A 138664-nucleotide genomic window follows, 5' to 3' on the forward strand; every position below is an offset into this window, starting at 1 on the left:
CCCAGCCCCACGGCTGTTCTCAACCTGCTAAGCTGCTGCTCCAAAACTGCACAGCCCTGAGAGAAGTACATGTTATATACATGCTGGTTCCCTGCCCTGGCTTGCAGGGACAGCTACGCCGTCACAGGGACACGGTGATTTAACCCCACAAACCCTGAAACCTCTCCACTTCAGTTTTCCTTGCCATTATGCTCTCCGAGTTGGGCTTCATGGTTTGAGAAGAGCGCAGGAGGTGGCCTGTGCAGCAGCTCCCCACGGTGTCATCCTCAGCACAGCGTTCCCAAGGAAGCATTCTGGGAGCATCAACGCAGAGCCTTCAAAGCCGTTGCTGAAACCATCTGCAGACGTGCTTTGAACACAAACACAAGCTTCTCCTCCTGCCTGTGAGGATCAGGAGTGTGAAGATGCGTCGGAGGGAAATGCCAACCCAAGGGCTAGAAAGGCTCACCTCACTCAGCTCCTGCTCTTTAGGGTAGTCCTCAAGGTACCTTCATCTGGCTGCCTGCAAAAGCACCAGCAGGTCCATACAGGAGAAACCCCTTGCCCAGGCTTGGCCAGACACAGTATCTGTGTTGGCAGCAGCTGGTAAACAGTCTCCAGCAGCCTGCACACAACCCATCAAGTCAATGCTGCAAGACAGTGCTCTGCCCATGTAGAAAGGACTCACCCGCACAAGGTGTCCCACAGCCCGCGTCTAGCCTGCAGCATGGGCTGCCATATGCACTTTGTCCCTGTTCAGTGTCGCTGCGTGCCGGTCAGTGCGTTGCTGCTGAGGATTTGCTTGGGCTGGAGTTTCCCAAGTGGGTGCCAGAGCAGGAGGACACCAAGGCTTAAAGGTGACAATGCAGGAAGCACCCTGCTGTCTCCAGTGCTGCTGGGTGCCAAGGCTTCACGGTCTGCAGATATACTCATCGGACCAGCTGAGGCAGTGCTGGATGCCGTCCCGGCACAGCCTCCTGGGGACGCAGGAGCAGTACTCGTAGAGCACAGGGCTGCAGCTCCACCACTCCGACCCGCACGGGGGACAGGCAGCCACTGGGAGGGATGGAAAACAGGGAACAGAAATGCTTCTGCTGCACTGACCCCTTCCCTCCTTTCTTACGCGGGTAGCTACCCTTTCACCCCCTGGCAGCTACTGAAAAGCCACTGGTGACGACCCTGTGTCTGTGAACCCATCAAAGAGGACACTCACTTGGTGCTACTTGTGGGAGACAACCACGGAGCATAACATTGCGATGACTTTCATGGCAGATATGCTATCCTGGGAGGAACAACTAGCCGTAATTTATTTTTTTTTTAGCAAGCTACTCTAGAGAAAGCTGCTGATACAGGCAGGTCTCGCCTGAGGTTCAAAACCAGAGGGGTGACTTTGGAACAAACCTGCTGCTCATTTTAGCAAGAGAAGGACCTAGATGGCTTTGAAGCTGCTGAGGCACGCTCAGTCCCCCCGGCTCAGAGTTGTACCCATCTCCTGACCAACAACCAAAAGCCAGTTTGAATGATCGCCGCCGCCTACAGCTACGCATCACGATGAAACTGCTCTACACTCAGCAAACCACAGAGGAGGCGTGACTTTTGGGGCTGGGAGCAAAGCACAGAGCCTTTCCCCTTTCGGTTGCCACCAGGCTTTGACACAGAGCCCTTAGCAGCTGATGGGGTGGAGGCCGCATGGTTCATACTCATGTCCTATCCCAGCTATTTTGTGCTTTAGCAGTGGATGGCAGCCTCCAGGCATTTCCAGCAGCATCAGTGAGCACCACACCTTACGACCTATTTCAGTCCATCAGCAGAAAAGACCTTTTGCCCAACAGTAGCCAGAAGAGAGACTTACAGCTCCCCGTCTCATCAGAGCAGTCTCCGCAGTCGTTCATCCCGTTACACCTCTGATCGGCATAGACCCAGTACGTGGGGTTACTGCAGCGGAAAACCAGGTATCCCGGAAGGCTGCGGGGCAAGTCACCTGCAAGGGTGGACACGTGGGACACGTGCTCAACTCCACCGGGCACAGATGCACCGGCTAAAACGGGGATGGCAGCTACCAAAGGCTGCTGTCATGGGGGGGCGGTTGGTCCTTCCCCGTGAGGTCTCAGGGCATGAATGACGATGCAGATGGGGAAGCTGTGGTTGGAGAGGGAAAGGGATGCTTGTGGCTGAGCCAGAAGCAGAGTTTGGGTGCCCCAGGCTTCTGCTTTAATGAGGGTTTTTTTTTTCCAGGGTAACTGGACAATAAATTAACCATGCAGGCGTACAGCTTAACCAGTGAAGGAAAACTGCATTATGGTTTAAAAAAAAAACACCCTAGGAAGATCAGAGGAGCTTGGAGTCTTTGATTCCTGGCACTCCTGCTGGGTTTTAGGCAGTGCCATCTCTCAGCATCTGCCCTACAAAGGATCTACCAGGCTTACCTGCTCACATACGCAGCCAGAAGCATGGAGCAGGATTAGAGGGACACCAGCTGCTTTGTCTCACCACAGGAAGACCAGCACGGGGAGGACGGTCACAACAAAACCACTTACCACAGAGTTTCTCCCGCTCATCCTCTCCATTCCTGCAGTTGCTGACTCTGTCACAGACCTGGCTGGCCGGGATGCAGGTCGCTCTGTCGTCGCACAAGAAGCCTGTCCGGTTATTGGAGGCTGCACAGAAGCGGTTCACTGAAGCAAGAAATATTTTATTTTCCAACGTTTTCATGGTATGAGGAACAGATCAAAGGGAAGAAAGGGGCATTTCTGAAATTAATTTGTTATTCTGGAAATAACCAGGGGCCAGGATTAATCTCTGGTAGGTTCATGGCAGAGTCTGAAAACTATACCACTAGTCTGAAGCATGACCGTGCCACCCAGAGTTACCACAGCCCTATGGAGCAGGACACCGGAGCCGAGGAACGGCTGGCGGTGACTTGGGCTGTGCAAGGCTGGCACAGCCCCGCACCACCCTGCTGGTCCCTTTCCTTCCTCCCGGTCTGCACCGGGAAGCACCACTACACGCGCGGTGATGGACACGAAGGCTCTTCTCACGCAACATCATTTTCTGCCTCCCTTACCGAAAAAAAAAACCCGTCACGACTCTTGGGATACCAACCTGGCGCGCGCAGCAGGAGTCCCAGCGCCGCTGCCAAGCCCACGGCGGCAGCGAGGACGAGCAGCACCGCGGCAGAGACGCAGACGCGCCGCTGCGTGCAGCCCGCGCGGGCACTGCATGGCTGGCAGCAGGCTGTTGGGAGGCAAGAGCGAGAGGTGAGGGGCTGGGGAAGGGTCTGGCAGGGCTGAGCGGGGTTGGGGGTGTTTCGGAGGGGAACGGCACAGAGCCACGAGGGTGATGTTTCGGGGGCTCTGTATGCGGGACTGGCAGGGGGCTGCTGAGGTTTAGGGGTTGATAGTTGAGTTTTAATAGCCAAGCTCTGACGTTAAACACCTCCTCGCAGGGAATTTTGCTGCTTGCAGTGTGGAAGAGCCCGTGCCGCCATTACGGAGCACTGGGACCAAATGGCACAAATGCCACGTCTCTGTCGGAGCTCACCCAATGCATTTGGATGCCGAAGGGTAGAGAAGGCCAAGCCCCTGCCCGACCCCGTCGGACAGCAGTGCCCTTTTCACAGCAGGAGCAGCCGAAACACAGGGCAGGTTGGTGTAAGGCTGGGAAAGGTGCCCTTCCAGACCCCACAGCAAAACTCCTCAAGAGGTAAAATTTCATTTTATAGCGCTTTGGGCTTTCTGCCCCAACCAGGACTTTAATGCTCCCACAGAATGAGGTTGAATTATCAGCTCAAAATGGTGAGAACTGGCTGAAAAGCAGCCCTTTCCCTCCCCAAAGACATCTCCAGGGTACAATGGGCAGCGACCTTCCAGGGACTCCAACTTTCAGAGAGTCACGTACGTAAATCAAACAAAATCCGGAAGCTAAAGGCCAAACCCACAGTCATTGCAACATAACAGCAGCGCACATAAGAGCAACACCGATCAGCTGCCCTCATCTCAGCTCTCTGCAGCACCAGTGCTTTGTCTCTAAACCAACATTGTATTTTCTTGCATTCCATTGTATTTCCAGACCAACAGAAAAAAGATTAATGTGATCATCACAACAACCCTGCATGTATAACTGGATTTTGGTATTTCTGAACTTAAAGAGCTTTGATTGAAAAGTTAGAATCTGTCTTAGCTGTGCTTCTTATTTACTTAGTTGTTGTGTCATACAAACGCAAGTGAAGGCACGGCCTTTGCTCAACGACAAAGGGATCCCGGCTGCAGTAACCACCCTCTCTGTCACGCTTGAGCAGGAATCAAACACAGAACATTTCAGCTTAAAAGAAAAGTGATGAATTGCAGCATGTCTGTGTCTACAAGACAACACCTTTGACCAGAAAGCACAACAGTTGCAAATTGACACGAGTATAAAATAATGGCAGTGATGAAATGTTGTTGCAACCCGATCTACAAGTTTGCTATTGATTCTGTTTGATCTCACCTTCTCCTTCTTAATATGGACAAAATTTGCTGAAGTTGGGCTATTAAAACATATAGAAAGCCTATAGCAAGTTCATTATGAGCCTTTCTGTGACAGACAAGGATTACCTATCATGCTACTATACCATAAGACTGCCAACTCCAGGCCAACAAAGAACAGCTTAAGTTTATTAATTTTATAGTCTGGACATTTCACTACACAGAAGGGGGCAGGGGGGAATCAGTCTCAACAGACCATAAATACTGGTTGTATTTTACGTTACATAGATAGTTTCAATTGATTTATACTTTAATAATAAAAATGTTAAGCTCTGCATTTTATTCATTACCTCTTTCTTCAGAGAAGGACTTTGTTGAATCAGAAGTAGCTACATCACCATTTCTCTAGAAGGAAAGGCATAAAAGACTGTTTACAGAGGCAGCACGCGGTAACCACACAAGGTATGCCTTTCTAGTTCTCATACCATCTTACCCAGGAATATGTATGTAAAAATAAAGGAATACATTATAAGCAAAAATTGCCTCGGTGGAAACGTGGCCCAGATTTAATTCACAAAGCGATCAGTCAGATCACCTTTTCCATCTTAGTTACCCATTTGTAAAACAAACACTAATGCAAGTCCAGCGCTTTATATCAATACTTTCCTTTTGTATCAAATTAGGTTAAGTAGAAACGACTCAAAATCTCACAGAAACCAGTGATAAAGAGGTCAGACAAACAACACTATCAAGAACACATGTACTTTAGGAAACAGCTGCACAGAAGATTTTTCCAAAGAGAAGGACTGTACCTGGGGGTGAGTTTTGTTCATGCTTCCCAGAGCTACAGCCCTCACAGCAGCTCAAAGGACTGCAGGGAGTTTCCATTACCTTAATACGAGTGATGTTACCAGGATACAAAACCCAACAGAGGTAGGAAAGCAAGGAGCATGCTGCTGCCCGCGCATGCAGGCAGGGGAGGTCGGGGAAGGCAGCGCAGAGCCTGTGCTCCAGCTCCAGTTGGAAATAGGGTTTCTGGTTTGCTTCTCATTCCCCCTGGTTCCATCTTGGTTTCACAACAGGGCAGTAGGCAAATCATAAAGGAAATGGAGATTTTGGATGCCGAGAAGCCCGCTGCCACTCCTGACGCCAGTTCAGAAGATGAACGCTCACCCCTAACTAATGCCGACTGCATTTACCCTGGTGCCGGTCAGGGAGAACCCCCCTTCATGATGAAAGCTTGAGGGAAGAGAGTCTGATCATCTTCATGCAACTCTCCTTTCTCCCCACCTCCTTCCCAAGAGTGAGCTGATACGCTGACCTCGTAGCAGCATCAGCCCAGACTCCTGCAAGATGATGAGATCTCAGCAGAGCTGTGCAGGATACAACCATCTGGAATAGCTTCCCTGCTTGGGCAACGAGCACAGGCACAGCAAATCCTTCAGGGTCCTCTCTTTTACTTGCGTACTTGAATTTCCAGGCCTGCAGCTAAGTCTTAGCAGCTTAGCCTGTAGCTAACATGAACTTAAAAATAGATGGCAGCCTTCTAAACTGGCTGCAGGTCTCAGCACAGCACATGCGGAGTCGAGTTCTGCAGCTTCAAGGCTAAAATGTTATGACCTGGCAGCTTTGCCACGGGGGTAAGGGGAAGAAAAAGCACTGGCATAAAGTGTTTGAGGAGTCTTGCTTGCAGGAGGGTCCATAGGACTCAAAAGCCTCCAAATTGTTGCCACCTCACAGATCACGATTCCTCCCCAAGCACTAGCAAAACTAGCTTACCGGGGCTTTGGAGAAGCTGGCAGCTATATTGCCTATAAGATGGCCCTGAGGCAGTTGCCTCGAATTGATTCAAAGAACCAAATAATGCCCGACATGGAGGAACAATTACGGCTACTTCCCTCTCCATCCCCACACGTACAACTCATTCACGATTACATTACCATTGAGTTAATACACGCTTCTTGACAAGGGCATCTGCCAACCCTGTACTCACCCGTTCACAGACCAGCCAGAATTAAAGTCTTTTAGGAGCTCCTCCATCAGCATGGCAACACCAATTTGTCCAAAGCAGAAGCTTCTCACAGGAATACATCACTGTTAAACTTGGTGCTAGAAAGCTCCCCTGTTCCAAGGGGGATTTGGTGTGAAAACGCCAAGTAGCAAACAGTCTGCAAGTCTTGGCACCTGCTACAATATGGAAGAGTGACAGACTAAGGGTTAAAACCTACATATCTTAAATTCTGGATCTGCTTCTCCTTAAAGAGGAAGTTTTAATTTCTAATCAGACGATACAGAAGGACTATTTTAAGCCTTCAGAAAGCCTATTAGGTGATTGCGAGTTTGCTAAGAGTCCCATGTAAGAGTCAGGTCAAGCTGGCTAGCTATGAACAGCCCACGGAACAATCTATGATGGAAATGTTTAAAATGTGGAGTAAACCCACTCTTAGAGGCAAATGTCCATAAGACCTGACATCTATCACCACCTATTTCCTACAACAAGATTATCAAGCTCAGCTGTAGCCAACCAGGCAGTTGAATTTTAGAGCAGTTGCCCCCCATCAAAGACTGCTTATAGTGCAGAAAAACAAGTTCATGAGAATGAGGTAACAAACACCAGCCAGCCCTTCTGAAGTAAAAAAAAAAAAAATTAAAAAAAAAAATCTTTGCCAAAGATCAGAGAAACTGAAGAGGGAACACAGATCAAGATATCCAGTATGATAGGAGACTATTGTTAATTCTAGCACCTAAAAAAAACCCCAAGCCCCCCAAATGTACCATGGCTATTTCTGCCAGCAGTGAATTGCACACACTTGAGAGGACTGCCTCATTTATGTCAAGATGATTCCACTTAAAGTCTGATACAAGTTCAATTGAACACATGCCTAAAGAGAATATAAAATGCTTTCCTCCTGCAATTTCAATAATTTAAGGCCCTTCATTTAAACGGTGGTCTTGGGCAGAGATCAAACCCAAATTGCAGCCTCTGAAAACGAAGATGTCAGGAAGTCAAACATTTAACAAAAAAATGAGTAGGACAAGCCATTTTGCAAATTCAAATGCCAAGATAGCTTAAATAGTCCATTTAGATTAGAAATCTTGAGAAACAGTTCAATTGCTGCAGCCTAGCTAGTATCTGATTTTACTGAGGGAAGATACTTTGACAAGAGCTTACAAGTACAACACTTAACAAATTCTTCAGACTCTGGCTCACTCTGGAAACAGTAGTGCCAAGTGACAGATTGCCACAGGCACAGAGTTTCCTGTGACCTAACAGCACATTACTGAATCACTGGCTTCACTGCACAAATCACTTAGCTGAAACGTCATTAAACAACGAACAAAAGACAAAACATGTAAAACTTGTGTTGGGTTTTCTCCCTTTGTTGTAGGCAGATGCAACGCCAAATGAAAGCGGAAGTTGTTTAACTCAAACCTAGGGATGTAAGCAATAAAGTCAAACGTTTTGGAAGAGAAAGTTTTGTGAAATCAAGTCATCAACATAACAGAGGTTGTACTGTACACATTTGAAACAGGTGAATAGCCATGTTTTCATGAAGCAGTAACACTCCCTCTGCAACTACATATAATAGTGAAGGAAAACATTTTAACAGAATTGAAAACATTTCCATGTTAGTAATTCAGTTAGAAAAACTGGGATAGCTAAAGTCTCTTCTGGAAAGGCAATCCTGAACAACATAGGGCTAAGGCAACAGGCAATAATCACTGAAGTAAAGCCCATATTTCCAAATAAATTTAAACATCTGTTGCACAAATCGCATTTGATACCGCTCAAAGCGCAACACTGGCATCCTGCACCGAAACGGGGCTGTACACTGAGGTTTGCACTACGTGAGCAGAAACGCATGTCTCAACCGAATCACTACTGCAGACAGAGGGGTTTCCTGCCCCGTGATTGTGCAAGTGAACAGTGTTCCGAAAACACCACACCATCCATTTTCACAATAGTCACGCTTGAGGCCTTTGCAATAATGCCACCCACACACAAAAGTACCTGTCAATGGCTGCTGGCACCCAAACTTCTGGGCTACGATGATGTCCCACTGAAGAATTTAGCATGAAGAGGTACCACTAATTTAAGACTTCAAATTGCAATTTCCACACGTTGACAGAAGCCTGCTTAAAACAAACATCTCTTAATGCTCTTAAACCTCATTGACAGAAAACCTGCTTGAGTGCTTCTAGGCTAGGGTTTTCAGCAGCACTGTACAGACCACTTAATGCACATTCCTGCTTAATTGCCCCTGCAAAGCTCCATCATCTGTAGTTACACAACCATCAGCACTACAGCCGAATTAGGAATGACTATTGAACCAGTTTAACAGTGAGGGAATGCTATACTGTGTCCTCCAGAACCTCTACAGTTCTCACTAGAATTCAAAACCTGCAGAGGTGGTGTTTTTTGTGGGTTTGTTTGTTTTTTTTTTTTAAGCCTTCAAGGGAGTTCTGTATAATCAACAAAATATGATGAGTTGGAGATCATGCATCCTAGCCAGCTTTCAAACACTTACAGAGACCTTAAAATAAACCACACACATCCCCAACTTGTCAATGCTATGGGAACCAGCATACAGTAATCTCCTCAAAGAAGAGAGCTGCAAAAAATATATTAGAAATATGAGGGACATTGTTTGTTGTGGTTGCGTTAGTGAATCGCGTAGCAAAATCAGGTCACGTTGCCCATGAGAGGAATGCTACAGACAGGCTTTCATGCTGAATACGTTGTGGTCAACAATTAACCATAGCAAAAAGCTATATAGTCAACATTTTCTATACAGTCAATTTTATTTGTCTGTTCTCATTTCTCAGGAATCAACTTGTTTCTGTAAATGAAGTTACAAGACTAGAATAGTTAATCAAGAACAGAAAGTAGAATTTCTTCAGAAAACACAGGCGCTAACTTTACAAGCTATTTGAGACTTAAAGGCTAAAGTTTGACAAATAATTGACCATGTTATGTTCTGTGTGAAGGGATATGTCCATAAGCTTCAACAAAGTTTCCATCTTTCACAAACTGAGTTCTAGCCTACAGTACCTCACAAATGCTTTCCATCTTGGATACTGCCACACTATAGAAAAAATATATTTCTATTTTTGGAGACAGGGTTGTTTGTGCATGGACATTAACAAGTACAAAAATTCAGCAGATAATTTTATAATATTTTCTCTTAACTACAACAGAAAGTGCAACACTAAAAAGGCATCTCCTGCCTACTTAAAATTTCTTATACCTTTACAAAGCTAACTCTGAATGTACACATTACACCCTAGAACACACAAATAAGTTTGAAAGTGTCATGGCAGAAGTATAGAAAGCATGCTTACAGCTTTTGTAAGCAAAAAGACACACAGCAAACACCAGTGAGAAGTGATTACGTCTGGAAACAAACATAAATTCAAGATGTCGGAATCTTCACTACTAGTCGAAAACAAAATCCCATGACATTTGTTGATTCTGTAACTTTACTTGCATTTAAAGATGGCTGCTAAGCTTCTTATCTGAAGAAGCACCACAAACAATCAGGAGTTGCTAGCTCTGTTAAAATTAGTCTATTGGATCCAATGGAGACTTATTTAAATTGCTGATTGAGCCAGATTGACTTTTGTAGGAAGAGGCCCTGCTTCTTCATGTTCTTCAGTCTTGCATCTAACCACAACAAGTGCAGAGGATGGATATCTGTTCAGTTTTTGTTCATTCATGTATTCCAAATCTCCATAGATGCTCAGCTTCTGAAATATTTAAACAATTTACTTTAAGACAAAGACTTTTGATTCTGTGAATAAAATGCGTTTCATCATGCAACTACATTCTCAGTTCCGATGGCTGCAGCCCTTCAAGACAAGTTAACCCAGACTTTCTGTAACATCTGAAATTCATGGCTGGAACTAGATTTGAGTCCAAAAGAAGTGGATTCAATCTGCCAGAACAACAGTAGATACAGTGCTTGTGTACCCGCTCCTTTAGTTTGCAAATACTGAGAGCGTTGCTTATTTCACAAGCGCGGGACTCTCTGGGCACTAGGAGAGTGCCGGTTCCCCTCTGATCAGACTCTCTGCGCTCACCAATAACACGCTGTCACTTCTGTTCTCACTACTGATCCTCCTGGATTAAACCCATACTGGGTTCCACGTACACCATCCAACCCTCAGTATAGCTTTACTCCCAGAGAAATTAGGAGCAGCCTCCATTTGCTACGAGTAATCTGAAGGTTGTCGAGAGGAGAGCGCTACAAACCAAAAGACATCATATCTGGGCTGCCTGAGTAAGGCTCAGAGCACCTATCAGCCACAGGAATGAGCAAGAATTGCTCAGCTATAAAGTCATCATTTAAATAACAAAATTGGTTTGCTAACCACATCCACAAAATAAAAAAAACCTCTTTCTAGTTGAACCTCCCCCAAATGTTTCTTAGTCTCTAGACAGCTGTAACATAAAAGTAACATAATGAATAAATTCAAAATATTGTAAGTTACAAAATAGAGTTACCTCAGATGGAACATATTGCTCTACAGCTGTAGCTACAGTTGCGCAACAAATCCAGAGCAGCACCAACACTGACAGGACGAGCGTAGTGGTTAAAATCCAACTGGAATTTCTGAAATGAAAAGAATGTTACTAGATTTCATATACTGAATACAAGACAATGGACCTTCTAAAAAGTTTGGCTCAATTTTGACTGCATTTCCTGCTGATTCATTAGCCTCCAGCTCTTCCAGCGACACAGCCCACTTCAGACTCCTGGGTACTCTAATGCCTATTTAGTATCTGACTTGAAAGACACAAAAGACTTGCTGAATTCTGCTTATTGGGCCCTAAGCATCCTCATATTTACAGTTTTAAAAACAGATTTTTCTGTTACACATTTGGGGTGCAATTCACTGATCCTTCAAGTGTAAACTTTTACGGAGAACGTAATCAGAGTAAGGGAAAGAAGAATCAACATGCTGATCTTCAGCAAAGGTTTAATAAAGATATACTGGGTATTTTCAGCCTGGAAATGAGACATACCAGTGTTTTTCATATCAGACAATCCCAAAACAAAATACAAAACAAGCGTTTTGCCCTGAAACATATGCAGAGCTAAAGAAGAGGCAAAACACAGTATTGATTAAACAGTTCACAGAACACACTCAAAAAACAGTGTAGGAAATTATCAATATGATGTTCACTTGAAATGGAAAGGAGAATCAAAGTTGGTAGAATAGCCTGCAAATAACATGGGGCCAGCATGGAAAAGTAGCACTAACAAACAGTCAGATACACAATTGTAACTGCTATCCATCCTGAACCTAACAGACTTGTAGCCCTTGGAGATCTAGCACCAGTGCCCCCATACACACACAGGAAAGGCCATTATCCTCCTTCCTAGGTATAGACATTCTAGAATATACGTACATGGAAAGACACTTGAAAAAGCTGTCATTTTCTCGCTCTTCAAAAAGTCCTCGGTATGTCTGCGAACTTCCTGGACGTAGGTCTGCTGAAATACAACAGCAGAAACAGCAGTCAGGAAAGCAATCAAGAGAAGACCTAAACACCACACAGTTTGTCTATACAGAGAACATAAAAGGAAGATTTTAAAATAGCCCTAGCTTGCATGTTTCTATTTCCAGCAGAGCTTGGTTTCTACCACAGACTTTCCTAAGCGTACATAGTGCAGTCTACACGGCAAACAATTATATTTCAGCTTTCTAAAAATTTGCTTTCATGTGCCACCTGCAACTTCTTTTTTTTTTTTTTTTCCTTGCATGACAGGGAACATTTGCATTTGCTCTTTCAAAGCACAAAGAACAACTTACAGGCTGTTTTACTCAGCGACAAGGATCCTCTTGTATCTCCAGTTTCCTGATCAAGCTGTGGAACATACTGTACTTCTGGCTTTGACTGGAACAAAATAAGGAGTTAGGAGATCCTGATAGCAAGCTTCCACTGATCTTGATCATTTACATTTTCAGACCTAATACGGAAGTTAACCTTAAGACATGCACGTTTCACGTAAGTTTGATTTTAATTTTTTTTTCCTGCACTGGTCCTAAAGGTAGTGAAATACTACAAAGAAACCTACTTCTGATAGTGCTCCGTAGTCTTTTCTGTGACTGGAAGGAGCAGAGTTAAACATTTAGCAGCCAGAACACCTTAATCTCAATGAAAAAGGCAAGCACCTGGAATATGACAATTTTGCCATCATCTGCTTGAAGGTAGAAAGTCCATGAGGATGTTATGAAGCTCTGAGCTGAATCCATCATGTCACTCCAGAATGATCTCACCAGTGTCAGAGGAAAGAGGAGATGAATTCTTGGCATCAGGGACATTAACTGCAAGCACAACATTAACTGGTTTTCCATTTGTTTTTATATGAAAAGGACAGAAGTCACGTTCTTGCTCACCCCTCACCCTATGTCTAGATTTCAGTCCTTAGGAAGATCTATTTTCCATTTGAAGAAATTTAAAAAAGGGAAGACACACACTGAGCAGAAAATAAGTAGGTGGTATTTGAAAAACATGTCATCTACTTACTTGCTCTTGCCTTAACTCAGCAAATGGCAATTGGTTCTGGCATCCAAGATGGCAAGCATATTGTTCATCAGATTGGGAGTATGCTTCAGTACAGGCTGCAAGGAAGAAGTTCCCCAAATGAGAAGATAAATTCTGCATTATAGTTAAGAAAACATTTTCAGTAGAAGTTGGATCAGAAACAAAGCAGCAGTTACAAGACTGACAATCCCATTTGCAGGGAAAGATACGGCAATCACTCCAAGGGCAGCATTTGCTCTGAGCTCTAACGAAGGTTAAGGAATCAGAGCTTAGACAAATGAGGTAGTTGAAATCTGAATGCAATCAGAGCAACCGATCAGAAATGTTACCCTGGCCAAACTCAGGGGTGCAAGTTTTCATTGATCCTCCCACTACCACTATAGTTTTTCCTCTACATATCACGTGAAACATGAATTTTTACCTCAGAGAACAGAGATGGAATCCTAAAAAGAACAGAGGGACCATCAGTCCATTAAATCCCTTCGAGGTAACAACAGAAGTCATGGTATCGCAGGAAAATCAAAGGAGCATTTTCCTGCTAGTGTGAGGAGCAGAGAAACTGCATGGAAAGTATTATGGAATATTTTTTAATGAAAAATTAAGCCCACTCTCTGTTTTATAGATAGCTTCTATTAATTGTTCACTAGAGATCATAAAGACCAAGATTTCTGCCCATGGAGAAATCAGGCAGACAATACGTGGGCATAGCTCTTCCCCAAAACTCTAAAGCTTAGGTGGACAATGTTGCAGTACTACCTGAACTAAAGAATCAAACCAAGTAGCAACACAGAGGACAGTAGCTCTTCCAATTTTTCGCAGGAACAAACGGACCATCATAAAGGCTAAGAAGCTGGCAGGAAGCATGGCATCAGCAGCTAAACATTTGAGTATTCAGCTCCTAGCACCTGAACAGCTATTCCATGGTAAAACTGCCACCAAACTAGTGTTTGTAGGCATAAAGAAACATCAGAAGACAGAATTGAGCAGATCAGCCAAGATGTATCTTGCCAAGCACAGAATACTTAGTCAGGGCACCAACCAGTGTAACAGATTACAGAACATAAGCCAGCAAAAGACAACAGCCTCATGAAGGAGAGTTAAACCAGAAAGTAAGCAACTGTTCAATTACCTCTACATGTGGTCTATTGCTACATTACCCTTTTTTATGGCACTCTTTCATGTGTGGTTTGACAACTAGATTGACATGCTGTATCACAGCTATACACAGTGTATGACAGACTAGAGCATTAGCCCATTTCTAGAGTATTTAATGCAGTTTTGGATCACATTAGCATCTTTGCATGTCAGGCTTTCTACTTGCGTACCTTCCATCAGCTCTCTGAGGTAGCCACTAGTCCTCTTGTTTTTATGAGCTACTGAGAGGATAAACGCCTCCTTTGAGTGCTGGCTTGGTGCTTAACTGTATTGGAAATATAGACAGAGAGCTCCTACCTTTCCTGCTTTGGGTAGTTACGTCCCACTTAATCTCTGAATAAAACTGTGAATCAGCTGCCTCAATATTATTGGATGAAAGTTCTATACAATTCCAAAACCAGTATTAATTGGCCTATAGTACGCATATTTCATCTTCACTGTGAAATTTTTACTCTAACACAGATATTCTGAGAGAATTAGTCACCAGTATTTAATGGCATCGTTCAAACAAAACACATCCCTCATTCCCAAGAGTTTAGCGGTAGGTAAACCTCAGGGTGTAGCCTAGACCACAAGTTACAAGGCAGACAGCACACTAAGATCTGTGTTCTTTGTCTGAACAATTCGCTTGTATATAAAAGTTTGTGAGGAATTGTAAATGGGACTGATTGTCGCATGGAATTATTAAAAGAAAAGTGTTAACTTGACTGGATTTTTTTCCCAGCCATTTTGTGTTTTCTATGACAAACTGTTTATAGTAAAATGAAGTATTTCTAATTTATTTACAGAGACTGATGATACTTAAGAAATTCAGGAAAATAGCAACACTAAGGATCAGGTAAGGAGAAGCTTGCAGAGAACAGACAACCTTTCCCTAAGATTTTTTTTTTTATATCCTGTACATAAACTTTAAGAAGTTGTTAAACAAAACCAGAAAGCAACTGAAGTAATCCCACCAATTTAACACCCTTTCTGACGTTCCTGCTCTTCCCTCTGTTATGTCTCCACATTACGGGATGCTGAAGGAGTACTGAAGTCTTACCAGAGTCGCATTCCAGTTTGGTTCGATTCAAATCAATGCCATCGTCCACAAACTGACAAATGGAAAACAGTCTGCAGCCTCGCTGGCACGCGTACAGCTCCTCTTCCTAGGAAGGCACAAGAAAAGGCTTGCATCCCTCCACTCAAGAATAAATTGTCAGAAAACAAAATTTTTTTGGGGGGGGGAAGTGCTATAAAAAGCCACCCACCAGAGCAACATCCTCCTTCCCTCCGCTAGACCTAGAAGCCAGCTAAACATGACACTGGATGATCTGAAATAAAACCAAGCTACAGCACTTTAACACTAACATACCTATTGATTTATTTCAAACAGAGCTCTTCATTCTGTGGTGGGGCAAACCTGGAACAGCAAATTCTATTTTGTAATTCCAGTCCTACAACTCACAAGCAAAGTTACGCTGCATTTTTTTAAAAACTGTTGGCTTTAAAAATAAGAGATACTGCTGTAAAAGATTTACTGACGTTTAACCCTACAAAGAGTAGATAGTCTTCCACCTCAGAACTTAAACAGTAGAACGCAACAGGAGAGGACAAAAAAAAGACTAATTTTGACGGTATATACAATGTATCTACCAGACTAATCAGAACTATGACAGAATTGTCAAAATAAGAGATTATCTTCTGATGTACTATACCAGTACCCTGGCTAACTGCTGACTTGCCAAACCAGTTCCACAAACACACATTTTTATTTATTATATTGAACTGAAGGGGAAAAGTGCTTCCTCATTGCAACTATTAAAATTACGCAAATATAGAAAACCTACACCTAGTATTTCTTCTGTCCACAATACCAAAGGGATGGATGTGCACTTTCCACATATAGTGCTCTCCACGGTGCAGAACTAAAGGCAGCCTCTATTACGTGAGCGCTCCTTATGATCACACCCTATCATGAATCAGACCCATCAAAACCACTCAAATGACTGCAGCCACTTGCTGTACGGGTGGAAAACGGACTCTGAATTAATTTAACAAAAAACAAACATACCACACCTTACTGTATAACCTATTGTAAATTAACTGGCCATTGTTTGTCTCCGAGAGCACAAGTTCACATGCTTTAAAGGCACAAAAGTAGAAAACTGAAAGTAAATTAAAACTTAACTCTAACAACACTGACTAGGTGGCTAAGATAGTTATGCTGTTGCAGAAAACATGTTTTGTAATTTGATATCCAGACAGAATTAGCTTTAGCAGACAGATTTCTATGGCAGTCTTCCATGGAAGTCTCAGTGAAGCTTGTCTTACTTTCCAATGACAACTAAAACAATTTCCTTCAATTCAACTGGTAGTTTTGTGACAGACAGAACAAAGACGAAATGTAATGGAAGAGATGAGTGTGTTATTCGACAGCTCCAACAACACACAACAAAGAATTCAAAAGTACAGTAAAAAAACCACAGAAATATCAGCCTTCCTTGAACTTGAAAGAGTCCTATAACAGAAACAAGAGCACTGCGCCAAAACAGTATGGAAATATATTAGGATAATGTTTAGTCCTAATTTCTCAGTTTAGTTCTTTCTCCTCACTATCATCACATGTAGGCACCAAAACACGCCATAAAAACAGATGTAAGTTTACTTGTATTCCACACAACTCCCTGTTACTGCTCTCTGTGGGGATACCAATATCAGCTACAGAGCCACAAAATCCGATTTAAGTTCCACATGAAAGCAGACAAAGCCCTATTACCTAACATTGTCACCACTTCCATTTGCTTCCTGCCCTCGTGTGAAATCTCAAAGATGAGGTAAGAGCTCCCATCATTTAGAGTTCAACCTGCTACATAGCTGCAGCTGATAATGAAGTATATTGCCAAGAAAGAACCAGGAAAGATGAGGTTTTTGGTACTAGATTTTCCAAATTCAAGCCAGTAGTTCAAAGGTGTACAAAGCTTGAACCAACAGCACACTTTGGAGTATGAAATTAGATTCCCATTAGACACTATTCCAATATTTTATCATGAGATGAAAAAAACTCCATGCAAGTGAATCAAAACGCAGGTTGAAGGTTCTGACAAGCTACTCGTTTATCATCATTTACACTTCATCCTTCAACATCCAAGTGTCACACTAGCACCCTGACTCAGGATCTCTGGCCTGTCCGTACACAGCACTGTTTTAGTGCCAAAAAATATGGAACAGCCTAAGTCAAATTACAGCTGCCTCTTTAGGAACAGGAGGAAAAAAAAGCAGCAAATCTCCCCAAACCCACAAAAGTACCCAGCACTAACAAAGCTATACTTTGAAAGCAGCATTTCTTTGGCAAGCTGCAGCCTAACCACCTATTTTCAAAATGAAGTATCTATCTTTAGAGAAACCACTGCATTCCCTACTTTGAGGGGACTAAAATCGAAGCCAGATGAGACACACCACGGAAGAACGGCAGCAGGCTGCTGACTGCACCTGAGCACTGCGAGCATGAGCTTCCTTCATGTTTATGTTTACTTAAAAGACACATCCAACACTGCTTGAGATAACATGCACGGGGACATGCCTCGAAAAGGGCTCCTGCCCGAGAAAACCCCGGGTATGTCCTGTCACTCTGGAGCACAAGAAGGAAAAACACACGAGATGGGGCTGCAGGGGGTGAGGGGCAAGCGACAGGGCAGGGAACGGCCACGCTGGGAAGGCCGGGGCCGTGCTGCCCGGCAGCCCCACAGCACGGCTCCCGGGGGGTGGAAGAATAGGAGCGGGGCCGAGCCCAGGAAGGGGCTCGCCCCGCCGAGCGCCGCCGCCGCCGCCGCGGGGAGCCGTGAGGCAGGGCCCGCCCGTACCTTGGGGTAGGTGTGCAGGGAGTAGGTCAGCTGGCAGGCGCGGTGACACGACGCCGTGTTGCCCAGCACGGAGTCAAAGGCCTCGGACGAGGCGGCAGGCAACGGCCCGGCCGCCCGAGCGCTGCTGCTGCCGCCCGCCAGCAGCGCCAGGGCGAGAGGCAGGCAGAGGAGGCCGCCCCGCCGCGCCGCCATCTTCCTCCTCCCGCAGGCCCCCACTGACGGCGGCGGGCGCCGGGGCACTCTCACGAGATTACCCCCCCTCTCCTCCTCCTCCGCGCGGTGCCTGCTGGGAGATGTAGTCCGTGCCGCGGGGCAGCCCCAGCCATCCCATAGGTCCTCGCCTCCGGCGGGAACTACACGGAGGGAAGGGCGGGGCAGCGGCTTCCGGGAGGGCGGGCGAGAGGGCGCCGCCCCCGGGCGGCGGGGCGGGATGATGGACCGGTTCGTGGTGCGCAGGGCCCGCTGCCCGGAGAGCCCCCGCCGGGCCGCGCCGGCCCCCCGCGCCTACCGGCAGGCCACCCTCGAGTCCCTCAAGGCAGGTCACCGGCGGGTGCCGGCACTGGGGGGGCGGGAGTGGGAGGGGTAGCACGGCTTCGCCCCGGCCTCCCGGGCCTGAGGGGAGGTCTTCACACCGCGGCACCGGGTGCTACTGCGGGGCCCGCTGCCTTCGAGGGTACGAGGTGAGGCCTTCTCCCGGCCTTGCGCTGGGGCAGGACACGCTGTTCCCCAGAGGCTGTGTGCAAGGGTGGCGGGAGCGCCCCAGGAGGAGCCAGGCTGGCCCTGAGGCGCCTCGGAGGGAAGAAGGGGTGTCAGGCCTTCTCCAGGCTGCATGGAGCTGAGCAGCACGGGGTGACAGCGGGAGGAACGTTTTGTAAACCACCTGTGGTTCCAGTTCTTCACCAAAATCTTTGCAGTGTTGAGGTGGCATCCTCACAGAGAACAGGGAAGCAAAGTTAGAAAGGTGCAGAGGGCTCTGCCGCATTGAAAGGGGTTTCCTAAACCGAGATGGGTTATAATTTGGCTCCTTCTTGCCTGTTTAGTGTGGTGTAGGGTCCGGCTGGGCACACAATTCAAGTACAGTCAGGTGACACCACCAGCTTCAATATTGCCAGCTGGCTCACTTCTCTCCCCAGCAAGGAGAGCCCTTCAGTTGGTTGCACGGTGGTCCTGCGCAAGACCTGCGTAAGAGCTGAGTCCCTCTTTGCCACCTGTTTGTAGAAATACAACAGGAGAACATTTGCTGCACAAAGAGCTTATTAATGTAAGGCAGAAAGCAAAAGAATGGTGCATAAAGGACCCCAGCTGTCTGATCACTGCTGAATCTTTGTAAGATGCCTCACATCTGAAATACGAGACTTGCACTGTTTGCAGTCTGTTCTGTCAAGGTTTGTGGCAAAAACAGAGTGAAAAACCCTGCAAATGTCCCATGTACTTGAGTTTGCATTCATGTTCCCTAATGCTTTGTTTCTCTCCCTACTGGCATTATTTTAAATTTAAAGCCAATCTGAGCAGGATTCAGATTCTGCCAGGCTGCCTCCCTCTTAATCCCTTTTTCTATTAAGAGACATTTATAGAATGGACTCCTTAAATTCAAAACACTTCTCTTCTAGCAGACATTTGCTGTTACGTGCCCTAAGCTTGGCAGACCAAGGTGAAGCATCTTGCTTTGCTTTCTAGTTACTTCGGTCTTGATTCGCAGTAGGCTGCTAATCTCAAGCCAATACCCATCATTCCAGGCCGTCATGTATTCTGTGCTCTGGTTCATGCCATAATCAATAATTCATGTGTTGGTAACAGCCCCATTAGCTGAGATGAAGCCAGTGTCCTTATTTATAATAAAAATATTCCGCTTACCTAATGGCTTTTCTCTTTTCCAGAGAGTTGTAGTTGTGGAAGACATAAAACGATGGAAGTCTATGCTTGAGCTTCCTGGGCAACCAAAAGAGAATCTGATCGAAGCTTTGGAGGAGCTGCAGAAGAAAATACCTTCCAAGGAAGTGTTACTTTCAACAAAAATAGGTACATCTTGTCTGATCTAGACTGTGAATATTAGGCTGTCTTGTGTCTGCTTGGCTTGTCAGTACAAAAGAGACTAGCTTGCCAGCTTTTTAAGAAACGAGTGTAGCTGCCAATAAAAACTTGTTGATATCCAGCCTGCAGTTTTCAGAGCTTGTACTGAAAAAGTCAGCTATCTAATTCCTTCCAGGTTGTCTGCTTATTACCAAATACGGCATCGCCCCTTCTGTGGTCAAATTTTTGAAGAGCTCTTCTTGGGCACCTGTGTGTCTTACTCCTTCTCCTGCTATCTGTCAGGGGCATGGCAGAGTGCTCTCTTGCCATCCGAGATGTGGCTCATCTATTTGACCTGGCTCAATCCTCTGAACGTGCGAGAAATTCTCCTCAGATTGGCCCAGAACTGCTTACTGCATCCTCACACTGAGAAATCCCCGGCAGATGGGCAGCTCCATGCAAATGACACAGCCCGATGCCTGGCTCTTTTCCATAGGAGTTGGGGGAGGGATAATGTGAGACCACATGGTCCCTGCCTTTCCTGTCTGTGGAGAGCATCCTGGCGTGAGAGACAGTCATGCTGGCCTTTGTTTGCCATCAGAGCAGCTGGATCTCTATTCAGAGAGCCCCCCTTGCCTTAGAAAAGGAGATGCGATCTGCCCCTTTCCCCATACTTCTGAATTGTCATTTCCTTTGCCATGTTCAGCTTATTCAGGCTTTTCCCGAGATTTTTCCCAGTGCCTGCCTGAACGCGGCTGGGCTGGAAGAGCCACCGAAGCCTAACAGTGACATCTCCTGGCCAACCTCGCTAGTGGTCAGAGAGAAATACCCCGCTGGAAGAAGGTCCCTTTTGTCTCCTCTCAGAGGAAAGCCTCTTTTGCACTGGCAAGCCTTGTTGATTGGAAAGATTCTGCTTGGAGTCACCGTGATGTTTGTGTGTTAAAATGCTATAGCCATCACCAGCAACATCTGTTTCCTTAAAGGGGTTTTCAGTTTAAAACCAGCATTTTTTGTAGGCCAATCTTACAAGCTTTCACCAGATCTAGTATCTGTGTAGAAAATTAACGTAGCCCTGTATTGCATAAGTGTCGCTCCACACCTTGGTGACTTGGGAAGGGAATTTTCACATGTATAGGTCAATTCCTTGCTAATTGCTTGGGCAAAAATCACTGCAGAAGCCGAGGAATGAGAACTTCAGGCTTAATTCCTAATACTTTTATATTTATATTTGTGTCAGTGCTCTGGTGGTTTTGCTGACACTGCCTGAATTAAAAATCCATGTGGCTGCTTTAGCACTGATATGATTTGACTGATGTCCATTATATTTTGTTCACCTACCAAACCCAAAGGAGCTGTTACTGTTTTCCAGGTCACACAGTGAATAAGATGCGCAAACATTCAGATCACGATGTGGCCAGCCTGGCCAAAGATATTTACACGGAGTGGCGAACTTTCATCAAAGACCATTCAAACAAGCCCTCAATAGAGGTCAGGAGTGATCCCAAGACCGAGGCTTTCAGAAAGAACGCGCGGAAGCTGCTTTGTGAAGCCCTGGATCTAGAGGTAGCGTTCAGATCCATTTGTCTTTGGCTCAAAGAGTTACTTCTTTAGGAACAAGTTAAACAAACCTTTTTCAGCCATAGCTACTGTAAAGCTGGTCCTGTCCGCAGAGTGGGGACAAGAGCAGATGATCTCTTCCTATTTTCAGTGATTCACTGCATCTCCCTATTTATAAGTAGCTTTGTTTTCAAGGTAGATAATTTTTTTTTTGATTGTTAACCAAGAAATAATGCTGATTGTAAGTGAGATGTATTTGCTCTCATTTACATAACCAGTCAACAAAATAGTTGTGTATCTACTGCAGTTGGGCTGTACGAGAGAAGGAGGAATTTAACAGAACATGAAGTTTTTCCTACTACTTAATAGCTGTGAAAACAACACTGGGACCTTTTTGGTGTTTCATATTTTAAATTTACAAATGTTTAATTACTTAATCTATTGCAAAAACAGAGAGGCAAGGTTGACAGTATATAAAGTGGTGATAAATACCCGATCCCTCAGGTATCTTTAAGTAAATGAACAGGGCTTTGCTGTAAGCCTTAATGACTAGTTTGCTTGGTCTATGAAATGCCATAATAATTATCCTTTTTAATTTATTCATTAATTATCCTTTAAATGGCAAGTCAAGTGATAAGCACTCAAGAGTTTCAAAGCTATGTTTGCCAGCTACGAGAACAACCTCTCCAACTTCCAGTCCATCTGGACTGAGGCAGCACAAACGGATGGTTCGCTGTGGGAATGCCTCAGAAAGGTGGCCGCTCACCTTTGCCAGGCTGCTGGGTCAAGCTTAGTTCTTGGAAAGTACATCTCTGCGTGGTGATAAGACTGGTAGTAAAGTCTGAACCTATGGGACATCATAAAGGCTATGGTACCACCCTAAAATGAGTAGCGTTGGGTAAAGCAGAATTGCCTCTGAACAGGATTCACCTGAAAGCATGGCAAGGAAAAATACCCTTCTAGCTTGCAGCTACCACTGTATGTGCAAGTGGAGCTTACAGCAGCAGATGAGTAGCATATATAGGCAGGGGAGCCACAGAGGTCCAGCAAATGAGGAGCAGGGACACCTGAGAGGCTGACAAAAAGGAGAAGGGAAGGTGGGGCTGAATGGATCCAAGGGGCTTCTAGTGCTGCCCAGCAGAGGGGCAATTTAGTGATGGGTAGCAAAAACAGAGTGGCCTTGGAGGAATACTGCTTGGCACACTGGGATCTCCTGCATGCAAAGCGTGGGAGATTCCCCATCACAAAAGACAGAAGTGAAATTAAAACCATTTCTTGATGGGTGGGGGATTTTTTCCTAAGCTGTGCTAAATTACAGGTTTTGGCACATGTTGAAGCAATAACTACATAATTAACATTTAGCAAATCTCTTTCTGCATTCTTAATTACACCTCTTTCTACACACAGAGAGCCCACATTTCCCTTTATAGCACCAGGCAGAGTTGCCAAGTGTTTGCATGTCTTAGAGTTGCTGTTGGAATCAAGTTTAAAATAGTATCCAAGGTACCTTACATCAGCAAGATCAAAAGTGAGCTTTATGGAGACAGTACAACGTAGCTTATAATTGCAGTTGAGCTTGATACCCAAAGCTAGTTGCAGATTAGTTTCCTGTTGTGATGGCAAAGTACTGCCACTCAGCTGGAGATGTGGATATGTTCCCTGCTACTGACCACGTTGCCTTGTTCCTTAATTGCTTGGGTGGAATTAAATTGCTCTTCCTGTTACACTTGTGATGGGAAGTAGATTTCCTTGAATCTAAGCTGATTAATGAAGAAACACTGAAAAGCACCAAACTCCAATTTCAATCAGTTGGTCTCCTTATTAAATGTAAAGATCTAATTTTATACTTTGCTGTTTTCAGATTGATCACCCACTGGCTGAAAATATTGAGCGAGAAGCTTTTCATCTCTCTTCCCGTCTCATTAGTGCGCCATATCGCAGAATGGTGCGAGCTCTTGTCTTCTCATTAAAGCACAAACCTGAAATCCGAGCAGAAGTCAAGACTGGCAAGCTCACTGTCCCTGCGTTTGTACAGAGCCATAAAAAGTGAGGTGTCATGCTTGATCCTGAGGTGAGAACTTCATGTGCCTACATCTCTGTGGAACTGGGAGCCCTTTCTGTCGTGAGGGGAGTGCAGAAGTGCTGACAGTGTGACTCACTTGGCACCACTCTATGAACAGGGCTGCTGAAGACAAGAACTAATAATGATGAAAGTGGTGCTGTAAATCTGACTTGGTAGAAATCCGTGTGGGCTTGTTGCAAGAAAAGTTTCTTCTACTCTGCTGTATATTTTCCTGCTACAAAACCATCCTTGCTGACTCACCTGTTTCTCACTTCTGCCCGTTTGTCATACCTCAGCTTAGCTCCATCCCTGATGTGGATCTTCAGGTATAATCAGCTGAATAACATAAAGGAGCAGCTCTGTGCTGTGCTGGTAGGAAATACTGGGAATTCAGGGTAATTGGTCCATGGGAGGAAATTCCTAGTAGATAACTGCAAACTCTAGTTAACCCTAAATCAGCCACGTCTGCTGCAGCTGGGCCCTGCCTGTGGCAAGAGCTAGCTGTTTTGCCAAGCCAGGTGATTTCCCTTTGCTGCATTCCAGAGTTGGATGCAAAATGGGTTTCAATAACTTGCTATCCACCATTCCGTAGGCTCAGTCATCCTGCGATTGCAGGCATTTTCTAAAGCCCTGGGGTGAAAATCAAAATGCCCTGGAGTATAGGTGCTACCTAATGCCTCTGCTGTTTAGTGAGCAGCTCACTCAGACTTCCATGCCTCACTCATGATTTAAATGTGGTGCTTGTTCTTACTGTAACGTGAAAAAAACTTGAAATGAATTTTCTAAATAAAATTAGGTTATAAGCAAAATACTCCTTTTAAAGGCTTTTTTCCTCCAAAAGGAGCATGGTTCAAATGATGGTGTGAACAAATTTAAGCAACAAACTGTTGTTTTAATTCCTTCTAGCTATTAAAAACTGGAAATCTTGCCTCTCATATTTGCTCTGATTTCTTTAGTGCCACAAGTCATCTTGTTCTCCATAAGCTATTATAAAGCTGTGACAGGCACAGTGTTTCTCTACTGGTAGGTAATACGGTACTCTCTGTTCTCTGTGCGTGTGTACGTACGTACACAAGGGACTGGTCACGAACCTTTTTCTGAGTTATCAGGGTAGACAGAACCAAGTGAGTGAAACCTGCCTATTCACATTCGTGGGAATTGAAGTCTTAATGTACCATAAGGAAGTGTCTTTTGATCAGTTATCGTCAGCACTCTTATTTCAGAAGTGTCACTTAAGCACAAATAACGCAGTGCGAAAACTGTGAATTAGGCTTTATTCAGATCTTCACCCTAAAACGTGACTGACTGTCATTGTGTGGACCTGCTAAACACTTTTTTCTTCTGTGGACACTAGAAGCTAAAGAAACACCCAAAACTTACCTGAGGTGTTGAATTCCATAAATTTAAATAGATAATTGCAGGTTCTCTTAAAAACATTTAAACCCTGTCTTGTTTGCAGTGCAAGTCTTTTTTCCTGTACAAACAGTGCAAGACCATTTTCTCCTGTACACATTGTGAAAGTATCTTCAAACAGCTGGCTTTTCTGAAAAGAGCGATGCTCTGGCATACAGACATTTCATTTGTAGGAAGTGAAGGTTAGGTGTGTTGGAGACAGTATGAGACAGAAACTGGCAGATACATGGGTGGTGACTGTATGGATAATACGTCAATGAAGACTTAACACTTGTTGACCAGGCTGTAACAAGAGATGTGAAAACCCTCAATTTATTTCTTACGAGTAATCAGCTCCATTTCCCACTTAAATAACTTCAAACTGCACAGCTGTAACTGAATTCACGTAGCCTGGACTGTCGTGGAAGGGGTTCAGGATCAATGAATGACCTAGCTTTTGCTCCCAGAGCTGCAACGCCAAGACCTGCGGTGTTTATTTTCAGCTTTCTGTTCCTGGTGCTGGGCTGTGTTTTCTCTATTTAGGTAATGTGTGAGAAGCAAAAACCCTGAAAACGAGGAACTTCTGTTCTAATGAAAGCCAAGCCAGAGAAGTTTCCCACACAGGTCAGACACAGTCGGAGAACTTTGGCTTATCCGAACACACAGCCGCTTTACACTGTGCTGTGAGTTGGTTTGCAAGGCAGGTCTAGGAATCACCCAAATTGTTTGTGATGCACAGTGCGGGTAACAACTGAGGACAATTGCTATCTGAAAGTGAATTACTCTATAGCGATGGCAGTTCTACTCTGAAAACAGCAACTCAGCGAGATCCACTTTTGTTTTTACAGTTTAGGCCTGGGAACCAACTGAGAGAGGGGAAAGTGATGTGGATGATTCTTTCCCCTCTTGCTAGTAAACCGTCCTGTGGAAGGGATGCCATTCATGACACAGCACTGTAAAATTTAAAAGCAGGAGCAACATAGATACAAACAAGGACCTGCCATGGTCCAGAGTAGCCCTGGGTTGTTTGTAATGTGTGGAGGAATGGGAAGATGGGGGGAATGCCAACCTTGTCCTCAAGGTGTATTTAGAAAAAAAGCAAAACTACAAACTGACCGCATCTCCTCGTTTGTGCATCCCTTTTAAAGTGGTGCAAGCCAAAAGAGATACCAGCCGCTGTCAGCAGGCCTGCCTGGGATCCGTTCGCTGTAATCTTACAGGCTGTCGAAATGTCACCTGGGGCTAGTGTGGGACAGCCAGTGCCTTCCCGAGCTTGCGGACAGCGTGGAACAACTTAGAGGTGTGTGTGAGCGCTTCTGCTCCACACAAACTACAAGCTCAGTCTGTCCTATGCCATCAGACTTCATTTTGGGATATAAGCCAAGCTCTGCCGGGCCCATCTCTTCTAGGTGACTTTTTCCATGCCCTCTCCTGGTCCCTGACACCTTCCTTTTCTAAGCAGCCTTCAGGGAAGAGAGATTTTGTTTGATCTATTTTGGATACCTTCAGCTAGCTCTTGAGGGCACACATTGCAGAGAAGATTATTTATTTTTAACTTCATTCTCAATACGTGCCAAATATTTTTCTTTTGGGAATTAATTTCAGGGATGCAGAGTTACTGCGTACCCGGAGAAAACTCTCTTATGAATTTCATCTATTTTATGGCTAATATTTTTGCCCGACTTGTTTTCAAAGGGACCTAAGTGTACAGCTCTAGGTCCAGCTCTTGCAACTTGAGCTGGCAGTATCATTTGGGCTGAAGATTCACAGACTCAGCTTTGCATAAAACTGTCTGGAGGAACTGGAAAAGATTCCAGTTGGGAGGGTTGGACTTGAGACCTGCAGGACAGGATGAAATGCAGAGAACAAGGGAATGCTTTAAGGACAAAAACAGAAAGGAAGGTGGGAAGGAAGACAAAAAACAGAGATGAAAAAGCAATAGGCCAAAAAGGGCTTCATTTTCCCAGAGGGTGATGCTGAATGTGACAGCAGGATACTCGGTACCTGACAGTAATCAAGTTTTTAATTACTCTGGAAGGACCAGATTTCCCCCCCTTTGAGCAATCTCACCTACACAACTGCATTTATTTATGCCTTAGGTTACCTACTGAATCAGTTTGGTACTCCTCAGTTCTTCCTTCCTTCTCCTGGCCAGTGCAGCCAGTGGGGAGACTGGGGCCGTGCGGCTCGTGGATAAAGCAGGAGGCCAGGGACGGCCGGTTCCCAGCGCTGTGAGCCATTCTGCACTAGCTGTAGTCCGCGTGACCTCTGCAAATCCCTTGAAATAGAAGGTCTGGAAGGGCACAAGCACCTGAACCCTATGGAGTGCATCGCTCCCAAGGCTGGCCTGGCTCTGAAACGTCTGATCTGCTATAGTTTGCCTGTGGCAAACCCACTCACAGAGGGTCCTGCAGGACCCTCGCCAGCTTGGGTTCCCCTGCAACATGGGTTACGCATCAGGCTGGGGAAGAAGGGGCCCCTCACGCATCCTGAAGTTTGGCCTCACTGGCCCAGGCATGCATTTCTCCTAAATTCTGGTCTTTCTCCTCCAGTTTTACTTGGCAGCCACTGTGCGGTGCAGACCGGCCACAGGGTACCGGTAAGACACGTTACAAAGGCAGGGACTATCCACAAGCTCCTGTCTTCACACTGGGGAAACCCTTTTAGATTAAAAGGGAGGATGAAAGGGCTGAGCGGTGGCTCCCTTGTGCTAGGTTTCTCTGGCATGGTGCCTTTGAAATAGCTGGTTCCCTTTTTACAGGGGAAACATTAAATGAAGGAGGCACCCAATCTGGAGAAAAGGTTCTTCTTTTTTCACTTTTCTTACCAGATTAAGCCCAGCCCACAGATTTCTTTCAGCAAAAGAGTAGATAAAGCCAACAGACCTATAGAGACCTGCTGCACCCAGCAAAGAGAGGACGGAAGCATGCACCTTCTAGAGGTGAGTGTCATCTCCTGCTCCCCCTGCCCGTGCTGCTGGTGCTTGGGGAATACAGGGTGGGCTTGGGCCAGCACCGGGATGGATGGAGGGGGAATTCACCCCGCCAGAGCTGACTTCTGACGAGCGAGTTTGGGAAGGCACCAGGCGACAGCTTGCTCCGTTCCCCATCAGCAGGCACGGCTAAGGAGAGCTTTGTCCTGCTGCAAATTACTTGGGCGAAAGAAGACGGGAGTAGACAAGACCCTCTCTGTCCTTCGGAAAAGAGAGTGCGCAGCGGCTCACCATTTTTTGTCTTTTAAGAGGGTCTTCAAAGGCTTCTCCACAAAGAACCCAAACTTTTAGATCTCATTTGCTTCCCTGGCAGACCTTTAATATGAAGGGTTTGCTAGGCTGGCCCCAGATTAAGAGATGTTAAGGCAAGGAGCAGCCACAGATGTCTTTTGGAGCCCTGATCATTTGATGGAGGCTCCAGAAACTTTCCTCCCAGGGTATGTTAGCACACCACAGGGCAGGAGCATAAGATGGAGCAGAAATTGGGGGCTGGAGCAGAGGAGGGACAGAGGAAAGCAGAAAAGAAGAGGTAGAGGGCGGGAAACACGTTGGGGAGTTCCCCAGCGCGGCTGGCCGCAGCCAGCAAACCCTTGCTCCTCCATGCAGCGCACAGAACCAGAAGCACTGAATCTCTCTTGCTGCTTTAAATGGCTGCGGCACTTTTAAAATGTTTTTAATGCTAAGGAGTGAGCCCTCCCATAGCAGAGATCATGTTGTAGAAGATACCACAAGAGCTAGAGAGCCCTCCTGCATTTGTTTAAACACTCCTCCGCACAGGTGCTGATATTGCAGGATAAATCCCCCCCCAGTTCAGGTGAATTGGATGTACTGGCATCTTGCAAGAGGGGAAACTGAGGCACAAAGGGACTCTGACATGCTACAGGACGCAAAAAAAGGGAAGCCCGTGCCAGGGTTACACTGCAATTAATGAAGCTCTAATTCTTCTGCTGGCAGTCCACTGAACAACATCCACGGTCTCTGTCAATTAGACTAGATTATGGGATAATCCTTGCTAATTATATATTATTATATAGCAAGCAGTTATCTCCCTATAAAGGGTGCTCCTATAATGAACAAACGCTGTTCCTCTAGCACAGCCAGCCCCAATGGCAAAAAATAAAAAGCCCAAACCATTTCTGCTGTGGCCAATAATTTGCCTAAGCTGAAATTTTCACATTTCAAACACTGCACTCCTGTCCTGGATGGATGGAGGAGGAGGAGGGCTGGAATGGGCAGAGCCAGCCAGAGAGGGGAGGCAGGGTCAAATCCGCACCCCCTGAACCCACTGCAGAGGCATGGCCGTAAGCTCAAAATCCGGCTGTAAACCCTCCCGTACATCACAGAGCGAATGCCCTGTTCAGCTTCCACATGCCCAAACCCCTATGAACAGGGGAGGAAGACCGTGCTGTCCCCGGTGCCCTGATGGCTGGGAAACGGGGTTTAAAATAAGCTGGAAAAACAACTCCCGGTAAATGCTGTCATTGCATTTTTAATTGTCCATATGCTTGATCCATTATGTTTCCCCAGATGGCAGGGCTGCTTGACTACTGCCTCCTCATCTGTGCTGCCACAGCTGGAGTCTCCAGCAGGTACCTGGATGCCCAAGGTAAAGATGCCCCTGCAGCAGGCTGGCATTGCCCACCCGAGCAGGCAGGGTTAGCCGCTTCCCTGCGAGAGGGGCTTTGGTTTGCCGGGGAGGGGGGCTTTGCTTGTGGCCGAGGCCAAAGGGGTTGGAGGGTCCTGTTTCCCTTACCACTGGTCTGCATCACGGGACTTCAGTCCGTGCAGGGACGCTGTAGGGAGACTGGATGGCTGAAGGCTGGGCGTGAGTCACTGATGGGGAAGGAAGGAATCCCAGGAGTGAGGTCTGAAAGCCACACAGCTCAAGAAAATAACTTCTGGGCTTTCTACTGCTCCCCCATCCCGGCTCTCCAAAGCTCCTTTGCCACTTTACATACTCAGACGCAAGCGAAAGCGACCTGCCCGAACTGTGGGCTCAGCCAGAGCAGAAAAGTACCTGGAATCCTACCTGTGCATTGGCTTTTATACGCTCCCGTGTAGGAACAAATCGATGCTTCCTCCAGATCTAGAAACAAGTAACCCCCTTTCAGGGAGCCAAAACAAGTCCCGGCTTTGCAGCCCAGTGACCCCCTGCAAGCAGGGCTGGAGGCGCTTGCACCCACGCCGCAGGTTTCACTGGGACAGATGACATGTTTTCTGTCCCCATCTGCCCCTTTTGCAGATGTTACGGTCCCCATCACAGGGACAGGGGAAAGAGGGGGACAATTTCCCAGGCTGCTGGTGGCCAACGCTGCTACTCACACCAATACCCCAGCCAGCTCCAAATCAGTTACGCCTTCCTTCTCCCACTGGGTGCAGAGGATGGCCAGGCAGCCTGGGCAACTGGGACCAGTAAGTGCCTTGCTGCATCCCAGTCTGCAGGGGTTCCTTGCCCTGACCGGCGCAGGACAGTGAGAGCTGCGGGGAGATGAGGGAATGTGCTCCATCCCAGACCTGTCTCCGTTTAGGCAGACACCCGCCTTGTCCCCGGGGTGCAGGGCTGGGACCCGGCAAGGGCTGTCACCCACCCCGGGCTCAGGCACCATAGCGTGGTGCTATGGAGGGGGCTGACGGTTTCCCCTTCCCCGTTTCCTCCGTCCCCGCAGAGGTGCCCGGCCGCCCGGGTGTGAGCTGCATCCTGCTCTACCCCAAGCACATGTGGTGCCGCTGGCCCCCACGGGACGGAGCCCCGGCCAACACCTCCCTCCGCCTCTGGTACAGGATGAGGTAAGTCCTGGAAAGCCTGGAAACCTTATCCTGGCCGTGAAACACCAGCCACTGTGAGCGGGAGCAGCCGAAGGGAGGGATGGAGTGGGTTGTTTTCCCTGCTCCCCCCGGCATCAGCGGGTACCAAAATGCCATGGCTCACTCCCTCCCTATAACAGGGCTTGGAGAGGCATTTGTGGAGTTGTTTTTCCACCCACAAATAGAAGGAGAGGCTGCGGGGGTGGTTTCGTGCTGGGGAGCAGCGCTGGGGTGCAGAGCAGCACTGGGGTGCAGAGCAGCACCACCTCCACGGGGCTGCTTGCCTTGTACCCACTGTGTTTTTGGGAGGCTGGGGGCACCGGCTGGCCCCAGGGCATGCCGAGGGAGGGGGCTGCTGGCATCATCACCACCTCCTTGGGGTGCAGGGGAGCCCCAGAAGTAGAAGAGTGCAAAGACTATGTCTCCGCTGGCCCCAACTCCTGCTACTTCAGCCGGGAAAACTTCTGCCTCTACCTGACATACGAGATCTGGCTGGAAGCAGAGGGCTGGGCGTCCGAGAGGCTGGTGGTGAACACAGCGGACATAGGTGAGTCCATCACTGTGCTGGGAGGGAAGAAGGGGAGCAGGCGTGTGAAGCTGGTGGCACCTAACAGTGCGGGCTGGGTGGGGGGTCTCCCTCCCCGACACAACCCCCTGTCCTCGGTCCATCACCTGCAGCTCGGGGGAAGATGCCGAGCAGCCCCTTGCTGCCCACAGCTGACGCCAACCCTGTGGTTTTGTTCCCCCAAAATGGAGCAGCCAAGACGGACCCCCCCGGGGCATGACAGCCAGCGGCTGGGGCACCTACCTGTCGGTGGACTGGCAGTACCCGCCGGGCATCGCTCCCTCCTACTTCCCGCTCCTGTTCCAACTGCGGTACCGGGAGCTGGGCAGCAGTGCATGGGTGGTGAGTCCTCCGTCCTTCCCGGTGCAGACCCCCTCTCGGTGCAACACCCACCAACCCTGCCAAGGTCCTGGGGAGCTGTGACCGGCTCGGTGGCAAAAGTGGCTGGGGGCCTTCTGGCCATAAACATCAAACCCCTGAGAAAAGTACCCTGGTGCAAGCCCACAAACCGCCCTTGCCATCGCCCCAGGGCCAGTCGCTATTAAATTAACCGTAAAGGCCCATTTGAGGAGAGGATGCAGGTTTGAACCTGGAGAACGGATTAGGGGAGCAGAGCCGGCCTCATTCCTGGCATTCCTGGGGAAAGGGAAAAATAAGGTAAAGAGCCAAAGCAGGATCGCAGCAGGACTTCCTGGCTAGGTGGTCCCCAGCCGTGGCCTGGCGTGGGACTCGGGCTGGCCGGGCAGCGCTGCCACAAAGCATGCTCGCGCCGGCGCTGCCGGTGGTACCAACCCTGGTGTCTGGAGCTGCCCCACGTGCGTCCTGCGTAGGGAGCAAGGAGCTTGCAAGCAGCTCTCCGCTGGCTGGTGCTACGATCAGCCGCTCCCCAGGTCTTCACACTACCGCTTTTGGAGCTGGGGGATTTCGGGGAGGATGGAGGACACAGGGCATGCTCCCAGCCACGGGGTGCGTGTGGGAAGAAGGGAAAAACCTCAAACTATTCACTGAAGCAGCAGGATTTGTGCCCACGGAGGGAGTGCAATGCTGCACGCCACCAGCACCGCTCAGAGACATGGGGTTCAGCTCCAGCACTGGCTCCCTGGGTGTCACAAGCGTGCTAGTTCCCTGCACCCCAGTCCCAGACTGTGGGACTTGAGTATAAAAACTGAAAATAATACACAAATAACCCTCTGAGCAGAGGAAGAGGGGGAGAGGGAAGAAGTCTCTCGCTGGAGGAGAGCTGTGAGAGTCATTTAACTACATTTCCCCTCCTCTTCCTCAGCACGAGCCTGACATGGGGGAGCAGACCAGCTACCACATCTACGATGTGAGGCCGGACACCACCTACGTCCTGACGGTTCGCTGCAAGAGCGCAGAGGGGAATGGCTTCTGGAGTGAGTGGAGCACCCCGGCCAGCGTGAGCTCGGGGACCGCCAGTGCCCGCAGCAAGAGCACGCACCCCACAGCAGTGGGGCCGGCCCCGGTCCCAGCTCCCCTTCCCACCCCGGGCACTGCTGGTGTCACCACAGAAAACTTTACCGAGTATTACATAGAATAAACCACCAAAGGGTAGTTGCCTGGTAAGGGGTAAACACCTAGCTGGTGCTCAGGAAGCTTTTCTCTTTCTGCAGCCACCAAGGTAACACACTGGCCATTTTATTTTCATTTTAAGAGAAAGACATGAGTCAGCAGAACCTCACTGCGTCCCTTGGGCCACATAAATCTCAAGCGAGCAGAGCATGTGATGCTTCTGCTTAAGAAAGCATCGGGACATCCTTTGTTTTTTTCCAAGCATGGGATCTATAAGGGGTCTATAAAGCATTCCTGGAAGGAGAGGGACTTGAGCTATCTGTCACAGCCGAAGCACTGCTTTGGAAAGGAGAAGCCCCTCAAACAGCTAGCTCCTGCATGGTGACCCCCAGGGCTGAGTGTGCAGCCCCTGACCTGCAGCATCCATCTGCCTGCGGGATGCTGAGCTCGTGTGAAAAGTCAAGCACGCACTCCATAATTACAGTGCTGCAGCCAGAGGGGCCCCATCCCTGCTCCATGCCATGGCCACGCTCAGCGGCCGTGCATGAGCAACCAGAGAGCCGCAAGCTCTACCCGCACTGCAGGGACAGACCCAGTGTCCCTGGGGGCTCCAGCACGGCCACCGAGGGGTGACTGAGCCCTGAGCGATCCCCAGAGCTCACCCAGCTGCGGTGCTGCTCGGCCTCTCACCTTCCTCACACCGGGTGGCTCCAGGGGACCGGAGACCAATGATGCCAGCTCAAGCAAGCTGACACCCTGCCTGCACCACACTCCTTCCCAACCCCATGGTGCCCTGCCTGCCTGCCCACAGCTTTGGGGGCATCAGAGAGGCTCTGAGCAAGACTGGGTTCAGCTGCAGGGCTGGGTTCTGCTGTGTTGAGTTTGCATCCTCAGCAGAGCCCTCCCGCCCTGAGGCTCCTCCAGGCTGCTCGAGCCCTCACGGCATGACCGGCTGCACCTGAATGGGGTTGCTCCAGGTATGGTGGGATTTTCCGAGGCTGCCAGACCCACGTGTTGTGGATCATGACACCATGTGCTTGCTGGGAGACCCAGGGGGATGCCCGGTCCTGCCCAGCACCCCAGGGCTGGCCCCGTGCCTCCGGGCAGGAGGAGCAGGGTCCTGCGCAGGCAGCGGTGCCCATTTTGGGGCACTTCCACCACCATTGCACTTGCCCAATGCAGCAGCACAAAAGCACAGTGCCCATCAGCACATCCCCCATCAGCACGTCCCACCAGTGTGACACATTAGGAAAACCTTCCCGTTAAATAGAGAAAACATGGAGAGCATGGCTGGGATTTTTAGGATATTTTAGCCCAGCTTCTCTCCGGTAGGAGCGATTCCCCCAGGGAGGGAGAGGAATAAATCAACTGATCTCCTGGGGGCTCTTTCCATCCTGTTTCCTATGATCTACAATTTTCACCAACCGTTCTTCACCAGATTTGCATGCAGACGTTTGCAGAGAGATAACGGAGGCTCTGCCTCCCGCCCAACAGCAAAGCCTTTGTCTGCTCTGGAGAGACGCGACTCCACGTCCATAAGCAAAGCCAGGAAATGGGGTGGCTGCATTCAGCCTGGAGCAATCAAATCATCAGGCTCTAAATAAATAATCAGATGAGTAATGGGAGCGCTGCCTACGCCCGCCGCTCTCCCTGCCTGCTCGGGAAGCGCCGGGCAAACGCTAAGGAGGGAAACTGAGGCCTGATGCGTGAGGACCGCGGGCATAGTGGAAGGAAGGAGCGCTGGTGATGGATTCCTGACATCTGTTTGCAATTCATCTGAGCGGCTTTTACATGAGAAAAAGGGTTTGTTGCACAAAATGACCCGGGCAGTCCCTCTCTCCAGGCTGTGGGCTTGCACTGTTCCCCTCCCCTGCTGGGCTCCATCCCCAGCCGGGGCAGTGCCCAGCCAGGGGACTTTGCACCCGCTCCCCAGGATCTTCTCCCCTCCCGGCTGTCCCGACGCGACCTCCCGTGCTGCTGGGGTCTTAACCCGCAGGGACGAGGACGGACGTGCTTGCTGAAGGAGAACTGCTATGGGTGCCACTCCGGTCCGTGCCATGGCTACGCTCAGCAGCTGCACGAGTGGTGGCAGGGAAACCCTCTGGGCCACAGAGGTGTCCCTTGATCCATTTCTGGGAAGCTTTGGTTGCACGGAAGAGATCAGATGAACACAGATTTCTTATTAAAATTAATTTGCAAGGCCAGAATAGCTCCAGCCCCTGGTTACACCTCTCCTTTCTCCTTCTGGCCCCTTTCCGTTAGCTCTCCCTGCAGTTCCCGCTCATTTTGCATCACATTGCTTATCGCAGTGACAAATCAGCCGGCACCTCCCCGAGCGCCCCTCCATGCCGGCTGTCCCTGTCACACCTGGCTGCAGGCATGGGTCGGCCAGGCCATGGGAAAGGCAAGGGACAGCTTCGGGAAAGCCTGGTGAGCCCCAGCCCCAGAGGGGAGAGTACAACCACTCCCCATCATGCTCGGGAGCTGGGTGAGCACCAAGTGCCCTGTGCACAGAGCCCCATTGACAGGAAAAGGTCACCCGAGGCCAGGAGGGTGACAGCTACAAGGGGCTTTTGTCCCGGGTGTGACAGCAACAGCGATGGGGACGTGCCACCGGTGCTGCCAGGTCTTTCCGTGCACTGGTGTGGGATGCTGGGGCTGTCGTGCTCTGGGACCACGTCTCAGCCAGCAGCATCACACTCCTGGGCTGCCTGCAGCCCTTGGGAAAGGGGTGCTGGGGAGGGGGATACCCCGACATGGTGTGGGGAAGGAGCTGGAGAAGCTATTGAGTGATTCGGGGAGTGGGGAGTGCAGAGGCAAGTGGGATAAACCAGCTGGGAGCACGTTTGGGCTGGAAATCCAGAAGGGGTTATCACCGGCAGTGCAGGGGTCTGGCGGGGCTTTGCAAAGCTGCAGGCATGTCATGAGCCATTTGGCCATTGCCATTTTGGACGGAAACCAATCCTGCATTAACTGGGGAGAGGTGGTGCTCCCATGTCCCAGCCACCAAGCTGGGAGCACAGTCAGGGCCTCAAGCATTACCTCTGTCCCCATGATGTTCCCTTTGCCCCACGCTGCTGGCATGGCACTCATTGGGGTCCTCAGGCTCAGTGGTACTGAGTATGTGAAAGCACAGAGGACTCCCAGCCAGTGCTGGTGGTGACACCTCCAGGTTTTTTGCAGCAGCAGCTTCCCAGGGTGTCAAATTTGGAATGGAAAGGGAGCGTCCTGTATAGCAGGGAAGAGGTGGTTTAACAGGGGATGTCAGTGAGCAAAATCCTGCGGGGCAGGGAGAGACCAGATGCCAAAACCTAAAGGAGAAAACGAAAGGCTGTGACACGCCGGAGTGTGATTAGGGGCCAAGGAGGATCGGTGCTTGGCGAGCACGGGAGGGGGGTGACCCACGCCCGACCCACGGGTGTTAATGACCCCGCCATGAGCCCCTGGATAATGCCCTGCGGGGCCAGGGGTGCTGGGGAGCCCCTTGGCTCGGGGGAGCGGAGCTGCTCCCACAGTGCCAGTCCTGCATCCGTAGGGAGGCATGCAGGCGAGCGCTGCACGCAGGGATGCTCGGGCAGCTTCGAACCGGAGCCAGAGCTGGAAACCCTCTCTGGGGCGAGCACAACAGCGGTCCGTTTTGCTGTTGGACTCTGGGACCAGGTCCAGCTCCTTATTTGAGTGCTACACCACCAGCTACCCAGAAAAGCCTTTTTCCCTGCAAATCGCAGAGTGCCGGAGGCTCCAGCCAGGCGAGGAGGTGCCCGTCCTGCGGGTGAGGGGCTGGATGTTTCTGGGTGCTGCGGGCTCCCCGCCAGGCATGAGCGGCTGCAGCGTTCACCTGTTTCAGCAAAATCTGGGCTGCCAGGAAGGTTAATTATATCTTTAAGTTTCTTCAGTTGTCAAATCTTGTAACTATCATCTCAAGCTGACAGTTATATACCTAGCAATTAACTGGCAGCAAGCCTTTGCAGGCAGCAGGGGGGTCTGGCCTTGTTTCTCCTCTATGTACACAAAACGCTCTCAAAACATTGCCTTAATGGAGCTTAACAGTGCTGGCAAATATTTCACTCAGAAATCTTGCATTCGCCGACGTGTTGCACCAACAAACGCCAAATCAATCCGGGCTCTGATCACGAAGGCTCCTCGTCAGGAGGCACGCGCAGATTTGTGCCTTCTTTCCTCCCCAGACACCCTCTCAGGCATCCGTGGGCTGGTGCAAACCAGGAGGAAAAGCCGCTTGATCATCGTCCTTTTCCTTTCCTGCTGCTTCCTCTGATGCTCTGATGTACAGACCTGTCCCAGTGGGTGCGGGAAGCAGGACATCAGTCAGGAAAGCATTTCACCTACGGGACTGTCCTGTCGGCCCCTGCTAAAAATCCCGCCGGCGGATTCAGCAGCAAGAGGGGTTTGCTGCGCGGTGTGATGCTGTCACAGGAATAGCTGGTACCCTCCCTAGGACAGATTCACGTTTAGAGACAGCGCTATGAAAAAAATGGCTCCTGGATTACCCACTGCCCTCAAGTTCATTTTTTTGCCCTTGAATGACCATGTTTGGACATTTTAAGATCTCTCCCTGCACCACAGTGTGTTTTACCCCAGGCTGGGGTGGATGGCCCCTACGCCAGGCTCCCAGGGCTGTATTCACCCTGCTTCTGCAGTGAGATTTCACATTGGCTTTGCCATACGCTGGTTCTGACCCATGCCAGGACAAACACCGGCTGCTCTGTGATAGCCACCCCCTGTGTGATGCCGAAAGGGAATTTCCTTTGCGTTGGTACGGCACAAGAGGCAGGCAGGGGTTATTTGGCCATCCAGCAGTCAGTAGCATCAGGGCTTTTGGGGAGGAACCCAAGTTTTCTGGAGGTGCAGGTGACCACAGGACTCCTATTTTCACGCTCTCGGCTGCTGAGCTCACCCTTTGCAGGGACCAAGGGTGGAGGTCTGGTGTCACCGAGGCTGGCAGCAAAAAACATGTCAGTCCCAGGGAAGCCAGCCCCTCCTGCTGAGGCCATCTTTAAAAGGTTACCGAAACCTCCGTGCCCACGGTTTCAGACTCCAGGAGCAACGCCAGTACAGAGCTCACAGTGGCGGACACCTGGGCGTGCTGGAAAGGAGTAAAACACAGAGAAGAGAGATCGTTCTCCTTCCCTCCAGCTGCTGGTGGCTGAAGCACTCAGGTGAGTCCTGCGAGCAACGACATGCGAAGATCAAACGAGTTGCTCCAGGGCACCCGGTGAATGCAACTCATCATATCGCCTGCGGACATCCAGAAACACTGCCTGGAAGCAGCTACATGAGCTACATCTATACTTGCCAAGTGGAGATACCTATAATCCAGCTTTACAGTACCCCCCGAGCACGGGCGGGAGCGTGGAAAACATTTGTTGGGAATATGGCTATATTTGGGGATGGTTTGTACCTTCAAGAATTCAGCCAGAAATAATTGACAGGATGATTTGCAGCCATCGGCAAACAACGTTACTTTCCCGAAAGCAGCAGCACCAGAGGGAAAACAAATTGAAGCAGGTGCGGGAAGAGTTAGGAAGCGCAAGAATTGCATTCCCGAGCCAAATGGACAGATTGAGACAGAGGAAAACAAATCGGGAAGGGAAACGGCTGCCTATTGCCCAGATTTTTCAGGCGCTGGGAGGAGGTGGAGGTTGGGTTCAGGCTCTGTTTTGGGGCCTGGGAGCTGTGTCTCCATTTAAGCAGCTGTGTTAGTGCTCAACCTGGGGTGAGGGTGGGTTTTTGGGGTGTGTTTCCACCCCGAGCAGGGCTGGCATCGCAGGGTCGGGGAGCAGCATCCTACAGCAGCACGAGCCCCACCACTGCGATGACCATGAGGAGCCCGGCCAGGATGCAGATGCTGATGAAGACGATGTCACTGGTGTCCTGGCTCTTGTTTTCGCGGGTGTCCGTCGCTCCCCCCTCCCGCTGCTGGGCATCCACCAGGTTTTCTGCCTGGCTGAGCCTGGATGGGTTGGGGCCAGCGATGAGGGTCACCGAGGCTTCCTTCCTCTTTGGCTCACACTGCACCTCGTACTGGTGGATGTCCTCCTCGTCACCCACTGAAAAATCGATGTAGAGGGTGCTGACGATGACGGACGTGTTGTTGCGTTTCTGCAAGACAAGGGTCGCAGCTCGTCGGGGCTTTGCGCAGCTCGTTTTCACAGGGGTTTGGAGGGCAGCTGGCCACGAATCAGACCAGCATCTACTGGGAAGATGGGAGAGGGACTGGGAACTCCTCTCTGCAGCCAGTACGACCGGCACAGGGCTAACCATCTGCTCAGCTTGCTTTAAAGGAAGGTTTGCCGACTGCTTACCTGAGATTCGGTGCCGCAGGTGTCGAACCTGGTGTGTATTTTAAAGTTCCTGCCAACCACCTGGGCTGCACAGGAGGGGGTCCCCAAATAAATCCTATTCCTCTCCAGCTGGGCCAGGGACTGTACGGGGATCTGGATGTGGAAGTCCGTCCGGGTGCAGCTGATGTTCATGGGCACAACTGTCGGGACAGAAAACAAGGTACATGTGAAGGTCGTCGGGAGGGGATTTCCCCAGGCTGCAGCGACTGCAGCAGCTCAGTGCAGAGCCACAGCCATTTTGAAAGCTCGCTGTCCCCATCACACACGAAGCAGGTGACCGACGGCACCAGGAGTAGCAGGGACATCGGCCTCATGAGTTTGCCGTGCATCTCGCAGTAGCTGGTGTTGCTGCTGTAGGACTCACGTGATGAGCTTTCAGGGAAAAAGGAGCTATACCAAAATGCAGAAAGAAATATCAGTATTTTAGCCCTGTCCCGTGCCGAGGTCAGGCACGGTTGGCTCCCAGGCACTGCCCTGCTTTCTCCCCCAGGGAGAGACCCCACCACCAACCCTCTTGAGCCTCATCCTCCTTCCCAGCTCTCCGAGTGACACCCGAGTGCTGTTACAGGCAACACCATCATGCTGTCACTGCCATAAGCAAGAAATGATTTACCCTGTGAGAGCAGCCGCTCTCCATTATTGCAAAGCCAGCGAAACATTTGAGTTGCTGCCCAGGATTAGACCACGAGAGCTTTGCTGATGGCTTGCTGTGGGCACAGAGCTCCCCTGCACGCTACGACACCCCAGCAAGAGACACTCTTACAGCGACGAAATGGAGGAGATGCATCTCAGGGGGACCCCACGCCTGCCTGCCCTGGAGCAATGCAGCTGCGCGGCTGCCACGTGGCCCCCAGGGAAGGGTGAGCCGGGTCCCTGGCCCCAGGGCATCGTCCTGGGGCATGGCCCAGCCCAGGTCCTGTCCCAAGCATCACCAGCCCTCCACCTCCTCCAGAATGTTATTTTTGATGGGGAGCTGGTGAACAGTACACGGAGGGAGCTGCTGTTGAGCTGCCCATGATGCTGAGACAAAGAGCAAGGCAATGGGGAACCCAGCCCCTCTCCATCACTCTCCTTCTGGCACCGTATTTGGCCCCTCTGGATGCAGAAAGCATCCATGCAGGGAAAGAAGCAGGGAGGAAAAATGCCCCCCTCTTTAAAGTTAATCCTTGCTCAGCTTGAACCAACCACTTGGGCAGTATGAATTATTGAATTATTCCAGCTCCCTCTGAATCTTGGCCTTATGAAACCGGTAAGATGCAATAAAATCAATATGAAAAAATAGTGTCACTTTGCTTCACTTAGTGCATTATAAAACCATTAGAAGATTTACCAAATAACTAAAGTGCATTAGATCAAGAGGAGGAGAAAATGGATCCTCTCTCCTGGCGTGAAGGCTTTCATTCAAATGGCCATAAATCATACACGCCCAGCCAAAAGTCATGCCCTTTCGTGGGCCCGAAAGGGAAATATCTGCGTGGCTGAAGGGCTGTAGATGTGGATGTGGAGGCTGAAAGGAAAATATCTGCGTGGCTGAAGAGCTGTGGATGTGGACGTGGAGGCTGAGGTGTCCCTTTGCCACCGAGGGCTCCTGAGGAAGCCGGTGGCGGGGAGAGGCCAGTGCCTCCCGGTGAGAGCAGCCGCTCTCCTGGCAGGGCACTGGTGGTTGGATGTGCCACGCAGGCTGCTAAATGCAAGCAGATGCCCAAGTCACCGGGCAAACAGAGCAGGCAGCCTTAGCTTTACGGAGGGAGGCTCGGTTTCACGTCCAAGCTTTCGTCCTCCCCCAACATGCATCCAGCAGCATGTATCGGGGGATGCAGGAGCCTTGGACAGCTGGGAGAAGTCACAACCCTCTCCGTGACGGGGCTTCCCCCCGCTCTTCAGCTAGCATCCCATCTATCTGTCTGCAAGCTCCTCCAACAGGAATGGGGTTTCTCCATGACCAGACACGGTGAGGCCAAGATTTCTCTCCCTGCACACTGCTGTAAAACAGTAAGAAATAAGCAGGACAAGGACAGGGACAGACCTGCTGTGCACACTAAAGCCCTACTAGATGGACAACCTCTCTCCCTCCAGAGGCTGCAGAGGCTCAGGACAAAACTCCATCCCATCTCTTACTCCTAGAGCTCCATACCCCCAAATCCCTTCTGCTACACTGGAAATGAAGAACGATTTTGCTGCTGAGGGATAAAAGCTCGTAAACTCAGGGCCAGCCACCCCCAACTCCTGTGCTGCCGGTCCAGCAGCCCTGCTCTGGCTCCAGCCTGCCGGCGAGGCTGCCCCTGTCTGAATCATCCCTGACACAGGTCAGCTCAGATGTAATTATCTTGAAATACAACGAACGCCATAAATTTGCTGGCTTTTGAGGTGCGAAGGTTGGCAAATACATGAGGAAGGTTACACACCGCTCCTCCCACCAGCTGCGGATGCACCGGCTGGGACACGGAGCACGCCAGCCACGGGGAGGTGCCGGGCAGGGCTGGCTGGGCAGATTTGGGAGCACCGTGCCCCGGGGGTCCTGCCCCTCCGGTGCTGCTGCCAGTGGAGGAGAGGACGCGGTTTATGTCTGCCTGCTCAGCCGTGTGCCGGCGGGGCTGGAGCATCCTGGGGAGCAGGGAACAGGGTTGTGATGCTTGAGCTGGTCACCTCCCCTGGGGCTTTGGTCCCCTAAAACCCCCCTGGGTTTTCTCTCCTTCATGCCCTGAGAGAGGAGCAGGAGCAGCAGCACAGATGCGGGGAGGAGAAGCTGGAAAGCGTCTCCTGAATACTAAACATGACACGGAGCATGTGCGTCTCGCACTCTGCGAGAGCTGGAGCTCACCCGCCGCGTCTTCACCCCATCCCTGAAGAGCCACGTGCTCTGCTCCTGCAGACAGGTAACTTCACCACACGGTCCTTCCAGAAATTACATGGTCTCGGGCATGTCCTGATGGAAATAAAGCATTGCGGAGCACCCAGGTGAGACCTTACCTCCCACGTAGGCGATGGAGAAGCCCCTCTTGGCCGTGTTGTGGTCAGTGTGGAGGACCAGCAGCAGCTGGTTGCTGCGGGAGGTGATGGGCGCCAGGCTTTCCCGCCCGCACCACCGCCCCAGCAGGGACCCGTTCTCGGTGCCGCCGTCGAAGGCAGCCAGGTGGTCATAGTCACAGCCGCCCGTCAGGCTGCTCCGGCCCTCCAGCTCCATGTCCAAGAAGAAGACCTTGACCCGGTAGCCCGGGGGCAGCTGGATGCTCCACTGGCACTTGAGGTTGTTGGGGTAGAAGTTGGGGTACCGAGGGCTGGACAGATTCCCTTTGATGGCGGTGAACACCCCCTGGCACTCACCTGCTCAGGGGAAAAGGGGAAAGGAAAAAATGAAAGCAAACCTGAAGCCCCCTGGGTGTGGATGAGCTGGCGGAGGAGCGATCACTTGTTTTATTGCTAAAGCATGCTCTGCCCTCCACCTCACTGCTCCCCAGCCTTGCGTTTGGCCGATGGACACCTACCAGTTTTGGGGGACGGCAATGCCCAAAGGTGGCCAAAAAGTCCTACACGGGCAGACGGGGAAAACCCGTATCCCCAGGGAATGGCATGAGCAAGGGAGAAGGGTGGCTCTTGCTCAAGAGGAAGAAAACTTGGGGCCTGGGAGAGCCACAAGCATGCCATTTGCATTGTGTGGTGGTTTACACTTCACACCATCATCTCATGAGCTCTCCCCAAAGGGCTCCCCTGCACTATCATCTCCTCTTGCTGCCATGGGAGGGAGAGCATCACCACCACCACCTTGGGGACCCATCCCCACGTCCTTCCCACCGCCCCACCACCCTGAGACCCCCGCACCCGAGTAGAAATGGGCCTTGAAGCCCCTGCCGCCGATGTTGAAGTCCGACTTGAAGAGGATGAGGAGGTGCGGGGCGGAGGAGACGGTGCGGGGCGGGCGGGCGCTGCCGCAGTAGCGTCCCAGGCGGGGGGCAGCGGCGGTGGGGCCATCGAAAAGGGCCACGTAGTCGAAGCCGCAGCCCTGGCCCCCCTCCACCTGGAAGTCAGTGAACACCAGGGTGAAGGGGCCACTGTCGCTGGCCCCCCGATGCTCCAGCGGCACTCGGCATCATTGGGGTAACTCTCGGGGTAGCGGGGGCTGGTGATCTCCCCGGACAGCCCCGTCAGCTGCCCTCCACAGGCATCTGCAAGGAAGCATGGATGATGAGGATGGTGGGGGAGGATGGACGGACGGACGGATGCTTTGCCACCACCGTGCCTCCCCGCTACCTTTCCGGTAGGCGGCGGCGAAGCCACGCTTGGCCACATGGCGGTCGGAGCGGAAGATGACGGCCATGACGTGCCAGGCGGAGGAGAAGGGTGGTGGGGGGCTGCGGCCACAGAAGGTGCCCAGGAGGTTGCCCCGGTCCCGGGCAGCCCCGTTGTAGACCTGGAGGTAGTCGTAGGCGCAAGTGGCGTGGTACTCCAGCTCGAAGTGGCTGAAGGAGAGCAGGACGGAGGAACCCTCGGCCACCACGATCAGCCACGTGCACTCCATCTCGTAAGGGTACGGCCCCGGGAAGTTGGGGCTGGAGAAATTGCCGGAGGGTGCTGAGAGCACCCCTCCGCATTTGATGCCTGAGGGACACAGAGGTGGATGTGATGTCCCCTTTCCAGGGGAAGCCTAAAAGGATGGAGATGGGGTGCACAGCACCGGCTCCATCTCACCACCGGCACTACCGAAACACCAGCGCCTTGCAGACCCCCATTGGGTTCAGCCACCCCTTCTCCCTGGAGGACACGTGTCCCCTCCATCACCTTTCATCCCTCCACGTAACCCCCTTCTCCCCCCGCTGCCCCCGCGCTGCCCCGTGGCGTGGCTGCAGCAGGACTTGGCCATGCCCGTGAGCTTGTCCTGCCGGTGACAGCACGGCGTCCCCATCCATTTCTTGCTGGGAAAAAGAAAGTAGGGAGTGAATTTTAATCGTTCAGTGGTTCCAGCCTCGCCGGTGCCCCGGCTGCCCAGCCCTTCAGCTTTGTGCCTCCCGCTGCTGATGCTCCCTCCATAAAATGGCGGTATTGGTGACTTCAAGCTGGGAGAAATAGGGGTGAAGGGCTCGATGCGCTTAACAATGAGTTATGCATGTAGGGATCGATTTTCTAATGAAATCTTTATACTGAGACATGGTTATTATAAAATAAGGCGGAGAGGGGGGGCGGCTGCCACCTGCCCCTGGGTCTGATTAGGGTTGGGGTGAAGGGGCTGATATAGCAGGCACATACATCATGTCTGGGAGGGACGCAGACCCTGTGTAGTCTCCGGGGGACATGTGCGGGTTCCCAAGCAAGGCTGGGCACTCACTGCCATCAATCTGGGCCAAGTATATTGCAAATCAATAGTCAGCCAGCGCGCATGGCTTTTCATCACGCTCGCTGGTGCGGTGACCTGCCGGCGAGGGGGGGCTCCTGCGGATGCGTGTGATGCAGTACCACGGCAAATGGGTAAGAGGCGGGGGGGGGGGGGGGGTTCCACAAGCAGCAAAGCTGGCCAGATCTAAAATCGCCTTACTAATTACTGGGGATAGGCAATAAAGTAATATGGGGCTGGTACTAAAGGCATAATGTTATTGAAATAAATATCCAAGAGGGGAGCCCACAGGAGGGGTGAGTAGCCACGGGGCAGGCAGATTGATGGATTAAGGGCTGGGAGCCTTGGGGCGCTCCGGAAGCCCAGGTGGGTGCAGGCAGGGGGGTGAGCAGGCAGCACCGGGCAGCGGGGCGGCTGCCTGCCCCTCAGGAGCACCTGCATTGGGGCCGGGATGGGTTTTGATTTCTGACACGGCCCTTTTGTGAGAAAGGCCCTGGCGTTTTCGGGGAGGGGTATTGCTCATTAGCCAAGTTACTGGGCTGACCTGGCCCACCCTGCCCCCTAAATTACTGTCTTGTCTGCTAACCCTGCCCTGCGTCCTGGGGGGTGTTTTATCCAGGTAAGGTGAGGTGTTTATTACATGCCCAGCAACATACACATACATATATACATTCACATATATACGTATATGTGTGTGTATATATATATATTTATATAGGCATGTGCAACTCCAGAAGTTAACAAACCCTTCAGCAAAGCACCTGTACACCACAACAGGACAACCCCTACCTGCAATCTTCAGTAAAATCAGCATGAAGCAGGAACTCAAGCGCGCGGTGGTGTCCCGCACTCGCTGCTGCGCACGGCGACTGCAGATCCCAGCTCCTTTCCCCAAGCCAAGCCAGGCAGCCCCTGGCCTGAGCGAGACCCTCTCCCTGCATGGGCTGAGAGCTGGGACCTGCTCGCACCCCAGAGCCACTGCAGCACCCGCAAACAGCCCTCTCCTCCCCGGGGACCACGGATGCCCATCTGGCCCTGTGGTCCCCACTGGGAGCTGGAATCGGGCTCTTACCTCTGCCGGGAGCATCCCCGAGAGCCCCGCACAGCACGGCCAGCGCTGCCAGGCAGCCCGCCCCTGTGCACCCCATCCTCCGGCAGGCAAATCTCCCCTCACCGGTGCCCGAGCATCCTTTCGGAGCTGTCTATCTGGGAGGAAAAAAATAAATAAAGAGAGAAATAAATAAAAAGCGGGAGGACTGTAGAATTAATAGCGGAATGAATAATTCATCACTTGTTTGAATTAAGAGCGGCAAGGTAACTTGATCTATTCCTCCCTTCCTTCACTCAGTTTTAATGATCTGGATCAAATGTCCCAAGGATTTACACTATACCAGATACCTTGTCAATACACTATATTTAGGAGAGATATTAATGTTTCAGATATGGTGTATAACGACAGTAAGTCTGGGCTGACAATATGCCCTTAAGGGGCTATGAAAATAATTTAGATCGCCAGGCAAGCCAGCAAACCAAAATGGGAATTTCAGACTTACCACGGAAAAGCACCTCAGGAATTAACGTGATTTATACTGCGGCACCCACTGCACAAAGCCAACCGGTGGTAAAGGCTAGAGAAACAGGGAACAGGATTTAAACGCAGCCGCGTCTCCACGTCGGCTCTCAGGTCAGCATCCCTGCAGCGAGTGCCCAGGCTCAGCGGGATGCTCAGCCCGGGAAAGCGGCAGTCGCGAGCACTAAAGATAGCAAATCCCACCTCCCCTGAGGAAGATTAGAGATGAATTGTGACTCACGGGCAAAAACATCGATTATTATAGAACCTGCTAAGGCCTTGGAGAATTACCATGTTCTTCCATGCCAGCTCATGCTCCTTCTCACCCAGGCTCTTGGATGCACTTGGCTGAAGGTAATCAAGCCTTTGCGTTCGGTGGGAAAGAAGTGCTCCTTGTGCTGTGCCACATTAGCTGGAGAAACCCCAAACCCAGCAGCAGTTCAGTTCCTTCCCTCCCGCCCAGGAGAGAAAAGACTTTCCTGCCACCATAGCCCACACCCAGATGAATGCCAGGAAACAAAAACCCACAAGGGCCTCCCGGTGTGAGGGACCTGTGCTAAAAAAGTCACCTTCAAAGCAGCGGGCAATGAAGCAGCGAGAGATAAGTTGCATTTATTAATTAAGCAATGAGGATCGATGCCTGAGACATTTCCTGTGGATTAATGATGGGCTAGGAGGAGCTGATGGCCCGAGGTGCAGCTAAGGACCATTAACGCCAACTGGTCATGAATCCCCAGGAAATGCTCCATGCCAAGGTCGTTAAGTGCCTGCATATATTTATGGGTAAGAATAACAACAATAATATTTGTACAGGCTCTCTCCCCGCTGCCCGGCCTCGCTGGAGCCATGCCGAGGGCTGGTGGGAGCATTGGGGCATCCCAGCTAGGAGCCCTCTGTCCTGAGCCCAGCTGAGGCGAGGGACATGGGGGTGTCTGTCCTGGGGCGTTGGGCACCGCGTCACCCCACGAGCACCAGGAGTAAGCGCACGTTTGAATGAGGAGACGCAAGGCAGCCCTCCCTGTCCCGGGGCGCAGCACAAAGCTCCCACTCTGGTGCAGGCTCTGGGAGATGGCTGCGACGCTGGTACATCTCCTACTGACCTCTCAGGGACACTGCAGAGCTTAATTAGCTGCTTCCCTAACGGCTTGGAGAGGAGGTCTGTCCCTGTGCCTTGTACAACGCGTGCGGGGCCAGCACCCACAGCAAAGAGGCAGGAGAGGTCTGGCACCACAGCCCATGGTGCAGGGGCCTCTCCTGGCTATTTCCATAACCACAGCCCCGGCTCAGCCAGGAGGAGTGCTCAGCCCTCCCTGCCACGATCCCCCAGGCTCGGGGAAAGCGTGCTCCCTGGCTTCTCCATCGCTGCACGACGGAGCAACACGTTCATCCTTGCTGCATCTGTCTCCAGCAACACCCACCATCCTCCAGCCCTTCCACCGCCGGCCTCAGCGCCGAGGCACATCCCAGCACAGAGCCAGCGTCCGGGACGCCAGTACCTACACGGCCGCTCTTCTCCATCCCTCCAGCTGCGCTCTGCATCAGCGATATCCCCAGGAGACGGGGGGCCAGGGCTGCGCAGCACAGCAGCTGTGCCCCCCTCCTGGGAGACGGCATCCATCAACCGCCGGCACATTCACCCTTCTCCTGACCTGGGGATGGCCATTCCCCGGCTGGGCCTGAGCCCAGGCAACGCTGCTTGGCAGCCGGCAGAGCCGGGCAGGAGGGAGGAGGGAGGCAGGGGGAGGACGAGATGCGGCGGGAGGGGGTCTTTCCGCACGGAGGTCTGGCCGGAGGTGCTCTGGATCAGCCCACGGTGCTCTGGCTCCAGCCAGAGACATGGTGGGTGATTTCAAGGTGTGCCGTATCGGGGCTGCCTTTATTCCTCTGCGGGCAAATTTATAAATCATGAGTCAAAAAGGCATTTGATTCATTTAAATAGAAAGGATGTGATCAGGACTGTGAGACTTCAGAGAAGATCAAAGGTTTAAATACAGTCCCCAGGAGAAACGGGAATTATTTAGGCAGGAAATAATGAGATGAAATTAAGAAGGTATTCAGGCTGCACATGAGGAAGAAGAAAGGAAGCAAAGCGAAGCCCCTCTCCCCGGCACAGCGCTGCACGGGCGGCAGGGGATTTCTGGGGGGCAGCCAGAGCACCAGAGCATCCTGCCAGCACCCCCCCTGCCCCGGCAGGAGAGGCAGGGTGCGAGCCCCTGCCTTGGCCTGGCAGTCGCCACCCACCACTGGCAGGGAGCTCACGCACCTCCAGCTCCACAGATCCCCCGATAATCGACAGCATCACCATCATTTCCCTATGAAACTGCCACCATGGGCTAGTTCCCAGGCCTCCAAAGGGAAGGAAACCTCTCCTCTTCCCTCGGTAGGGAAAATCCTGCCCGAGAGCCTTTCCATCCTACATTCCTGCCTTTGCAGGAGTGCCATGCAAGCCTCTGAAAGGGGCTGTCCCCATGGGGGACGGGTTGGGAAGAGGGGACTCGTGTGAGAGCCAGCCTGAGCAATGACAAAAGGTGGGAGGGGGAAGGGAGAGAAGGGCAGAAAATAGAGAACAAAGCACCCACGGGCGATGTGAAGCCCCCTTCGAGTTCATACTTCCAAGGACATCGTCTCCTCCACGGAGAATGTCTCACAAAGACCCCCGTCCCCTCCGGCGAGGCAAGCCTGGCTGCCGGCTCGGCATGCATCACCTCCTCCCGCTCTGCCTGCAGCCTGCCTTTGCAGGATTGCAACCTGCAGCATCCACAGCCTGCTCCGTCTCTCACCACCCTCCCTTTTAGCCACGAACAAAGACGGGAGGCTTCGTGGCAGAACGGCCAGACCAGCTGGGTAGGGTTTAACCATCATGGCCCATATGTGCTGAAATACCCAGACATATTGGGGTTGCGTTTAAAGGAACAGTCCCAGCTTTCACGCAGAAAGTCGTCGCTTTTCCGAAGCGAGCGTGAAGTTTTACTTCAGGCCTTTGGAAAAAGGCTGGGTAGATTTTTAGCAAAATCTTAAAAAGGCAGAATATTTAAAGCAAGAGGTGTATAAGTGAGGTTTTCAGAGTATGTAACATTTGAGGAAAATATTTTCTCTGTGTTCCTAGCTAAGGCCAAAGTAGGGAGAACAACAGGAGAAAGCAACTCCTTATTTTATCAGCCCCACACTATGCAGAAGCACCTCCACTGCACAGTGGCTTACGGTGGCTGAAGCACAGTTTGGATGGGAGTCGAGAGCTTGCCTTGGACCTACCATGGACAACTTCCCTGGATCTCTCTGCATTAAAAGCCAGAACCCTGTTTTGGGTTACGAAGATGGCTTTCTTGTCAGCCCTTGCTCTGATGAAGTTAACATAAAAGCTGCAGCTACACGGGATTAATTCCAGGCATTTGGTAACTGGAGACAAATCTCACTGATGCGAGGGGAACCTACGCTTCCTCCCAACATGTGAATCAGAGCCATCATTTTCGTGCACACTGCTTATTTTGAGTAACGCTTAAACTACATCTCCTTTGTGTAAGGTGTACTATTTGACACAGGTGAAAAATGAGGCATGAATGATAATGCAACATCATCTGTCACAGCCTGGGAAACCCCAACACAGGATGAACTGGGAATGAACGGAAAAACACGAAGGTGTGCAGAAAGGCTGTATTTCCAGGTGTGGTTAGTAAACACAGTGGTCTAAGAAGGCAAAAGAGCGGACAGAGGATATTCTCAGAGGAAAGGCAGCAGCATCTTGGACTGAAAGAGGAGGAAGGGGCCGGGGCAGCCGCAGGGCTGCCATCCCCTGGGGCAGCCCCTTGGCTCTGCCCCTGCCCCGCAGGGAGCACCCCAGCAAAGCCCTGTGAAGCTTTCACTCCTCAGGTGGTGCCCTTGTACGCTTAGGGCACCCCTTTGGGCACCCGTGAGAGTCCTGTGACAAAAAGAAACAGCTGTTTATTTGAAAAGAGGTTCAATTTAATGAACCAGGGCTTTTATACAACACTTAGGGGACACGGAAAGCAAACAACCATCCTCCCTGACAGAGAGCAGCTACAACCCGGATGCTTTCTCACACAGAGTTTTAGGACATGCTCTTTCTCTCCCCAGGCAGCATTACAAGGGTTAAGGATCAGGGTAGGCAATGCAGGCTATGCTAGGGCAGGAGGACAGCCTGCCTAAGTCCTCACTGGGCATCACATATAATTCCATCCCCACTTATAGCCTTTGGAAAGGCTCTTTTCAGAGGAGATTGGTACCTTCTTCTCTGTGTTAGCGTATAATGGGGCACCTGAGGCACAGAGAGGTTGAAGTGACTTGCGTGGCATCAGCCAGCAAGATAATGACACAACCAAAACGAACCCAAGGGACTCCAGAGTGCTGGGCCAGTGCTCTGCTGTTCCCTTGACCAGGCAGTCTTCTCCCTGAGGATTAAGTCTCTCCTTGGGACACCTAACAGGGCACAATACCACTGCAGACTAACATGGATTGCAAAGCAAGTCACAGGTCTTCATGTTACAGCAGAGCTGTGTACTTGGATGCCTTCTAGTACCCTTAGGAGATCCCTCTCTTAAAATTGCATGTGAAGACTTCCATGAAAATTACCACGCTGTTCCCTGACGTGTGGGTGTCACACCACATAGCAGCCACTCCGGAATGGCACCCATTCCTTAAAACATTCAAGAGTGAGAATCATACTGGAAACAAATATTTGATCCAAAGGCCTACGAAAGTATATGCACAACAAATTCAGTCTATCGAGATGACCAATTTTGAGCAATGTCTGCAGAGAAACAAGGACGTCCAAGGCTCAGCCTAAGGTTCCTCAGGTCAGGAATATTCTGCTAAAAGACAAAACAGGAATTTTCTTCAATTCCTGCAGCTTTCAAGTATTTACTCATATCTTCATTGAATGCAGAAGAGCCACAGATTAATACAAATGGCCTTCTTCGACAGGAATTTATTATCGTCTTCATCAAGCCTTCATTGAGACGACCAGTATATGTGTTTTCCTGATAGCTCCAAGGAAGTTTTTCCAGTGAAGTTTCCTGAAAAGGCAAAAAGTTTGCAGTGTGCCACATTAGAAAGGACAACTGATTGCTTACAGCCAAATCTCCCTCCTCCCCTCAGAGTACTGCACAGGATGTTTTTCACCCTTGTGACTCCATCTGGGTAGAACTGACTCTTCCCAAGAGCTGCATTCCTCTTCCAAAGCCCAGATCAAATCTTTCCCTGCCACAGGACCTGGCCACTCACTCAGAGAGGACTGAACAAAACCAGAGCATAACTATCACTAATAAATGCTGCAGAACCTTCTCCTTTGAGAACCACTTCCCAGCGTGCCTTTTCTATTCCCAAGTCCTAAGTCCCAAGTCTATTCCTCTCTATTGCCTCTCCCATTCCCAAGTCTCTTTCAGTCCCATCTCCCTTGACCAAAACTGAAAGAAGCCAGCCCTGCTCCGAACACAGCTCTGATCCCATGAGAGGTGTTAGATCCCATGGCGTTAGATCCAGCGGGGACTCTCCTACTGCTATTAATTAGAAGCAGAAGGTGCTCCGATGTGGTGGTGACAGGCAGCAGAGTGAAATACTGAGACAGACAGATATATAATCCTAAAGGGAGGATGCACGAGTCAGTGTTGGACTACAACAAACCTGCTAAGAGAAGAGAAGAAAGGGAGAGATGTACACGCGGGGCAGACAGTGTTGACAGGGGTCAGGTAGGTTTCTTGCCCTTCACTGATTGAATTTCAGGACCTCCTCACACTCTTGAGACAGCATTGTCCTGAAAAGGGTATTTAAGCTATGTCACCAGAGACAATTGCCGGTTACGCTCCTATAGAGCGGCCAAGGGGGTGCCTAAATCACAAGTACTTTTCTCTATACCCAATCTCAACTTGCCGAGGCCATATATGGAACATAATGTATGAGGCAGATTCACCATGAGAGATACAAAAAATGACTCATCTGAGAAACTAAAAATGCAATGGGATTCGTTCCCTTAGCATAAATAATTCTTTCTATATCCTCCCTGCAATGAATCCTCATTTCCGAGGGAAATAATTTTCAACTACCAAATCTGTGCAGAACACAGGCAACTTTGGGACCAAATGGAAATGAAAAAGACTGCTCGAAATGTAAGACCACTGAGAGGTATGCCCTCATCCCATGGATTTGGCAGAAAAAGTAATTTTACAGAGGGGGAAACAACTTTAAGAAGTTTAAAAATGGGTCAGTTGGGAAAAATAATTGCTGGGAAGTTGGTGCTAACATACTAGAAGAGAGCTCTAGCCATGAGGAATGAATGGAGGATAAGGACAGATTAAGGAACTGCTATTAGGAAAGAAGAAATAGTTTATTTGCTGTGAGTCTCCCAGAGTCAAGTTTTCTTTGCACAAATGTTTAGGTGCAGCAACAACCATGTGAAGTGGGGGGAATAATCAACAGCGACTATGAATCAGCGGGTCCACCCCAACCGAACAGCTACCAAGGAGGTAAAGAGGGACAAGCAGTGACAGTCGCTTCTCTGAAATTCTCCAGACTGCTAGCAGTGTGAGAAGATGTAGCAGATTTAAGAACAGCAGCCAGTGGATCACAAAACAGCCTCGATGACTGGGAAAGAATTAAGATCACGCTCATGGAAAAGCAGAGGAGGCAGAGGCTCATCCAGCACACAGAACCCTCACAGGAACGTGCTTCATATCCATTTATTTACCTGGCTTAGGACATAAAATATTCTGATGTTCCAGTACCGAGCCAGATCCTGGAGAAGAGGTTTCAAATAAATTTTGTCAAAGGTACGGAAGCAGCCAACAAGAGTCACAAAGGTTTCATCCTCTTCATCATCTGTTATGGACTGGAGGATGGGAAGCATTGGTGCGAGGCCAGTACCAGACGCCAGCATGAGGAGTTCTCCATGCTAACAACAAAACAGAGAATTTTGTGAGTGTGGTGACTGGAAATGGATGTGCTCATGGTCTGTTCCTCCTTGCTGCCACACTGGTAAAGGGTCCCTTGAGAGAGAACATATCAGAAGGTCATGAACTGGTAAATTCAAATCTCAGAATGTATTTTTCTGCAAAGGATTACAGATAGCACTTCCAGGGTTTATATATCAAATCTAATGAAACTGGATTTTACCCAAATATCATACTTTATCCTAACTTTAGCCTTGATTTCAATTAATTTATATTTCAGTTTCAATTCTGCAGTACACTTTGCTGACCCACTGTGTGTTGTTTTCCCACTGGAAATGCTCCCTGTGTTTATCTTGGAAGCTGCAAAGTACAATCCCAAATGTTCTCTGCAGGAAACGGTTTCTTCTCCATCCTCATCCACATATCTTCCTGGTGCATTATCTCACTTTTCTCAAAGAGCTACCAGCAGCACATAGTGCTTCCCACCTGCAAGGGGGGACATTCACTCTACTCGCACTAGGGATGTTCCAGCAGTAAGGTGCTGTGTGGTAGGAGGACAGAAGGTTCCCAGCACTTTCCCCAGCTGCCAGCCAGCACACCAATGCCAGAACTGGGACCTAAGCCCCTATTAAGCCCTCAGAGGCTGCTTGTGCTCTGTTTTGACTGGGCAGTTTATTGTGAATGGATCTGATCTGCCCGAATCCGAATCCTATTCTACTGGCAGCAAATAGAGATAAAAGAAAATTTTACTATGAAACTAATATTTGAGACCTTTGTTATAATTCCTAAATAATAAACAGTTCTTCTACAGCAAGTTGTTTTAAAGATTGCCCAGGTGCTTTGCAAACTGCATGTACACGGATCACCCAGACAGCCCCTGAATGCAGCCACTTCTAGGCATGACTGCCATGTTCTGTCCCAAATGATTATCTGGAAGTTTTTAAGAAGAGAAGGGAACAGTAGCCTAAAGCAGCAGGGAGAGTATTTCAGGAGGCAGAACACAATTGCTCTGCATGGAGCTCGGCCACTGGGATTTTACAGCCTTATTTTGGGGGGGGGGGGGGGGGGGGGGGGGGGGGGGGGGGGGGGGGGCAGAGAGGGAGGGGGTGGAGATGAAAAAACAAGGCTTCGGGATCTTAACGACCAGTGTTTCAATTTTGCTCCTCATTTGAAAGGTCAGAATTAAGTAACCAAATTAGTATGTGTGAGAAGCCTTCCCTTGAAACTGGATCTGCCTTTCTTTGCAGCGAGCCTGGTATTAGCAAGTGGGATCAACATTTGCAGAGTGGCTGGGTGACGTGACACTTCACTGGAGCTGCTACAGTTCAGGGAATACCCAAGAGAGAAAAAGATCAACACCTCCCCTTCGCTCGTGCTCAGTCACAAAACTGCAATGTGGTTCAAACAAGGCAAAAACCGATCCACGCTCATTGCTGGTGCAAAGTGAGTTCCCTTTGTTAAACACATCAGGAACTTCTAATGCAAGTGATGAACAGAGCGCCTTGCTAATGTTTTCCAGTCTCCCATCCACCTCCCTCTCCTCTTCCTTCTTAAATATTCTGCAGTTCAATAAGGTGTACTTTCTCCAGTTGACTGCTAAGGCTGCGGCACTGTACAGTAACCCAGGAAGTCCCTAAAATAATCATGAAAACAGTAATCAAATTGATGCCTTCCCTTTAGAGTATTAAACAAAGCTAGCTGCCACATGCCGAAACATCCTATCTCTCTTAGGGAACTAACCTTATTAGGTTGATATGGGAACCCTCCAAACGGCCCACGCCAAAAGACCATGTCTCCTTTTTTCCACGTTTTTATGTATTGTGACATTAGCCCAGCTTCATAGCACTAATAAAAAACATTGCACAAAAGAAAAGAATAATTATACTCTGTTGGAAAGTTTCCCAGCTTAAAGTCAATTATAAAGTTATCTACATTTAAACAAGAAGGGGACAAAAAAACATTTCATGCATTTAAAAAGAAAGAAAGATCATTCTGTTTGAAAAATAACTCAAAGTTATACCCAAAACAAAGATATTTAAATTAAATCATATTGGATCCATTCCAGCTTGACTATAATGTAAACATAACCCACTCTCACGCAGTCTGAATTTCCAAAACTGGAAAAAGCTTATCAGAGTTCTTGCTTACAAAGTACACAGAGAAGAGTGTCTTGAATACAAAGCACAGCCCAAGCCTTCAAGTGTTCTCCAAATCTCAGGGTACGGGGTCTGGAAACGCCCTCTGGGTACTGATAGTTATATAAACACTACTTAGCTCTTGCTTTATTTCAGTCTCTCAGATGCTGTGTTGATACAATTAGTGACCCCAAGTCAGGTTTCTCATTTATAAAACTCTTGTTTTCAGAACAGATCATCTGGATCCTAAGGGATGCCTTCACATTTTAAAAAAAAAATTCTGATCTGGGCCTCACGGAAGAAGAACATTAGCAAAATCTGCCTTACTTTCTACCAGGCTGTCCTGGTTTTGGCTGGGATAGAGTTAATTTTCTTCCTAGCAGCTGGTATAGTGCTGTGTTTCGGATTTAGTGTGAGAATAATCTTGATAACACACTGATGTTTTTAGTTGTTGCTAAGTACTGTTTATACTAAGTCAAGGATTTTTCAGCTTCTCATGCCCAGCCAGCAAGAAGGCTGGAGGGGCACAAGAAGCTGGGAGGGGACACAGCCAGGACAGCTGACCCAAACTGGCCAAAGGGATATTCCACACCATATGACGTTATGCCCAGTATATAAACTGGGGCGAGCTGGCCGGGACGGGTAGCTCGCTGCTCAGGAACTAACCGGGCATCAGTCAGCGAGTGGTGAGCAATTGCATTGTGCATCACTTGTTTTGTATATTCTAATTCTTTTATTATTATTATTGTTGTGTTATTATTTTCCTTCCCTTCTGTCCTATTAAACTGTCTTTATCTCAGCCCACGAGGTTTACTTTTTTCCAATTCTCTCCCCCATCCCACTGGGTGGGGGGAGCGAGTGAGCGGCTGCGTGGTGCTTAGTTGCCGGCTGGGGTTAAACCACAACACAGGCACAAACAACATTATCTAGGCTTTTGCCTGCAGGAATGCTAACTTCACTCATGATTGATGAGGAAGGGCCAGTGCTTGCTAGAAACAGAGAAGCAAGGAGAGGCTGGAAAATGAAGGGCTCACCCAAGCAGTCTTCTTGCTATGTGCTACATGTATGTCCTATATGTATGACCACTTCTTGGTTAATGAGAACAAACATGCGCAGATGAACACACAGTCTATGGGATCTGGCCAGAGAACAAGGACTGGTCCAAACAGCAAGAGCAGGTAAGCCCAACAGCTGTGGCAGACAACTGGTCTCGCACAGAGGCGATGCCACTGATAAGCTTGAGAAAGAGCAACGCAACCAGAGGTCAAAACATGAGGTGCGATATAAGCCGTCAAAGACTGCAGCCCATATGAAAGAAGCATATTTTGGGGTATTTTCTGCATGCGCATTGGACAGAAGCCCAGCTCCACACCCCAGTGCCTTGGCTAGCCACCAAGCTGCACTGCAGGCAAACAAAATTGGTGAACCGCAAAGAAGCTAAGAAAAAGTGAGCGAGCGAGTGAGCACTTGTGCTTGCAAGCAGTGTTAGCTAATAAAGAACACAGATGCTCCTCCCCTCCTAACAACCTCACTTAAATAAGATACCTGAAGTATTAAGAACTATTAGCACTAGTTGTTACATTCAAAAGGTAAATGCGTAACATACATACACACATCCAGGCTCCGAGTTACTGTCAGAAACATTTTACGTTCAGAGGGCTCTGGGCAGGTACTAAGTCTTATGCAAAGAGTGTGCAGTTGCATAAAAGGAGCAGTATTTTATACCTACCTTCTTCAAATATATACGGAAACCCAAGGCAAGAGCAGAGAAATCAGCCCCACTTACTGCCTATTCCCAATGGACCAGGGTAATGGAAACTAAACCAATCTTTCTTTCACCAAAATTATTTCCAAAACTTGAAGTGAGAAGTGATTGAGTGGGTTTAAAATGTATTTTTCTAAATAAAAAGAAAAAAAATAATTATCTCCTGGGGGAAAACTTCTACACCCAGTTTTACATGGAGAGAAACCCTAACATTATAAAATCACTCAAAAAGAGGGTTATGCTCTGTAAATGGCAACTCCCTCACTCTTAACTGTAGTATCACAAATGCAATGCTATAATAACAGGAGACAGAAGGGTTTGAACAGTGCTTGGATTGCATAGTAATAATAATAATATAGTACTTTCCAAAATTGCCTGAATAGTGTGAAATATACCACAACCTACAGAGCCAGTTATAAAAATGGCTGCTTTACACTGGGTGTTACCAACCTCTTTTGTCACTGCCAGAGAATAACTATAGCTCCCCTTGGGAGGAAAGGTTCTATATAAAGGAAAGGTATCATTACAATCATTACTATTATTATTGAAATGCAAAACCTGTGAGTAATAAGCAAGTATACATGAAATTTCACAGTCATCTTGTGAACGTATCCTATTAATGCAACTCAAATGCAACATTTCTCTCCCCTACCACACACCAAGTGCCACAAGAATGGTGAAATGACTCTCCCACAGGTGTCCTATAGAAGCTGTACACTTTTCTAAACAACAGGGTTTGTGCTCCAACATACAATGCATGATAAACCCCAAAATGTGAAATCCTGGAAGACAGGCAGAGGACAAGTGGTCATTCTCTGCACGCCACCTGGGACACCCAGCACTCTGAATTTCACACCTATACTGAAGTCTGTGTCTGCCCTGAGGAATCACTAGTGAAATACAAATGCAGTATTGGAAAAATATTCTTCAATTCGATATTCTCCACACAAAGTAATCATTTATGAGGACCCTGCAGATTTTATTCAGACAAATCTCCAGCCAAGTTCTCCTGCAAAATCCTTTTGAACTCAACCAGCATTTTGTGGTGGCCTCCAGAAGGGCCAGGACACTCGTCCAAAATGGGGCTCTGCCATCCCATCCACCCCAATAGCTGCAGCCTGTGCCCGTGGGCCACGGGGACCCTCTCAGACTGCAGGCAGCTCCAGCGCCCTGCCCACAAACCAGAAACAGCTGCCTGCTGTCGACTACATTTTTAAACAAAATGAAAAATATTTCTGAGGAGTGTTCTTAAAGCAAAATACCGGAGAGAGGGTAACAGCTGGGCAAAGACTTCCCAAAAATCAGTGGTTCAACTGGGCTGACAACTGGGTGCGATTTCAAAGACAGACTGAAAAGGCAAAATGAAATTGGGGAAGTGGAATGGGCACTTCTTGCCACACTGGTGATCACAGGGCTCCTGAGAGGCTCTCCCAAGAGCTTAACAGGGCTTATGCTGCAAAGCACTTGTTTGCGTGTCACCTTCCTCTGCTTTCAGTTTTGTGGGAAAAACTGCAATTTTTATCTGCAAAGCACAACTGCTTCAAAACAACACAGAAACAGTCCATGAGGGATTTGAGAGTGTCTCACTTGAAGTGCTGACAGCGTGCTTGGTTCCTAAAAAAAACCATAGTCCCCGGCACCTCAGACTCTAATCCATATTGTACAGGCTTACTTACTTTCATTAAAACTTCAAAGTACCCTTCTGCATTCCCTGGGCTAATCGGAGTATAGGCTCGCTGGACCTCCAAACCATTCACCACTCCTCTGAGAAGAGAAATATAGGAACCCACTGTGACTTGGGTCACGGACTGGTATTACCAAACTTCTGCAGTTCTCTGGGGAGACGAGGGAGGCAGCAGGTCCTTTTCCCAGTGGCCCAGCCTGTGCACAGATGCAAAACATTTCCCTTCCAGAGGTAAAAAATCCAGGAGGAACATAATGGCTAAATGCACCTTTTGTTTTCCCGGTGGTGGCCCCAGCTGTACCACGCATTCAGCTCTTGGACACACCCCTGGAAGGATGTTTGAGCCGTTTTGTGAGAAATGGCTGAACGTGCAAGAGTGGCAAAGGGGAGAGAAAATGCTTTCATGGTTAAGTTTGCTCTCCCTTTTGGGGAGAGCTGGAGTCTACTTCCCTTTCTGTGTTCGGACAGCATCTGGTAATTAAATAATGAAAGCTAGGGCACAGCCTCGACCTGAGGTCTTGTCAATATGCACCGTATTTTCCTGTAAGTCTTCTCTTTCCGTAGAATATATCCACCCTGCTCTTTACTACTGACTACGGTAATTGATTGAAGTGACCGAACTTTTTCCTCTGCTGCATTATGAGAGATGGCTGAAGGGAAAGCGTGTACTTTCAGCAACCAGCCAGCTGTATACATCAGCTGTTAACGTACAAATAACGTCAACAGATACAGATCAATGGCATCATAACATGACTTTCTCTATCTGGCAATGATCACCACAGATGGCTGAGAGAGACATAAACTTTTCCCAAGCGGCCCCTTTCTGGCAAGCAATAAACTACACAGGAGGGTTGTTTTGCTAGAAATCAGTCAGGAAATGCCTGGACACTGGGGGTTACACCCCAGGTGCTGAGTTACCCCAAGATACAGGGCCTAAAATACCAAGCTCTGGGGTAAGTGCAGCTCATTATCTTCATTCCAGCATGCTGGAGTAAATAATCTGTTGTAACATCTATTTTTTGAGTCTTTCTTTCTGCAAATGGATTTTCTTAATCACACCTAGTTCTTTCTGACCCACTGACACAAGGATAATGCTGAAGAAAAATACAGCCTTGGAATGGCTTTTACCATAAAATTAGTAGAGCTAGCGAGCTCACAAGTTCTTTCATCTGTGTCGTTGTGGAGGTATAGAAATTATGATTTGCCTGGTATGAAGCCTTTGTCTATTGACAAAACCCTACGTATTAGGTTACATAATGCAGACTGTTTAACTAGCACAGAGAACAATACCTTAACACGATATGTTGCCCTAAACTCAATCGCAGACTGCTATTTCCTGGTAATTCAAATTTGTACTGGTAGGTGTCCTCTGTTAGCTGCTCCACCGAGCTTATGTTGAATGCAGTAAATGTATCTGGATTCAGTTCTGAATTATTGCTCTGCAAGAACAACAATAAATAATTACTTGGTTAGATGGTGTCTTTTATTATTTCATTTTTCTTTGGAAGCAAACGTGTGTGCTAATTTAGTGCTGGAGATACTCAGGACTCCAGAAGAACATGTATTAAATGCTGGGGCCCAGCGCAAATTTCAGCTCTCTGCTGATTCATTATCATGTTCTGCAGCATGCACTTTGGGATCTTGCATTCCGCCCGCCCTTTTTAAATTACATTTTTTACACCTTACAGCAAGGTCATCCTATTATGACTCACTGCAATCATTTTCTCATGTCTGGAAACAAACAGGAATAATACTGCTAGAAGAGCTGAGCGCTGCTTTGGGGGCAACTTTGAAACCTACTGATGACCACTGCGAATAGGAAATATTGTTAGCTGTTTCAACGCTGATCATTTTTGCTTGACCCAGCATAGTTAATCTTATGTAAAAGGGCACTGACAAGCTTAAAATCACGCTCTGAAGACAACTACCCCACCACACACAATGCAGCTTTTTTCACCCTCAAAATGAGAGTCTAAAAAACAGGAAAAGATGAAAAAGGTCAGGAAAACTGAGCTTCTCCGAGGAAAGTGTCAGAGAAAATTGTGATTCTTTGTACCTTTCACCCATTCCCACTTTCCAGAGGGGCTGGCTCTGGCTGGCTGGGGTACCCCAGCAAGGAGAAGCTGCAGACCCAGGGCTGTAATGCGACACCAGGGCAAACTCGACACTTGGAAAATCACATTACAGCAGGGAGAGAGCGGGCAAGGGGGAGGGTGGCTGCGAAGGCAGAGTTTGGGGAATTGCATTTACAGCCTTCTCTTAAGGCACCGCTTTAATCCATTGCTGCATCCCTCACCCATCACCGCAACCCCACACGCTAACAAGTACGATCAAAGCACAGGCTCTAGGATGTGATGAAGATAAATTGACCTGCTCCTGCTTTTCCATGAGGAGGCTTTTGTCTTGCTTTGCTTTGGCCCTCTCCCATTGTGCAAGCTCCTTCTCATACACATCATAGATGCAGGGTTTGCAGCCGCTGCCGCAGCACTGGGACGGAGAAGGTTCCTGGGGTTTGAGAGCCAGCCAGTCCTGCTCGTTTCCACTCATTGTCTGCAAAACACAAGCCCTGCATCAAAACCAGCATGATGAAGAGCGGCACGTGCTCATCAGCCGAGCATTATTTGGACAAGGACTGAGAAAATCTCTCTCGAGCATCTTGCATGTGTGTCTCAGGGGACTCAGAAAACTGAAAACCTGTGAGCCGATCTGGTGCCTGCAACACTCCATTTTTGCTCAAGTGCTCGCTGCCTCTGCATTGTCCAGTGCAGCTCAGTCCACAAGAATGGGTAACAAACCCCAACCACCAAGATGCAGCCTGCTGGAACACAGCTCTAAAATAGCGGGAGGGCAGTGAGCTGAAAGTGGGGTTTAGAGCCAGGAGACTGGAGGCAAACATGGTAAAATCACAGGCAAACACACACTTTGGTTATGAGCAGATTTGAGTCTGGCTTTAAATGCAGACATGTAGGAAAAGGCAAGAAGCAGAGGCAGCATGATTTTTATCCCTTACCGTTACCCTTGCTTCAGACAGAGCTGTACCTACTGAATGCTCCTCAAACGAAAATCGTGATGCAGACCTCTCCGGGACTCTGCTGTCTTTACACAATGGTTAGCTTAAGGCTGTTCCCAATGCATTTGTATCTGTATCATTTAAACAAAAGGAGGTCCAGAGGAAATTATAAAGCCACGGGTGAGGAGGCTGAGGAAGAGAACACTTAGCACTTAGAGCAGCTTCATTTTCAAGGTGAATTAATTAACTAACCTTCGCCCTGCAACGCAAGTACCCTTACTCTAACATTACGGGGGGAGAAGAGAGAACCAAAAGGCAAGCGGTCCTGCTTTCCACAGCAGCCGCCGGTTCCTTGCCCCCTGAGCAGGTCCCTGAGCACTCACAGCTCCTCCACGGGCTAGGAAGAGGAGGACCCCGACCAGGCTGCGGGTGGAGCCCAGGGCCCCCAGGCTCCGGGCCGGCCACATTTATAGAGTTTCGAGCACTTGCTGTGCGTGCCCGGGGGCTTGGGCACGCCGCCCCGCAGGCAGAGCGGCCCCGGCCCGGTCTCCGTCCCCGCAGGGTCCGGACCCGCCGGCCCAGGCCCGGCCCCACACAGCGGCTCTGCAGACCCCCGCAGCCCCCCCTTCCCCCTCCGCCCCCTGCCCACCAAGGGCCGGTCTCTCAACTGCCCCGCCCGCCCCGCAGGAGAGGAGGCGCCTTTCCCCGCCCGCCTCCTGACTTACCAACATGGCACCTGCCCTTCACCCGCAGCCGCCGCCACCAGGCAATTTGCCGACCCTCCCTTACCGTGGGGTGCCTGTCCGCCATTGGCCTCTGCCGCTGACAGTCACTTGGGCGGGGTGGGGGAAGGAGGGTGTGAGTCCGCCCCCCGCGCTCCCGCCGTGCCGCGCGCGCCAAGATGGCGGCGGGCGGGCGTTGAGGTGGCGGCGGGAGGATGGCGGCGGCGGGGCCGATGGCGCTGAGGCGGGCGGCGGCGGCGCGGGGCCGCGACATCCTCACCCGCGGCATCCTCACCCGCGCGGCGCCGCCTCGTCACCGCGGGCCGCTGCCGCGCACGCCCTGGACCACCCGCGGGCCACCGCCGGAGGAGCTGGCCCGGGCGGTGGAGCGGCGGCCGGTGCGGGAGCAGGTGGAGCTGGACACCGTCACGTACGCCGGGCGGCAGCACTTCGTGCCCAGCCTGGCCCGGCCGCGCTTCCCGCCCTGGGACCGCGGCTGGCACGACCCCTGGCACTCGCCGGGGCCGCGCTACGAGGACATGCCGCTCTACAAGGAGCGCGGCTGCTACATCTGCCACCAGGGCGTCCGCATGCTGGAAGGTACCGGCCCGGCGGCCCTTCCTTCGGGCCTCCTGGCCCTCCTCGGCCCGGGCCACCCCCCTCTGTCCCCCCCCCAGCGCTGCCCCAGGCCGCGCAGCGTGTTCAAGCACTTACCCTTCACCGCCAGCCAAGGTTTCTCCTCACATAGTGCAAAAAACCGCAGGCGGTGAAGAGCCTGCCCTGCCTCCTGAACGTTATAACTGTGCTGTCAGCCCCTTGCCAGCCCGCCCGGCGGCCTCAGTAATACATATTTTCTCGGTTTTTGTTTCAAGGCGTTCGGCAAGCGCAGTGGCTCACCAAGACAAAGCTGGTGGAAGGCTTACCTCCACCGGTGCGGAGCATCGTCGACAACCCGGCTCACCAGCTCGAGGAGCACGAGGAGCGGGTAAAGCGTGCGATCTCACACGCACGGTTCTGGGACACGACAGAAGTTGCTCCCAGGAGAGAACATTATTGGTAAGTCCTCAGTCGTAGGGAAAATCTTTCTGCTGCGTGGTTGTGGCTTTAGCATAAGCTGTTCATCAAGCAGGTATCTTAAGAACCAGAGTTTTTAACACTACAAAGAAAATTCATACATAGATCTACTGTTGAGAGATTCACTTACTGTGCAAAACTGTTAGACCCTTTGATTCAGGTTGTCAACTTATAAAACAAACAAAACAAGCAACAACAACCAAAACAAAAAAACCTAATTCTCAATGTTCACAGTAGTAACAATGTAAACACATACTCTACATTAAAGCTTCTTTCAGGCCAAGGTCTGTGTCTCAACTCGAGATCTACTTCTAGCTGATGCAGAATGTCAATTTTTTCAATAACTAATGGTAAGCATTACCTCTGCCAACTTGGAACAGGACTGGTGTGTGGGATATTAATCTGAAATCTGTGTTAACTGTTTGGAAATGTTATGCTGTTACATATTTTACATACAGTAATGTTATAGCATTCATGTCCCAGAAGCATCTGCCTGCCATTATGATCACATTTTTTATATAACTGTTTTTTTTCTCATTCTAAAGCCCAGTACTGTTTGAAGACTTGATACATTTATGTCGGTTAATGTCTGTGAAGTATCCTTCTCTGACTAAAAGAATGTTGGCTAGAAACTACAAGATATCAGCTACGTGGGAAAGAGGTTAGTTGCTGCTATGGTGGAAGCATTTAGCTCTTTTCATTAATATAAGAGGGGTAGCAAGGCTGCTAGCTTTAAGGCTGAGGACTTGGAGAAAATGAAACAATTTCTGGAACCAAGTAATTCTTTCAGTTTTAAATAGTGCTGTAAGCATGGGCAGCCTTGGATGATGGCAGGATACTTGCCCTGAGGAGATTATTAGGGTGTTAGACAATATCGACAAGATGGCGGGAGAAGAGAACCAGTGTCTTAGAACTGATGGTTTATTTTGTTGTGCCCAAAATCTGTACTGTTGTATTTCTAAGTATGTTTAGTTAAGAAACTAACACCAGCAATTAACATTGGTATTTTAGAAGAAGAACCTACAGCTGAGCTACTATATGTCTTTCCCTAATCTTATTTCAGCAGTGTTTGAATGTAGCCTAATTTCCCTCCCCAGAATCCATTCTCCTTCAGGTCCGTGGCCTGAATGGAACACTTATGAACTCTATGGCCCCGATACCACCAGTAGCCTCCAAGGAGGAGATACTGGCCACTGAAGAACACGTTCTGGAGACCTTCTATCCCATCTCTCCTACAATTGATCTTCAGGAAGTGAATGTGTACAAAGAGCTCAATGATACAGGTAAATCTAGCCGTCGATAGTAATTTTCTGTCAGGCTAAGTGTTCAGGTTAACCTGGAGTCCTTGCCCTTCTGCAAGACAGCTGTGGGTAGGGAGCATATGGGAATGAGGGGACAGAGGAGCCAGGCACAGGGGGTGCAGTGCAAGCGCTCCAGACCTGTAGCGAGTATGTTGTCGCCTAAGCATGACTGTGGAGAAGAACTTAAATCCTGGCAAATTACTTTAACGGTTCCTGAAGATATGGGAGGAAACATTGGCTGTGTAGTCTCTTACTGAGCGACTTCTGACATGATTATCTGCCATTTAGGTTTTAGAGATGGTTATCCGTACTCTCATCCTCACACTCTGTTCTTCCTGGAATCGGCCAACATTCGTCCCAACAGGTTCAGACCAGAACAACTTCGTGCTAAAATGCTGATGTTTGCTTTTGGCAATGCGCTGGCAAAGGCTAAGGTGCTGTACGGGGTACGTATTGGAGACTGCTGCTGACTTGCTAGGCCTTTGTTCTTTCTCTAGCGCTGCAGCTAGTGGAAAGAGTCGTGAAATTCCCTTGCCGTGGCATGTTACCGTAGTTTTCAAATCTGAGCCTCCCAGTCCAGAGGTCTAACGCTAACCTTCAGGTATGGTTACTGATGTCTGCTGATCCAGAAAACCATCGCTCAGCAATGAGCGTGTTCGTGATGTAACAGGCATTGGAGTGGTAATGGGTAGGAACCAGGGAGTAGGTTCAACTGTAGAACTCTAACCCATCCCACAGCTCAGTATGTAAATTGATACTTTGTTGCTGGCTGAAGGAGGAATTTTAATTAAAATACAAAATCTACATTCAAAACTTGTTTGACTAGAGTAATGTTCTGGGCAAGGTAACAATACGTTTATTAAGATCCTGGCTTTAAACCAAGTAGAAGATGCAGAATCAGCAAGTACTCATACAATTTCTGTGGTAACTGGCTTTTTAAACATTCTACCCACCTTCCCTTCTTTCCTAGAATGATCCCAAGGTTTTGGAGCAGCCAATAGTGGTGCAAAGTGTTGGCACAGATGGCCAGCTCTTCCAGTTCATGGTGTTCCAGTTAAATACAACAGACCTTGTCTCTAGCGAAGGCATAAAAAATCTAGTCTGGATTGACTCTGATCAGAATCTGTATGAAAAAGCCCAGTGTATTCCAGAAGTCAAGAAGAGAGTTGTTACGGTAAGGAAAACTTGGGAAATGGTCCTGGAAATCCTACCCTTCGCCTCTGCCGGAGGTTTGGGAGCTGGCGTAGAGCTGCAGTGTGGGTTTTCAACCAGCCGAAGGGACCTGACACAGGCGCTGGCCTCGTTCTTGCTTAAGCAGGTGTTACTGACAGGGAGTATTTGTAGTGCTGATGTACTGCATAGCGTGCAAGCCACATGCCAAGCTTAATACGAACTCCTACATAAAGATATCCCCATCTGTAATCTACCATCTCATAATATGCTTGTTTAAAATCAACTCGTGCTCTGATGAAGGAAGTGCTTACATGCAACTGTCAGCTTCGCTGTAGAGTAAATAGAGCACAGTGCTGTCAGCCCTGGTTACGCTGGGAGGGCGTCTCAGTTTGATGGGCAAAGGGTTTATGCCGTTTGAGGTTTATACCAGTGGATGTACCCACAGACAAACCCGTCTGGGGAGGGAGAGCACAATTTGGAAGCTGCCACGTCTGAAGTCTTATTCAAGCGTATTTAAAGCCGTTGTTGTCTGCATTAATCACTTCGCTGCAAACTGAGCATCCATGTCTTTTTCTCTGCAGAAGCCCGCTGGAATATATGGCTTTCAGCCAGACACATTCAAGAAGTTTCTGGCACTGTATCTGCATGGAGCTGTGTGAAATTCAGCTCAAATGAAAATACTTCACCAACTGTACCTGCTGCTTCTCTTTGCCAGAACCATCACATAATTAAAGAAAGGTAGATTAATTTACTTTCAAAAATAAATTATATTGTTACTGAAAGTAAAAAATTTTTTTTTTTAAACTAAATAGTGCATGAAGAAACTCTTTCATTTTAGGGGCTCACCTCTGGATTCGGGTTAGAGTCATCAAATGCATCCTCCTGCACTCTTCCACCGTTGCCTAGAAAGAACATAGGCCAGTCATTATTCCTCTGCGCAGGCTCTGCTGCCGGTGTGCTTTTGCACAGAGCTAGCCTCAAGCCTATTTTCCGAGGTTGCTTTGAGTACCTCTGAATGCAGTGTATGTGGAAGAGACTGACAAAGCTTCAAGGGGGGAGCCTGAGACATGAGCCTTTTTCATTCCGCCTGGCTTTTACTTTTGTTTTACTCCTGGCTGCTTTGGGACGTGTCGTGCTGCCCTGCGCTTAGTTCCCAAAGCACTTAATCGGTGAGATTGCTTTGTTGGATCTATAGAACCGCAGTTCTTTCATCCCCCAATCCTGGATGAAGAGACCTATCCATTTTGGGAAAGTGGTGTAGAATGTAGCCTGAAACTTTGGTGCCTGATAGCTGGTATTTGCTGCTAAAAATACAAAGGAAGAATTTCTTCCTGCCACACGGAGTTAACTGAGCAGGAAGCGTATTCTTTTTAAGATGGGGGGATTAGCGTGGTTTTTGTAAAATGAAAGCTAAATTAGCTCCAGCCAAATGTAGAATGTTTTGCAGTTCTGCACTGATACCCTCCAGCACATGGGAAGGAATAGGACAGCCTGCGCTATTTTACGGTGTGGAAGAGCGTACTTCCAAGAAATTCATCTCACTTCAGTGTCTTGTGTCAGAGACTGGTCTGTGCTTTGTGGTCTTCTCTGACCATCTGGATGAACACCCCAGTTGTGCGTTCCAGTCTCAATCCATCAGACAGCTCAGCTCTGCAGGTTTCAGAAAACAGATTTTCACTAGTCAAATTTGAGATCAACAGTTGCACCCGGTAAATTGGGATGCATCGGCCGTAAGTTAAATTAACAAATCCCTCAATAGTTAGGAGAAGATGCTTGAAAGAGAAATAATCTAGTAAGCGTTGCATTGATCTAAATCATGTTAATTCTGCCTGCTCAAGGGATGCCTAATTCAGCTCATCGATTTAAATCTGCTCAGATCTGTAATTTGCACCCAGTTATTTAGGAATATATTTTAATACGGTTGTGCTCTGTGGAGACTCTTCAGTAGGGATTTCTTTCTCAGGCTGTTGGCTCTCTGCTATGTCACACGGACCCTGCTGAACAGCTCTAGGCAACAGCCCTCAGACTATTGACATCCCCTCACCCTTCCAGCTTTGGGTCATTACCGTCTTAAGGAGGAAACCCTGTAGGGCAGCCAGCCGCTGCCGCGTTAACATTCCTGAGCAGAGCGGTTTCACTAAGGAAGTGTGGTGGAAGAGTGGCTGCGGTGGAGAGGGGGCGTGGAGAAATGAAACACCTCGCGCGCTTCTAGTAGATGTGGGAATCTGTGAAAGATGGTCTACATGGGAAAGAGCCAAAGTCCCTTTAGAAGCTTTTACCTTTCAACAAAGACATCTCTATTAGGACAGGCAGTAGAAGAGGAGAAACTAAGTGAAGCTGGAGTCCTGCTGTCTCCAAGACTGAGCAGAGACAAGGCATGAGCACAGGGAGAGAGGGATGAAGGCAGAACAAAGGCAATTTTGAAAAACGGCAGAAGCGATAAGACATGGGATAGTCAGCAGGGGAATGAGGCTTCAGCAGGTTACGAGAGGCATCAGGAAGCCACTTGAGATGAGGGGACCATACACAAGCGTGCAAGACCGTGTCCCTGGTTTGCTCAGGGCGCAGCTGGTCTCGCCTGCGGTGAGGGGGGAAGCAGCACTCGTGTCGCTGGAAGGAGCAGCTGATCCTTGTGCTGGGTAAGCTCCTCTGAGGTCCAGGAGGGGAACTCAAGGGGCGCAGAGCGGGGCTCCCGGCTTGGCACCTGGGACAGATGCTCAGCTTGGTCCGTCGTGGTGCAGGTACGAGGTCCGTGAACCGGGCAGCCCCTGCAGAGCGGCCCCCTTACCACGGACAGCCCTGCACACGCGCGTGGTGTCCCTCTGGTCTTCCCAAGCACGCTGCCCGTGGTTCGGTTCACCTGCTCGTTCCTCCAGTGGGACCTGCTGGAATTGGCCCAGCTGAGGGAGGTGGGACTGAGAGCAGGACAATGGGTCGCAGAGGCACATCTGGGTTGGCATCAATAAGTTATAAAGGCTCGTCAGCAGATGAATGGCATTACCTCAGCATGGACCAAGAGCCAGGCATTAACTTTTAATGAACGGCAGCCGGGGAAGCAGAACATGCGAGAGCAGGGTGGCTGGAGTCTGAGATGAAGACCCAACAGTGCCTGGCTGCCCGGAGGAGAGCTCTGCAGCTACTGGTGCAGGATCTGGCCCCCAGCCTGCCCTGGGGATAGTGCATGGTGTGCCGTCCGGGCTCCACTGCTCCACACTACCTTCCCCTGAACCACTCCTGGTGCAAAAATCTGACTCCACGGGCTGCACTCATTGTGCCAGCAAGTACACGCCATGCTCAGACCAGAGCCCCTGGTTGTTCAGATCCTCCTCCCGCATTTAATTTAATGAAAACTAATGGGGGAGACAATTATCCCTAAGGTTGGGCTCAGGAGACATTTAGAGGAGGGAACTTGGCAGTTTCTCATGGCGGTGTTTAATAAAATTAGCCTGTAACCCAGTAAGAACCAACGGGAAGGGCTTTTCTATGCCCCGCAATAAAAAGATCAACGGGCAGCTGAGCGAGGCCTGGCTGGGCAGCGTGGGCAGGGATGGCCCCGGGGAGCTGGGAGGGCAGGAGGTCCTCATCAGCTTCAACTAATTGCCATCGGGGATCACGTTTCCAAATGACGGAGAACGCTTGCACACTACTTTCTGCAAAGCACAGAAGGACGTGGTTGCCTGGACCAAAAACCGCATCAGGGCAGGGCTGCGGACCCCGCACAAGGATGTGTGTGGCGTTAACCCAGAGGCAAACCTGCACAGGTAGCAAAGGGTGCAAACGCGCTCTGCTCCTCGGCCCTGCCGTTAATTACACGCTAATGGGCTCTGCAGGCACGGTGATTTTTCTGGGTGGTTCCCAAACCCAGCAAACATCCAACGCGTTGCCCCCTCGCCCTTCTGCTCCACGAGCATCCGTGACCGCACGGCGCTCGCTCTTGGAATTGCAGCAGTGACGTGGCTGCGGGTGCCGGGTGGGAGCGTCCCCCAGGACCAGCAGAGCTCCAGGATGGCTCGCAACCCCCCCGAGCCTGCAGCCCCCCGAGCCTGCAGCCCACGCTTGAACATTCCCGCAAGGAGGGAGAAAAGCTGAACAATCACAGCCAGCCGTATCCTGCCTGAACTAGTCAAAGGCAGAGAACAAGTCTCAGACAGCAGCTCCCGGGAGCGTTTCAGGCACCCGGCACTTGCAACCACCCATCTAAAGACCTAAAAAGCCCCAATCTCCCCCCAAATGCTGCAGCAGCCTCTGATGCTGCCTGTCGGGGAGCCAGATCAGCCCTGCCAGGGTTTCTCCATCTCCAGCAGCCGGTGCAGAGCCCGGAGTCGAGTTTGATCCTGCAATGGTGCACGCACCAACCCTGCCCCACAGCCAGCCCGTGCTCAAGGAGTGGGTCAGCAGACCCCATTGCAAGCCTATATATGTGTGTATATATATACACATATATTTTTGAAGGTGACACTTGCATCCCTTCCCCTCCCTTGCTTACCTCCCAGCAGTGCAGGATTCCAGCAACTGGAGGTAGCAGGACCCAGCTCCTCTCCTGGGGCATCCCTGATCTGTAACCTGCTGCATGGGACGCCAGCGTCCATCGCCACACCAGCATCCCAACTCCTCCGGCCTCTAAGAGGGAAACCTTGGGGGACAGGGTGCAAAAAAAATCCCCCCTTTTTAGCCCCAGAAAGCCCCCTTCTGCCTGCAGCCAGGCAGGCTGGGTGCAGGGAGGGCAAGGGTCGGGCGAGCACATCCTCAGCCCAGTGCAAGCAAGAATGACCATTTTCCTAAGCTAAAAGCTGCATTTTCAAAATGCTTAAAAAAAAAAACCCAAAAAACAAGTGAGCATTGTTAAATGACGCCTCTCCCAGTCCCCTGGGTCCTACACTGCAGTCAAATCCCTGTCCACCTTCCCAGCCTCAGCCAGACCCCCCGCAGCGCTGGCCACCTCAGCTCTGCATCACCTCTGCTCCCGCATCCCAAACCTGGGGTTCGGTCCTTGATAAATAAAGGTTGGAAAAAAAAACCCCCACCCTGGGTCTGGCAGCAAACACCAGGAACAAACTGCAGAGCACCGAAATCAAATGTTTATGTTGATATTTATTACAGCATTGGGGGGGGGAGAGAAGGGGGGAGAACCGTTTCATTCAAAAAACCATCCCATACCAATGAAGACAATAATTTAGCTATTCATTTTAAAATACATTAAAACCAGTCCTTTCATTTCCTCACGTCAGAACAAAAAAAAAAAAAGAAAAAAAAAAAGAAAAAAAAAAACCTGAACAAGATGTAAAGCGGAAAAGGAAAAAAAGTTGACCCCTTGGGGAGCCCCCGGGTATATTTGCGATGCAACAAATCTGCGTTCGTTATTTCTCAGCGTTACTTGGAAAATATTAACCTGACTGTAACTATGAGACTGACACCCTCAGACCCCCCCCCCCCATCCCACCCACCCCTCCCTCCCCAGCGACTTTCTACAGGTAAAGCACAATTAAAATGCTTAGGAAAAAGAAGGCAAACATTAAAAAAAAAAAAATTTCGTATTACACACTAAAAAAAAAAGTTTTGTCATCTCATGTCTTGCAGTCAGAATAATAAAAACAAGCCAAATGTTCCCCAAAAACATTTCAATGAAGGGGTGCGGAAAAAAGACATCCCTTTAATAAAACATTATCAACAAATATCGTACACAAACTACAATGTATAATAATTATTTTTTTTCCCCTCTCGGTAATTTTCGAACCAGACTACAAGGTAAGAAAAAACACTGAAACAAGATACAATGCTTTCAATAATCCGCACAAAGGTCAAATCCAAGGGAGAGAATATTTTACAGAATATGATATACATGGAGCAGAAATGGGAGCTGGAGAAAAACAAAGACCAAACTACAGGGTAGTGTCATGTACAGAGATCCCAACCCGCCGCCTTGGCTCGTCCCTTCCTCTCCCGCCAGAAGGAAGGGCCTTCGACGCTTGCCATTAATTTTTATTTTCTTATTACAGAGCGAGCCTACAGAATAGCAAGGTTACATTTTAACAACAAGAATTCCTTAAAAAATATCTCCATCCAGTTCCAAATCATAGATAAGTGAAACCCCTGACGAGCACATCTCTAAAGAAAAGAAACCCCCCAGAACACCCCCAAAGCAAATAAAACCCCCCCAAAACCCCAAAGTTAGCTGGAGATCACAGTTTCAAAGTCCCAGGTCAGATTAACCCTTTCTTTCGGTGGATTTAAAAAAAAATATATAAAAAAAATCAATTTTTGCAGTGAACCAGCTGAAGGACTCTGGGGAAGGGAGGGACAGAGATTTCTTCTTGTACTCAGAGATGGGGGGGGAAAAGACTAACACAGTGCATGCCACAGTCACAGAGAGCAAGATCACGATTCATTCGAGGATGTGATCCTAGAAGGGGTCACCTGCGTTAACAAGTTTGTAACGAGGTGGTGGAGTCTCTTCCCCAAAGCAGATCTTGTTAACTGGAGGAGGAAGCGTTGTGCTGCAAACGAACCAAAAAAAAAACCAAAAATAGAAGGGAAAAAAAAACCCAAAACAAAAAAAAACAGGCCTTCTGAACGAAAACCACCATTGTAAACTGTCCAGTTTATTTAAAAAAATGACTACAACAGAGACAACATGAGATTTCATATCTAGACTAGCTTCCTGGTGTCGCACGGCACAAACATACAACAGGTTCGGTTTCTGTCTTTATTTAAAAGAACAAAGCAAAGAGATCGGAGTTGGGTGCTAGAGGCTTCCGTTTGTTTCCAAAAAGAAGTGTCATGTACATATATAAACCCTTCTGCACAAAGAAGGGTCTTGTCTTGTCTTGAAATATTTTAAGTTTTGTCCTTCATGTTTTATGGAATAAAAAGTTCAGCCTTTTTATTGCATGAAACTAAACCTGGGGTTTTGGCCCCCGCCACGCGTCTCCCTGCCCATACACCTAGCTTCTTCTTCTTCTTCTTCTTGCATAATTCGTTGAGATCCTCCGAACGGCAGCTGACTCTCTTGATCCTGGAGAGGAGGAGGGGGAGGGAAATCACACACTCATCGTCATGCTGGGGGAATACTGGAAGAGAGACAGAGCCAGGGTGAGAAACCAGGCGGGCCAGACCCCCAGACACCGAAGGGGGATGCAAAAGGAGGCTGATGACAACTATACAGCAACCTAATTGGATCTAATAAATCAGGAGGAGAGGATATGCTGGAGACTCGAATTGATCAGGGCGTCATCTGCTCTGTAACTCGCTTTTCCGGGGAGAAAATCAGCAGAACAGCATGGCGTGAGATGCAATTTAAAACAAATAATTAACATGCACGCGTGTATAAGCTGCTAATAGAGGAAGAAGAGGAGGGATGTCTCCAGCCACGCACAGCGCGTTGAATTGGCCAAGCCAGCACAGCTGGCTGCATCTGCACCGGCTCCTCTCCATCCTGCGGGATCCTCTCCCCTCCATCCTGCGGGATCCTCTCCCCTCCATCCTGCAGGATCCTCTCCCCTCCCTCAGTACACCCCCATCCCGCCAGGGACCCAAGCTTGCACCCACCAGCGTATTTCCTCCTCCCCACTTTCCGTCCCGGAGCAGCTCACACACAGCACAATCCAGGTCCAAAAGGCACCCACCGCCAAGCCCACTCGCCCCCGTGCCGGGGCGCCCCGGGGACCGTCCCCCCGTCCCCAGGGAGGCACTCACTCACATTGTCGTTTTGGAAGGAATGGAGAAAGTTGCCTCCCAGCTCCCCGTCGTCTCTTGGAGTGCCCGGGGGATTGCTAATGCCACTTATGTTGTTTGGAGAATTCTGTGGGAGATGGTGGAGGGGGGGAGAGGTGGTGAGGAGGTCCCTGCGCCCCCCGAAATGCCGTGGGGGCAGGACGCAGCCCCGCCTGCCCCAGTCACGTCCCCCTGATGCGTCCCCATCCATTGGGGGTCACACCGGCACCCCAGTGCCGAGAAAAGGGGGGCCCACGCACCCACTCTGCAACTCACTTACTTTTGGAAGTCCATCTATGTCTCCTGACCCTGCACAGGGGGGACACAAAAGGAGAACAGCCTTACTGAGCATGCAGCGATGGCCCCCGCGCCCCTCTGCCCTGCTCCCCCCCAGACCCCCCTTCTGATTTCCAGCCAAAGGCTCTGCTTCGAGCACTGGTCCGATCTGGGGGCTGACCCCGGGACGGGAGCAGGCACTGGGATGCTCTGCCCAGCATCCCCGGGGAGCGAAGGCACGGCGGGGCTCCCCGAGCCGCAGCCCCCCCCGTGCAGGTGCTCACCTAACGATCCGTTCATGTGATGGGGCTCCATGCCGCCCATGCCGCCCATGGGGCCATCAGAGCCGGGGCCCATCGGGAACTGCGGAAGAAAAAGGCGACAACACCAAAATCAGCCACAAAACCACCCCGCACGTCTGCCCCGGCCCCGGTGGCTCCTGGGGACCGTCCCCTCCCCAAGCCATCCCTCGGGAGCGGGGTAAGAGGAGGGATGCATCCACCCCCCGAGGCTGCGGGGCGCATCTGGGGGCTCATGATCCTATGGATTCACCTATAAAATTTGGCCAGGCGGGTGCGGGCAGACCCAGACCCATGGCAGCGCAGAGGGCTCCCTCCAACCAAGCATTTAACGAGATTTAAGTCTGCCCGTATCCCGCAAAACACAGCACCTCGCCGGGCACACAGCTGCCACCACCTCGGCCAGAGCAGCAGGACCGCCGCTCTCTTAATGAGCATAAAAAATTAACAAAGTCACCGAAGAGTTAATCGCTTTTTGATGGTTTGTTTTATTTCTGTTTTGTAACAAATGGCTGAAATCAATTAAACTGCTTTACTCTCAACTGATGAAGTTAATTATGATTTGTTATGGTATCTGATATGTAAATTATTAGAAAGCAGACTTACATTCGATCGACTGCCTGCAGGCGGTACTGGATTAATCATTGTGTAGATGTTGTCACTTGAATTTGTTGAATCTGTGGAACAGTGAAGCCCAGTAAGTCGGGTGATTAATTCATTTCTTAATTAAAACAAACTCATGCCACTTGAACTCATTCTTTTGTATTTTATCACCTAAAATTCCCTCTAAGTACGACCATTTTCTGGCTAATTTGTATTTAATGAAGATCCACAAAGTTTTTAATCACAGAAATTCAACTGTGAAAAATAATTCAACTCCTGGCTGGGAAGTGCGGGGAGGTAATTCCCCGCCGTGTAGCACTCCTCACCTCCCCGAGCCCCGCAGCATCCAAATCCATAAAGGGATATAGGAACATCCCCAAATGCCATCCCGAAGCCAAGCAGCCCACGCCGCTCGCTCCCCGGAAAGGCAAAAGCTACATAAATTGGTTATCGCCGGCTGGGCAGGGGTTGCCCGTGCTTGGTGGCGCAGCCCCAGGGATGGGGGTCTCCCGGCAGGGGAAGGGGCAGGAGTCCGGGAGGGCTGGCCTCGGAGAGGGGGGTCTCAGGGGGCTCGTACCTGCGGGACTGGGCATGATGGGTGTCCCCGGAGGACCGCCACCGCCGGGCGGACCCTGTGGAGAGACGAAGCAGGGGTCAGCCACGCAAACACAAGCATCGCCTACCTCCCCACATTTTCAAACGCCTCCCCCAGTCGGAACTCGCACCCCCAAACCCAGCCCAGCCCTCCCCACGGCACCGATTCCCCCTCAAACTGCATGAGCTCCCTGAGCCATAACATCTCTGCACCCCAACGACAGGACGGACAGATGGAGCAGGAGGACTCACCACGTATGTACCAGGCGATGAAGAAGAGTATGGGATCTATAGAGAGAAGAGAGCCAGGTTCAGCCATGGGGCGCACAGGGGCTCCCGTGGGCTGGACCCCAGCAGGGCACAGCTGAGAGCCCCCGCTGCCCCCCCAACCCGGCCAGGATGGGGGTCCCAGGGCCCACCAGACCCCACAGCTGCACCCCACCGCAGGGAAAGCAGTAGAGGAGCAGGGCTTAGGCTTTAGATGCAGCGCCTAAACAAGAGGCTGGGGGAACGCCCTCTCATTAGCAGGATTCAGCTAACGGGGAATGGCCTCATTTGCGGGATGGTCCCCGACCAGCCCCGCTCTTGCTTCAAGGACCGCGGGATACTCACTGAGTTCGCACTGCTGGGGTTCGGCCATGGTCTGCCGGCTCCCGGCCCCCTGGGGACAAAATTAAACAGGGGGGGGAAAAAAAAAAAAAAAAAAAGTTGTGTTTTTATCCGTACGGTCCCGCAAAGCCCGAGTCGGCGGCCAAACATTCCCGGTGCAGGGTTTGCCTTACATGTTAATTCCAGGCATGCCGGGACCTAGGGAGTTGGGTGGAGGTCTCATGCCGCTGCTGTAGTTCTGCAACGATAACCAAGGGTCAGACTACCGTAACGGGAAGGGAAACCGGAGAAGATAAGAGAAGGCAAAAAACCCAACAACAAACCAACAAAAAGCCAAGAGGGTTAGTTTGCAAAAATGAGCTTTAAAAAAAAATATTAGATGATGAAGAACGTAGAGGCAATTAGCAACTGTGTTTATAAAAAAACAGACAGCTGAATATGGAAGGGAGCCAGGCTGAGCCCCAAAGTGCCCCCCTGGCCTCTGATGCCATGCTGGTGGAGGGAAAACAGCCCCCTCCCAGCTCTGGGAGACAAACCTGCTCACAGCCCCCAGGCGCCAACAACAGCCTTTTGGGTTTGTCTTTATGTGCAGGAGAAAACAGGGGCAGGAGGAGAAAAGAAGGTGTTGCTTGCAAGGTTATTGCTGCAGCATAAGGTCCGGAAAAGGCTGCACGAGCTCCCCCTGAGATGGAGCATCCCCTGCTCCCAGGATGACGGCTGGAGTAGGGAAAACCAAGCCAGGCTTGTTTTCCCGTTGCTTTCCAGCTCTCTGCTATATCCCCCGGAGCGGGTCTGCAGCCGCGGGAGCGGGCGAGGGCAGGCAGCCCGTCGGGGCTCCTCTCCTGGCTTATTCCACCCTGGCTTAGCCTCCAGCTGGGACCGGGAGCCTCAGATCTGCGTCCCTCATCTCCTAAAACCAGCTCTAGTACAAAGTCAAGCCCAAGGCAGCAAAGGAAGAGGAATCCCCCAAATGCCACACTCCATTTGGTCTGTGCTTTGCTCCCTGTGCCCTCCAGGCGACGTGCAGCCGGATTTAGGTCGCACTGCTGCTTCTCCCCTCCCACCTTCCCCCCGCGATGCATCTTTTTGGGCTCTATTTCTGCCATTTAGAGAAAAAATTGCCGGGGCAGGAGGGGGGACGGCTGGCTGCTTTCTATTTCGCAGCCCCTCGGAGCACTCCAAGCTGGATTTTAAGTGCAATACCTCAGCGCTGTTGATTTTTCCCTGGATTTATGGATGCACCAGAGCATAGTGCTCTGCTGAGGGCATCGCCAAAGTTTGTTTTGAAGAGGCAGAAAAGGGTTTTCCCCAAACAAATTACTGGCAATTCCTTAATTGATCGAAATTCCAGCCATTTACACTGAATAGCAGCATCAAACCCCTTGTTTAAAAAAAAAAACAAAACCCTCAGCGTTTTTAATTGGAGCTGAAAGGCTGGAAAACGAAGCCGTCTGAAAGATGCTCAGGGAGGGTGGGGAGGGAATGCAGCTGTGCCGAGCGACCTGCATGCCGAGCTCCGGCAAGATGCTGCTGAAATCCAGCGAGCTACAAACCCTCTTCACACAGGCACCAGCAAACCTCATCCTGGCTTCTGCAGAGCTAAAACTGCAACTATTAAAGGAAAAAAGGCAGCGGCGATCGGCTCTAAGGGATGATTCATCCTCAGTGCGTAATAAGTAGCTGTTGTCAGGACGCCGGGATGTCCTGCCTGGATGCTCTGCAGCCCTTTGGAGTAATTTAAGGAGTATTTGGGAAGGTCCTAATGCAAAGCCTGAAGAAAAAAAAAGCCCTGGGCATGCAAGGTGTAAGGGGCTGCTGGGTTTGGTTTGATATTTTTGGTGGTTGCCTGCACAGGCGCTGGTTCCTGGATGGCTGCGGGGAGGCAGCGCCCCGCGGGTGCCAGATTGGGAAGCCCAGCGCTTCTCCAGGGGAAGGCTGCCTTTTAAAAAACCTCTCCCTAGTGTACGTACACAGGGAACGGCAGAGTCAAAAATAAAGCTCTGAACATTTCACAACTCCTGCCGGCTCCCAGAGCCGCCGCCATCCCACGCGGCGCTGAACACGCGCTCGCGGCTTCCAAGTTTCACCGCGAGCTTTGCAAGTGGGAAGCGAGCAGCCTCCCCCAGGCAAACCGCCGCCGCTCTCCTTGGCGCAGGCCACGTTAACAAATGCCATTTTTTTTGGGTGCAGTCCTCCAGGAAAGGAGGATTTTAAGCAGAGCAGCGGTGCTATCGGAGGGCTTGTCCGTGAAACGATGCTCGTGCAGGTTTTTTATCCCCTGCCCTAGGATGGATCCGGGTGCCTGCGGAGACGGGCATCCCTGAGCAGCATCCTCTGGCTGGTGTTAAAAAGAGATGACACAATTCCCTCTTTACACAATATTCGCTTATCTCAACAGTCTCTGGGGGAAAAACAAAACAAAACTCCAGCGCATCCGCTCGTCTCTTGACAGACTCTGATCCTCACACTACAAACTCAACGTAGGCGACGATGCAGAGAGGATAAACCTCCAACCAAAATATGGTAATCTGGTTTTGAAGTCTCGTAGAAGGAACAAACAGGAGTGAGTCAACAACAAGCCACTCCGTAAAGTGAATCAATGGAAAGACAGCATATATTAACCCAGATCTGCTTAATTTCAAGAGTTTACTCCCCTTTCCCGAAATAGAGAGCTCAAGCAGGCAGCAGGAGGGGCAGGTGGAGGGGAACCTCGCAGAGGAAAGCCTTATTCCCCTGCTAAAGGGATCTTTGCCATTTCTTTTTATTTATTTATTTTTAATGCAAGCCTCCTTCCCCCTTCCTGCTGTTAGGGTCGTAACTATTTCCCAGGCAGGCAGCGTAATGCACTCAAAGGCTGCTCCAGCGCGGCGCTAAGTGCCATCCCCTTTGACGGAAGGGCAGGAGGGAAGTTGCAATACCCTTAATGAGCTCTGAAGACCTCACTCATGTTAAAAGGAGGGATTTCCAGATGCAAGACTAATGTAAAACGCATTATACACTAATGGGGGGACAGGGTGTGGGGGGGGAACTCCCAGCCCTTTGAGCCCCAGGAGGTTGTTTTGATGGTGCGCAGCGTTTGCCGAGCTGCAAGATGCTCTTTGGCGCTGGGCTTACCTGCGGACCGGGACCCATGGGGCCCATCCCTCGCGGAGGATTCATCCTTTGCATGGGGCCGCCCATGTTAGGGTGCCCTGTTGGGAGGAAAGCAGGGGCGTTACGCGGCACAGCAGCCACTTCGGGTCCCAAATTAACAGCTAACGAGAAACGTTAATGTTCAACCCCTCTTCCGCTGGGTTTACCTTGCTGTCGCGTGGGATCCATTGAATTGGGCAGCAACGGCTGTGTACCGGGAACGGCGCCGGGGGGCTGTGAAAACATGGGGAGGAAGATTAAAAAAAAAAAAATTGCTAACATGGCAGCCTACAGAGGTAGATTTGGGTTGAGGCTTTAGGCTTTCAGGGGGCTCCTTGGTGTGCTCCCCGGGATGCACCACCCCTCCTGCCGCAGCACAACCTGCGGCTGCCCGAGCATCCCGCATCCCACTGCATCCCGCTGCATCCCGCTGCATCCCACTGCATCTCGCATCCCAGGCATCTTCCTACAGCCTCCAGGCGTTTGCCTCCCCTTTCCTTTCGCAAACACCCTCTAAAAACCAAACAAGGAGCCAGCATTTCCTCCTCTCCCTGCAGCCCGCGTGCCGTCAGGCTGCTGTATTTTAGGGGAGCGAGGGGAAAGCCTGGGCTGCACAGGGCAGAGGCGTCAAAGCCGGCAGGGAAAGGAGACGGGCAGCGCGGCTCCCCGGTATTTAAGCAGCGCCAGGGCCAAACTGTGCAGGTTACAGCGATTCATCGGCTGCCGGTGGGGAGATGCTCCATTTGCAGCAGACCAGCGTTCAGACCCGTCCCCACGCAGGCAGAGGGGAAGGCGGATGCTCCCCCTCCCCAAACCCACGCTCTGCTCGGGCAACGCGGCTATTTAAAGTTCAAAGGCTGCTCCGAACAGATAAAGGGGGAGAAAAACATAGATACCATCTGCCCGAGGGAAGCAAACTGTAAACAGTTTTGCTACAGCGCTGCCTTTTATTTGAATGCCGACACAGACAGATCCTACTGCTGGGGCACAGCGCAGGCACTGGGTGCACATGGCCGCGCCGAGGCAGAATCTGTCCAATCCCCATTTTTTTGCAGCCTGGAAGCTGGCAGCAGGAGGAAGATAAACCAGGGGGGTTGTAGAGATGGCTATTTACACGTCTGCTGCCTGACCTTCCCACCTGCCTATTTATTCCTCTTGTCCCTCTGGATGTGACCATAACCTCGCTGAGCTCCGGGTAGTTACAAACCTGTGTTTTATACGTGGTGTTTGGGGGAAAAAAATTAAATCCTAATTAACTTTACCCACTCCTGGATGCTCGACCCTGCTGCAAGAACAGCCTCCCCAAACCGGTCCCCTGCCTCTCCTGCCCACCCCAGCTCACTGTGCTCACCTCCAGTGGAGCTCGGGATGAGCCCGGGACCACAGTAGGATGGGGTCCCATTAAAACTGTCCCATGAGGAGGTGCAGTTAATTAATACTTGCTAAAACAGCCACCATTGCCCTCAGTGGGAGGCTCTTCCAGCTTAGCTGGGCTTGGGGGTCCTACATCAGCCCCCCCCGAGTTTTTCTCAGCTACATCTCAGCTGTCTCACCATCATTTTGCAACTTCCAGAGATTCAAGTCTCCAATCCAGCAAGCACAAACACGAAGCAAGCTGCTACATCCTATTTCCTGACTATCCTGCTCTTTCTGCTAACAAGAGCTATATAAAAATAATAGTTAGCCAAAAAAACAAGCTCCCAAGATAATTTTTGCACAGTCACCTTTGCTACTCAAAGGAATTACAGGTTTCCTTTAATTTCCCTTTAATGACAAATAACCTCTGGTTCGGTCATTACCCTATGGATCTGCACGGCATCGTTGGGAACGAGATGAATTCCTCAACCAAAGGCCACGCGTTCAGGCAGCGCGTGGGGTGGAAGCCTCTGTCCGTAAGGCCAGAAACAAACTGCCCTTGTTTAAGCTGGGATAAGAGGATAAACCGAACCCAAAAAATTCAGCAGTGGCCTGCCCCGCTTGACCCCACCGCTGATCTAAGCGCTCGGTCAACCCAGCTCCAGGATTATCTCCATCACTTTAATTTTCTGCGATTGCAGGGAAAATCCAGCCGGGCAGCGAGCCCGCAGCATGGCACGGCCGTGCTGAAAACACCACAAATAAAAAGCAGCACATGCCTCACTGCCGTTTACACCCTGGCTATATCCAAACCTCAAAAAACCCCCCCAGAACCTGGTTATGTGACACTTGATGCTCCAGCACCAAGAAAACGGAGGATGCTCGAGGAAGGCGATGCTTGCCATCCGAACCCAAGGAGCATCTGCAGGACATGTGGCCCTCGTCCCCCTCCCCAAATAAAAGCCATCCCCAGGAAACCTGCCAGTGCGGAGCCCGGGAGCGCAGTACCTGGTTGCCCATCCTGATGGGGGGCCGGGGACCTCCGGCGTAGCGCGGTGACATGAACGGCTGTGGGGACACAAAAGGGAGGTCAGGGCCGAGCTGCGGGGAGGCAGCACGCTCCCCACGCACGCCGGTTAGACTGTACACACTGTTTTTGGTTTTGGTTTGGTTTTTTTTTTTTTTTCTGGAGACATCCTTTTTAAAAAAGTTAAGTTTCAAAAGGAAAAAAAAAAAAAAAAAAAAAAAAGATGTCCGGAGTCCGTTTTTAACATTTTCTGTGTAGATTTATTGTTTGAGAGCGTTTGACATCGGCAATACTAGGTGAGGCTGTTAAAATTAGTGCATGGGAAACCCTGAGTGTTAGATACTGTTCAAGTTTAAATATAGAGAGATATATCAAAAAAAGTGGCAAATAAGCACATACAGACACGCACACACAAAAAAACCCCCAATGCTAAGTACTGAAAAAAAAAAGAAGAAAGACTTAAAGTTACTTTTTTTACAACTGCTGCTACTAACAGAAGCTTAAAAACCCACATCAAGTTAAATTTCTCAGGCTACCTTGGGAAGGTAAAACAGTCTGATACCCACGATTAACTTCTCAGTCCATTGACAACTGCACATCCAAAAAAAAAAAAAAAAAGGGAAAAAAACCAACATTTTGCTTCAGAGCTGGGGTGCCCAGGGGGATGCTCCCCGGGGGAGCAGGTACCCGCTGCCCAGCATGCTTATAGAGGGAAAAAAAATAAGCAAATCGAGCGCACGTCCCGGTTCACAGCCCTACCCATCGCTAGTGTCTTTACCTGACTGTGGGGTCCCATCATGCTGTTAGGATTGTGGGGTGGAGGCTGTGCGTGTGGCGAGGGCTGTGACCCAGGCGGTCCCTGTGAGGTCAGACAGTAGAAGGAGGTTATAGATTAGCACATGAAAGCGCAGAAAGAGCTAAAAAAAGGATTGACGGGTGGACCTGTTTTGTCGGGGAGTCAGTTCTCCCGTATTTTAATTTTTTTTTCTTTTTTTTTTCCTCTTTTAAATTGAGTTTCTATTCATTTGTAGCTGAACAATGAATAATGATATATGCAAAAAAAAAAAAAAAATTAAAAATCAGAACATCTGTCAAAATACAGCAGCCACATTGATGGTAAACGGTCCGGTAGTTCAACCAAGTCTGCAATGATAAACACACAGGGAAACACTTTGCAAGGGCGTGCAACGAGGAAGAAAAAATATGCAGGAGAGGATCAGAGAGGTTGGGGGAAATACAAAAAACCAACCCCAAACCAAAAAAAAAAAATCATTTTTTCCTCTCTCATCCCAAAGGTTGGAAACACCTCTGGGTTGTTTTTTGTTTTTGACTGTGGTTCACTGGAGGTGCTGGAGCGAGCGCAGAGGACGAGGAGCACGTCCCAGCTCGCGCCTGGGCAGCGTTTGGCCGGCACAACCGGGGCTGCATCGCCAGACTCTACGGATGCAACATCCTTCCTCGAGGTGGCTTCCCTAAGGATGCGAATAAAATGGCTTGCAAGCAAAGAAAGGATGTCTAGGGGAAAAAAGGAGAGATTAGTTGGTGCAGGTTTAAGGCTGCAATGCAGCAGCCGCTGACATTTTGGGCTCGAACGCCCACTTTTTGTTTTTTTTTAAATTTTCCTTAAAAGCACAAAATGAAAATTTGCTTGGAAAAACCGCGAGCTCGGTGCAAGAATATACCGGTGCGTGTTAACGTAAGGAAAAAAAAAAAAAGTATTTTTTGAGTCAAAGGAGGTGTAATTGGTAGAGAAAGCAAACGAGCTTTGTCAGTAGGTGATGGGAAGCGACGGCAGGCTCCAGGACCAGCGCCGGAGCAGATGTTCTCTACCTGCCTCGTTACTAATTTCAACAAGTGTTCGCCTTCTAGCTGCTGCCAGCAATGGCATGGTTTGTTACCATGAGCAATTTTCTTAATTAACAGACATTAATTAGCCATTTAGCAATTTTGCAAGCATTTGTTTAGCAGCTTTCCTAAACATGAATACCACTGTGATAATGGTACTGATTAGAGGGTCCCCTAATTAACAGTACAGGGAAGGAAAATTGAAATCACATAAATTAAAAAGGGAGGGGAAGTTAATGAAGGCAGGACATATTTGCACCTGCAAATCTTTTGTATGGCAGAAACTTGAGTGCAATGTAAATAAAGTAAGAGGGTGGGTTTTTTTTCTCTTTTTTTTTTTTTTTAATTTGAACGGTTCGGCGGCGAGATGGAGCCGAGCGGATTTAAACCAACAGCCTCCTGCCAGCCTCTCCTCTCCAGCCGCTGCGCCCGGGGAAACGAAGTCCCACCCTTTACACCACCATGTATTCTCCAGGAGCTGAAGGCAACCAGCCCCTGCCCCTACTGCCCGGCGAACCTTGGCTGGAAGAGGTCACAGCACCTCAGGACAACCCTCCCAACAAAACTGCCTTCTCCATCCATGTCCCACCACAGCAGAGAAGACAAACCTCTGTGGTCCAACTGTAGCATCAAACTCCTTTAGCAGAAGTCCTCCCCACGTGTGAAACTTGACTTATTTTTGCTTCTGAGGTGGCTAACTCTGTCTGTGCGAACACAAACTGCACCTGGGGCAGCAGCCACCTCCCACCACCGGTTCATGGAAGACAGCACCCCGCAATGAGGTCAGGCCACCACCAAAGCCCTTCCTACGTGTCACAGCTGCAGGATTTGGGGTAGGGAAGATCGCCAGAGGTGAACGAGCGATGAAACCAAGTGGAAGGGAAAAACCAGGACTCGCAGAGGCCAACCCTCAAGACCCATCAACGGGACACAACGCCTGCCTTGCCGCGCTGCAAGGAGGAGGTCATTGTTATCCAGGTACTGACTGGACAGGCACGCAGACCCCATCCTGAAGTTATTAAACCCCTGATTAAACCCCCAACATCCTTCCTCTCGTACCCTGCCGGTGTGTGGGTGTGTGGGGATAACAGGTATTGAATGCATGGGGGACATGGCCACCTACACGCACCCCAGCTGGGCCCAGAGGTGATGCTTTGGGTCTCCATTTAGAGCTGCAGAGCAAGCAGCGTTTGGTTATTTTAGAAAAAGCGTCTATAAGACATGGAGGCATTTTCACCAGAGAAAAATCCCCCGCAGCAACTGGATCCAAAGAGCATCAGTTGTTTGTGCTGCTGCATGCATCCTCTGGAGCGTGGTCCTGCCCCGCTGCCCCAAGGCTGCTCCCCGGGATGCTCCAGGCTCGGCACCACAGCATCCTCACCGTTCCACTATCCCATGTGGTACCGCTCCCAGCAGAGACTTCTGGATAATATGACTGCAGACGCCCAGCTCGTGCAAACATCTCAGCAGGCGGGGAGGAGCCGAAAGGGGCTTTTTTCTTTTTTTTTTTTCCCCTTCTTTTCTTGGTTTTTCAAAACAGCAACGAGCAGCAGCATCTGAAACGCTCGCTCCGGGCTGCAACCACCGCGGCCCCCTCCCGCGCCCCTGCGGCACGGCTGCTCCGCTCCGTCAGAAACGCAGACCCTCTGGATATTGTTATCTCCGTAAACATTTGCAGATGTTTCAGGGCCGGGACCTGCATTCAGCGGGGAACGCCTGCCGGATCGGTTGCTTTTTTGCACGGGTTTCCCTCGCTGCAGAGGAAGCGGCAGATGATCCCGATGGATCATGGCAGTTGAGACACGTGTTTTGCAGAGATGACATGTGGGGTCCAACCAACAGAACAACCCTTTTTTCTTAAAAAATGTGTATTTAGCAGTATTAACTAGTGCTGTTACACGAGGAGGCCGAACGCACGCAGTCCTGCTCCCTCCACATCCCAAATGCCCTGGAGTCGCATCCCCGCAGCAGAGCTCCATCCGACACGCCATGCTGGGCGAGCAGGACCTGCTCTGCAGTTAATTCACTCGTATCTCAAGACCAGTGCTCTCCCCAACCAGAGAAACCCCATCACCTCTCAAGTTTTCTTTTTTTTTCCCTTTTTTTTTCTTTTTTTTCCCCCCCCAAACTGGATGCCTTGCACAGGGGGTTATTCTTCACCTTGCTGTAGCTGCCTCAAAAAAACCCCAACAAACAACCCCAAACAGCTAAAACGGTGTTAGAGGAAACTGTTTCCAACAGCTCTCGGTGCCCCAACCTCCTCTCTGCTTCATATTTTTCTCTCCTCTACACTATGGGGACTGTAAAAGCCCAACCTGGCCTGTCAGACAGCTGAAGTTTGCTGCCGCTGCTGCTTTCTACAGGGAGTTTCCAGGCGATCAGGTTATTTCCACTCTGTCTTTCATGAGCTCGACTCCTCAAACTTCTTGTAAAATATTAAAGATGGAAAATGGCACGAGCGATCACAGCTCTGCGTGTGTCAATTTATGTTTCCAGCGTAATTCACCACAAATGGATCATGTTTTATGGGCTACATACTTTCAGCTAATGGGGGAGTTCTTCTATTTAAAAACATTTTCAAGCACCTCTGGGGGTGGCAGAACAATGCAGGATAGTACGAGAAGGCAAAGCATTGCTGCCACGAGATACTGACAATTTAGAGTTAGCAATAGGAAGGCATCTTGTGTTTTAAAATACCTGCCCCCGCCTACCGGTTTTGACATTAGAAAATACTAAAATAAATTAGATGGAGATTAATTAAAGATGTGCCTGGGTTTACTGGATAGGAGCCTTATTTCTACCAAAGGAGAGGGAAGTTTTGCAAGTTGTCAACAAAAAAATCCCTGAAGGAGCCTTTAGGAGAGATGCTCCAGGTACCTTCAAAGAGGAAGACCACGGTCGCCTTCCAGCGCATGGTGCCGGGTGAGGACCCAGCCGCCCCTTCCCAAGAGAGGGCAAGGCAAGGCAAGGCAGGGCAAGGCAAAGCAAGGCAAGGCAGGGCAAGGCAAGGCAAGGCAAGGCAGGGCAAGGCAAGGCAAGGCAAGGCAAGGCAAGGCAGGGCAAGGCAAGGCAAGGCGGGCCAAGTTTCCCCGCAGACGGTGGAAGGCAGCCGTGGGCAGGAGCTCTGCCTCGCCTGCAGCTGGGGCTCCCAACTGCAGAAGCCTGGTTTTAAGGAATATGTTTAACACAAGCTCTTCAGGAAACAAACCCGTGTCAGCCGGAGCCAAGAACAGTCACCTCCATCTGGCTGGAGCACCCGAGAGAAAGTTGACTGCAAATCCCACCATATGCTCCAGACGCTCGGTACAAAAGCCTCGGGCATCCTACTAAACTTCCAGAAAAAAAACTTTCTCCGATGCTTGCTTTTCCTTTCCTCCAGCTCCTAAGCCACCTTCCTTCAAACCCTGCCTGGTGCAAGGCTGATACTGAGTTCTGCCCTGGGATTTTGGGAAGGGCAGCCTGGTTTTGGGGCTCTTGTGCCACCTCGCCGGAGCTGGGTGACCATAGCTGGTGGCACCCGCGGAGCGGTGGCAAATCCCACCAAGACGTCAGGGCAGCTGAGCAGGGGGAAAATGGTGGCATCCAAGGAGGGAGCAGGACAACATGGACCCCTTCCTACTGCTCCTGGCTTTACCATCCTCACCCCCGTGGGCAACCTTACCCAAAGAGACGTGCCCTGGGATGCAAGGAGGAGAGGCGAGGAGGGCAGGGGATGTCGGGGGGAGCCCCCCGGGCTCCGGAGCCCCCCCCGTCCTCCCCAGCTCCCGAGGTCTCTCTGCATTAGGGGGCAGTGTGGGAACACCGAGCAGCCGGCGCTTTGTTTTGGTGTATCTCGGCGCCGAGCCGCTGATGCATAGCTAACGCAGCCGCCGACATTGATTTATGGTCAACTTTCCATTTCATCAGCGTGCGGGGTACGGGGCGGCGTGGGGAGTTTGCACTGGGGAGAGGAGGCATGGCCGTGGACGGGGGCTGCTGGCTGGGCTCCCCCCCCATTTATTTAGTGTTAAGAAGGTGTGGTATTAATTGCTTTCAATTTTTAATTTTCCTTCCTACATTTCCCTGGCACCCCCCTGTCCCTCCTTTGAGGGATCTGCACCCCGGCATCAATCCAGCTTTCAAAACAAAAGCAGGAAAGCCTCCAATGACCTTTAGGAGGATGAGCAGAGGGTTTGTTTGCTCATCTCAATGGGACAAAGAGAGAGATTTAAATAAAAGCATCTACCCACGCTGGCCGTCAATCCAGCCACCTTTTGTCCGGAGCGCAGCCCGATGCTGTGCCGCTGGCTGGCACCACGCAATGCCCCGGCAACCCAAGGGCGCCCAGGGCCTCTCCTTTCCCATTGTTTTGGGAAGGTTTTGGGAGACTCTGCAGGCTGCATTTCCCTTGGCCCCCAGCCCGAAGGTTGCTGCTGAGCCCCAGCGCAGGGAAGGGACTCTCCCTGCAAGACAGCGGCTGCGGACGGGCGCTGCAGCCTGGACTCCTCCTCTCTTCTCCCCTTCCTGGTGTGTCACTTCTCCTCCAAGCTCACTCCCATGGGTTTTTGGGCCACTAGCTCTGAGGAACGGTCCATATAATTTTTTCCCTTTGCCAAACAGCGGTGCATATCTAAATGCGCAGGGCTGCGGGGTTCATGCACCCCCAGGGCAGCAGTGCGGGGGTTTCTGCAACCTGAGCTTCACTGGTAACTCCCTCCTCAGCTCCTGGTGTGATGGTCCACCATGTCAGGACAGGATCAGGCCCTCTAAACTCTCTCAAAAATGGTCTGCCCGTGCCTGCTACCCTCAGAGATATCCCTTGCAGGTCCCTGGTGCCTGCAGTATGGTGTAAAAGAGTGAGACGCTGAAACTCCCCGAGCCCTCTCCATCCTCCAGTCTCTTGGCGTGAGGAGGGCACTGGCTGAGGTGGGACCACCAGGAACCTCCCTCAGTCCCAGGGCAGGCACACCAAGGGTCGGGCAGAAGTCCTTTGCATCTCCTGTGACCTTTTTGGTTTTGCCCTCTTAAGTTCAGCGCTTTAATTTCCTACAGAGATAGGAAATTACCCCCGAGCTGCGACAGGCTCGCCACCAAGCCTCCAGCCCACCTCTGCAAGAGCTGATCTCCAGCACCTCCTGAAGCTGGAACGAGCTCCAGCACCCGCAATAAATCAGACGGGCTTTCATGAAGGCGATGTTCAGACTGTGTTAAAAGGTGGGATTTTTCTTCTCCCCTCCTCCCCTCCATCCCCAGGGCTGGGAGGAGAAACCAGATGTTGGAAGGCTTTCAGGAAAGGCAGGCTCTTGAGACGTCACATGCGAGCCATATGCATCGGCACCCGTCCTCTCTTCCCTCCGGGAGCTCCGGGGATGGGCAGCATCCCCCCACACGACACCTGCATCAGTGCCATTACTTCTGCTGGGTTTTCAGGACCCCCCCCCCGACAAAGGTCCTAAGACAGCAGGGCTGCCTTTGAAACCCCCTTCCCCAGCGGCTCCTGGTCCAGCCGCACAAGAGGTAGGGAGCTAGGATGGGTTGTTTGCTCCTGAATCGGACCCTCAGTGCAAAAATGCTACAGGAGGGCAGAAAGGAAAGCAGAGGGGACAGCTTGGAGGCTGTCAACGGGAAGAGTCAAGACGGGAGCATGCACAGCACGTCTGGGGAGATGCGACTCCTCTTCCTCACCTTCCCCTCTTGGGGAAAGCCAACCCATGCTCTTGAAGCCTTGCCCTAACTTCGTGCCAGTTTTGCAGCCCTCGCAGCTCTGCGTGAAGCAGGAGCCCCAAAGGACAGTCAGATTTGCCATGGGGCGAGATCAGGACTTTTGGAGACACATTTCTTGGAAGCAGCAGCTTGGCACTCGAATTGCTGGCAGCAGCTATGACCTGCGAGATAGCATCTCTGCTGTTGGCTTCACCCTGTGCCGCCGAGCGCTGCTACAAGATTCGCCTGTTTTAGGGTTCCCGATCAGTATCGGATATTCTTACTTTGTCAGGAGCATGTTCAGGAAATGGGATCTCTCTAAAAAAAAAAAAAGACAGGACCCTCCTTCCCCCTTCCCATACACACGCAAACGGCGATATCAGGCTCAGATATCGCCACAATAAATCACAAGCGCCTTATCGAGTCCGCCTGTCTACTGCCCGAGAAGTTCTCCCATATACAAATCACAAGCCCAGATGACAAAAAAGCAGCTTGCCAAAACAAATATTCCTTTCAACTCTTATCCCATTTGTTACACGAACAAGTGTTTCTTCCTCAAGAAGGAAGATTTCAATGCACCAAGAGCTTACACCGCTGCAAACCAGTGTGGCTCATGCCGTGCAAAGAGATTCCACAGAAACCCAAAAAAAACCCCACGGTTCAAGTTTTGAAAACTCTTTTTCTATGTGCTCGTCGAGATCCTTTCCATCAGCGTCACTCCAAACATACGTTACCCCCTCCTCAGTCAGAGCTCGGTGCGGGAGAAGGAAGGAGCAAGGGGACTTTGGGGACTTTGCTAGGTATTTGCTTACAAGGTGCCTCCATGGCATTCGGGGACTTGGCTGGAGCTGGCTCCTGCCTGCAGCCGCAGCCAGCGCTTATTAATGCTTTCAGTGATTGCATTTGGAAAAAATCAAGCGGTTAACCAGAGGAGGGGGAAAAAGTTTCAGGAATCAAAATCCAGAATGTTTTCAATTATGCACGTCTGTTAGGACCAGAGAACAAACACAATCCCAACCCAAACACAAACCAAGCAGCTTTGGAAAAAAACATTGGTTGTAAATACACAGTAACCTCTTTGAGCAAGAAAGAAATTTGCTTTAAGGCCACAAAAAAATAGAAAGCAAACGTGGAAGGACAGCAGAACACGAGTTATTCCTAGACAGGTCAGCTATGCGGGCATGCTGCTTCCCTAGCATCCCCTTGGAAAGAAAAAACACAGGCACGACAGCGCTGACACCCAGAGCGTAAGCAAACACGTGCGCGGTGTGGAGGGGAGCATCGGGAGGAGTGGCAGCCTACCTGGAAGAAACCGGGCGGGATGGGGCCCCCAGGCATCCCGTCGTTCGGGGGAATGTTTCCAAGCACGGGACTCGGGGCGGCAGCTGCGCTCTGCAGGGAACAAAACGAGGACAAACATGGTGGGTTTGAGCCGGAGTTAAGAAAAAAACCACGTTAAAAAAGCTCTCTCCTGCCACACAACACTGAGTCAATTAGCCTGTTACCTCCAGAGCCCCGAGCATCGCTCCCCATGCCCCGAGCATCTTCCCCCCACGGGGGAACGAGCAGAGGATGCTCGGAGCCAGAAGGGCACTGGCCTCTGCGATTCACCCATTGAGAAGATGGCTGCACAAAAACCGGGGATAATTCTGGGGCTTATTTATTCATTTACCCAGACATTTAGTCTCGTTAATCCACCGAGGAGCCTCATGCAACGCGTCACTTCAGGCAGAAGCTGTTTTAAGGCTTTTTACATGCTTCTCTTAGCCCACCTCCCCCCGCATGCTCGCCAGTTCAGTTCTGTCCTCCAGAAAAGATGCCGCCCTGACCTGACCAGCACGTCAAAGTTTTATTATGAATTTCCAAATTCCTCGCACCTGACCTGTGGGGTCACGCTCCCCTTCACGCCTCCCCAGGATGAGCCACCTCAGTGGCTTCAGCCCCAAAAAGGAGGGCCGGGGGTGGACATGGGGTACCCGGACACCCCGCTCGCTCCTGCTCACCATTTCTATTCATATTTACTTCCTTTCTGTGATGTACACTGACGGACAAAAGAGGTTTTTCAGGTGCAAGGAGCAGCTCCGGTGGTGCTGAGGGAAGGATGGCAGGCACCAAACCGCCTTGGGAAAGCACCAGTGAGATGGGAGGCTCCTACCCAGAAGGAAAATGGTAAGAAAAAGATCTTTCCCCAAAGACCCCTACTGACACACATCCCTGCTGGGTTAGGAGCAGTACCTGTGCCGTTGAAGTACACTCTCGTTTACCCATTGCCAAACAAACCCCCGTTCCCAAGGCAGCTGCAAGGGAGCCTCAGTGGTATTAATTGGGTTTGGATCACTGAACTACTCCCTCCACGAACTTTTTACGATGGACTTACCCACCTAAAACCATGTGGCAGGGCCGAGGAAAATCGTCCACCACAAAAAAAATTGGTGGAAAAATTTTCCACTGAGGAAATCCCATGAGCAAATGGGGTACATGTGAGCCTGCTCAGGCTTGGTTTTACTCCAAAGCTTGGAGCACCCCGACCCCACCAAACCCCGCGTCCCGACAGCAACTGAGCCAGCCCCAGCCCCCAACCACATCCGATGCAGTGACAACCGCAAGATGCAAGCAGAGGGGGGAAGCCAGGGTGTCAGGACTTGGGCAGCCTGGAAAATTAAGGGTTATTATTAAGGACTAAGGGTTGCCAAGGTGGGACCCCAATGTCAGGTTGGGAATCTCACTATTCTGGACCAGAACGCCTTGCAGAGGCAGGAGAGCATCAGGCTAACCGCTGCCTTGTGCCTTGCCGGGGGCCATCCCTTGTGCCCCCTCCATCACGCTCTCCGGCAGGAGCTGGCATGCAGGATGTGGGATGAAGGCCAGGACCACGCTGGATGAGCGGTTGCTTTTCCCACCCCAGCAACTCAGAGCTGCAAGCGGCACAGGCGACAGCGCAGGCTAATTCCCCCAAAAGAGACCCCCTTCGTGAAATAACCAGGGTCCCCCTGCGACCACAGGGTCCTGCGCCCCTGGGCACAGCCCACACCATGCTCCTCCCGTGCCCCTGAACAAGGCATCCCGAGCAGCCTTCCCCACATCAACAGCAAAGGCCAGATCTGAGTGTTTTTACAGTTAATAAAAAAAAAGTCCTGGCAGGAAAAATAAGCCTGCCCGTTCCAGGCTCTTTTTATACATCAGACGACAGCAAAAATAGACGGGAGAGGGAGTGAACCCAGTTCTCCCCCTCCCTCCATCCCCCCAAGTGGGTCAGCTATAAAAGTAAAACCAAATCTTAATCCAAGGCCATGAACATATTGCAGTTTCTCTGCAAAGCAGATGACGGTTCTTAATGCAAAAATATGTAAGACCGAGCCCCAAACGGCAGCGAGCCCATTTGGAATTTCCTTTATTAAACCCTCTATCACGCAAAACGCTTCTCTCCCAAGGCGGCGAGTGCTGCAATAAAGCTGCCAAGGTGATATTTTATGGTTTCAAGAGATTTCCAGCACACCATAATCCTTTGCTGGGGGAATCTCCCAAAGCGAAACGGATCCCGAAGCGGCGTGGAGCGAGGATGGACACTTATTTGGGGATCCAGGGGGAAAGTATGCTGCCCTCCTCCTTCCCTCTGCAACAGAGAGTGGAGGGAGGAGGGCAAAGCAGCCAAAGAAAATCTTGAAGCAAATGCCCATTTTTCCACAAAACCGCAGAGTATTTTTCCGCGTTAAACACCCCGAAACCTCACCTATGCCTTTGCGGCATAAACGGGGATTTAAAGTTCCTCGCACATGTGGCGCTTGGCAGAACTCGGTAATTAAAAACCCACAAGTGCCCTGAGCATATTGTAGGATGGGAGCCAAACTGGTCAGCCCTTGATGAATGATTTACAAGGCTGTGAAGTGACATTTTATTTCTTTTTTATTCCCCTCCCCATCACCGCCGCTAAGGTAAACACGGAGGCACCTTTAGCCCCGCAGAAGCAATGGGAGCGCAGCCACAGCTGGAGCAGCTCTGCAAAATCCTTGGGATGCGCCAGAAAAGAAGGAAAAAGTGGGAAAAAAGACAGTGGGAACAAATTTCCCAAACCCTAAGGGTGAGGACCCAAACCTTGAGGGTGAGCACCCAAACCCCAAGGGCTTTCCAGCACCTATTTCCAGAAAACCAGGACTTTTTTGCTCTCCCAGCTCCCCCCACCTAGCTTATTTTCACCGTTTTGGCTCAGAAACTCTTTTTAGGGACTCCAGAGATTTCGGCTGGAGTTTGCTTCCCAAGCCCCTTTCACCGAATGAGTATCTAAAAACCCTGGTGCAGGTACAGGCAAGGTGGAGATGCCACGGAAGCCGGCAGGAGATGGGCAGCGCCGGCGCGGTGCAGGAGCACGAAGCCCGCTGTGCCACCACGTCCAAGCTGGCACTAAACCGAAAGCACGTCCAGCCATACGAAGGTCCCCGTTGGCATGCGACGCCCCAAATTTCCTTCCACCAAAGGACGCCAGAGACCACTGCCAGAGATGAGCAAGGAGAGCTCTGGCACAGCCAGCACGCTGGCTCGTTTGCCTTTTATTAGACGGTAAATTTGCTCCACGCTGGAAATAAAATGCAGTTCCTGGGGCACGCATATATAGCTATATACACACACATACATATATATGGGGTTTTTTTTTCCCCACATACATTGGATTTTTTCCCCTTTTTTGGTGGAAGCCAGCGGAGCGACGACAATCTGGATCGCTGCATTTCGCTTCCAAACCGAAGCTCTCAGTTAACACACCGGCTCGGTACGCCAGCAGATGCCGTCTAAGCCTTTAAATCGCACACTAATTGCACTAATTGAGCTAACAGTCTCTGTTTCGTCTCCCTACCCTGAGTCAACCAGCTTCTTCTGGTACTGCTGTAGAGATCCAAGCTGTTGACTGTAGTGTTATTTTGTCAGCCATTAAACGATTCATCAGAGTCATTAATTGATTTATTACCGCTGCCTGTGAGTATAGCTTTGCAAATAAAGAGGGATGGAGGTCAGGAGGCAATGGAAATCGGACAAAACAGCACAGCCAGCAGCTGGGCACTTGAATTATCGGTAGGAGCCTGCTCACGCAGGACCGCTGGCATCAGGTTATGGGGGAAAAAACAGGGAAAAAAAAGAAAAAGAAAAGATGTGCTGTTTGGCTGTGCTGCCAAACCAGTTAGGTTTTTCAGCTAAAGTCTATGTAGGATGTAAAAGGGCTATTAAAACTGTCTTGTTTTCTTAACCTAATCCTTAGGAAGAAACCAAGTTATTCTGCCATATTAATTGCGTTTAAGAGTGGCAGGGAGGAGGCACCGGTGCGGCTGCACCGAGCAGCTCCCCGGCCCCCAAGGCAGCCCGAGCTGCCCCGCCAGCATTTTGGTGTCACCCGAAATTTGCTTTCCCAGGCTGGCTGAGCCAGGAAAACAACTCACCTCCGCTCGTCCCACAGCCCTGGGAGAAGCTGCGGACCGGTGCTTTTATTTATTTACTTTCTTTAACGCAGAGTTTGGGTCTTTGCTAGGCGTGAAGGTTTGCCGAGAGCAGGGTGCGGCGAGCTGTTTCCTGCCCCCCGCCCTGCGGCAGACTCGACCCGAGAGGAGCTGTGAGGCATCACCGAGGCCGAGAGGGTTTTGGGGGCTGAATTTAAAAACCAGAGCATCCAGCGCAGAGCTGGTGAGCTGAAATCGCCACCAGCAACAGCACGCTGCTGCCCCCAGCCCCAGGGTACCCCCCCTTAATAAAAGGCAGCACCCAACAAGGGAAGGTTTGGGAAGGTGGGGAGCTTTCTGGATGCGCTGTCCACACAGCAGCCCCCGGGATGCTGCAACGGGATTCTTCCTCCTCATCCCCATGGCTGGACAAGCCTGAACCGCCTCCAAGAGCATCTTGAAGGTGGGCTAAGGCGCTGCACCCTGATGCATCCCATCCTGCAAGGCTCCCAGCATCATGGCGAGACGATACCGTGCAGGGTGGCAGGGCATCAGCCGAGCCCCAGCTTGCCACCCGCCCAAACCTGCCACGCTTCACCAACACAAGTGATGGTTTCTATTAACTATGAAAAACAGGTTCCCATTGGCGGTATTTACTCTGCCATTAAATGCGAGCCGGTGTCCCCACCGCACGCTCTGGGCGAGCAGCTTCGGGTCGCACAGGCAGCTGCGCAGCTTGCCCCAGCATCCCATGGCTGGCTTTCACCACTTTTTTTTTTGATAAAAACAACCTCCAAACAGTGGTGCAAGGTGCCGGCAGGCAGCAGAGAGGATGCTCCCTTCATGGGAAGCACCACCAGCACCGGCCGCTCTGACAGCCCCAGCCTCCATCAACCCGGCAGCGAGATGGGGAGAGCAAAATTATCTTCATGGCACAGATCTACAACCAAACTAAGGATGGCTGGACATTTGCTTTTTTGGCTCAAGATGTTTTTGCCCTCACTCTCCTCTCCAGAAGAGCAGACCGGAGGATTTTGGCTGCATCTCACACCTCGCAGCCACAGCAGGAGCAGCACAAGGCACTCGAGGGCAGCTGCCTCCGGTACGAGCATGCGGGGATGCTCAGGACACATTGGTGATCTGCTATCTATCTGTCTCCTTTGATTTTATTTTTTTGCCTACAGCACAGGCTTTGGAGCCTAAGGAAGAAATCAGCGTGCAGGTAAGGACTTAAGCAGGCTGCATAAACAGGTAATACAGAATTTAATTGGACTCCAGTTAAGCCTTTTCATCTCGTTAAAGCTGCCTTCATCTTATATAGCCAGGTTTTAAATTTAATAATAGAACCCTCCCACACCTCGCAGTAACCCGATTAACGCCGGGGAGGACGGCACGCCGACCGCTTCCTCTGGACCGAGCCCTCAGATGCTCTCCTGCATCACTCCCCTCTGCGCGTCGGTGCCAGCATCTGGGTTGCATCAACGTGCATGAAAATAAATACACCAGCCCGCTGCAGCTGATGCGAGTGCGATCGCTGGCCCACGTGCCGGTGGCGGGCACCCACTGTGGCACCCACTTCAAAAACATGGTGTTTGCAGAGCCTCTTGGGTGGGGTCAGGGTGTTTTTGGGACACGCCATGCTCTCCAGCCAGGGTATGCTGGAGACCGTCCTGCTTCCTCCACTGCAAGGATGCTCCAGGAGACAAAACAAACCGGTTTTGGTTTATTTTAGAGTAAGAGAAGGTAAAAGGAGACTGGGATGAAGCTTTGCCTATTGGCAAGAGGAAGATATTAAAAAAAATAGATTAAATGGGCTTGTAGCAGTATCACCATACCACCCAAACGCCATCACCGTGCTCCGGTGGGACACCAAGCTGTGCATACAAGTTCAGCTTAATTATACTTCTATGATAGCACAAGCTTTTTGTGCTTATTTTAAATACATCACCTGCGAGCCGCCCAGCACGGGAAGCCCCGGCACACAAAGCACCAGCGTACACCCCGGCTGGGAACAGCCATGCTCAGCCACTTTTTTCCTCTCCTTTAAAAAGAAAGAAACAACCCCCAGCCCCGTATTTTCTCTAAGCTTTAAAAAAAAAAAAAGGCACAACAGTTGAATGGTGTTTCAAGCTAATACGGGGCTTCCCCCCCTCCCCTTGTAAAGGATAATCTGAGACAGCAGCTCTGGCCACGAAACAATAGGATTTTAATCTCTTAAGTCGGCGTCCCCCTTATCCCCGGGAAGGAAACCCCTTCAGTCATTTACAAGTTTGTAAATAAGGCTCTTGGTAGCATCTCGCGGACATCTGCTCCGCCAGCCCGACAGCGTTCCTGCTAACATTTACAAACATCCTTATGCAAACACCCAGCGCACTCTGCTGAGCTGGCTTTCTCTAAATATATCCCAAGGAAATAACTTGGCAGGGCTGCAAAAATTTCACAGCAACCGAATTAAAGGGGGGGGGGGAAAGCGGGGCGATAAGCACGGGAGGTGTAAAACAGACTAAATGCAATTAGGCTTGGTTTTGCACGCGTGTGTGTACGGAAAGGTTTACAAAGGGAAACTTCTGGGAAGTTAAGCTGGGCTTGCTGGTAGTGCTTCCCCTGACTTAGGAAGGGCTTTGCAGAGGAGAGCGCTCCGGTGCTTCACACCGCGTGGTCGGGTGCACGGATGCACCCCATTCCTGGTATTTAGGGAAGCTTTGCCATGGGCATCCCTGAGTCCCCCCATCCCCAGCCTGGAGTGAAGGTGAAGCTGAGGGTCCCAGCTCTCCCACTGCCGGCATCTTCCCCGGCACAAGACCCACATCCAGCCCACACCTTAAAACCAGTGTACGAACCCTCCCCACTGCCAAACAGCTCAAATGGATCTCGTGCAATTAGCAGCCTGGAAAATGCTGTAAATACACAGGTATTAATTACTATCAATTCTCCTCTAATAATTCCAGCAACAGACAGGCCAGGCTCTTTTCCAGCAATCAATACCATCCATTTCAGGGTCCACCTGCCAAAAAAGTTATATAAAATAATTATATAAAATTTTCATTAGATAATGCAATTGCTTAGGACTATTAATCTACCGCTCATCTATCAGTGCAGGATGCTCGGCTCTACCGAGGACCATCCAGCCACCACCGCGGTGCAGCTCCTCGCACCGACAACCTGTATTTTATCCTGCACCGACACTTGGCTGTTCCTCCTGGATTTGCTCCTGATGTACCTACATAAGCTTTATGCAAAGCTTACAGATTAGTTTCAAATTTTTTAAAATTATTATTATTTTTAAAACCAAAAGGGAAATAGCCCTAGCAAGCAAAGCTGCCGGGAGAGGTAATTCGTCGGAGTTTTCTGCAAAGTTGTTAAAGCAGGTGGGAGTTTACTCCCCGTGATGCCCCTCGCTTCGCACTGCTGCTGCCGGGGTATAATTAGGTGGGGATGCATGGCTGGATGCTCGTCAGCACGTGCACCAGCTCATCTTCCATCCTTGCCTTAAGCATCACAGCTGAAATCAAGTCCTCTCCTTTACCAGCCTTTGAAAAGCTCAAATTAAGGAAAAATACTGCCTCCCTCTCAAAAAAACAGTAATAATTTGGCAATGAGGTGCAAGGGAAGCTGCTGGTGTTGGCAGCCGGACTTCTGCTTCCCAGCGCCTGTACAAATCACCGCTCCTCTGCCTTCTGCCTTCTTCCAGATTGAAATTGCCAAGCGAATTTTGGAAGGGGTTATAAGAAAAGCTAGATTTAAATTGGTAATCTAATTTAAGAGAAAAAAAATATATAATCCGCAGCTTTAGAAAAATGCCGCGCCACTGCACCACGTGCATTTGAAAAAACATAGTTTTAACTTGTCCAAAGGATTTACTAACAACTAACGAGGATATTGCCAATCCCGTCGGCTAGCCAGCACACCGCAGAATGCCCTGAAGGCATCCAGCGCCCGGCAGCTATTTCCCCATTAAAGTTGGGCGCAGATCAGAAATATTTTTTGTTTAAATTTTTTTTATTTTTGCCACCTTGTGTTTCAGCTAGCTGATCTCATCGGTTGCTGTTTGCAATCAAAAATAATAGAAAATAAGCTGCGAGTTTGCATGGGGAGCCAGTGATACCCAGTACCTAACCCTCATCCGGATCCAGGGAAGGGAGTGAGACCCCCCCCCAGCGCCTGCCTTTGCAGTGCAGTGGGAAACACTGTGACCTCCCCAGAAAAACATCGATTTCCATTGCTGGGGCAGCAGGATGCTGTGGGATGCTGCGGGATGGAGCACCGACACCCCAGCACAGCATCCGGCACTTCCCACTCCGGGTCCAGCCGGAGAAGACCAGGAACCGGCTCTGCCCTGCGGGAAAACATCCCAGTTTTCTCCATCCTCTCCCGCCACGGGGAAAGAGAGGAGGGAATTAATGCAAATACTCCCATTCTTGTCATGCACTTGAATGCCAAAATATACCATTTGCTTAAGCCTATTTTACTGCTAGCAGCTGCCCCGGTATTATTCCCTGACACCAAAGGCAAAGGGCGAAAGAAGTTGGTCCGGAGCAGGTGAACGCCATCTGCCCGTCCCTGACAAGATGCTGACGGCCACCATCTTCGTGTAATAACACAAAGCCCGTTTGAACGCCTGCGAAAGGTTACGGCGGCGCTTTTCAAGCGCCGCCGTAACCTTTCGCAGGCGTTCAAACGGGCTTTGTGTATCTACGGAGGCAGCTGAGCATCCATCCCCACTCGCAGCGGCCCCTGATGGATGCGCCTGCTGATCTGCGAAGAGTAAAGTTTTTCCACAACGAGCCTTTAAAAAAAAAAAAAAAAAAAAAAAAAAAGTAATAATAATTAATGAAAAAGAATCAAATCCCCCTCCTCTGACAAAGCGGCAGGTTAACAACAACAACAAAAAAAATCATCATTTTTAACAAAAGTGGCTTTGTTGATGCTTGAAGATGCTTTGTGGCATCTTCTCTGCATAGCATCTGCTATTAAATATGCTGGTGGAGGGATGGAAATGCCTTAAATTGAGGCGGAGGTGGCAGCTGACTTAAATAAGGGCTGTGACTTGCTGCACGGGTACAAAGTCCGGCACCTCGTATAAACCCTGGCGTGGAGGATGGGGAGGAAGGTGGTGGACTTTGCACGGGAGCAGCCGGTACCGCTGCGGCCGGACTCACGGCAGCCCGTCAGAGCCCTAAATTAACCAGGATGGGTGGACTTACTGCAAATTTTGAGGACTGCTGTATTCGGTAGCAATGATGGCTATGGGCTTTTTTGTCCTCCGCATCACCCAAACAGCACCCACCCTCCTGGGAGCATTGCCATGACAATCCCACCAGGTTTCTGCACCCTTGACGCATCCCAAGAAGCAAGTATGGGCTTGGAAGTCCTTTGTGAGGCTGCGGTCATGCTCCGAGAGCCGACCTGGTCTGCCATGAGCTTTTGCAGGGACGGCAACACTGGGATAGCACAAGGAAAGCTGTTGGCAAACCCCAATCCCAAGCAAGATGGGTTTTGCAACTGAGTGATGCCCTCGCCGGCGTGCGTGGAGAAAAGCCATGGCGCCTCAGCACGATTCCTACAATTCCCAGGGTGATGTTTTAAAAATGGTAAAAATATCCTGCCCTCCATGCAGCGCTTGACACCGAAGTGCTGCCTAGGAAAGGAGCTGCAAAGCATCCTGCACCCTGGCATCCATGCAATGTTTTGCTGCGGAGCTACGGAGCTGCAGCGCATCCTGCATCCATGCAGCGTTTTACTGCCTAGGTATGGAGCTGCAGAGCATCCTGCACCCCTGCATCCCGCAGCAGCGGTGCTGACCCTCCCCGAGCCCTGGATGGCCACCGATAAGGTCACAACGCGTGCGACCTCCCGAACGCCATATCCCAGGCTCGCCCGTCCCTGGTCCCTGGGGAGCGGGTTTGACCGAGCAGCGTAGCGCAGCACTGAGCACCACCGATGCTCTCTCTGGCGAGCTTAAAGCTTGAGCAAACAACTCAGGTTTGAAACGTGTCGAGCTCAAGGGAAGATGCAACACATGGGCGCAAGGCAGTGGCAAGAGGAAAATCCCAGCTTTCCTCATCACCTGCCGGCACAGGATCCCACCCTGGACCATGGCCATCACTCTCCCCTGGCAGCATGGTGACCACGCTGCAGCTCCGAGGCCACAGTCAAAACCAAAGTGGCGCTAATTGTCACCAGAAATCATCCCTGCGCATCTGCCAGGGGTCAGAGATGAGGGTTTTTGGGGAGGGGGGGATTGCAGTAACTTTCCCCTCCTCTCCGCTTATCTAATCCTCCGGGCTAATCCCTTCCAGCCATATGGAGCCCTCGCATCCCAAACCTGCCCCGGGGAAGCACTCGCGGCCACCCCTCCGCACCCTGTATCACCCTGGGAGCAGCACTTCGGACCTCAAAAGGGGTGTATGGGTGGGGAAAGGGTGCGAGCCCCCCCGTAGCCCCCTGGGAGATGCTCCCAACCGCTGCGTGCACGGTTTCTGATGAAAATTCAAACCAAAAATACTCTTTAAATCCATGTCAGCGCAGCCTCCGTGTCCATTTGCCCCCCCTTTTTTAACAGCAGGGTTTATTGCAGTTATTTGTGGGTGCTGCCCCCCAAAAATACTGTTTCCCAGGTCCGGTAATTGCTCGAGGCATTTGAAAATTAATAGAGCAGCTAGAGCAAAGGACAGGAGGAGTAAATCTGATGTAAGCCAGCGTGTAATTCAGTGCTTTTCCCAAGAACTGGTGGCTTTCTCCACAGCCGAAAAAAGCCAGGGGCTAAGCTAGCTTGGAGGGGGTGCAGATCTTCCCTGGTAGGCTGGGATTTTTTGGGAGGAGGAGGGTGAATGGGAAGAGTTTAATTTCCAGAGCATTTTAACTATTTCGGCATGTTCTGAAGGAGAAGAGGTGCATATCCATGGGACGGGAGGGAATTCACCGTACCACCTCGCCTCCAGCCCTGCTTTCTCTTGCCTACCCCTACATGGGATGGGAAACACTGCTCCGAAGTGGCCCCACTTTTTATTTACCTTAACACCAGCTCTCTGCATTGCTTCAGTGCCGCTGGCAGCAGCGGTCCGGGCACAGCCGAGCCGCGGGGCTTCCCTGCGGAAAAGTCCCTCTGGGGTTGTATAACTGACAAGGTGCACATCGGGCTAGGGGAGGATTTCTGATAAAAATGTGGGTTTTTTTAAATTAGTCACTTTTTTTTGCATGCTCACAGTGCGGTTTGGTTAGATGAACTCCAAGCTATGCTACCCTTAAAGCTTACAAAACATTAATTATTTCACTTCTAAGAGCACCTCTCCCTGTCAAAACAAGGTGGTTAATACAAACCCCCCATTTATGAACTGGGAGCTTTTTGAAGCCGGCTCTGGAGGGACCCTATAAAACCAGCATGCAAACCCCTGCCCCCTGACCCAGCAATAAACTAGTACGTGAGGCAGGAAAACTTAAAGTCTTGAGAACAAGGGAAAAAAAATAAAAATAAATTAGCCCCAGGCTTTCAGACAGCAGAGGGGGGGAGGGAGCCATGTGAGAGCATTGAGCATCACTGCAAGGTCTTGTTTAGACTGGCAGCGCCGGGGAAAACCTGGTTACAGAGTGGGTGGGCAGAGTCCGAGGGATGGATGGGGACGATGAGCAGAGGGAGAGGATGGGCATGGTGGTCATGGCCGTGAACTGATGATGGAAACTTCCTGATGGGCTATTTCTCTTTCTTTTTTTACATCCACCATTTGATATCCATAGGTAAGAGCAGCTCCTCCGCTCCCTGCGGTCAGAGCCACTCTCGCAACACCCCGATGCAAGCCCAGGCACACTGCCGGTGGGTCTGCACCGGCGGCACAGCCTCGACAGCACCCTCCTCTCCACGGTGACATGCCTACGGGCGCCAGGTTGTGGCCCCATCCCCGCAGCGAAGCCTCCTCGGTCCCCAAGGCTGAGCATCCCACAACCTCCTGGCTCTGACAGCCGCTGCCTCTCACCTCCCTGGGAGCAAAACACCCCAAACCCCATGGGGAGCCGCGGGCAGACCCTGAGCTCCCCGAAAGGCAGAGGATGCCCTGTGGCACTCCAGTTAGTTTTTCTAAGCTTCAGTACAAGCTGGAGAGGACACCCTTCTCCTGCCCACCCCTCCTGGGGCACCCTGCAGATCCCCAAGCTGCCGGCAGCCCCGTGTCGTGCTGGCAAAGCTCCGGTGGTCTGCGGGGTTTCTCCCTCCCCCTGTCCCGGTGCGACGGGGCACCCACCGCAGCAGCCCCCCACACCCACCAGCGTTTCAGTGGGCAACAGCCCCTCCTGGGAAAACTCTTCCCAGCCGTGGCATGGAAGCGACATGAGGGACGAGGGGCCTTTGTGCAGGCAGCACCCTGCTAAGCCGCACAAAGCTGGGGAGGGGGGGGTGTCAAAGGCTCCTGATGCAGGGAAGGGCCCCCTCCATCTTCCCCCCTCCCCGGGCACCGGCTTTTGTATCGTCTTGGCCAGATTCGTTAACTCCCCTCCTGAAGCTGGGGCCTCCTCCGCCTGCAATCCCTGCGGATTTTACCTCCGGGCAAGAGCAAGGGGAAAAAAAAAGGGGGGGCAGCCCAGAGCCATAAAAGAGCCTGGTAAAAACAACAGACTGCGGTTGGGGATAGATACATGATGGCTTTAAAAAAGCGCACCGCCGAGGAGAGTTTGATGGCTCTGCCAAAAGGAAAGAAGTGTCTTCCCACTTGCAAACAAGAGTTAATTATAGAAAAAAAAGGCCCAGGAAAGTGTTAAAACCATCTGTGCCACGAGGAAGAGGCTGGGGCCGGGCGGGCGCAGGCAGCAGCGCTGACAGCTGCTGTGTACAGGCAGCCTGGACCGCTCCCCCCCGGCACCGCACCGCACCGCACCACGCTGTGCCGTGCCGTCCCATCCTCCCGCCCTGCCATCCTTGCCGTTCCATCCCTGCCATGCTATCCTCGCCGTGCCACCCTCCCGAGCCAGTGGCGTTAGCAAGCCACAGTGCTGTGAGGTCCTACCTGCCCCAGCAAGCGCCGTGGGTCCCCAGCAGTACCCTCCCAGCAGCCGCCCTCCTGCAAGGGTGCACGGGGCAGGAGCTCCAGGTTCGGCAGACAAGGCCACCACCAACCCCAAAAAGTGCCCCGGGTGGCACAGAAGGGACATCCCTGGGATGCACGCAGCAGCCTCACCAGGAGACCTGTCCTAAATACATCCCACTGAAGCATCACACTGCAATGTCCCAAGGGACAGACCTCTAGGCACCCATTTTTACCCCATACCCTAGGGAAACGAGGCCCATGCCGCGATGCCAAGCGCCCTGTATTGCCTCTGCCATCTCCTTGACGGGGCTGAGGATGGACGTGCCTCCTGCCGTGGGAAGGATGGGGTCTGTGGGAGGCCAGAGACCAGCGTGCCCGGCTGCAGCAGCACCGCCCAACCCCACAGCCAGATCCCAACTGCTTCACAAATATTTACCTAACTGGTTTTTAAACAAACCCGAAATGCCGGAGAGTTTAAAGTCCACATCCCAAACAGCTCCTGTCTTGCTCTCGCCTGCCCTTGGGTCCCCAGCCGCCTGCCCAGGGAGCCGCCAGGCTCCTGCACCCTGCCCTGACCCCCCAGTTTTGAAGATACTGCAGGCAGGCAGGCAGGCAGGCAGGCAGGCAGGCTCCTGCCTGGTCAGGCAGCCAGGCCAGCGGCAATACTTCTGCCTCTTATTTTATTAGGGACATTCAGGCTGGATGATGCCTGAACACGCAACTGGTGCATTTCAGAGGAGACCTCATGCTGATGAGCTTGCATATAGATTCACCGCAGAAAATAATTAGCCATAATTAAGGGCTTCTGGTTTATGGCTCCAACAATTGTTTAAACAGCAGAGCCCTGTTCAAATTAAGTTCAGGACTCGGCAATAAATATTTCTTTACTGTGATACGGTTTAGTTTCAAACTCCTGCTCCGAGCAGCCAGCCTGGGCTGCTCAGACTGGGGCCAGAGCTGCTTCTCCGGCACAGGAGCCGCACAGCTGGACCCGGCCCCAAAATCATGCTCTTTTGGAGCAAAAACCTGTTGGGATAAGAGAAGGGAAGGAGGAATGGTAGGAAAAAATCACCAGAAGCTGGAGAAGACAAGAGTGGATGAAGAGCAAGAAGGTGCCGCTGGTGGGTAGATGGCTCCGTGGCGTGACGTGAGCACGACTGCCCGCAGCACGGCCGGATCGGCTGGTGTTTCGGCTCACCGAATTGGAGGAGCGGTTTGAGGCTCTTCCATGTAGCATCTACGCACCGGGCCGGCCCCCACCCCACATGCGGCGCTCCCTCCCTATGGACAACATATGGCATGTCTCACCTCATTAGAGACATAACTAGCAGAAATAATAAGCAAGTCTTAACACAAAATCTAAACTAATGCACTAGAACAAGCTCTTCAGCACTGAGGTTTTTTGGTGTCCCCCCAAAACCCTGCTCCCAAAGCCAGCCGTGGTCCTGCAGCGTGCTCATGCTCCACAACACCAGCCTGGGTGATATCAGCTGGGCAAAGCAGAGTTAAATGTGAAGATCAATATTCATATCAAGGCAGCTTCTAAGAGCTGGTTAAGTTGGTTAAGGCGCCTTGAGATTTTGGCCATGAAAGGCAGCGCTGATGATGTGGCCGTACGCTGCCCAGGTGCACTTGGGGGTCATCTATACAACTGCGATCTCCGGAGCAAGGAGCTGACGAGAGGGAGTCCCAGGCTGCTGGGGTAGGATGCAGGAACCATGCATGGGTGGAAACCAGCAAGCAGCTCCACAGCACATATGCTGAAAGTTTACTTTTTTCTACTTTTTAATTAACACCAGCCCTCCGTTAGTGCTGGCAAAGAGGGAACCCATCAGCATGCCACCGTCCACCACGAGGCACCATGCTGTGATGCAGTCCCACCATGCCGTGATGCAGTCCCACCACGCTGAACCAGGTAAAGGACAAGAGAAGAGGAGCCCATATGATGCCCTGCGCGGGAGCTCTGTCCCCAGCATGGTGGAGACATTGTGCGAGGATGCTGGCCCTCAGCCTGGGTAGCTTCTCCTCTCCAAGGCAGGTCCTGAAGCCACCTCAGGGCCACCGAGTATGGAAAGCCCAGATGTTGCTGCAGATTAGTAAAAGTCTTTCTGCTGTTTTCTTTGAGGAAAAGGGATGTTTTCCCCCATCGCCGCCTCTTCCAGCAGACAAAATCTCAGAAAGTCCTGGGAGCAAAACCCCAATGCTGCTCTGCCACCCAAAACGGCATCTTCATACGCATTTGGTGCCTCCCCAGAGGGACAAGCCGGGAGCACCGCTGGCTCCTGCCAACTGTAGGGTTTTTCCGAATATGATCTAGGAGCACCGTGGGAAGCGCACAGGGAAAATGGCCATATCATAAACCAACTCAACTTTATGACCTGAACGTTTTAAGATGTAGCAGGAGCCTTTGTACTGCGGCCATAACTGCAATATATCAGTTAGCCATCGCTTCCACCAAGATCTAGCGCTCTAGATTTTGCAGCAAACGCTGACTTAAAGACCCATATCAAATACATTATGATACCACTGTTTCCCGTTACCCACGCTGATGATTCAATTAATTTAAAAACAGCAGTGAAATTTAATTTCGCCATTAACCCTGCAATCCCCGGCAACCGCCAGCTGGGAAGACGGCAGCCACTTGCCCAAGTTTGGATGGACCAGAGGGGTGGGAGGAGAGCGAAGGGATGAAAGATGAGGACATACAGATGTGAGCAGAGAAAGAGGGCAAGGCAGGATCTTTTCTAAGCCTTTTCCATGGGTAGAAAGCATAGGAAAGTTTGCAGGAGAGATGGGACAGGGAGCAGACGACGGGTCACAGAACAGCGCCTGAGAAGGGCTTTATTCAAAACAGGCTCTTGCGGAAAAGGCTCGCTCTCATCCTTCCACTGGCGCGGCTCGAATTCATAGGGTCCTGCACAACTCTAAAGACAAACACGATGCAGAGTGCAAAACACACCGAGCCGCCCTCCGGAAGGGTAACCCCTGGAGCCTGCCCGGGTCTTGCCTCAGACCCATCAGTAGGGCCAAGGGTTAACAGGAACGGTCAAATGGAGCGTGAACTCCATAAAGGCAAGCTGTTCTTTTGGCGGGGTAAAAGGTTGCCCTTTAGAGATGTGCAGTGATGGTTTGCACGTAGGCTCAGGCCTCGGGTCAAGCGGGGCTCACTCGTGGCTTCATCGGGCAGCCCAGCTCACCACGGAGGAACGGCACAGAAGGGACACAGCCACCCGACGAGCTTTCCTCCCTGACACGTGGCCAGAGAAGAATAGTTAGCCCAAGAAGAGCTCTCCCATCTGCTTTTGTTTTCCAGTCTTCAGTCCCAGGCTCCGCTAAAGCCCCTGAAGTCACCGGGCATCTGTTCTCCTCCACCCATTGCAATCTGCCAGCCACCGCCACTCTGACAGCCATCCATCATGCTGTAATACGCTGACCACGAGACCCAGTGGGACATCATTTTCAAGTCAAATGCAGCAGTTAGCATAAAATAAAGCATCGCCCTGGTTTGTTTTTTTTTTTTTTTGACAATTCTGCAGCTGCAGCTAGGGACTCGGTATGCAACAAAAGTGAGGGGGGAAAAAAGGCACAGGAAAATGGCAATTCTACTCTTCTGAGTCATAACAATTATGACGTTGTGATAAGAAACGGTTTCTATGAATTTTTAAGTACCAGTAATCCTGTTTTGCAATTGTCCCCCGGGACCAAGGCGACAGATTGAATGGGGCTGACAGTTATTTCCATCCTGACGAACGCGGCTCCGACGCGCCGTCTCCTCCCTCCAAACTTCCCGGGCCGGCATTCAGCCCACCGCTCTGGCTCCTGTTTGTTTGGTGCAAGTGAAGCGGAGCTGGCTCGGCCACCGGTGTGACTGAGGACATCCCCAATAACCCTGCAAAAACCATCCTGCTGGCCCCAAACCCCAAGCATGTATTTATTCATGCACCCATAAAGCAGAGCTGCCCTCCAACAGCATGCACGGGGAGGAAATGCACCCGATAAAGTCCCTTTTCCTTGCACATGCAGCGATCCCCTTGAGAAACCTTCAGCTGTGAGCTACGAGGCAAGTCAAGCATCTTGGTCCCCCCTGGTCCAGCCACAGCAAACACCCTCGCGGGTCCCGGGAAGATGGGGATCAACAGGGAGGAGCATCACTTGACGTTTCAGTATTTGAGACTCCAAAATTTCCATCATCACCTAAAACCCCGTAGATTTCTCCCACTGACATCGAAACGGGCTGTGGGAGAAGGCAGCAGGGAAACGCACCTTTTTGTTAGTGTCTTTTAGACCAGGAACAAAACCAGTTCCTTTTACCTCTTTTGTAAAATGAGCACCGTCATCAGAATCAGTGCCGACGAGCGAATTTGTTTTGCAGAGGATCAAATAAATAATGGATGACGAAGGAAAGCTGCCACGGCGAGTCTGCTCGAGAGATGCTCTGCTCGACGCAGCCTTTCCCGATATGCTCGTTCTTACAGCTCCTCACGCCGGCACAGCTCCAGCCCCAGTGATGCTCCCCAAACCTGGGTACCAAGAGATGCACCGGCCAAAGTGACACGCTCCAGGACATCGGTGCCTTATGGCTGCTGCCTTTGGCAGCCCGTACGTACAACGGGGATGTGTGTTAATTGCCGGCAGGCAAGGAGAGAGATGTGGGATGCGCTCCTGCAAACCCAGGGCACTGCACGGGGTGCGAGCAGCCCAGCACAGAGCAGCATCCCCAGAGGGAAGCCCGGCTTGCTGTCCTCCAGCGCTGGCCACCCTCAACCACCAGTCTGTCAATAAGTCTCAATCCTTTCAATAGTATGTTAAAAAAAAAAGGAAAAACTAAGTTTCTGCTTCCCTGCGAGCAGTCACCCCATGCCTCTCCCACCTCTGCCCTGGGACTGCTTCGTGCCACCATGCCAGCACCCTGCAAGAGCAGGGATGATGCCCCGCGCCCGCCTATGAGGGAAGCCTGGGCCTTCAAGCCCTACATAGCCAGAAGACATCAACACCAGCCTGTCAATTTAGATGCAAATTTATTTTAGATGCGACAGAGGGCTTACAAAAGAAGGTGCGCTAGATGCTGTTTCCTTCTGCTAAGGCTGTTGTGATTTGGCTCCCAAGGGCGCTGGATGGGTGTTGGGATGGGTGAGCTTGAGGGATGGGTGCTGGGATGCAGAGGCTTTCACCTCCGGATCAGTCCCTGGCTGAAACCGGGCTCCATAATGACCAAAAGCCCTTAGTCTGAAGGCTGTGCAAGCTGCTGCCATCGGAGAGGTGCAAGCACAGAAGCGTGCCCACCACCACTGCCTCCTCTGCACTTCTTCCCAGCAAGTCCTCCTTAGTACGATGCCGCCGAGACCAGCATCCTTTGTTTTCCGCTTTGTTTTCCTCCCCTGAGCCTGGGCAGCCCTCCTCCTCCTCCTCCTCCTCCTCCCTGTCACCACCACCACCACCCTGGGGCCAGGCTGCAGCCTGGCAGGTCCCCGGGGCGGTTTCTCAGAAAGCGTAACCGTTTCTGCAGAAAGTTTGGCAGCTCGGGCCAATGGCAGGAGTTTCTTTAATCAACTCAAATTGCATTTTCTGCAGATAAGTCTCCCACTCCCGGCCGCCAAGAAAAAGCCAGCCGGACGGCAGCAAAAAAAAAAAAAAAAACCCAACACAACCCCCCCATGGAGGCTGCAAAGTCACCGCACAAGCTCGCGGGGCGATTATTTATAGCTTTTCCCTCTGCAAAAGCCAAAAATAATTGTTCCAGCCCAATTACCGAATTTCTGAACGCTCGGCTCAGGGGTAGCCACCGAAGTGCCGTGCCTCGAGCCGCTCACAACGTATTGGGTTTGCGTGGCAAGGTTTTGGTAGCGGGGGGGCTACAGGGGTGGCTTCTGTGAGAAGCTGCTAGAAGCTTCCCCTATGTCCGACAGAGCCAATGCCAGTGAGCTCCAAGACGGACCCGCCGCTGGCCAAGGCTGAGCCCATCAGTGACAGCGGTAGCACTTCTGTGATAACGTATTTAAGAAGGGGAAAAAGTTACTGCGCGGCAGCAATTGCAGCTGGAGAGAGGAGCGAGAATATGTGAGAGGAACAACTCTGCAGACACCAAGGTCAGGGAAGAAGGAGGGGGAGGAGGTGCTCCAGGCACCAGAGCAGAGATTCCCCTGCAGCCCGTGGTGAAGACCATGGTGAGGCAGGCTGTCCCCCTGCAGCCCATGGAGGTCCACGGTGGAGCAGATATCCACCTGCAGCCCCTGGAGGACCCCACGCTGGAGCAGTTCATGAAGAACTGCAGCCTGTGGGAAGGACTCACGTTGGAGGAGTTTGTGGAGGACTGTCTCCCGTGGGAGGGACCCCACGCTGGAGCAGGGGAAGAGCGTGAGGAGTCCTCCCCCTGAGGAGGAAGGAGCGGCAGAAACAACGTGTGATGAACTGACCGCAACCCCCATTCCCATCCCCCTGCGCTGCTGTGGGGGAGGAGGTGGAGAATCCGGGATTAGGCAGGAAGAAGGGAGGGGTGGGAGGAAAGTGTTTTTAAGATTTGGGTTTATTTGTCATTATCCTACTCTGATTTGACTGGTAATAAATTAAATTAATTTTTTTCCCCCAAGTCCAGTCTACTTTGCCCGTGACAGTAATTGCTGAGTGATGTCCCTGTCCTTACCTCGACTCACGAGCCTTTCGTTATATTTTCCCTCCCCTGTCCAGCTGAGGAGGGGGAGTGATAGAGCGGCTTTGGTGGGCACCTGGCATCCAGCCAGGGTCAACCCACCACATGCAATTAGCACCCGGTGAGGTGGGATGGCTAACAGCAGCGGGCATCTCCGGAGAGCGGGCATGCTGTCGGCACAGCAGCGCTTCCCGGATGCCGGGTTTTGGTGAGGAGGATGGGTCTTATGAACGTAACCTCCATGGGGTTGAGCTGGGGCTCCAAAGAGGTTCCCCAATAAAGTGCTGGGCTCTACCAAGGTTTTGCTGCAGCCTGCGCTGAACCCCAGAAACCTCTGTAAAGGTCTGACCATGCACACCGGCTCAGAACATGCATGGGAAAACATTGAGTTGGGTTCCTTCCGCCGTGTCCTGAAGCCCAGCAAGACCAAAAGCCTTCTGCAGCCCCCTGCTCAGACGCCTTCCCCAGCTGTTTCAGCCCTCCCTCGGCTTCCCATCTCTCCTTACGAGCCCTCTGGTTTTGTTGGGAGAGTGTTTTTCCTTCTCCCTCGGCTCAACCCACGCACGCCGCCGCTGCCTTTTCTATCGGCAGCGAAGGCAGGCGAAGAGGAGTGACTGCGTTTTGCACGGCAAGAGAGGGAAAGCGCCAGGCGCCCGCTCCGAATCCCATACCTCTGCACACCTACCTAATATAAAAAAAAAATTACATATATACACCAAAAATGCTGGTGGTGGAGCCAAGCCAAGGGCCAATTCACGGCTGTACAGTTGCCGTGCTTGCAGTCAAAACTGATCTCCCAGGTTGGGTACCACAAATTTTGGGGATGTTCATCTCTTGACAACCCCGTAAAGAACAACCTGACCACCCGCAACCGAGCGTGAGCCCCCCTGGGCAGACGGAGAGCCCCCGGCACGGCTGCCAAGGACAGGCAGCAACCACTGCTGCCTTCGGAGGGAGAAAGCCCAGGCTCCCTCTGCACCCCACTTCTGCGTCTGCTGGCTTGACCCGTTGGGAGGTCTCAAAAAATACCAGTTTTGTAAAAAGCAGGTAAAGCAGAGGGGAACCCAGCTGCTCCAGTAGCCCCAGCCGAAGAGCCAGCAGGAGCCTGTGTGGGAACCCAGAGACACTCCCGTAGCAAACCCACAAATGAACGCATTTCTTTCTTTTTAGAGATAGCCCAAAATTCTCCCTTATTGGGGAGGGAGTTTTCCTTTGGTATCTCCTTTGGGAGGACCAGATATGCTGTGCTGAGCTGCTCTCACGACAGCGATCGCCTGGGCTCCCCACGAGATGCACCCTACGCTGCAGAGCACCCAGTTACCAGCACATGCTTCCAACCCAGGCAGCCAGCGAAGCCGCAAATGCCTAAAAAAACCTCAAAACCTGCCCATTCCCTTCCACGTGACTCATCCCACCCCACGACCATCTTCATCCCGGGGATGACCCGGCGAGCTCTTCCTCCCAGGTGCAGAGGAGGGGGCTGCAGACCCTCCTGGGGATCCACCTCCACGGGACACCTCTGACCAGAACCAACTGGGGCTCAAGCGTGCCAGCCTGGACTTCAAACCTACCTAGGGGACTATCGAACCCCCAGCTGGGGGGGGAATACGGGGTGGGGGGGGGGGGAGACCCCATCTTTACCCCCCAAGCGCTGCCCCCCCTCCCCGCGAGGCTGCGCCGGCTCCAGCCGCTCCCGCGATCCAAGCGGAGCAGATGGCACGCGCAACACTTACGGCTTCGCTTTCCAGCCGCCATCGCAGAGCTGCTTCTCAGCAGGGCGGAGGCGGGGGGGGGGGGGGGGGGGGGGAGATGGCTTTTTTTTTTTTTTTTAATTTTCCCTGGGAATTTTGATTTTCTTTCAAAAAACATGTACAATCCTGCGCTTGAGACCCGGGAGCCCCTGGCAGGCAGAGCGCAGTGCTCTACGGAAGGACGGTGCGTGCCGGCTGATTGGCAGTCTGTCTGTCTGTCCGTGCCTGGGGAACCGGCGGACCGTCCGAAATCCCCTTCGAGAGGGACAAATCCTGGAAAGCCTCACAAAGCAGAGATGGGGGGAAAAAAAGGGATGAAGCGATCAAAAAAAGGGCTTTCTAGGGATTCTACTGGCTCACCTGGATTTCATCCCTTTTGATGGCTCATCCCCTGCTCACCGAGGGGCAGGTTCTGCCTCTGCCACCCTGGTGGGCCGGGCAGGGGGTTTGGAGAAGCATGCCCTGAGTGGAGGAGACCCAGAGGGAAAGCTGAGCCATGTGTCAGCTCCCTGGGACATCGGTCCTCCTGTCTCCACCAGCTAACATGGAGCAAGGGAGATGCTGTCCCACCCAGGGCGATGACGGACTCTGGGGGCATTCACCAGCTTGGGGACCAGACCTGCCAGGGTCTGATGCCGTGGCACGCCATGGTCCTCTTGTCCTACACCGATGGCTCAAACCAGGTTTTTTGCTTCCCGGTGGAAGCCAACACCTAGAATGAGGCTGGGAAACCATAAATCTGGGCATCGCAGACACCAGATTGCTTTCAGCAGCCGCGCTCTGCACAGAGCTCGGCGATAAGTAACAAAAAGTCTGCGCTTTGCGCCGCTGATTTCTTGTCTGGGGATGCATAAAACCTAGGAGATGACAGATCGGCACCTCGATCCAAGAGCATCCCCGCGCTCGCTCTGCCGGAGAGGCAGATAAACAAAGGCGGCTCTCCCCGGCGTCCGCAGGCAGCTGCCACCGCCGCGTGCGATAGCAGGAGGGGGAAAAAACAAAAGAGGTCTGCACTGCCGGGATCCACAGGAACGGGATGCTCCCGGCACTATCCTGGCCCTTTTATTCCCTTGGTACCCGCAGTGAGCTTGGCCCCAGCCCCTTGGACACCTCCCTTCCCTGGGGGTCTCCTCGCCTAGCTGCCGGGGCTGGATGCCAAGGGCAGCGCCATACGCCGCAACCACTCGGCATCGCATGGCGAGGAGGAAAACGTCGCGGTTTTGGGCACAGAGAGTGGCTCGGCCATCCCAGCAAAGAGCTCAACGATGATTTGGACCAGGCTGCAGTGGTTTTGTGCCGACGGGCGCTGTCGGGTGTGATAGAAGCCCGTCCGAATCCCACGTGGGACTGCACAGGCAGAAGAGTTTGAGCGTCCGTCCGACGGCACATGGAGATTTGGTGAGGTCAAATATTGGCAGGCAAGTTTTCTGATGCAGTTTCTTAATTTAGGCAGCCCCACCACTGGCAAGGACCGGCGGGTGCTCACCGATGCTTCACATGGGATGGTCACGACAGCAAGGGAAAAGGGAGCGTACCGAGAAACGCCAACTTGAGGACGTTTCCAAGAAAAAATAGAGAATGTGGGCATGGCTGGGGCACCGAAACACCCAGGTCTTGGTCCATCCACACGTGGGCACATGCTGGTTGTGCTCGCCTGGCCTCGTGAGCTCAGAGCAGCCTCAAACAGCCAGAATAACGCTGCTGCGCTCCTCCCAAACCCACCCTCCTTCCCCAAAACACTGGCTGGACCCATGCGTCTCATCTCCATCACCTTTTCCAACCACTGCAGACCCGCGCTGCCCTATTCGTGCCCCATCAGTTTGTCGCTTGAGCCCCAGCTCCTCGCACGAGAGCCCCACTGCTGGGCTTCACCCCGAAAGAGCAGCACAGACCCCAAAATTTGGGTTTTGGAAAGTGCCAACGAGAGCATCTCCAGCTCCCGGGGGCCGCACAGATTGTTTCACTAGGCCACCACGGCGAATCCTTCGGAAGGAGGGAAGGCAAGGCAGGAAACCATCTTTGCAACCCCAAAGTTGAATAATTATCACCTGGGCTGTGGGAAGCCCTCTCCCCCTCCCCAGGCACCAGCTCCCAGGACCCACCAGCACCCGGGGAGGGGACCGCACCGCCGGCCCCCCCCCCGCCCCTCAGGGCTTTGCCGAGGAATGCCGGGGGCGGTGGCGGGGGGAGCAGCCGCGGCACTGGGAAGGGAACCAGCTGGAGAGCCGCAGCCTCATGAAATAATGAAATGCCAAACCAACCCCTGCATCTTCCACAGTCTCTCAGGTCACCTACCAGATTAGGAGGCCTGTTGCTAAGGCAACCATATCTTGCAAGTGCTAGCTGAACTTCCCCATCGTTTTTAACCCTTTAAGGAGCAAAAAAAAAAAAAAAAAAAAAAAAAAAAAAGAAATATATAAAAAAAAATAAAATAAAAGGGTAATGTCGATGATGCAACCCGCGGGAGACCGGCAGAGGCAAAGGGGGGGCGGCTGGGAAAGGGAAATAAAAGAAAAGGCGCCCCAGCAGCCACCTCCCGCACGATGCACGCCGTGCTGGCTCCCTTCCAGGCGGCTAATAAAATTATTCGGCATCCGCGCGCGCACGCGAGACCCAGCAAACTTTCGATGCGCCTGGCACAGCAGCGGGGTGGGGTGGGGGGAGCAACAAAAAGTCAGGTTACACATATGAAACGGGGGCAAACAAAGCAAAAAATGAAACTTTTTTCTTTTTTTTTCCCCCCTTTTTTTTTAATTACAAGCCCTCGTGGTCTCGCAGACGCCGGGCAAGCCCTGCCACTGTGGCAAGCAGCCGGCCGGCCGGCGCCGCACAGGAGGGGACAGATGGCCGGCGCTGCGCCCGGCAGCAACGTCGGGACAGAGGCAATGGGTGCCCACGGCCACCCCACCAGTTTTGCTGCAACCAAGGGCCAGGAGCATCCACAACGGGGATGCACGGCTTGTGCTCTGCAATGATAAAATAAAATAAAAACAAAAATAGCCCCCTCACCACCCAGGGATCACATCCCAGCGGTCCCCCGCTCTGGGAGGATAAAACCCCATTTTGAATGCACACAAGCAAGGAGCCCCAAATATTGCAGCTTGCTGGGATAATGGGGAGGCCTGTGAGCAATAAGAAAAAAAAAAGGTGCAAGGCGATGCACAGGCAGCACAAGGGGGGAAAAAAAAAAAAGGAGGGGGGCGGCGGGGGAAAAGGAGGGAGGGAAGGAAGAGGCATGGAAACGAGGAGAAAATGTGGAGCGGCATAAATCAGGCGTGCGGGGGGAGCCGGGGAGGCACGGCAGCACGTGCTGCGTGCCAAGTGCACGGGCAGCGCACGCGGCCGGCTCCTGCCTGGCGGGGTTAGCACCGGGAAGCAAATCGGCCTCGTGCCCCAGGGAAAGGGGCTCCCACCCCCCCAGCGTGCTAATTCGGTGTGGGGTATTGGCTCTGCCACCCAGCACACCATTGTTCCCCTGTTAAAATCTCCTTGGGAAAGAAAAAGCCTCCGCTGGCACCACTGCTAAAGATGCTCGATGGCAAAAATTGAGGGGAACCCCCTTTTTCCACCCCCCTTCCCACCGTTGGGTCAGGGTGGGGACAGCAAGTGCAACAATTCCTGCTGAATTCCCCTCAAATGAGGGCAGCAAGATGGAAACTTCCTCCCAAAGCCACCTTCTTCCCACCAGCCTGTTCCAAAATCTTAATAAAGAGAGGTGCAAGGGTCTGTGCAAACCCAGCCCCGCTTTGCTCTGGGGCTGTGGTGAGACGGGCTCGCGGCCGGGCCACCGTGCCGAGGGGCTGCTGGCATTGCCACCCGGCTCCGGTCCTGCCCTCTGACCTCGCCCCCACGCCGGCACCCCTGCACCTTGCCAACTGGCTGGCGGGAGAAACTTAATTAGCCATGTCCGTCAACCCCAAACATCTGTAACCAGCAAAATTTACAACCAGAAATAAAGAGGAGTGACCTTCGCAGTGCTGAAAGACAGTTGGGTTCTTGTATTACAACGGCGGGGACAGGCAAAATTCATTATCTCTAATCGCCGTCCTTATAACCAGATTAAACACAAAGGCAGCAATTCCATATTCCCTGACATGCCACCGTCCCCATCCCGAGCGGAGGGGAGCTCCCCTCTGCTGCAGCGCCGCTCACACAAACCCCATCGCTGCAAATTCAGCCGATGTTTATGCATGCGGTGATCTCCATCCCTCCTACCTGGGAAAGACAATACCCCGGCTCGTCCCACCCCACCGGGCTGGGGACACCCAGCTGGTGTCGCATCCCTCCTGGTCCTTCTCCAGGCAGCGCCGGGGAGATGCTCGGCTCCCCTGCAAGCATCTCGGGGGGGTACCAGCAGCAAGCTCCCCCTGGCACCAGGGATGCTGTGGTGGTACCCAGAGCCAGCGCTGCAGATGTTTGCTCACAGGATGCAAAGGAAAAACACCTGGTTTCCAGCACACAACCACACAGAGCCCGACCCTCCAGATATAATCATCCCAGTGCACGTACGTTCCCAAGCACAAGGGCTTTTGTCCTGAAGACGCAGCCAAGGATTTCACCTCTGGCTGCGAGATGCATGCGGTGCCAATCACCGGCTGGGGAGCGAGAGCCTGTTATTTTCATCAGAGGATGTTCTCTGTGGGGACCTTCAGCTGCCAGCCAGGAGAAACAAGCCACTGGAGAAAACTGGAGCCTCCTAATGGCTTTTTCTTCACCACCCCTGGCCCTGGCAGCAGCACGAGGGCAGCTCCTTCTCCAGAAGATAAGCACCAGTGGGGCCAGCTGGTTTCTCCCATGTTCAGCAGCAACAAGTCAAACTGCTTGGAAAACACTTAAGGTGGGGGGGAGAAGCTTCAAATGGACCAGGAGGATGGTGCACCGCACTAGAGCAACGGTAAAAGTTAAAATTAATTAGCTGGCAGGATGACAAAGAAGCCATTGTACAGCATGGTGGAGCAATCCAAGTACAAAGGCTTTATATAAGTCATGTTGAAAACTCCTTGATGACTGCAGGTAAGGACGGACAAGCTGTCAGGACGTGCCACGACACCCTGAAGGGCTCCGGGACAAGCAAGTAAATGTGCTTTTAACGATGAAACGAGCCCTGGGAGCCCCAGCCTGGACCTTCTCTCCAGAGGAAACTGGCAGGAAGGCATGAAGCACCTGGGCGTTATTGGTGCTGCAATGCCCAGGATAAAACAAAACCAGCTGGTTTGGGTTTTTCCATGGAAAATGGCACTTGAGCCGAGCTGAAGATGTCCGTGTGCAACGTGGACCAGCATTTGTTTCCTTGTGAGCTCCCACCTCCATCCCCAGCCATACCGCACCAAGCACACCTCTGCCAAAAGCCCCCCTGATGAGACCAAGCGTCCTGAAACGTGGCTGCCCCTGCCTCAAACCAGACCTACCTCCTGGTTCACGCCTCGCAGAGAAAGACCCCAACAGCCCAAGGGTCTCCATCACCAACAGGCAGACCTGGGTTCTGCTCCTCGGGGAGGAGCGGGCACCCTCCCAGAGCTGCCGGGGATGCAGCAGGGAGTCAAGGGGGGCTGAAGCTGTGAGGGAGAGTCACCCCAACGCTGCTACCAGCCACGACCCCCCCACCTTCACCTCCCTGCCCCACAGGCAGATGGGCAGCAGTGCGGGGGGAGGCCGGGTGTGATTTACACCCCACCAGCTGCACGGCTCTCCCACAGAAAGGAGCCAAGGGGGAGGGAAGCACCTCTCCCTCCTCCTCCTCCTCCTCACTGCAAGCATCGCTCCAGGGCAGGGGGATGTGGGGGCTCAAGCAGCCCCTGCGCCCCACAGGCTGCCCTTATCCCAATGGGGCTTCCCCTAAAAATGGGGACGAGCACCCAGCGAGGGCCGGGCAGAGCAGGAGAGCAAGGAGAATGCTCTGCCGGGCTTTGGCAGGGCAGTGGAGCCAAGCGCGATGCTGCAGCCTTATCTGCCCACCCCAAACCAGGGTGCGCTGCAAGGAAGTGCCCTGCCCCCTTCCTCAGCGTGCACTGCCTTTTTTTTTCACTTAAAAAGACCCAAAACAACAAACCAAGCTCCCAGCTCCTCCCCGGCCCAGAAGCTGAGCTGCAAGGTGCAGCTCAGGGCAGACAGCAGCTCCCTGCCTGCCTGGGGGGGCAGAGCCGGGCACTGCTAGCTGCCCATGAGGGTAACACAGGGGCTTTTCCCCCTTACGGTTGCCAGAAATGAATAAATAAGTGAAGCCAAGGCTTGGGACACCCTCACAGCAAGCCTGTTTTGGGAGGAAAGGGGATGCCAGCCAGCCAGCCAGCTGCTCGCCTTGGTGGGCACCCATCGGTGCTGGACCAGGCGCCCCGGGTGCGATGGCAGCCGCATGGGTAGGAGCTGGGGCAGGAGGGGGATGCAGGAGAAAACCCACGTCAGGTAGAAGGGACCGGCTCTGTGCTGGTGTGCCCACCGGGAACGCCATGGGATGCCAGCACCCCAGTTGTACTGGGCAGGTCGCGCTCACCAGCAAGTCAGAGCCACCGCAGTGCATCCTCTGCTTCGGTTTGTAGCCGAAAAATCCCAATTATAGGTGCGAGCTCAGCCCTGTGAGGTTGTCAGAAACTAGCCCAAATCCAGGGAAAATGGGAGGGAAAAACCCCCTCCCCATACCCTGTTTGAGGCGGGCAGCGAGGGGCGGTGAGAGCTCATTTTCACTACAGAAAGCTACTGCACCCCGGGAGGAGAGGCACCAGAACAAATGTTCAAGGGTTGATGCAGAAACATTAAAAAAAAAAAAAATTAGAAAGAAAACGTTAGCTTAAGACACAGCCAGAGGTCTTCCTTTGGACTTTATCTTGAGGCGGCAGGCTGCAGCAGCGCTGCCTCACACACGGACAGACAGACAGACCCCACAGCCTCCTGCCTGGCCCAGGCAACGCGGAGGTGAAAATCACCTTGCTAAAAGCCACCGGTCGTGGTGGCGATGGCCAAGGAGGTGGAAGAGCGCTTGACGGCTGGGCATGAAGCACTGCTCTGCTCTGCCACCCCAACCACGCACCAAATATATAGGCACATGCACCTATATCTATCTATATCCATATCTATATCTTAATTCTGCATATTGCATAGATACACACACACACACACGTATTTTGCTTAATTCTGATGTTAGCAGTCCCCATGCATGCAGCATTAAACTCAAGCAGGACAGTGGGCACTTCTCCTCTTCTCCAAAAAAAAATATATGATTTAAATGCGCAAACCTGAGACAAAAGAAAAGCTGGACTTATTGCAGGGAGAGCTGCACCCCATCCTTGCCCAAACCTTACCCAAAGCCCCCTTGGGTGCCCTTCTCACCCTGGCTGGGCACAGGGGATGGGTGTCACCGCCATGGGATGCACGGACAGGAGCAGGGAGGTGGCGGTGGGTGGTGGGGGCAGCTGGGTCCCACCACGCGTGGGAAGTGGCACCCACAAGCAGCCGCGCCGTATTTTGGAAATCCCCCCCTTGACTGCACAGCTGTAGCTTTGAAGTCAGCTCCTGGCACTTGTGGCCACGAGCGGGAGTTTTGAGAGAAGAAAAAAAAAACCCCAAACCAAGATGGAGGCGAGGTATTTGTTTACTTGCAAAAAGCCGTTTTCACTCCCCACCAGCCTGGAGGAAAGTGCTGCTTCCGCCCTGCCGAGCCCCCCAGCCCCCGGGTGGGGAGACTCCCCACGAGGATCTGCAGGGTCAGGATTCGGAAGGAGAAGCTGCTGGGAAATAAGGGGGGTACATGCTCATGGGCTGAGCAGAAGCCTCAGTGGGCATTTCATAATCTGACCCACGAGTGGGATGCTGGCGAAGCGGCTGTGTGATGCTCACGGGGATACAGCCCGCTCCATGGTCCCCACGGGCAGAGCGGGGCAGACCCCCGCCATCGGCCGGGCTGGGATGCACCAGGGGGTCACGAGCTGCTCCAGGCGCTGCATCTCTCCCTCTGCCATCCCCTCTGTTTATACGGATCTCAAGGAAAAGCAGGACCAAACGGCGCTGCAGCAGCTCCCCCAGCTCCTCTCTAGAGCAGACCCCGTCAGCGAGGGCTTCAGGCAGCCGAGTGCCATTTAGGTGGTGCTGGCTCTGCTGCGGGGGCGTGCACGGTGAAAGAGGAGAAAGAGCCGGAGCCCCCCGCCTGCTCCCCGGGACAGACTCTGGCAGCTGTTTCCAATAGATCCAGGGACGGCTTTACAAGAGAAAAATAGGGAACAAAAGGTAGGAGAAAATCCAAGTTTCCAAGGTAAGGAAGGAAATGATCAGGAGAACAGGAAAGCCTCACTCGTACCCAATACACGGCATCCTGACCTAACGAACCTCCCTGCTGCCCGCCGCAGCAGGACGGGGAGCCCCCCCATGCCAGACCGCCGGTGAGCCTCCCTGGCACGGCACGGCACGGCAGCTCACGGCCCCTCGCCCTCTTTGTTCCTCTGAAGGGACCCCGGAAAGCAGGGGAGGGCAGGGCTGCGAGCTTTGTGCTTGCCCAGAGCCGAGCATCTGCCGGGGGCGGCCGCTCCCCCCGCAGCCCACCACGCCGGCGGCGGGTCCCCTCGCCGGCCTCACCGCGCTCGCCCACGTGGCCGCCGCGCCGCCGGGGCAAACAATGGGATGGCGCGGGCTGCTGCGCTCGCCACGCAAGGCCTTCCTCCTCCTCCCCGCCACAGGCTTTGCCTGCCACCACGAGCTGGCCTCTCTCGAGCACCAGGGGGGATTAAAAAAAAAAAAAACAACAAAAAAAAAAACCAACCCCAAACCACCAAAAAACCCCCCACAGAAAATAAAAAAAAGGCTCAAATCTGCCTCGGTGCCGCACATCGGTTCGTGCAAGGCGAGGGCACGCCGACCCGTGCACACCGAGACAGGCGATGGGGATGGCAGAGCGGGACCTCCCTGGGCAGCACCCTGGCACCCAGCCCAGCACCCATGGGTGCAGGGGGTCCCCTCCCGCGGCACAAACGCCCACCTGACCTCCCATCATCCGCCAGGATTGAAGAAATCCTCCCCTCTCCTCCCGTCCCACCCCCGGCTTTTCCAGAGAAACCCCTCCCGGATTGGAGCCGGAGAAACTTTGCATCTTCACACCATTTGTTGACATGAAATCCATCCCCTGCCTTACTTTTGCAGAGGCGCTCGGGGTGGGGTGGAGGGGGGGAACGTCTGTTTCCATTTGAAACTGTCAAAATTAGCATTCAGTAATTAAAAATCACACCCTTTCTCTTAATAACCTAACCAGCATGATACAATCAGGTTGTGCCAACTCTTTAATCTAATTGACTAATTACAGATTTTAATTTAGTCAGTTACTGAACAACTGTTGACAATTTGTTTTCATTAGGGACAGAACAGGATAAATATTTAGGCTCCCCAGTCAAAGACTAAGACATAAGCTCTGGGCTCCGACCTCCCGTTTCGCGCCGGCAGCTTCTCCGTCGGCATCACCCACGGAAAGGTGCCGCTCTGAAACGCCCCGGTCCCGCCGCCGGGCAGCGGGAAGTGCGGCAGCAGCGGTTGCTCCGTCGCGACGGCCGATACTGTTTAAAATGTAAAATTAAACTAATCCAGCTTTGCACGGCTCTCCAGTAAAAGCAGGGTTTAAGGGACACTCAGGCCTGCAGGCGGGATGGGCACACCAGTACCCTAAACTGGGAGGGAAGGCTGAGCCCAGCGCGCTGCCAGGAGAGGGAATTTCTGTATTTTATTTTTTTTTTTAAAGTGATGTGGAGTTTTGCAGCTGCTCCTGGCAGCCCGCCACTCCCGAAGGAAACTCCTCTCTCCGGTTACCTACTGGGGAACCCTGTCCCTGCAGAGCGGAGCTGGATGGAGCCCAGATGCGGTCCCATGCGGAGACGGGACGGAGCTGCGCGTGCCGCCAGCTGAGCCCCGTGCCCAGGGCTTAGGCAATGCCCGTGGGGGCTCCCAGGGACCGTACAAAGCCGTTCCCAACCCCTGTCCCTGCGTTGCGCCAAACCTGCCCTCCTACGCAGTGTTTCTAATACACCGGCTGCAAAGGGCACATTGCAGAGGTGGTCATGGACCACCACCACCACTGCAGAAGTGCTCATGGACCACCACCATCATGCTTGCTGGTCCCACACCCACACCATGCAGCTGTGGGTGCTTGGAGCAAGAGTCTCACAGCCTTCGCTGGTCTTGGAGCAAGACGACAGCCTGGCATGGGAGAGGTGACAGTCACACCGAACCCCTCATGCACGCAGAGCATCTCCTCCCAGGAGGGGTCCCACACGGCCACCTCGCCTGCCGAGGAGCCATGCTGTGAGGTGGCCCCATGGACCCCAGGGAGCAGAAGATGCCGTGACAACAAGGAGTTGCCCCCTTGCAGCCCAGGGACACCCAGGCAGCAACGCCGGGACAGGGTGCCTGTCCCAGGGCACGACGCGCAGCTCCAGCAGAAAAGGACCATTTCCTATGCCTCGCCTCCAAAGCGTGGCTGGGAGGGCACCTAGAGCAGGGGAAACGGCTGGGTTTGGGGTTCAAACTCCAGTGCCTGGGTGACACCCCCAGCCTGTACTGCCGACAGGCCAAAACCCTTCCAGCCCCTTGGGTTTCACCTCATTCCCCACTGAGCAGTCTTGCACGCTAACGTCAGCAAGCCTGGATGCTACGTCCATCCATCTCCAGGGGCTTCAGAAACCCCCTCACCAACATCTCAATCCAAGGGGAACTGTTTCAGATGGTGGGGAAAAAGGAGGAGCCCTGGCTGTCCCCAACCAGGATGGGAGGACACAAGCCCCAAGCACACCATCTTTTCCCAGACCAACTGCCCCTGCTGCAGCAGAGCATCCTTCCAAACCCAAGTTAGAAAGAACTGCAGCAGCTTTCCAAAGTTACAACAAAACAAAACAAACCCAATGCTTTGCGTTAATGGCAAGTTGAAGGCACTGCTCGGTAGATCTCGTGCTACAAAGAAAACAGCATTTCAAATGCTCCCAAGCGTGGGTCCTTCTCAGGAGGGTGCTGAGGGGAGCAGAGGGGGGAAGGATGAAGTCAAAGTCTCCGGCAGCCGAAGGCTACCTTGATTGCTCTCTCCTGCACGTTGATGCTCTGAGCTGGCCGTGCAGGCAGAACAATACCACAAAAAGTATGTAGCAACAGTCAACTAGATTTAAGTTCATTTTCTGTAGCTCGAGGCCAAAATCGACTGAAGTGGTTCTGGTGATCAAGTTTTCTGCAATTCCCCTTTCTATGTATTACCTCTTTGACAGAAATTCACTGCGGTATTTAAACTGGCAGTCATCACCGCTAACTCAAATTGTATTGGCTTTCATGGCGTTGAAATGCTCAACTGCAACCAGCCATCAGCCAATTCCCAGATAACGCGGCGGCTGAAATCCCCTGTCATGCCGAGCGATCCCGTTGCAAGCTCGCCGGCTCCGGGAGCGCACCGTAATGCCAGCACACTCGCCACGGGGCTTTGCCCAGCGGAGGAGCCCAAATCAATGGCTACAGGTTGAGTTTTAGGAGTCGATGGGTGCTCGTGGTGCTGTTAACTTGGATAAACTCTTTTGATACAGGTGGGAGAGGCTGACTAATAATCCTCTGACCAGCACAACTCATTAGTTGCATTAACAGACTCGCAGCCGTGCCGGAGACGGAAGGAAAGACAAGTGCGGCGTTCCTCCCGCCTGCGCCAGGTGAATCCCCGCTCCCACCAAGCACCTTTCTACCAAGTCCCAGCAGCCTTTTGTCCCGGCTTCGGAGAAAAACCTTGGGGGAAGGTAAAAAGCAATATTCCTCAAGGGTCCCCTTCAAAAAAGAGGGGTGGGATTTCTCCTTTTTTATTCCTCGCTAAAAAGAGTTCCTTATTAAAAACCGGAGGGGGAAATGGGCGATTTGTCCTGCTGTTCCTAATAGTTTTCATACGGTTACGCTGGGAGATGGAGTGGAAACGATGCAGCATGCAAATCCCACCGTTAGCACCCCGCTGACAAGGTGCACCGCTCCCCCTCCCGAAGACGCGTTTCCCGGGTGAGCACCCCTCCGGCACCGGCTACGAGAGGGCGGCGTGCCAAACCCCGGCTGGCCCGGCACTGCCGCGCTGCTCCCGGAGCATCCCCCTGTTTTGTCCTTAGAGCAGCACAGTAAATACATCATAAATAAACACCGTATTTCGGGCAAACACCAAGCTGGCCGCACAGAGGTTGCCCATCGTTGGCCAAGTGTAAATATGATGCTCTACCAATCTGGGCCAAGGCTTATATCGGAATATTTTTAACCACAACCACCACATGAAGTGATTCATGATTCACTGGTCCAGCCCCATTCGGGGCTCGTACCCCGTTTTAGCTGCCATGCACCGGCTGATGGGTTGTGGAGTTTGGTGCTTGATAAAAACCTGCATTCCAACTCCGGCGCCCAACAGCAAGGCCGGCCACCACGTTCACCGGCAGCCCGCCACAACACGGAGGCTGGCGAGAAACAAGGCGCTATTCACACTCCCCCGGTTATCATTCGGTTCTTTGGTCAATATTTAAGTTTTGGCCGGGTAGGTCCCTCACCCTGTAAAGTACACACCGTGCCGGGAAAACACTGCTCCTCAGAGAGGGACTGTGCTGTGAGCATCCACCACCGGCCACGCCAGGGAGAAGCAGCACAACCCCTGTTTTGAGGCCAAAACATGCCAGAGGAAACCAAACCAGTGCCACCAAGCCAAGGCACAGGGGAATGAAAATCTTCTTAAGAGTCTTCGCAGTAAAACCCAAAAGGTAAAGCACTTGGGGCTGTTACAAAACTGCATTACACCAAGAATTAAAAACAATCAGGATTGTGTCTATTTACTGTAAGCTTAAAGCAACGGATATTAAAGAAGTTTATGCGAATCATCTAATGCACTCAGGCCTATTGTTAGAATTATTACCAAGCTAAAAAAAGATTAATTTCTCTAAATACACTAAATCCTCAGACACGATGAGGAGACTGCTGTGAATGGAGCATTACCATGTCTTGGTTGCTAATGTCATCTTCACCTGTGGCTTTGCTGCCCAAAGATCTACCTTTGCCTTGTGCCTGATGAGCCTACTGTCCCAACCAGGCTCCAAAAAAACCAGAATTTGGCCCAAAACGCCCAGGAAGCGAGCAGCCACCCACGCCAAGCCGAGCACTGGTGGATGTGCTGCCAGTTGTCAGCTCTGACCCTCGGTTCAGGAGTTCACCATCTTAATCCGACCCAGTTAAAACAAGCAATGCAGAGAGCAGCCGCGGGGAGGGACAGACAGATGGAGAAACCCCCACCCAGCAAACACCCAGACCCGCTTCCCCCATTGCCCCAGCGGGACGGGCATCTTTCCACCCCGGGCAGAGAGGAGAGGCAGCTCAGCAGCCAGCCGAGGCTCTCCGGCAGCGCGGCGCTGCCCGCGCCCCAGGGCGACCGCTGCATCCAGCGCCGGCATGCAAGAGCACCGCGGAGGTCCCCGAGACGCTCGCCCGGCGCTGCTCGTCAGCAAACCCTCGTGCACCCCAACCCAGGCATGTCGAGGCAACAAGAAACTCGGGAAGGGAGGAAAAATGGTTTCCATACCATAGGCTCCCCGGAGCAGACAAAAACCAGCTCCTGCTACAGGGTTTAAACTCACTTGACTGGGGTCCAAGCCCGCAGCCAGGTGACTAATCCTTTGATGCAAATTCCTCCCGATGCTGCGGATGCAGGCGACGCGCGCAGGACGGGAGCGGGCAGCCCACCCATCGCCCACTGGAGCCGACGCACCACGCACCCTTGCTAAGAGGTGTCTTTTTGGGAGGCACCTCAGCCCCAGCACCCCACCCCAGAAGCATCAGCCCTGGGTCACGCTAACACCTCTGCGGAGAACAACCCAAAATACTGATAGACAAGATGCAAACCGTCAACCAAGGGGGGGGTCTGCAACACCACCTTCAACAAGCAAACACCTCTACCTTGCTGGTCTCAAGGCAGGACTCAGACAACCAAGGAAGCCCGCAGCCTTACCAAAGGCAGGGAGATATTCATTGAGGCATTCAGCAGCATTTTGGGGAATCCCCCTCCTCCTCGCCACCGCAATCCAACCCCTGCCCACCCTTTGAGATGTCCTCAGCATGAAATATCTCACCATCGATCCTCTAGCACACGCTTTGTTGTCCATTGCTATGCAAAACTCCTTAATTCTACCAGTAGACTGAATGCCTTTAAGTGCTTAAGATAAGTATCTGAGCTAATTTACATAATTGCAACATTATGAAATACTGTTCAGTCAAATCAGAACATTGTTGGTTAAAAAAACATGCTTTTGCCAGTGGGTTACATTGGCTCTTGGTGTGCCGGCGAAGCCAGAGCTCCCCAACGCTGTAATTACCGCGAGGATTAGAAACTTGTTACTCACGTAGTCATGAAAGGCTTTCGCTTCACTCGAATGTTCACAAGTGTCTCGCCTTTCGGGAGCTGCGCAGTAAAGGTCCCAAAACACGCTGCGTGGCGGAGAAAGTCAAGAGAGGAGGCAGTTACTCATCAGGGCTCACGCACCGAGACGGGGGGGGTCATCGGAGGTGAGCGGCTTCCCACCCCCTTGAGCCCGCGGTCGCTGAGGGGACCTCAGCCGGATCCGGCCACGCATCCGAGCTCCATGCCACTCGGACCTCTGGAAGTGCCTGACCTGGTGCTGCTGCCCCCAGGATGGGTGACGTCGGGTGTTTTAAGAGGCAAAAGCAGCCTTTAAGGGGTAACAACCGTGGCACTTCGGGGACTTCTCCTGCCCTCACAGCAGCGCTGCCACCTCGCCCTGCCTTCCCCCCGGGGTGCCCCAATGGCCCCGCCACAACTTGGTCTCTCCGGCCGTCCCTGGCGGCTTTCCGGCCCCGCTGCCACCGAGGGCTGCCAGGCAGGAGGGCTGCCAGGCAGGAGGCCTGCCCGCCGGCCCTGCCGCCTCCCAGCCCGCCCGCTCCCGCGGGGCCGGGGGTGGCTCCGCCGTGCCTCGACGCCCTGCGGGGAGCGGGAGCGAGGAGCCCGGGCGGTTTGGGGCTCGGCGCGCCGCTGCTGACTCACGCCGTCGCCGGGGCTTTACCCCGTGGGGCCGTGCTCCGCCGGTGCAAACCCCCCCCCCTCCCTCCTCGGGCAGCCTGGCCGCTCCCACCCGCGATGAGGCACCGTGGGGTGCTCCCACGCGCCTGGACGGTGTCGTCGTGCGTCCCGTCCCCCCCCCCGCCACTTACCACCACCAGGAGTGCAGGAAGCCGGGGGGCTCGCCCAGCGTGATGTTCTTCTCCCACCGGATCTGCGGGCGAGAGGATAGGCGGCGGGGGGGTGGGGTGGGGGGGTGTGGGAGGGGGTGTGTGGGAGGGGGGTGGTCACGAGTGGGCGTGGGCCCCCACGCGCGGCGACCCCCCGGCGCCGCCGCCGCCCCGCGCAAGATGGAGGGCGGGCGTGCGTGCGGCGGCGCACAAAGGGCGCGGGGGGCGGCGGGGCTCACCTCGGACAGGAAGGTCTGCGCCGACTTCTGGGCGCCGACGTGCAGCAGGTACTCGTAGACGTACAGCGCCAGCCTGCAACAGCCGAGCGGCGGGTCGGCGGGGGGGGGGAAGAAGAAGAAGAAGGAGGAGGAGCACCCCCCCCCCGCCCCGCACAAAGCCGCCCCGCCGCCGCCGCCCCGCTCCCCCCCGCTCCTCCCGCCGCCGCGCTTACTTCTCCCGCGCCTGCCCGTCCGAGGGCACCGCCGAGCCCTTCCCTTTGGCGAACATGGTCCGCGCCGAGGAGGGGGGCGGCCGCCGCCGCCGGGAGCCGCTCTGCCCGCCGCTGAAGGAGCGCCGGGGGCTGTCAGAGCGCCGGCCGCCGCCGCGCCCCCATCGCCCCGCGCCCGCCGCCGCCGCCGCTCGCTGCGCCCGCCGCGCCGCTGGCCGCGCACCCGAACGTGGCCGCGCCGGGCACCGCCCCCCTGCCGACGGGCGCTCGCTCCCGCCAATCACCGGCGAGTACGGGCGGGGCCGACCCGCGCCACGCCCCCCTCCGGAGGCGGCGGGCGGCCTCCCGCGGCGAGGAAGGAGGGGAGGGAGAGCGGCGACGCGCGGTCCTAGCGTCCCGCCGGCTCAACCCGCAGGCGGCGCGGCTCCCCCAGCGCGGCGCCGCGCCATGGCCCTTTAAGGCGCCGGGCCGCGAAGCGCAGCGCCCGCTGATTGGTCGGAGCCGCGGAGACCTCGGAAGGGGGGGCCTTGAAACCGCCCGCCGGGCGGTGAAGGGGAGGAGGAGAAGGAGGGGGGGAGCGCGTCGGTGCGCCCGGGCGGGCGCTGCCTCTGGCCGCGGCGCCGGGCGGGCCCCGGCGGGGCCGGGCCGGAGGCGGTGGGAGGCGGGGGCCGCTCCGGCCCCCGCCTCCCACCGCCTCCGGCCCGGCCCCGCCGGGGCCCGCCCGGCGCCGCGCACCCCAACCCCGCGTTGCGGGCGGTTACCTCAGGGCCAGGCGGCCTGGCTGTGAGGATCCCTGAGGGGAACCTGGGGCCGGCCTCCCCCGGCTGCCAACTTCAGCGCCTCCAGTCACGGGGCGAGGCTTGTGGCGGGGCCTCGCTGCCTGTTTTGCTTCGCTGCCCTTAAAAACAAGGCGGGGGAAGCCACCCCGTTGGGGTTGGGGAGGGCTGGGTGGTGCCCTGGCCTGGATTTGGGGGGGGTCCCCAAGCCCCAGCCGCCATGCTGGGGTCCCTCAGAGTGGGTGGCGGGGAGCCCTTTTGCCTCTCACTGGGGGTTTGCCGGAGGCTCGGGCAAGGCCGTGCTGCACCCCTGCTTTAGGAGGCTGGGCTTTGCGCCCCTCGCCCCACCGACAGCCATTTCTAGAGGAACACAAGAGCCCACCAAACTAACCAGCACTCCCAGCTTCTGGTGGCAGTTTCCACGGGAACAGATGTTGGAGCAGCACAAAAATAAGGGCTTCAAAGAGCTCTTTCCCCACGCCCCAGCCTCACCTCTACCTCCAAAATGACTCGCTGAACAAAAACCGGCAGGGACGGCGGCTGCGCGCTGGGTAGGGGTTATGTGATGAGTTACCGATCGTAAAAATCGGGAGGTTACACGCACCGAGCCTCATCCTGCAAAACACTGAAGAGCTGGAGGAGTTTGAGCAGGGCCGTGTGTGCCCGGCAACCCTCCTGCGAGGGCCGGGAGGCTCGGGGCTGCGGTGCGGGGAGCCGCAGGGCGTAGGAGTAATTCCTCCGGCGGCGGGTAATGCTGCTGCGCCCCGTGGGAATGTTCACGGCCATCGGGACCTGCCTGAGCAGGGCCAAACTCGCTTTAAAGCGAGGTTTAAAACAAAGCTGGGGGGGGGGGGGGAAGTCTCCTTGCAATGCGGTAGGTCGAAAAGGATCAAAACTTGAAAGCGTCCGAGATCGTCTCTTTGGAAAGAGAAAACCTGGCGCTTTGCGCAAGTTTCGTTTTGCAGGGTGGGGGCCAGGGTGACGGCGGAGACGACGAGACAGGCGTTAGGGGCTCTGCTCCGTGCACGCCTCTGCGGCAGAGACCGGAGGGCCAGGCCAGACAAATCCCAGACTTTGTGTCTCCCGAGCCTTCGCATCCCTCTGCTGCTCTGATGGGCTCAAAAATAACCGGGAGCCTCCCCTGGGAATGAGGCTATGGGATCAATTTGACCCTCCAGCAGCACGTGAGATGTTCACTAAATATCCCCAGTTAAAAATAATACCTTCATATTCCGTACCTTCTGCGTGGAGGTGGAAAGCATTAATGCCCCCAGCGTGACTGGCGCCATGCCCTCGGCAGCAAAAGGGCCTCTCCGTGCCCAGAATATCGCCCTGCCCTGCTCCTGTTCATCGGGAGCTTGTTGGGTTTTTTTTAACTCATTGATTTTCTGGAATAGGTGAGCAGACAAAACCCAGCCACCTCCTCTCCCCGACCCCTGGGGACGTTTGGGACGTGAAGCTAGGGAAATGCGATGGGAGCCGGGATCTCTGCCTCCTGAGGTGCCTTCAGCAGTCTGATTGCAGGTCTCCGGCTGGGAGGGGAGGACGTCTCCGAGATGCTCAGAGGAAGAGAGCAGCCCGGGGCGGGCCGGGAAGCCGCTTCGGCTCTCCCTCCTCTCCTCTGGACCAGCTCTAGTTCTCGGCTGTTGCTAGGGGAGATGGAGAAGAGCAGTTGATGGAAAGCTTCCCGTAAGCGGCCCCAAAAGAAAGTACCAATATTGCCATCCCAGGGCGGCAGAGCCCGACCTGCCAGCCGCCAAACGCCAGCACAGCAAGGGCGGAAACTCCCGGCCCGTGCGAATTCACCGGGTACCAGCCCTGCCTTCGCATCTTCCGCGACCTGATGATTAGAGCAAATTATAAGCCGGTGCTTTGGACCAACTTAGCTAAAGATCAGAAGGGAGACTAATTTCATATCATCACCACCGCAGAACACAATTAAATGGCTGTGCAAAGTTTTAACGCAAGTTATGACAGGAAATTTAGGAAAAAAAGAAATCCCCACACCCGAAGCCAGCAGCTCTGTCTAGCCGAGTCGCAGGAGGACGTACCAAGGCTACCGAGCGCTCCCAAGGCTTGCAGGGCGACCTGTGGGCTACTTTACTCAGCCGGGCTTTCTCTTCGTCGGGAGTTTTTCTTGGGTTGCAACAACTAAGGCACCAGAATTCATTAAAAACCCCAAACCAAGAGCCCAGCTGGTTGTTTTAACCACCCGCCTGTGGATTTCTCCCAGCCATCGGGGTGCCTCCCTTGCCGGGGCCGTGTTGCACAGCACCCACCCGACAGACCCCGCTCCGCCAAGCCCAAAGGCAGGAGAAGGTGCCGGGTGCTGGGGGGGCAAAAGGCAGCGTCCCCCGGGCGCAGCGAGGGCAAGGCACGAATGCACCGGGCGCTGCCGGCGGCTCGGCCGGGGCTGCTGTGGGATCCCCGTGGGCAGGCTCCCCGTGGGCAGGGATGCGCAGCAGGAAGGACAGGTTTGGGAGGGAGTAGCTGTGGGAAGAGTGGCCTCTCCACGTTGCATATTAATGCTCCGCGTGCTTTAATTGCGGTGGGACCTATCGCGCGGAGCCATTAGCATGCAATGCGGAGGAACACGTATTTTTGGGATGCCTGCCTGGCTCGCAGACTCTCAGCCACGGGGAGGGGGTGGGCCGTGGGATGCAGGGAGAGGTGTCTCGTCTCCCCCCAGGGACGCCGCTGGAGTCGCAGCTCCTTCCTCGAGCCCCTGAATCATCCCCGCTGCCATCTGCTGCACCCTCGCTCTTCCCCGCAGATGTCCTTCTTCCTTCCCCAGAAGGAGATGAGAACCGAGGACGAGGTGCCAAACGCGACTTCAAAGAGCATCTAATAAAACACGGGATTAATTTCTTCTGACTGGTGTTCAATGGCTCTGATTAAGCAGAGCAGGATTTAATTAGCTTGTTTGGACTGCCTCGAAACCCGTGCCAAAGGTGGGGGAGTCTCAGCGGCTGGGTCCCCCCGGGCCCTGACCATGAGCGGCTGGGGGCCGGCAGGACCTTCCCCCTGCGGAGCAGAGCCCGCTGCCTCTCCCGCCAGGCCGGCAGCTCCTTCGGGATCCCCCGACCGCCCTTTACCACCCGGGATGGGTGCCCTTGGCTGTGCTTAATCCCAGTGACACCCACAGGGCAGGCACGGGGAGACGTGGAGGAGCAGGACGGGGGGTGATGGGGACACAGACGGATTGGTGGCCCTGCCAAGGGGACACTTCTGTCTTCCCAAACTACGTCTCATCCTCTAAACCCCGTGCCTCTCGGCATAAACCAAACTCGCCCTGCCACCAAGTCCTTGAATTTAAAGTAACCCTGTTCTCTCCTCCCTGATTTACTACTAGTTGCTGGCTCCTCTCCTCTCCCTCCGCCTGTCTCCTTTAACCCATTTCATTATCTATGCTAGCTTAGGCTTGTCTACGTGGGAACATCACGGTGAAGTTATTGCAAAATAGATGGGCTGTGAATGTAAAGCGCGGCAGCTATTCCCCAGCAGCTCCCTGCGTGGCGGCTCGAATTCCTTACCCGCAATACCTGCATTAACCTCGGCTGCAGGCAGGCACTGCAAACTGCCGAGCAGGAGCACCCATGTGGGACATGGCTCCCGGGCTTTCCCCGGCTGCGGGGAAGGCTGGGACACGATGCTGCATTCCCAGAACTGGCACTCCTGGGATTTTGACTCTGCGGGTTCCCGTCTTTGCAGAGGAGACAAACAGAGGTAGAAGGCTCGAAGGGAGAAAGCACCAAAGATAACAGCCGGGGAGCAGGACTTCCCCGTCTGAGGAGCACGGACAACTTGCGAGCCCCAAACTTGCACTCCGGGGTGTGGCTGGACTCCTGAGGAACGGGACGGGCTGCACAAAGGCAAAAGCCAAAACGTCAGACCCCGGTCACCCTGTAGCCCTGACAAAGTGTCACCTCTGCCCACCTCCTGCCAGTGCCAGCCGCTCCAGGCGAGTCTGGTCCTCCTGGTCTCCACCTCCCTTGCCGCTAGCGTACATTTCCCTGCAAGGGACATTTTGCAATTAAATATCCCCTCCCCAAGCAAACCAGCACGCAGGAGCTGTGGTCCTGCCCCATGCGGTGGCACAGGGATAACCCCCAGCCTGGCTCCTACCGGTGATGGTGGCATTGCCGTGCTGTGCTGTCTGTGTCTGACCCTGCTGTTCCCTGCGGCTGGGCTCCGGCAGCAGCTACGTGGGGCAAAGCAGGGCACCGGCACGGGGTGAGGATGCTGCAGGGGGTTACATGTAAGTGCTGCTCATAGGTCTCCTATGGCAATGGTATAGCAGAGACCCTCCCAGGGGGTCCCAGCAGAGCTGTGTGCGCCTGTGGACCCTACAGACAATGGGATGGTGCCTGTCTTGGGGTTTCCTCAATCATCCCACAGGGATGGCCTCCGAGCTGCGCTACCTGCTGCCCGGCGTCAGCCGTTCTCAAGCGAAGGGTTGCAGCCTTGCCGGGATAGCAGCGGTTGTCAGCTGCCTCAGGAGCCAGGCAGAAACACCACTGCACCAACTAAGTATCTGCAGTTAACGTCAGTGGTCTCCTTACCCCCCTGCCCTTGGCGAGGAGGGGTTTAGGTGAGGAGCGGGTGCCCGGCCGGCATTACGGGATCTAAATCCAGCTCTGCTGGGTCCGGTCTTGAGCCTCCTCGCTCCGCTGGGGCAGTGCCTTTGGGTCCTATCGCTCCCGTTTCTTCTCTGGGCTGAGTCCCTTATCTGTCACCTCTTCCATCTGTCCCCGCCTGATACGTGCCGCCAGCAGTGCCCTGAGCCAGCCACCCCTGCCAGCGCCCTGCAACGGGCAGGAGCACGTCTTCGGCTCTGCTTTCCTGGGATGCTTCAAGGAGCCGGCTGGAGCAGACGTCCCCCCTGCTGCCACCGGCCCCACGGATGCTCCCACACCAGGGTGGATGGGTGCTGGGTGTCCATGTGGAACTGTAAATCTGCTGCGAGCATGGTGGCAGTTCGTGTATTTTAGCAGCCTTATTTTAGGCAAAAAGCTGCGGCAGGGTGAGCTGTGGTCCAACTGGCTCTGCTGCCCACGAGGGTTTCCTCCGCCGCTCCTGGGAGTTTTCTGGGAGAAAGCAAGGCAGACCTCAGGAGCTGGAGGAGAGGCTTCCCAGGCAGCAGCCTGCCATCGGAGCCAGCGTCCTCCGGGACGCACGCCTCTGCAGCATCCTCCAAGGTTTCAAAACCAGCTCTTGCTGCTCAGAGGCCTTGCCCTGGCTCTGCTCGCACACCCGGCTGAGCGCGGCCACCTCGCTTCCCGCAGGCAGCGAGGGGACCTGGCCGGCGCTCATCCATCCCGTTGGCCGCAGGATGCTGCACGCGTTGGGCTCGCCCCCAGGCCATGGACCACGCGACCTTCCCCGCTCCCACGCTGCACTGAGCCCCCCTTTTCCTAACTCAAAAAAAAAAAAAAGCCTTTTCATCGAGCCCATGTTTTCCTGGCTTGCACTTTGTCATATGGAAACACTGTGACCGGCTCTCCCCCCCCGACCTTCAGGTGGGGAGCCGCTTCCCCCCGCCTGCTTTCACCTTTACTGTTTTAAGCGCGGTCTCTTCCTTCTCCCTCTGAGCACTCATCGTTCGTGTCTAGCCTGCACGACTTGCTGACCCAGCACTCCTGCCCGCTCCTCCATCCGTTTCGCCTCCACGCATAATGCGCCTCCATAATCTTCCCTAGGAAGGATGTGCAGAGCCGTGTTGCGGTGCTGCGTCGGGGGCCGTGACTGTGCAGGGGTCCCCATGCACCTCCTGGGGCCCCGCACCGGGGTTTTCCTCGCCGTCCACCCTGGTACTTGGCCCAGACACCTCCAAGGATGTGGGGAAACTCCAAAATCTCTAATCAGGGGGCTGCCTGCAGGACAGCGATGCTCCTCTGCGATGCCCCCGCATCGCCGGCTGGCTCGCTGGCCCCGGGGACCTTTGCACTAAGCCAGGCTCAGGGCTCAGGCTGTCGACAGCCTCCTCGCCTCCTTGCCCTGGCTGCTGCCAGATGACTGGGGAGGAGGCAGGGGTTTGCGACTGCCTGCAACAACAGCCCCGGGGGGCAACAACAGCCCAGATGTGTACGACAGCCCAGATGAGAACTATAGCCCAGCTCTGCCCGTGCCACAAGCCAAGGGATGGTTCGTTGCAGGGACCGCTGCCCCAGTGCCTCTCTCTGCCCCCAAAATTCTCATCCTGCTGCAAGCGCTGCTTGTGCCCGGGGCGCAGCCTCCGGGGCTTTGCCGTGCCCACCGTGTGCCCCCGGCCACCGCCGTTGTCTCACCTGGCGAGAAACACGAGAGCCATCACACGAGACCCAGCCGAAGCCTCTCCTGTTTTGATCGGCAGAGGCGTGGGCTGCTAACCGCAGCACCTCGTTAGCTTAATGAATGAAGTTCAAAGCTGGGCTTTCGGATGAGTTTTGGGCACACAGCAAACTCTTTGGGAGTGCCAGCCTAGGACATGGTCTTGGTGTCTCTGAAAAGCCTCATCTTCTGGTTTCTGAGCGAAATAATAACCAAACCAGGAGATTCTCATAAAGGAAATCAGCAAAGACAACTACTTTTATATGTGCGCTTAAGTATTTAGGTCAGTATTTTTAGAATAAATAGCCGTGGGTTGGTTCCTATCTTTTCACTTTCATTTTTCACACTTCAGCTTCATTTTCCCGAATCTGGTTATACTGAAGCAGGAATTGGGTTTTTCAAAGCGCTGACACCTACCAGTGCGCTGACCTCGCTGCCTCCCGTTTCTCCACCGGCTCCTCTGGCCTTTTCTTGTCCCCTGAGCTATTAGCACAATTAGGGGCTGAACCCAGCCCCCTCTGCCTTAAAGATTTCCCCGAGAGCGGGCGAGGGAAGGGAGGGACAGGCTGCAGGGTGGTCGGCTCTGCAAGGGGGTGGGGAGCTTTGCTGGTCTGAACTGGGAAGGGGGTGCACGTGGTGCGTGGCCGTGGCCCGCGACGGATGCGTGTGGCTCCGTGCACGGCTCCAATCCCGCACCCAACGCCACCCAGTCCCTTCCCGCGCCAGGGAGAGCCCTGGCCGCGAGCTGGGCGTTGCACCCTGCAGCCTGCTATTAAAAGCAAACCATCTAGAAGAGTCCTTCGGAGTGAAAGCAGCTTTTAAAGGAAACATTGGCAGTCTCGTTTGGCTGCAACAGCGCCTGCTTTGCTAACGGCCTCCAAAATTAGAAGAGGCTCAGAAACTTAGGATGGATGTTACTGCAGCAGAGCAGGGAGGGGGGATGAGGGGGAGGCTCAAGCCTGCTCAGCCTCAGCTGTGCTTCCCCAGAAATTGGGATGCTGCTCCATAGCCCACAGATACAACCTTTTTTTTGGGCGGGTGGAAGGTAAGATCGCCGTGGGAATGGAGCATGGGGAGCAACGCCTGGCCGTCGTGGAAATCGCGGGCACGCACGTGCGGCTGGAAAAAGCAGCGATCTCCGCTGTGCTAAACACGCTCCATGGGAGCGACGGAGATGTGCCAAAGCCTCTTCATGACTTAGCTCCTAATAAACACGCTGCGGATGGGAAACGAGCCTTCGGCTTTCCCCAGCGCGGGCGAGCAGGGAGCTCACCCTGGCGATGCTCCATCCCTACGAGCTGGGGGGGGGGGCCGGGGGGGCACGGGGCACATCCCTGCCGGTCCCTGGGGTTGGGTTCCTGCCTGCTCTGCATCGCTCCTGGGGGAGTTTATCCCGAAATAAAGCCCTCCTCCTCCCCGGCTCAACGGCCGCTTCACCTCCAGGAGTTATTCACAGATAAACTCCATAAATTTGGGGGACAGCCATTTTATCACTCCTGGCAGCTCTGTGCATTGCTTGCCACAAGGTGAAGCCAAGGGAGCTGGGAAGGGATGGAAAACCAGCTCCCGGGAGAGCCGGAGCATTGGAGCGCCCGGCCAGGACCAGCTCTGCTCTGGGGCAGCCGGGGCCACGGAGGGCCGCATCCTGCCCCGGCTCTCGCTGCCCGCCCGGGGTTTCTGAGGCTTTGTTAGATGCAGGGAGGTGCGAGAGCAGAAAACCTCCTCCTCTCTGCCTTCCCTCCATGGATGATTTATTTCGACACTCGACTCCAGCCTGTTTTGCTGCATCACTCCAGGCGCTTTATTGCCTCTGGCCTGGGCTGGCGACATCCCTGCACCCAGCCCCGGCTTCCCGGGAGCAGAAAGGAGCCCTCAGCCCCTGCCGCCAGGGCTTGTCACGATACCAAAATGCTCCCAAGCTTGGGTGGTTAGTTGGCCTTTCCTGACCTCCTAGAGCAGCTCCCCGTCTCCCAGCCGCTCCCCCAAACTGTCGGTCCATCGCTGCCTGCCGGCTCCCACCCAGGGCCGTTTAGGGTGCCCATCGCTGGGGAGGATGCCTGTGCTTGTCAGTGCACTGGGACTATTCTGCTGGAACACCACCTGTAAAAATAAATAAGTTTAAAAAAAAATCCATCCCTAATTTTGCCCTGCACTTACAAAGGTGCATGGGTCTATGCAATACCTAAGGTTAAAGTATAACGGTCCTGCGAGCTCCTGAAGCGACGTGGCCCTTACCCGCAGCCGGCATGTGGGCTGCATGTTGCTGCAGACGGGCACCGCTGCCGTCCCGGCCGGGCATGGACCTGCGCAGGCTGCATTCCTGCACAGCACGCTGCACCCCCAAGCCTGTCTGCAGGACTGTCCTCCCACCAGGCACTGCTACCGCTGCTGGCAGTTTGGATTTTGAATTTTAACTTTGACCAAACTATAGATTTTTTGTTTCCAGGTTGTTGCCAGCCCGGTATTGCCTTTTCCCACGGGAAAGCCAAACCCCGGGGCGCGATGACTGCTGGTGATGCTGGAGATGCTGATGGGGAGGACAGGAAAGGGGCTCCCAGCAGACTGGGGCACCACATGCTCCCTGTACCCCCCGGAAAATAACACCTCCATTTCACAGCCTTCCTGGAGCGCAAAGCAGCTGTCGAGAGAGGCCGGATTTGGTGTCTAAAATTCCCCTATCTTCTAATAAGGCTTTTTTTCCCCCCAGACCGGCTAGCAGGAAGAAACCCCTCCTTGGCTGGGTGAGATTTCCACACCTCAGTGGCGGTGGCGAGCGCTCTGCATGGCTCGCATTCAAATGAACTTGGCGCAGGCAAGCAGGCAGCGGTGGTGGGTGCTGCCACCCATCTCCTCTCCCACCCCGGCCCCTCGCCCCGGCGCTGCGAGGAGCCGCTGATATTTTTCGGAAGGAGTCATTTGCCCGCCTTGGGGTTGGGGTTTCTGGGTCCCGGGGGAGCCGCGGTGTTCAGGTTTCCTGTTTACCCGCGCAGCTGTGCCGGCGGTTGGAGGGAGGTCGCACGCGTTAGCCGCGATGCCGAAACATCACCGTTGCCGTAACCGGCTCCTCGGCCGGCGTGGAGTTCAAGGCCTTCCCAAACGCTGGCTCCTTGGCTGTAGGCTTGCAAAAACCCAGCCAGCAAAAGGCTTTTTACGAAGGAAGGCAGTAGCAGCAATCTGCTGGTAGATGCTGTATGCGCATAATTAATTAAATTGCATAATTAATAACATTGCATTATTTATAAAGGGCTGGGGGATGTCCCCATCATAAGCAAGGGGTGAGTGCCACCCTGGCCCGGCAGCTCAGCGTGCGGGGACGCGTGCAGGAGGAAGCAGAGGCGAAGCCTTGCGCTGCCTGCACCCGAAACCCCCACGGCCCCGGGCACGGTCACGCGTGGGAGCGCACTCCCTCGGGGTACGCTACATTCCCCCCCCCCCCCCGATGGGCTGGCGCCGGGGCCTGCTGGCGTGGGCAGCACAGGCAGGAGGGCGGGCAGGAGCAGGGCAGGCTGCGGGCAGGGCGGGCAGCGGGGCTGCCGGGCCGGGCCGGGTCCCCCCACCGGGGCCGCCCCCCCGCCGAGCAGCGCGGCGCCGCGCGGGGCGGGGCGGGGCGCGGAAGGGGCCTCTTGAAACCGCCGCGCGCTGATTGGCGGAGCGCTCGCTCCGCCCCGCCCCTTCCCCCTCTCTCCCCCCCCCCCCCCCGTCATCCTCCCCCCCCCGTCCTCCTCCGTAGGGGCCCGGGGAGCCGGGGGTGCCGGAGGGCTCCGTCCCCCCGCGCCCGCCCCGCCCCCGCCCCCGGCCCTGGCCCCGTCGGCGGGCGGGCCGCAGCCGCCGGAAGGCCGCGCCTGTGCGCCGGGGCGGGGCGGGGCGCTGCGCTGAGCCGGGGCGGCCGCGGGCACAGCGGGGGGGGGGGGGGGGGGGGGGGGGAAGGAGGAGGAGGGGGGGAGCGGGGGGGGGCGCAGCGCGGCCGCTCGGAGCAACGGCGCCCCCTGGCGGCGCGCGGCGGCACGGACGGCGCCGGTACCGCACGGACCCGCCGGGGTTCTGG

At 52.5% G+C, this 138664-nt stretch overlaps 7 protein-coding genes across 33 annotated transcripts; 2 read left to right on the plus strand and 5 right to left on the minus strand.

Annotated features, from left to right (window-relative positions):
• Positions 1 to 889: 889 nt before the first annotated feature.
• Positions 890 to 5275, minus strand: LDLRAD1 (low density lipoprotein receptor class A domain containing 1). The gene is made up of 6 exons (XM_050901291.1): positions 5255 to 5275; positions 4793 to 4847; positions 3082 to 3213; positions 2517 to 2654; positions 1832 to 1960; positions 890 to 1035 (listed from the first exon to the last, which is right to left on the minus strand). Exons 1-6 carry the CDS (start codon positions 5273 to 5275, stop codon positions 890 to 892), a joined length of 621 nt encoding a protein of 206 aa, XP_050757248.1.
• A 3927-nt stretch (positions 5276 to 9202) lies between these two features.
• Positions 9203 to 18185, minus strand: TMEM59 (transmembrane protein 59). The gene is made up of 8 exons (XM_050900820.1): positions 17994 to 18185; positions 15194 to 15299; positions 12979 to 13073; positions 12624 to 12776; positions 12261 to 12345; positions 11857 to 11941; positions 10948 to 11056; positions 9203 to 10190 (listed from the first exon to the last, which is right to left on the minus strand). The coding sequence occupies exons 1-8, from the start codon at positions 18183 to 18185 to the stop codon at positions 10035 to 10037; spliced, it is 981 nt and encodes a 326-aa protein (XP_050756777.1). The 3' UTR covers positions 9203 to 10034.
• Positions 18186 to 18426: 241 nt separating this feature from the next.
• On the plus strand, positions 18427 to 24548 carry TCEANC2 (transcription elongation factor A N-terminal and central domain containing 2). The gene is made up of 4 exons (XM_050901127.1): positions 18427 to 18528; positions 19871 to 20012; positions 21373 to 21566; positions 23422 to 24548. Exons 1-4 carry the CDS (start codon positions 18427 to 18429, stop codon positions 23608 to 23610), a joined length of 627 nt encoding a protein of 208 aa, XP_050757084.1. The 3' UTR covers positions 23611 to 24548.
• Positions 24549 to 38711: 14163 nt separating this feature from the next.
• Positions 38712 to 45742, minus strand: CDCP2 (CUB domain containing protein 2). Its single transcript, XM_050901370.1, is given in 7 exon segments — positions 38712 to 39026; positions 39230 to 39408; positions 42239 to 42592; positions 43088 to 43327; positions 43330 to 43431; positions 43517 to 43864; positions 45667 to 45742. Coding segments are annotated over 7 exon segments (1614 nt in total).
• Positions 45743 to 50003: 4261 nt separating this feature from the next.
• LOC127019057 (NADH-cytochrome b5 reductase-like) lies at positions 50004 to 62412 on the minus strand. The gene is made up of 7 exons (XM_050900969.1): positions 62383 to 62412; positions 61018 to 61197; positions 59938 to 60086; positions 58640 to 58727; positions 54804 to 54908; positions 52862 to 53065; positions 50004 to 51194 (listed from the first exon to the last, which is right to left on the minus strand). The coding sequence occupies exons 1-7, from the start codon at positions 62386 to 62388 to the stop codon at positions 50991 to 50993; spliced, it is 936 nt and encodes a 311-aa protein (XP_050756926.1). The 5' UTR covers positions 62389 to 62412; the 3' UTR covers positions 50004 to 50990.
• Positions 62413 to 62594: 182 nt separating this feature from the next.
• MRPL37 (mitochondrial ribosomal protein L37) lies at positions 62595 to 66725 on the plus strand. The gene is made up of 7 exons (XM_050901066.1): positions 62595 to 62979; positions 63252 to 63435; positions 63999 to 64114; positions 64551 to 64736; positions 65043 to 65200; positions 65725 to 65928; positions 66509 to 66725. Exons 1-7 carry the CDS (start codon positions 62595 to 62597, stop codon positions 66584 to 66586), a joined length of 1311 nt encoding a protein of 436 aa, XP_050757023.1. The 3' UTR covers positions 66587 to 66725.
• A 6139-nt stretch (positions 66726 to 72864) lies between these two features.
• SSBP3 (single stranded DNA binding protein 3) lies at positions 72865 to 127723 on the minus strand. 27 transcript variants are annotated; one of them, XM_050901402.1, is made up of 19 exons: positions 127538 to 127721; positions 127326 to 127398; positions 127069 to 127130; positions 126243 to 126327; positions 90363 to 90452; positions 85386 to 85388; positions 82312 to 82392; positions 81515 to 81574; positions 79318 to 79384; positions 79133 to 79209; positions 76192 to 76280; positions 76022 to 76070; positions 75662 to 75697; positions 75393 to 75447; positions 74819 to 74889; positions 74198 to 74276; positions 73918 to 73946; positions 73624 to 73725; positions 72865 to 72994 (listed from the first exon to the last, which is right to left on the minus strand). In XM_050901402.1, the coding sequence occupies exons 1-19, from the start codon at positions 127591 to 127593 to the stop codon at positions 72965 to 72967; spliced, it is 1194 nt and encodes a 397-aa protein (XP_050757359.1). In that variant the 5' UTR covers positions 127594 to 127721; the 3' UTR covers positions 72865 to 72964. The 27 variants fall into 27 exon arrangements, with proteins under 27 accessions (XP_050757359.1, XP_050757357.1, XP_050757365.1 ...); XM_050901400.1 differs by lacking the exon at positions 85386 to 85388; XM_050901408.1 differs by lacking the exons at positions 82312 to 82392; positions 85386 to 85388 and adding an exon at positions 73345 to 73352 and having other exon boundaries at positions 73620 to 73725; positions 76192 to 76256; positions 127538 to 127720.
• Between the last annotated feature and the right edge of the window lie 10941 nt (positions 127724 to 138664).

The sequence above is a fragment of the Gymnogyps californianus genome, chromosome 8, assembly GCF_018139145.2.
Source record: "Gymnogyps californianus isolate 813 chromosome 8, ASM1813914v2, whole genome shotgun sequence".
NCBI classification, from domain to species: domain Eukaryota; kingdom Metazoa; phylum Chordata; class Aves; order Accipitriformes; family Cathartidae; genus Gymnogyps; species Gymnogyps californianus.

What these genes read in the sequence shown, in the direction of transcription:
- SSBP3 (XM_050901402.1), bottom strand. Translation starts at nt 127,593, where the DNA reads ATGTTCGCCAAAGGGAAGGGCTCGGCGGTGCCCTCGGACGGGCAGGCG. An exon ending in CGAAAGCCTTTCATGACTAC is followed by an intron (nt 90,453 to 126,242) that starts GTGAGTAACAAG and finishes TGTTCCCTGCAG; the next exon opens with AGCGCAGCTGCCGCCCCGAG. An exon ending in CCATCAGGATGGGCAACCAG is followed by an intron (nt 79,385 to 81,514) that starts GTACTGCGCTCC and finishes ATGTTTTCACAG; the next exon opens with CCCCCCGGCGCCGTTCCCGG.
- MRPL37 (XM_050901066.1), top strand. Translation starts at nt 62,595, where the DNA reads ATGGCGGCGGCGGGGCCGATGGCGCTGAGGCGGGCGGCGGCGGCGCGG. An exon ending in GGGCGTCCGCATGCTGGAAG is followed by an intron (nt 62,980 to 63,251) that starts GTACCGGCCCGG and finishes TTTTGTTTCAAG; the next exon opens with GCGTTCGGCAAGCGCAGTGG. An exon ending in AGGCTAAGGTGCTGTACGGG is followed by an intron (nt 65,201 to 65,724) that starts GTACGTATTGGA and finishes CTTCTTTCCTAG; the next exon opens with AATGATCCCAAGGTTTTGGA.
- TMEM59 (XM_050900820.1), bottom strand. Translation starts at nt 18,185, where the DNA reads ATGGCGGCGCGGCGGGGCGGCCTCCTCTGCCTGCCTCTCGCCCTGGCG. An exon ending in CCCTGCACACCTACCCCAAG is followed by an intron (nt 15,300 to 17,993) that starts GTACGGGCGGGC and finishes GTGCCTTCCTAG; the next exon opens with GAAGAGGAGCTGTACGCGTG. An exon ending in CTGAGTTAAGGCAAGAGCAA is followed by an intron (nt 12,777 to 12,978) that starts GTAAGTAGATGA and finishes TTGTGCTTGCAG; the next exon opens with TTAATGTCCCTGATGCCAAG.
- LDLRAD1 (XM_050901291.1), bottom strand. Translation starts at nt 5,275, where the DNA reads ATGAACAAAACTCACCCCCAG. An exon ending in GTCCTTCTCTGAAGAAAGAG is followed by an intron (nt 3,214 to 4,792) that starts GTAATGAATAAA and finishes GCCTCCCAACAG; the next exon opens with CCTGCTGCCAGCCATGCAGT. An exon ending in ACTCCTGCTGCGCGCGCCAG is followed by an intron (nt 2,655 to 3,081) that starts GTTGGTATCCCA and finishes TTCTTGCTTCAG; the next exon opens with TGAACCGCTTCTGTGCAGCC.
- LOC127019057 (XM_050900969.1), bottom strand. An exon ending in TCCCATATCAACCTAATAAG is followed by an intron (nt 53,066 to 54,803) that starts GTTAGTTCCCTA and finishes TTTTGTTGTTAG; the next exon opens with CATGGAGAACTCCTCATGCT. An exon ending in TATTTTATGTCCTAAGCCAG is followed by an intron (nt 51,195 to 52,861) that starts GTAAATAAATGG and finishes TTGCCTTTTCAG; the next exon opens with GAAACTTCACTGGAAAAACT.
- TCEANC2 (XM_050901127.1), top strand. Translation starts at nt 18,427, where the DNA reads ATGGACCGGTTCGTGGTGCGCAGGGCCCGCTGCCCGGAGAGCCCCCGC. An exon ending in GTTACTTTCAACAAAAATAG is followed by an intron (nt 20,013 to 21,372) that starts GTACATCTTGTC and finishes ACTGTTTTCCAG; the next exon opens with GTCACACAGTGAATAAGATG. An exon ending in GTGAAGCCCTGGATCTAGAG is followed by an intron (nt 21,567 to 23,421) that starts GTAGCGTTCAGA and finishes TGCTGTTTTCAG; the next exon opens with ATTGATCACCCACTGGCTGA.